The sequence below is a fragment of the Pempheris klunzingeri genome, chromosome 3, assembly GCF_042242105.1.
Source record: "Pempheris klunzingeri isolate RE-2024b chromosome 3, fPemKlu1.hap1, whole genome shotgun sequence".
NCBI lineage: Eukaryota > Metazoa > Chordata > Actinopteri > Acropomatiformes > Pempheridae > Pempheris > Pempheris klunzingeri.
The window spans coordinates 29621733-29765077 of NC_092014.1; the positions used below are offsets into that span (position 1 = coordinate 29621733).

The 143345-nt window shown below is 42.5% G+C and overlaps 7 protein-coding genes, 1 long non-coding RNA gene, 2 other non-coding genes and 1 pseudogene across 12 annotated transcripts in view; 4 read left to right on the forward strand and 7 right to left on the reverse strand.

The window, feature by feature from the left end:
- Window positions 1–684, reverse strand: part of mtmr7b (myotubularin related protein 7b) — a 12353-nt gene extending 11669 nt beyond the window's left edge. Inside the window, exon 1 of the mRNA XM_070856399.1 lies at window positions 585–684. Coding sequence (XP_070712500.1) covers window positions 585–608 — 24 coding nt within the window. The 5' untranslated portion in view covers window positions 609–684. The remainder of the gene's footprint in view (window positions 1–584) is intronic.
- A 20375-nt stretch (window positions 685–21059) lies between these two features.
- LOC139222784 (microtubule-associated tumor suppressor 1 homolog) lies at window positions 21060–63549 on the forward strand. The gene is made up of 17 exons (XM_070854653.1): window positions 21060–22226; window positions 22306–22740; window positions 24681–24936; window positions 30896–31117; window positions 33312–33542; window positions 34563–34730; window positions 47942–48072; window positions 48822–49154; window positions 54517–54583; window positions 58301–58424; window positions 58568–58658; window positions 59706–59811; window positions 60060–60133; window positions 60782–60880; window positions 61154–61270; window positions 61441–61538; window positions 61988–63549. Exons 1-17 carry the CDS (start codon window positions 21060–21062, stop codon window positions 62199–62201), a joined length of 3933 nt encoding a protein of 1310 aa, XP_070710754.1. The 3' UTR covers window positions 62202–63549.
- A 59-nt stretch (window positions 63550–63608) lies between these two features.
- Window positions 63609–66959, reverse strand: LOC139199175 (fibrinogen-like protein 1). The gene is made up of 7 exons (XM_070828199.1): window positions 66848–66959; window positions 66036–66204; window positions 65303–65462; window positions 65090–65187; window positions 64928–65016; window positions 64060–64277; window positions 63609–63912 (listed from the first exon to the last, which is right to left on the reverse strand). Exons 1-7 carry the CDS (start codon window positions 66902–66904, stop codon window positions 63654–63656), a joined length of 1050 nt encoding a protein of 349 aa, XP_070684300.1. The 5' UTR covers window positions 66905–66959; the 3' UTR covers window positions 63609–63653.
- A 1214-nt stretch (window positions 66960–68173) lies between these two features.
- trnar-ucu (transfer RNA arginine (anticodon UCU)) lies at window positions 68174–68265 on the reverse strand. The gene is given in 2 exon segments: window positions 68174–68209; window positions 68229–68265. It is a non-coding gene; the product is annotated as a tRNA-Arg (tRNA).
- A 1674-nt stretch (window positions 68266–69939) lies between these two features.
- trnak-uuu (transfer RNA lysine (anticodon UUU)) lies at window positions 69940–70012 on the forward strand. The gene has a single exon. It is a non-coding gene; the product is annotated as a tRNA-Lys (tRNA).
- A 472-nt stretch (window positions 70013–70484) lies between these two features.
- LOC139199000 (uncharacterized) lies at window positions 70485–74992 on the reverse strand. The gene is made up of 2 exons (XR_011584110.1): window positions 74901–74992; window positions 70485–71716 (listed from the first exon to the last, which is right to left on the reverse strand). It is a non-coding gene; the product is annotated as an uncharacterized lncRNA (long non-coding RNA).
- A 4568-nt stretch (window positions 74993–79560) lies between these two features.
- LOC139199172 (CD48 antigen-like) lies at window positions 79561–83086 on the forward strand. The gene is made up of 4 exons (XM_070828197.1): window positions 79561–79649; window positions 81401–81736; window positions 82336–82620; window positions 82878–83086. Exons 1-4 carry the CDS (start codon window positions 79592–79594, stop codon window positions 82985–82987), a joined length of 789 nt encoding a protein of 262 aa, XP_070684298.1. The 5' UTR covers window positions 79561–79591; the 3' UTR covers window positions 82988–83086.
- A 6738-nt stretch (window positions 83087–89824) lies between these two features.
- Window positions 89825–93204, forward strand: LOC139199197 (snaclec coagulation factor IX/factor X-binding protein subunit B3-like). 2 transcript variants are annotated; one of them, XM_070828228.1, is made up of 8 exons: window positions 89825–89926; window positions 90022–90094; window positions 90408–90464; window positions 90937–90990; window positions 91877–91968; window positions 92079–92204; window positions 92748–92847; window positions 92937–93204. In XM_070828228.1, exons 2-8 carry the CDS (start codon window positions 90034–90036, stop codon window positions 93008–93010), a joined length of 564 nt encoding a protein of 187 aa, XP_070684329.1. In that variant the 5' UTR covers window positions 89825–89926; window positions 90022–90033; the 3' UTR covers window positions 93011–93204. The 2 variants fall into 2 exon arrangements, with proteins under 2 accessions (XP_070684329.1, XP_070684330.1); XM_070828229.1 differs by lacking the exon at window positions 90937–90990 and having other exon boundaries at window positions 89826–89926.
- A 1154-nt stretch (window positions 93205–94358) lies between these two features.
- On the reverse strand, window positions 94359–95827 carry LOC139225201 (ladderlectin-like; annotated as a pseudogene).
- A 15382-nt stretch (window positions 95828–111209) lies between these two features.
- Window positions 111210–116859, reverse strand: LOC139199228 (type-2 ice-structuring protein-like). Of its 2 annotated transcripts, XM_070828265.1 has the most exons (8): window positions 116725–116855; window positions 116063–116107; window positions 115840–115890; window positions 115122–115172; window positions 114297–114340; window positions 111913–112038; window positions 111728–111827; window positions 111210–111464 (listed from the first exon to the last, which is right to left on the reverse strand). In XM_070828265.1, the coding sequence occupies exons 1-8, from the start codon at window positions 116783–116785 to the stop codon at window positions 111388–111390; spliced, it is 555 nt and encodes a 184-aa protein (XP_070684366.1). In that variant the 5' UTR covers window positions 116786–116855; the 3' UTR covers window positions 111210–111387. The 2 variants fall into 2 exon arrangements, with proteins under 2 accessions (XP_070684366.1, XP_070684367.1); XM_070828266.1 differs by lacking the exon at window positions 116063–116107 and having other exon boundaries at window positions 116725–116859.
- Window positions 116860–127374: 10515 nt separating this feature from the next.
- On the reverse strand, window positions 127375–133637 carry LOC139199271 (cell adhesion molecule CEACAM1-like). Its single transcript, XM_070828319.1, has 6 exons — window positions 133567–133637; window positions 132107–132427; window positions 128864–129184; window positions 128472–128729; window positions 128298–128396; window positions 127375–128034 (listed from the first exon to the last, which is right to left on the reverse strand). Exons 1-6 carry the CDS (start codon window positions 133613–133615, stop codon window positions 127907–127909), a joined length of 1176 nt encoding a protein of 391 aa, XP_070684420.1. The 5' UTR covers window positions 133616–133637; the 3' UTR covers window positions 127375–127906.
- Between the last annotated feature and the right edge of the window lie 9708 nt (window positions 133638–143345).

The following is a 143345-nucleotide window of genomic DNA, read 5'->3' on the forward strand; positions in this document are numbered from 1 at the left end:
CAATGCGACGTCATGGTTGGGCAGAATATGTCGAGCCTGTTACACAGTATGTATATATATATATATATATGTATGTATATGTATATATATCCCCCTGTATAAAGAGCGGTAACACTTGTGTTAATAGCTGACTGTCAGGCCAGGGGCTGGCTGGCTGGCGGGCTGGCTGGCTGGCTGGCTGGCGGGCTGGCGGGCTGGCTGGCTGGCTGGCTGGCTGAGGCCAACACGTTAGCTTCCCAGAGCTCTCGTGTTTCGGGTATGTATTTGTAAAGCAGATGACCCACTGGCCCGCACTGCCTGGACACAAGGAGGGTGAAGTCCACGGCGCCACGACACGGACGGACGGGCGGCCTGGTGTGACATGGCGTGTGGTCAGAGGACGTCCGTGACAGGCTGCCCCGTAATAAATACCCGTGATGGACGGAGCCCGTAACGGACGGACGTCAGGGTTGGGACGCCTCGCTTCTATTGGTGAACACTACGCCGTGTAACGGCGGCAGGGATGCAGAGGCGTGTGGTAAATACACGGGAGGGTGTCGTGAATAAACGGGAGGGGGAACAAAGACGAAGCACGGTGTTGTTACCTTGGGCGTCCGGATGTGCTCCATCACTGACAACCAAAATGGTGGAGATGTTGATGGAGTGGCGCGACGTGTTCCGTTGTTTTAATCGTCAGCGGTTGAATTCCCCGTTTCACGTCAAGCAAATGAGCTAAACGGTGAGTGAGTGCTGGTCCAGACGCGCTCACAGGTATTTCCCATGATCCCCTCCTCCCGTGTCCGTGAGTGCTCCGGCTAAACTGCGGGGAAGAGGATTTTACACCACCATGGCCCGTCGTCATCGGTACCCAGACTCCTCCGTCCTCCGTCCTCCGATGGATAGTGACGCTGACGACAGCTGCGTTACACCATAATAAAATGCGACGCTTCCGGTGACACCTTTCAAAATAAAACCCGGTATTTTCACATCAGGGGGAGTTTAAGCTTAAGTAGTCGTGGCATTCCTATCTGATAGCGTTTCTGCATCCCCGATTTGCACGGGTGGGTGTATGACTGCCAATAGTGGATTGCTCAGGGCGTGACGTTTTCACGTTCAATACGAAAAACGTTTTGTGGCGTCCCTATCAACACACGTGCCTTATTTTGAAAAACATGGCTAAGCGATGAATCATTTATTTTTGTAAACTTGATACTGGTCCACTTGCACAAGGATCGTTTCTGCCCAGCCAGTCCTAGAACCAAAAGGATGAAATGCTGCAAATATATAAATTCAGTGTTTTTTCTTTCACTTTCTCTTTTGTATTTATTTATTGTATCTATTCATCTCTTATATTAATACTAGTTAATACTATTAATAATAGTGGCTATTCCACTCTTAGTGATCCATCCATTATTGATCTGACTGATTTGAGTCGTGCTGATCACTTCAGTTTCTGCAGAGGATCACAACCGAGAATACTTTTAACTAAACTAAAAACTTTGCAGTTGTGTCCGATTGTGTACTGCAGTGTGTGTCATGGTGGTACTCACTATATTTGTCACTGTTATATACATTTTACTTACTCTTTACTCACTGTGCTTCTAAATCAGGTTTATTAACATCATCAGGATCAGACTCTGCCATGTCTCAGCACATGGCTGGAAAATAGAAGTATAAGTCACACCTAAGAAAACACCATGCTTTCCATAGTATAACATTTGTGGAATAACAATGATGCTTGAACCGTAACTTCTACCCAATAGGGGATTTGCAGATGGCTGCTGTCACACTGTTTCAATATCACACACACCGAGCGGAAGATGTTTAAAGTGACCATTGGCACGCTGAGTGGGGTCAGGACTAAAATGCACAGAATCTCCTCTTGTCTTTATGAGGCCACTAGATGGTAGCGCTAAACATGAAAATATCACCTGGCTAGGTGATCTGTGCTGTATATTACACCTGCAGCAAAATTTAGCATCCAATTTAAAAAAAACTAAAGAAATTATAAAATGATACATCCTAATGGAATAGAAAAATACTGTATAATATTAATTGTGGAATGTTTATAGAGAACTAATATCAAATCAGCGTAGAGCATCTGTTTGAGGGACTTAGTGCATGATATTAAAACAAAAGTAGCACCACCATGTCCATTTTACAAAACGCCATTCCTCCATCTACCAAAATATAGCCGCTGATCACGCGAGGAAGCTGGAGGTGTGATGACTAATTTAGTTCCTTAACTGGTCTTTATCCACAGGTGTGTGTGTGTGTGTGTGTGTGTGTGTGTGTGTGTGTGTCTGGGCTCCTTCGTGACTCAGCTGATCAGACTCGAAGACTGCAGCCATCACCGATCATCTAATAGGGATTTGCTCTGCGGGGCCATTGCTCTTCTCTCACCGTTGATGGAAATCGGACAACCTGCGTCAGAGATCTTGAGTAGATGCGGTCACGCCGTGGTCGGACTGGGTGCATCCAGGTGGAAGCTGCGGACAGCAGGGTGCTCACAACCCACACAGAGCTGCGACGTAAGTGAGAGTTTAAACCCCTTGTATTACTTAGGATTGTGTGTGTGTGAGTAACTTCACTCTGTTCGATACCCCGCACATCAGCGACGAGCGGTTAACCAGCCTGCAATACGTCGTTTTGTCCAAATATTGGAAACGACAAACTCCATTACAAATGTAACGGTGTAAATGTTGGCTCGTTTGCGGGGAAAGTAAGGTGCCTTCTTAAAACAGACTGAACACTTTATTGAAGTCGACAGACACCTATGGACAATTCGGCATACACATGATGCAAAAAAAAATTCAACTTTAAAATGCATGCGTTTTTTTATATATAGCCTATAGGCTATATATATATTGCTCCATGGCAGGGTGAAAGCCAATACGAAACATTGCTTTATTGTATTGGCTACATAGTAAATCAAAAACTGTCCTAAATTTGTAGAGAAGCTTAAATTCACATTGCTGATAAAACGGCATCGTGCGGAAACATTTTTAGCCGAGTTTGGCGTCACCTCCTGACTATTGCAGCAAATTGGCTTATTTCGAGGAAATGTGATGTTGGTGATCCTCTTTGACCGAGTTAATCAAGTTGATACGAATCGATCAAGTTCATAAATGTTATGATTATTATTTTTATTTTACTTTATTGATAAGACGCTATACACGTTATTACCTTCCTCTTAAAGGTTTTCACAGAGTGCTTAATTACTCACTGTTAAAGCAAGAATGGGATTTTAATCCAGGCAGAAAAGTTACCCCCCCCCCTTATAATCAAGAGGAATTTCCCTTGGGAAATGTCATTTTGTCGACTAGACACTGTACTCTCAGGAACAGATCTGTGTGTGGCCTGTTGGTGTGCATGCTTGTGTGACAGCACAGGTACAGTTGTATGTTCATGTGTTGGCTCTTTGACAAGCACACCATGTCTGTGTGGACATTCTGAATTATCGGCTGTGCACCGTCCTTGTGGGTTTGTGTTTGGCTGTTGGCTCACAAACGTCTATGGCTGTAGTCTGTTGCAGTAGGTATAGTGTGTGTGTGTGTGTGTGTGTGTGTGTGTGTTCACTGTGAGTGTCCATGCAGTAAGTGTGCCGTGTGTAATGGACATTTCTGCTGCAGCAGCACTCTGAGTATTACATAACAGGTTGTCCTCTGCATCATCCTGCAGGGCTGCCCAGGATTAAATAAAGACTCAGTGGCCTCCTTGGCATGGTAGAGCACATTATGTGTGTGATATGAGGATGCACCTCTACTGCTTTATCACAGCCAGCCACTGGCAATGAAGTTCCTAAGTCTGTATCTATCTCTATCTATATCAGGGGTGGCCAAACTACGGCCCGCGGGCCAACTGCGGCCCGTGGTCCAATTTTCATTGGCCTGCAGGAAATTCTAAAAATGTATTGTAACTTGTGCTGGACTGTGTTGTACTTCTTACTTATTTCTGAGATCAGAAATCGACCAGTTTTGAAGAGATGGATAGATAGAAATACTTTATTGATCCCCGGGGAGAAATTCTGGTGTTACAATAGTAAAGAAGTTAAAGTGACCACCACCATGAATATAAGCAAAATAAAAATGTACAAAATGTTGCAGGTAAAAAAATAGATACAAAGGCGATGTACATCACCTCTAGTGGATTAAAGTTAGCAATACAGCTCACTTCCAGCCCTTTGTATGTTTTTCTGTATGTGGCCCTCAGTGAAAAAAGTTTGGACACCCCTGATCTATATCTATCTAGTCATTTCATCATTTCATGAGCTGTAGATCTGGTGGGTATGTGGGTTCAAAGCAGTACTTTTACCTTGAAGACTGGGGGGGCGTTATTTTTTTTATATACACGCACACACTGTGTATGGGGGAACACTATTTATCTAGTATTCTTTAGGGCTTTTGTAGGGTTTGGAGTTACTTTTTAAAGAAACTTAGATGCACATGATGTTGGATCAAGTCACAACTCATCTGGACATATTTCAACTCAAAACCACTATTTTGTTGTGTTTAAGCAGCCTTGCAATTTGTCTTGGCAAACTGAAATATATGCGTTATGTGCACTGTGAGACAGCACTAATATTATGGTGCAGTATAAACTGAGCTTCATACCAAAAGAGCAGCTTTATTGGTCATTAATGAAGGCTCTGCATTGTAGGAAATGGCATTTTCAGGTGTTAGTTATATAAATGTTCCTGCCATACCGCCCCTTGGGCAGTGTGATTAGATACTGGTGTATGAATATTAGTAAGAGATGTTTTTAAGTGCAAGGAGATTACTTTGTAACAGTTGGAGGAAAAACTGAGTTACCTCTGAGTAGAAACATTCGGACCAGCCTCGCACATTTGAACACATAATTGGTTTTGAATAAGTTTCTTGCTTTTCACCCAACTTGTCGCAGATGGGTGACCATGCCACTCATCATTTCAACAACCCACACACCCATACACTCTCCTCAGTCTGTGGCTTCAGTCTATTTTGGGTTGTTTTGCTGCCATTCATGCACGCTGAGCGGCTCTCCTTTCCAGGAGGTGAAGGTATGTCAGGTTCATGCTAACAGTCCTATCCCAATCCTATCCCTTTGAAGGTTTCAACTTTCAGTTGTTGAAGCTGTTTTCTAGATGGTGATTCAACTGTGTGGACATTTTGGAGGCTGTGGTTTGTGGTGAATTATACTACCATGGTGTTTCTAAAAATGTGTCTAGCCTTATTAATACAGAGTGGCTGGACAAAATATTAGAAACAATCAGTATATTGTGCTACAATTTAGAACTGATGGCTTTTTATTTTGTCACCCTCATTCATAGACCTACACCTCATTTGTATATCCATAGTATAGTCCAGTGGCTCAGAGGCAGAGTGGGTCGTCCATAAATCGGAAGGTTGCTGGTTCGATCCCCGGCAGTATGTCGGCATGTCAGCATGTCCTTGGGCAAGACACTGAACCTCAACCTCAACCCTAACCCTGACGCAGCTTCTATGTGTGAAAGAATAGTCTCCTCCAACTTAGATTCCTCCTGAATGAATGATGTGTGAACGAGGATGTGATGTAAAAGCGCTTTGAGTGGTCAAAATGACTAGAAAGGCACTAAATACAGACCATTTACCATTTCCTTTGTAACGTCTAACTACCTTCACTACCTTCTTTGAAACCAGGCCTGGGTTGTATACATCTTTAGAAGTGTGTCTGCCTGGAGAGTAACATAGATCAGTATGAAGATTCTTCATGGCTCCTGTTCTGTAATACTAGAACCTTGACTTCAGTGTAAGGCTTATAATTCAGCATCATAAGGACCAGCTGTTATAGTGAGCTCTTATCAAAAACCTCAAAAACTACAATTCCCTAGAGCTACACCATGCAATTTTACACAAATCAGCATCACAGTTGTAGTTCTCAGTTTAGGGCTGCAAATGGGGTAATCAAGATATGTATATATGTATATATATATATATATATATATATATATATATATACACAATATCTGTTATGTCTCGTCAAGTTTAGTTAATGTGTTTTTCGTTTACTTCAATTTTTATTGTGTCGTTCAACTTTTCCAACTCGTTGCAGGTACCTTGACTTCCTGCCCTTGCGTGTTTCCCGCTCCTGTGATTGTCTGCCCAGCCCTCATTGTTTCCACCTGTGCCCCCTTCCCTGGTGTATATATTGTCTTCGTTTTCCCCTTTCCTGTGCCAGATCGTCTTGTATCCTTGTGGCGAGCGTTACGGCGTATTTAGTCAGTGTTAGTGAGAGTTTCTTGTGAGTGTTTTGAGACTAATCAGGTTGGTATCTATTAGTAAGTATTTTTTGTCAGTATCTTCTTGTTTGTGCTCCTGGTCGTAACATTACAATCTAGCCACTATGGACTCAGCCGACTCTAAGATCCTGGGGGCAGCCATCCGCTCTCAGGGCACACGCCTGAATCAGTTGGAGGAGCTGCTGTCCTCGATCGGGTGTGGAACAGATGACAGACACTCAGGGAAAGCTTAAGGCTTCACTTACCACTCAGATTAATCACATGGTGGGACAAATATACCACATGATTACCAACGCTGAAGTCAATTCCACGGTAGCAGCCGCGCCATCGCCACCTCCTGTTGCAGAGAGTGTAGTAGCTGCTGCTTCAGCTACCCTGATTCAGTTGTCTTCTCCTGCCAAGCTTTCCAGGGAATCGGGTAACTGCCACCCGTTTCTTGTTCAGTGTGATTTCACTTCGCCTTCGCCTTACAACCCTGCTAAAGTACCATTCATCGTCTCTCAACTGGAGGTCAGAGCAGAGGCATGGGATACCCAGGAGTGGGTAATGTTGTCGCCGGTGTGTAAATCAGCTTGGGCCACTTCTCTGTCTCCACATTGCCCCAAGACTGTGCCATAGACCCTCTGCCGATCTGCAGATTGTATTCTCTCTCTGGCTTGGAAAAGAAGGCCGTAGAGAGGCCAGAGCGGATTTCTTTTTTGTGACAAAGAAAGACGGGTCCCTGTGTCCCTGCATAGACTACGGCCCACTAAATGAGATCACTGTCAAGAACAGGTACCCTCTTCCTCTTATTTCTACCGCTTTTGAACTGCTAAAGGGGGCCCAGGTTTTCATCAAATTGGATCTCCATAATGCTTACCATCTAATGAGAATTTGTCAGGGAGATGAGTGGGAAAGCAGCTTTAATACAGGGCACTATGAGTATCTGGTGATGCCTTTTGGTTTTACCACTTCCCCAGCAGTTTTCCAGAACTTGATCAATGATGTTTCTAAATCAGTATGTGTCAATGTTTCCAGTGACGGAACAGGGGTAGTTCTATACCAGAGATCAGAAAAAGATGACAAGCTGCACCGATGCATGTTATGTATGTTGAATTATGACGTTAGAAATCGTGAACTGTTGGCGGTGAAAGTAGCTCTGGAGGAATGGAGACACCAGTTGTACGGAGCTGAACAGCCATCAAGAGTATAACAAGGCAAAGAGACTCAATTCTAGACAGGCTAGATGGACCCTTTTCTTTAATCGGTTCAACTTCACCCTGGCATATCGTCCAGGAAAAAATGGAAAAGCAAGATGCCTTATCCAGGATCTTTGACCCTGATCCGGTTCCTAAAGAACCAGAGAGTGTCCTGTCACCTGACCAGGTGATAGGAGTCATGTCATGGCCCATAGAGGAAAGATTGAAACAAAAAACATACAAATCTGTTCCCAGTGACTCTACCACCAATCGTCTGTTTGTTCCTGAAACTTTACGTTCTCAGGTTATCCACTGGGTCCACACATCTCGCCTTTCATGTTACCCTGAACACGATGGACCCTGTTTATGGTGAGAAAACGCTTCTGGTGGCCAAAAGTGGAGGGGCAGGTCTGTGAGTATGTTTCCGCCTGTACCATCTGTGCATGAAATAAGACCTCTTCTCAGGCTCAGATAGGACTCCCAAATGCCCCTGGTCTGATATATCCATGGATTTAGTTACCAGACTACTCACAAGGTAACAGTGTTTTCTGTACTGTGGTGGATCGATTCTTGAAAATGGTACACTTAATAGTACACTCCCAGAACTCCACATCCTGGAGCAAACTTGTTATTTGGGTTGAGTATGCACACAATACCCTTCCTACCTCTGCCACTGGGGCGTGATAGCCATATGTGCAATGGAATGGTGATGAACCAGTGTTTCCAGAATCAGAGAAGGCGATCTCAATCCCATCGGCTCAGTCATGATGAAGAAGTCAGCTGACCGTCATTGGCGACCCGCACCAGGCCGGGTCAAAAAGCCTGGCTGTTCACAGGAGACCTTCCCCTACACGTGGCTTCCAGGATGTTGGCTCCTCAGTTTGTTGGCACATTTGCTATTTCTAAAATCATTAATCCTGTCTCAGTTCATTTTCGGTTACCTGGGTCTCTTTGTGTCCATCCCACCGTCTACATGTCTAAAGTCAAGCCTGTTGTCAAGAGCACATTGTGTCAAGTGTCATAGACAATGTCGTGTTTTCTTGTTGAGAGATGTTTAGCAAGAAGTGGTGACAGTGAGGAAAAGCGATGGAGCTTTACCTCCATACAAACAATCAAGCTGCTTTCGCTATTAAACTGACAAAATAACATGATTTGCCAGGATGGAAGGAGAAATTAATTAAAATGGATGATCATAACCAGTTGTATTGTTGACTTATCAAACACACGTTTCTGACCGACAGTGGACCCTCCAGAGGGCCATGGACTCGTGGACTGAAGAGAGGAAAACAAGGATAAAATCTTGTGGTTAAATATTGAGTAATGTAGCAGTTATAGTATATATATATATATATATAGGGAATTCATGGATTAAAATTTCTATTATTTCATGAACTTCTGTGAGACTGAGTTGCACATACAGACACACGCACACGCCCGCTCTCCCTATTGTTCTTTAGTTTAGCACATTTAGTTGCACGTTGTTTTGTATTGTAGCGTGTTGGGGAATGAGTTGGGTGGAGACTTCCCAGCAGAGGGACATTTAGAAGATGTGTTACATGCAGTTATTGCTTGCTGTCCATGTTTATTGTGTTTTATTATGGTTAGAGTTACTTGTAGTGGTGGAAACATTTAGCACCATAAGTGAGGCAGGGTGGACACTGTTGAGTGTGAAATTAAGTAAGGCAATGATTTCCTCCTTTGACTTCCTTACCTGAAAATCGCCCAGCCTGTTGCAGTAAATTACATTGCATGACATTGCATCTATAAGGTGAATGACATGAAGTCATCTTATGAGCTTTGCCGGGCCAGTGGATTGCTCAGTCATCCGTGTAGGATGCAGTTATTTCCTCCAGGGTCTCTGTGGCATGCGAGTGCCCACTTGAATGACACAATCAGTACATTGAATTACAGTTCGGTGGGGATCTGTTCATGTATAATCATTTCTTATGCATACAATTGCAGTGTGACACTCAACGATGTTTAGCTGCTTGGATTTTGTAATACTGCCTTTTCTCAAAGGTTATGACTGTCACTTTACAATCTTATTGTCTGCGTGAGTTATTCATTTGTATTTCTGTCCATGACTTCCATTGGATATAATAAACTGTACTTTCAAATTATGTAGTCCCAACATTTGATTGAACAACAACAGTTTGAGTTTTAGAAAGTAAAAGTGAAGACACATTGGCTGCAGAGGATACTGTAAGAATATATGTGTGGGGAATCATTATTCAAGTAAAAGAAGAGCACCAGTAGCAGTCTAATGCTTGGATCAATGCCTTTGCTAATCCATTGGTTTTGTTTGATTCAGTCAATTGGCAAGATATACTGTACATTACCACTTTGTAATCTTACTTGGACTGTTCCTCTCATTGGCTGTGGCTCACCAGTGCCTTTTCCTCTCCACCCTCTCCTTCGCCTACTGTCCTCTCCATCAGATTACATGGGTTACTTTCCATTACTCTCCCCTTCCTCCTTCTGTCCGAAACCTCCCTCTCTGTTTCCCCTCACACTCCTGCAGCCAGTAACAGGGAGGCCACTCAATGCAGCTAAGCAACAGCCAACGCATTTGGATTGGTCAGTACTGGCTCCTCCTACTTTTTTGGGGGTGCAGCCTGACCAGGGTAAGGTTACCTGAGAGAGAGAGTTTTATGCACACACACACACACACACACACACACACACGTTCTCTGTAAACACAGACATGGGACTGACTCTCCCCTCCCACACTGGACCTTGAGGAAGTGGTGTGTGTGTGTATGTGTGTGTGTGTGTGTGTGTGTGTGTGTATAGTTGTACTGCTATCTCTAGGGCTCTTTGAGGGTTAAGACCCTAACTCTTAGGGTTAAGGTTAGAATTAGGTTTAGATTAAGGTTGGGGTTAGGTATTTAGTTTTTAAGTTTATGGTAAGGGGAGTGCGGTATGTCAAAGAGGGCCAGGAAGGACAAGGTTGTGTGTGTGTTTGTACATATGTATGTGTGTGTGCACACGCGTGTGTGTTGTGGAATGTCATTTCCCTTTTGCTATGTTCATGCGCCAGAAACTGCAGTTGGGATTGACTGTTTCTTGTTACTGCAGCAATGAGCGGCATGCTCGTGTTTCAGAACCAAAAAGGGAGGTGTATCCCCCTCTCTCTCTCTCTCTCCCTCTCCTTGTCTCCTCCCTCTCTCTCTCTCTCGACCACCGTCACAGCCTGCGTAGTCTTCCCTCGCCTATGCTCTACCACACACATGCTTAAACACAGCAGTGATGGGATAAGATACCACGCGTGAATGTGTAGTGCAGAGCAGCAAGGGGTGTGTGTGTGTGTGTGTGTGTGTGTGTGTGTGTGTGTGTGAGAGAGAGAGAGAGAGAGGGAGAGAGAGGGAGGAGGAGGAAAAGGAAGATCAAGGAGTGTGTGTATGAGGACAGCCAGGCAAGTGCATGTCAGTCTGAAGCGAGGAATGTGAGCGAGCTGACAGAGCTTCTATGATTTTTTGGATTTTTTTTTTTTTACTGGATGTGTTTTTGCAGCAGTGCAGCCTGAGAAGGAGGAGACAGAAGAGTAAGTTATGGCTGTGGCAACAGTTATGCACAGGATCAGCATGTGTGTGTATGTATACTTTATTTGTGTGTGTGTGTGTGTGTGTGTGTACGTGTGTGTGCAGTCTGGGGCATAGGTCTTTTTGAAAGCAAAATGTCTGTGCACTTTGAAATGTTGGCTGGTGGGAAAACAAGTTAATCATTTACCATTAACTTGTGTCCCATTAGATGATTTCCAACCAGATGATTGAGCACAACTAATCTCCTTTTGACAGTAAATAGTATATTGAAATTGCCAATTTCTTTTTTTTTATTAAATGTGACTAAGTTTGGACGTATAAAAACTTTTGCCCATTGCTTAGACTTACCATGTTTGAGTATCTGCTGAGAAATCCTGCAACTTTATGCAAATTCCTACTAATTTTTATCATAATACGTAAACTCTAATTGGGATTTTAATTAAAACATTGATAAGGTGATGGCGCTGTTTCCAAACTGAATATATAAAGCAGTCATGTGGTCTTTTTCATCTATAGTCTTTGTAGGTCACGAGTTTGATGTTTTCCAGATGCTTTGTTGAGATGATTGCACATGTAACTAAATCCCTCACAATGTACATATAGTGGAGGCATTGTTTCACTGAACGGCATGTGGCTGGTTTGCAGTTGTCTTTGTTTAAACGTGGTTTAACATAGAATACAGGCAATGCAGACCTAAAATTAAATGCTCTTTCCTTTGTCGATTCCATATTACTAACGAAGATATAGTCTATTCCATAGATGGAGTTTAAAATGCCTTTTTGAGAGTTAAAATGTATTTTTAACGTTGAAGCCATCTCAGCATCTTTGTTTAAAGTAGCAACTAAGGCAACACATTTAAATGAGGATGTTTCAAAGTTCCGTGTCATCGTGTGAAATGTATGATGCCTTAATGGATAGCGCTCATAATGAGCTTTAGTAATAATACTTTTAGCAGCCATAGTGAGGCATCGCTGTTCCTTGAGGAGGCCCGGTCTGTATAAACACAATCACACAGACGTTTAGAAAGCAACAGTGCCCAGACCAGGTAACACAGAGGCAGTGGGAGGCCTCGTAAGAGCAGTTTAGAAATGCTGAGATGTTTGAGTTTGGGGAATGCATTTTAGATTCTGCCAGTAGAGATTGTGCGTAGGGGTGGATTTAGTTGTCCAGTACAATATTGTTTGTTTTAGGTTCTTTTGGTTCATGAAGTAGAACCACTGTACAGCTCAGGCTGCGTCAACATTTCTGACCATGTATGGATAGGTCACGTGTTCTGGTACTGTATTTTAATGATGGGAAACTCTATTCGCTACGCTATTTGGAGAGCAGTTCCTACTAGTTTTGACTCTGTTTAGCCTACATATCAAACTAAAACACACGAGTACCATTATTATTCATGTTTCCTACAATACTTTATTGCAAATGTATTTTGATATTTATCTTCTAGGCACAAGGAAATGGTGTCCCTACCAGTATATTCACGACTACAATACATTATCGCTAGGAAGGCTACAGTCCAAATTAATCCTCATCCACTGCCATGTATCCAGGTATTGATCTATTAAGATAGTGGTGGTGTCAGAGCTGGGGAGGGACATCTAGCTGGTTACATAACGGCTCGATCCACACTGTGATGTATTACCTCACTCCTGATTGGACTGGCTGGCAGCCAACCAGCTCTCTTTTTATAGCAATTACATAGTTACACTGGATATGTGTTGCATGTCCATAATTCAGTTATCCATTTCAATATCTGAAATGATCATTAGTGATAGGAAAAATGTTATTGTGCATATCTAAAGTGTTCTTTTTGACTAGGAAGAATTGAATTATGGATATCTACAATATATAGGCCCGTCCGTTCAGCTATTAAATGGCTGAATATACTTTTTAAGGATTTAAAGATATCTTAAATTTAGTTTTCATTTCTACAGTGCAGTCACGTTGTAGATATCTTGAAATACAACATCTTTAATTCCCATTCTGACTAGAGAGAATACCATTTTACAAGAGAAATGCTGTTATGGACATCTAAAATGTAACAACAGATAGGAGTGTGGCCCGATTAAAACGGTTAAAGGTTAAAATGGCTTGCTATGCTATTTCTCCATCAGTTACCTAAGTTATTGCAATCCAAGTCATTCTCAGTGTCTATTAGGATCATGCTCATTACTCTAATGCTGCGTCTTTTGTTTCAGCAGTGACTCACCATACTTCTCACTCCTGATACTCATTGATCTTATCACTGTTGTTTCTCTCCTGCGATCCTTTGCTCTCAAGCATTGCTACTGTTCTCTCCTCTACCATCCTCACTGTGAACTGATAGGGAGATCGCATATAAGTACTCTTTACCTCATATTAACACACCCACACACACACTAATTATGTCACGTCAGACCAGATTGCATTGCGCACGCATGCACACAAATGTACACATGCACATCCACACATGCTGTCACCAGTAAACACACACACACACACACCTCTGCTGTAGGTGGGAAAGTCGTAATGGCAGAATGGTGGTTATTGAGTCACTCACAGAGTCACATTTCACTCAGAATGACTAAGCAGTCTGTTTATTTCTACGGCAACCGTTTTTGCTGCGTTGAGGGTGTCCTTTGCATCACACACGCAGCAAAAACCTGATTGCAGCTTCAGCTGCAGTCTTTCATACACTGCTGTGCGACCTTCCCACTGTGCCACGTCTGTTGTTTGACTGCAGAAATGTGTGTGTGCAGTGATGCCAGCTCTAGTTGGTGTGTATTGCTGTGATGTGATGCAGTGGGGATGCTCATCAAGGAAAGGTGAGCCTGCTGCCTCCTGCCTGTTAACAAGGTTCCTGTTTGGCTCTGTGCCTGGATGAAACCAAAAACCATTGGCTCAGAGCGTGCATTTATTTTGCGTCATGAATTAATCAGAAGGATTCAGATCAAATTCAATTCAGCAGATTTGTGAATGGATTTTCTTCCAAATCTGAAATGATGGACAAATTATTATATTGGGAAATAAGGGGAGCATTACGCTGCCACTGGCTAAATCAGTTTCACACTGTTTCCATGCGAAATTATCTAAGATACAGTTGAAATGAGATTGCTTGTGTAATGTAAAACCAATCATGTAACGTAAGCAGTTGGGTCAATGACATAACATGTGTATATTGTGGCCCGGTCCATTATGTCCTTTTGAAATAATTTACTGATATATATAAACATCTGGTAAGTGTGAGTACATTTTCGGTATGTTTAAATAGTGCATTAATTTAAATACACACATTTTACCAGTAGTTTTAAAATCACTTGATCTTTTGATAACTGAAAAACTTTTGTCTCGCAATTTGCATGTTCTCAAATGTCAGGGAGGCGTAACTTTAAACATGGGAACTGTTAGTATAGTAAAGTTCAAAAGACCTTGCATCATCATGAGCACTTCAAGTGATCCAAATTTTCACAAGTTTATCTTATCTTATGTCAGGTGGTACAACCAATGTAAAACTAGGAAAAAATATTTTATCATAAAACTCTATTTAAAAATATATGTATAAACTCAACGGTGTCCAAGTAGATGCCTGTTTAATTTGAAGTAAGTTATAAAAGTCAGGGGGCCTAACCAGTAGGTCAGGTGGAACAACTGCAAGGAATGTCACTGTATGATGTAAATGTTATTTGAAGTTCTAAGATTATTAAGTAGTTTTCTAAATTGTTTGAAAGTGTATAATTTCTTTAACTTAAAACTATTCAACTTCTTTCATGATAATTTCAATTATTTAGGACGTCACTGTCAACTAAAGAGAAACTGGCACAACGCTGGGAGTGCATTAAAAATGATCCAGCTGCAAAGGAAGCACATCTTGCAAAAAGATAAAAAATGATAAATTATAATGCAAGTCTGGACAACAGTTTATTGATTCAAGTAAGTAATTAATTCACGACACACGCTGCTAACTCACGCAGAATGGGACTGCCTTAGTATGGACATCGCAGAGGCAGCAGGGGAATCCCTGGGCATTCCCAGACCAAATATAATCCCTCCAGGGAGTTTTGGATGGACCCTGGGGTATCCCACCAGTCAGTAAATTTAAACATTTGGCCAAAGCGCTTTGTATTTCAAATAAAAGTGTATTTCAATTATTCAGCATATTTCGTATGATTACTAATTGTTGTCAGATGACACAACTGATAATTACCTGGTGGTGCAACCAGGCAAACCAATAAATAATAGGTTAAATAATGCATTAGTGCAATGATCTATAATGAAATTATTGTAAATACTAAACATAGCCATTTTACTTGATACTAGCAGTATTAAGAAAATATATATGGTTATGAAGTTATAATGAATTTAAACACCTTTAAAAGAAGAAATGAAACGTTGTTTAAACGCATCATTCCAGACACAAAAGTATGCATTAGATTTATTGTGAAAATTGAAAATGAATGCTTGAATTAATTGTACCGTGTGCAATGACTAGAATTTCTTTTAACTTGTGTCCTGCTGCACAGATTTCTAATAATAACAGTTTGGAGCTGTCCAGTTTTTGCAGTGCAACACAAAGCAACAGAATAGTAAACATTCAATAATAATCTGGCAAATGACCCTGTTAAAGATTAATATTGACTGGTATTTTCACCCAGACTCTGTCCATTCACCATGCTGCATGACTCTTGATTCTTGAATTTAACCTTTAGATTCCATAATGATCAGCTGAAAACAATGGAGCTCACTGTCACTAGAAATAGCCTCTAGTGCAGTCAGCTGTGGCTGGCACGGGGTACTCTGAGGTTAATAATTGCATTGTTTCACACACGCACACACTCGTGGATGACAAAAATCCTCTTAATCTAAAGCAGGGGTGTCCAAACTACAGCCCGCGGGCCAACTGCGGCCCGTGGTCCAATTTTCATTGGCCTGCAGGAAATTCTAAAAATGTATTGTAACACGGCCCACACAGGGAACTTGGGCTGGACTGTGTTGTACTTCTTAGTCTCACCACTAGGTGGAGTAACGGTCTTGAACGAGACAGCTTCTCTATAAAATGAGTAATAGAAGAAGAAATGTGCTACAGGTGACCCAAAATGGCAGAATTAAGGAAACGTAAGAGAGCAGGTGAGTGTAGAAAGTTTCAGACACGGTGTGCGATGAGAGCACAGCTGATAACTAATGAAGATCACTTCTGCATTACGGAGGAGCTGCTTGATGTTAGCAGGCTAAAGAGCACCACGACAGGTGAGGATGTTTCTGAAGCTGTGCCAGGTGCAGTTGGCGGAGTTAAATGGGACGAGCTGTGTGGAGGTACGACGGATGGAGCTCCAGCTGGGACAGGTGAGCGCAAAGGAAAGGCCTCTACGGTGTCTGCAGAGGGGCAAGAAAGTGGAGGTAAGGCTGTTGATTCGAGCACCAGGGCTCTAGCACAGACTATTTCAAGCTTCCCTCTCTGGTGCTGGTGCTGGTGCTGGGGGTGAGGCGATGTACATCACCTCTAGTGGATTAAAGTTAGCAATATAGCTCACTTCCAGTGAGTGGCCCAGCCCTTTGGATGTTTTTCTGTATGTGGCCCTCAGGGAAAAAAGTTTGGACACCCCTGACCTAAAGGGTCACATCAATGGATTGACATTGTTAGGGTGACTAACAAGACTAGGCCACAGGAAAAATTTAGAGAAAAGGTCGAAGAGAGGCAAAAAAAAAAAAAAAAAAAGGGCGAATTGCTCAAAGCAATAGAGGCAGAGAGGGAGACTCAAGCATAAATCAGACACATCTCAGTCTGCACTTAGTCTAGAAATCCTAGCCTGACCTCCAGGTTGAAAGAACAATTTGAATAGCAGAGAAGAAGGGATATCCTTGGACAGCAGGACAAATAACTTTTGCTTAAGAGTCTCTGAGAGTGACTCAGAGTGAATAAAAGGCTTGTGACTGTCTTGATATCTTGAATGATTTTCCCCCGTGAAAGTTGGCCTAATTGAGGCTTTGAAACACAGCGAACTGGACAAGAGTGATGGAGGAAGAGAGCCTAGTGAGTGATTATGAAGGGTGGGAAAGCACGATGCTGTGGTCTTCTGTCAGTGGGAGAAAAGAACGTGGTGCTGATTACAGAGTGAGAAGCCAAGAGGTATGGTTTCACATTCTTCAGTTGAAATAAATATTTGATTTCACCTTTATGTGTGTACTGTTATGTAATAGTAATATGAGTTTTCCCCTGTTGCCACAAGGTTTGTGGTTCGAAATCCAGTTGAGAGAGAAGTCTGCCTCCTTCATGCTAGTTTTACTGTCAGAGTGATTCCCTCTGTGCAGTGAGTAAAGCAAATATGCAACAAAGAACTACTAAATTGTACACCTTTAAAGTTATTTGTCATGCATGCATTTGTCATGTTTTATTCTTCTCGGTGTTAAGGTTTCTTTGTGCACCATATTTGCTGAGTTTCTGCAGAGTAAAGTAAAAATATTGGTAAAAGTTTGGTAAACTTAGTGGACTTCATGTTCACTTACATGAGTGCAGAATTAATTTAGTTAATTTACTGGCCCACCTGTTATTAGGCCCCCTGTTGTAACTGCTGAGTAGTACCTCTTTAATCTTGTGTTCGCTCGTGTCACTCTCTTTGTTTTCATCTTTTTCCTCACCCCCGTGATCCAGCTTTGGACATAACCTGCTTGACAAGCATGTCTTAATGCATAGCAGGGTCCAACCGCTCAACAATGGTCATTAAACTTGTGGATTAGCCCTGTTAGTCACTTCAAACTCATGCACACACACACACACACACACACACACACACACACCGAGGCCCCTGGAGGCTAATGGTGAAAGTGATTCTAACAGGAATGGATGAGACGTTTGGCTGAGGACGGCCAGTTCAAGAATTCCAGCCAGAGAAAAGTTAGTTCAGCTCTCGTCAGAGAAGGCGAGCTGCTCACTCTGCCTGACTGGAATGTAGGACAATCATTTGCTCAGTGCTTTCTGTCTTTGTCTTTTAGCCTCTGCATGATAGAATAAATCTTTTTGGAGTGCGTTTTTTGACTTGGAGCACTGAAATTTATTGTCGATACCATTGTCAAAGGAAAGACAAACATGTTCACGTCAAAGGACTGTGTGCTGTTAAGAAAATGACCCTCAAGAAACCTACGAACTGAAATTAAATGACCTTTCGGTAGGATGAGTTTGAAAAGCAATTCTTCTAGACAGCCTGTAAATGACCAGAAATGTAAATGTAAATGTTCAGTTCTAACTAGCAGTGTAAAAGCAGATACAGAATCAACATTTTGCATACGTACCTTGTCTGAAGTCGCTACCTAGTTTAAGATTCATGCTCTTCCCCTCACCGCTTTCTGCTAGCAATGAAATCTGTTACATTTTGTAAATGCGGAGATTACTATTGTGCAGTGATGATGCAAAATTATGATATTCATAAGTGTCCAAACTCTCTAATGAACTGCTGCTGACTGAGTGTATACTATATAAAGAGTAGTAAAGAATACAGGCTATTTCCTACCCTGTCAGGAAAACACTGAGAGTGTTGCTGCATCATCAGCATTAGTTGAAAAGTCACCATTTGCTATTTCTGACCATGTAGTTGACCGTTGTGTTTGACATTTAATGTGTGTTTGGAAAGGTTCAATTCTGTCTGTGTGTCTGAAAGACTCACACACTCCCTCCAGCTTCTCTGCACAGTCAGAGCTTCTGAGGAATCGACTGAATGTTTGACACTCACAGTGGTTAGGCTTGGTTGTGTGTCTCTGCTCTCAGACAGATTAGAGGTGAAGCTGACCACAGCAGCACGGCATCTGTGGGTCGTAGTCACGGTGCGAGTGACGTACACATCATTGTCTTATCCATACGACTTAGACCGCTCATTTTGCGTCGCATAAAAGAGAAGAAATTCTTGTGTTGAACGCACTGCCCGTGTAAAGTCAGTAACGAATCCTGTAAACCAAACTTAAGAATGGAAATTAAGTAACCGGATTGTTTTGATAATGCTGATGAGTCCAGCCGTCTCTCAGGTTTCACCCAAACCAAGCTCATGCATTATGGATGTGCAGAGGTAGACTGTTGGAATTACTTAGCAGGAGAGAGTCAAACTGTTTCACAAGGCTGTGACTGTTCATACAGAACTTGAGTTTTTGTTTGCTGTTGGTTATTTTGTGCACTCACTGTATTAAAAATGGCAAACTTCAGCAGCGGCAAACTGCTGAAAACACGCCTGCACTCCTTTCACGTAGCGTGAGGCTTTTCTGTCCTGTCAGAGCTGAAAGGTACAGTGGTATAAAACTTATGCAGATGAAATGAAATAAATATTGATGTCATATGCGTTTGGATGAGGAGTAGTCCGTTCTGCCAATCTGCCCACGAGACTCAGATAACCTGTTTTAGTGAGCTAACGTTTTGACATCTTGTGAAGGTTAAGGCTTTTAGCTGTGTGCCTCCTTTCTGTCTGTCTACCTGGAAGTGAGTCAACCCTGTCTTGCCCAGGGGCCCTGCTGTCATTACTGGATAATGGAGATGGAGGACTGTCCTGGATCTGATTGCCTTTATATAGCTGCTCATCTCTTTTCTCTTTGTCCCTGACCCACATACATACAGAAACACACACACACACACACACACACACACACACACACACACACACACACATAATGACAGCTGTGGTCAGGAGGAGGAAGTCGTTCACTAATCGAAATATCTGCATTTTTATTTCAAGTGTCCTCTGGCAATAACCCCAAATTGCTCCAGAGGGCTGTGCCATTGATGTACGAGTGTTAGAGTGGATCCTAATAAGCAGGTTGGCACCTTGCATGGCAGCCTTTGACATCCGTGTATGAATTTGTGTAGTCTAATGCACTTTGAGTGGTCAAAAAACTACATACATGCAGCAGATGTGAGACTCACTGTTTTGCACAGCACAGTGGACAACATGCACAAACATGACAAATGTTTAACTTTCTGTGAAACACTTCTTAACACAATTTGTATTGTGGTATTCCAGTGATGTTTGAACAGTTGGACATCTGTCTGTGAAACAGCAACATAGATGATATCATCAATTGACACCAAATTAGACACAGATTTGTATCATGCTCCAGTCCATTGGGTTTCATCTGAATGTGAGGCTTCTGCTTGTGAAAATCAGTAATGCAGATCAAAATCACTGTTCCAAGTCCATCACTTCCAAAAGGAGATTGAGTTGTTGTGATTGGTCTTCATGCTCATTTCACCCGGGATCACTGAGGCTGGTCATCCGACACACACCCAAGAGTTTGTTACAATATGTGTGTTATCATCCATGCAGCTGATGTCAGTAATGCACCAAAATCTATAGCTTTGTGATTTTTTTGGTCTACAGAGGGCAGCATTTCTCAATTCTTTTGCCATTAGCGAGCAGCCATTGGGTTGTTTCTGCAGCAAACAGAATGTCAGTTCATTGGTTTCAGAAGTAAAGGCTACCATGTGAAGTTTAAAACTGCTCACTTGAATATATCTTTCCTATTAAATGTCTTTTATTTGGCAGTGTCTTGAATTATCATAGTGGAAATCAACATAAATATGTGTATATGTATGTGTATAAAAGGGTTTAGCCATTGTGTAGTGTGGTGTTTTTCAGGTTTTCAGCTGCTTGGTCAGTGTGAACACTTAAAATGAGCCATCTTGGTATAAAAACATAGTTTTGTTTTAATATTGTTGGTATTTACAATGTTAGAGAGGGAAAACAGGATAAATGTCTAATCAAGATTCATTCTATTGATTTGATCGATACAGTTATGCTGTTTTATCAAAATTACAAGTTTATAAAGATTGATTTTTTTCCCCTCTTGCTGTGTTTCAGATGTTTGCAACAGCAAAATCCTGAAAATGTGGAATCTTGTCTTCAAACAAGATGCGAGGATCAGGGCCCTTAAATTGACATGTAGTTCTGCACTTGACTTACAGTTATTTTGGAAATGCTGCAGCACTGTCATGCAGTGTCTAAAATGTTCAAGTGGATGTGTCAATACAAAGAGAGTAAAGATGATTAAATAGCAGTAAGGACCACTGGTTCATAGTTCTTCTATAGTCAGTTTGAACAACAGAGAGCCTGTTTAACAAAAGAGGCTCTGACTGTCTGCCTTCCTGATCCAGAGATGAGTGTTTCTCAGCCCAGTAACGGGTTCCCTGTCAGGGAGGAAAGCGGATCCAGCATGAATCTCCCTCTTCACAGTGCAGGAGACCACAACGGGAATGCTTTCCCAGCTTCCTCTCCCTCCACCTCCTCTTCCTCCTCCTGTCTGGGGGAGTCGTCTCCCGAGTCTCTGCGGAGTCTGAGTAGCCTCAGTGGAGGCCGGACTGACAGCCCACAGGACTATGACATGTTTGAGGTCACCCTAACGACAACAGTGATGACCAAAATGGACGAAATGACAGATCAGGTAATTTCAAATTGGATACCAGAGGAGGAAAGTAAACCAGATGACAATGATACTATCTCTGTGGGAAAGATGCAAACAGCAACAGAGCTTACAGAATCCAACGACAACTCTGTGTCTGTTTACCTGGACGCCAACAGCGGTGAGCACCACCATGACACCTGGAATGACAATGACAACCTGACACTGGCCATGTCCGCGGCGACAAACAGTGGTAGCCTGGACAATAACGATGACCTCGGGAGTAACGGGAAAAGGCACGGCTCCTCAACTCCAGACTCTGATGTAACAGAAATCCCTGCCGATGATGACGACGACGATGAAGAGGAGGCTTTGTTTCTGTCTGTGAGCTCTGACATGGGCGCTTGTACAAGCAGCATGACCGTCAAAAGCTCAGTCAATCCAGTCCAGTCCAGCGACGGCATCACGAACCCAGGTGGCTCTGCTGTGGTGACTGAGCTGCAGTCAGAGGGGCCTGTGGCTGTGAGTGTAGCTGATGATGAGAGGTCAGAGGTCACTGCCTGTCTCCTTGGTCTACCTCTGGAAAACCAGAGAGAGCCTCCTGCTTCTGAGGAAGCTACCCAGATATCCTCATCTCCTGCCAATCCAACTGAAGATGCGAAGGAAGTCACATCTCCTCCACCCAAAGAAGCTGAAAGATGTGCAGTTGGCCCCAAACCTACCCAACCTAACACCAGTCATCCAGCCAGAACAGCAAAAACCAAACCAATCAGTACTACGTCAGCTGCTTCCAAGACAGTGGTGTCCACATCTGTCAAACCATCCAGTCTGGAGGGAAAGAGAGTTTCCAGGCAGGACCTAAAGAATGTCAAGGCTAAAGCTGAATCATGGTCCACCCCATCTCCACCTACTACACCCAGCCAGGTACTGTACTGTGACTGAAAAGCTTACATGTATCAAGTAGTCTCAGCTGTCTAACATTTGCAATTTCTCCTCTACTCAGCAGAAGAAATCTGCTCCAGCCAATGGAAAGAGAGCTGTTCTTAGGAAGGTGGAAGCACACACTGGTGATGGGGGTAAAAAGCAAAGGCCATCTGCAGGTCCAGTCAAAGTGGCTGTGCTGCTGAAACCCATCAGAGGAAACTTCAAAGCCAACCACAAGACAGCAGCCAATGATTCTGCTCAGCCAGACAAGAAGAGTCTGGCTGTCAGTCAAACACTCTTTTCTTCGACCAGCTCTTTGGGGTCTCAGGTGATTGAGGAAGGACCCCTGGACTCTGCCGGGAAGGCTGTCCATGAAATGCCTGATAGACATGACCCAACTGAAGGTGTGGAGACTTCACATGCAAATGAGTTGTCTGTGGAGGACCAAAGGAAGGGTACCGGAAAGGCCTTAATGACAGAGGCCATTATGGAAAAACCAAGGAATCATAGCGGGGTGAGTACCAGCAGCATGTTTGAGTTTATTTTAAACTGAGCTCCTCTGCCCCCAAATTGTGTTTTCAGTCACAGTTGACATATAAAAATCATGTCATTTTTTCATTCAAATGTCAACATGGATCCAGAAACAGTTCTGGGTCCAGATACAAAGTCATGCAACATAGACATTGTGACGCAGATAAGTGTTGCCAGCTGTGGGACACATCATCGGTGATATCTCGTGGTCCTTCAGTGTGTGTGGGGAGTCATGGGGTATAGGGTGTTTTAGGCTAAAGAAAAGAACTTTTAGATATAAAGTAACACACGAAAAGTGTGAATATGAGCTCAGGTTGCTACTAATAGATTTATTTTTAACTTCCAGCTTTTGAGCTAAATGGAAAATAGCAATAATGTCATATACTCAAAAAGAGGAAGTTTGACATTGTCATTAATATTTGCAGGTCAAACTTAAGCAGGCAGCAGTTATGCAATGTAAAAGTGAAGGCTAGAAAATTAACTAAATCATAGACTGATGCAAATCTGCCTTTTAGCAAGTGGTATAGTTGTTTGGCATTGTTTACTTGTATCAGAGAGACAAAGTCAGAGTAGTATTAAGTGTGAGCTGTGTTTTAAATGAGGGAGTGGTGCACGTATATTATGGCTGCTATGTCTCTGGTATGTGTTTTTAAAGGTTCATTGAGCCAGTGACGGGTTTAAAACCTGCCCCAGCGTATTCTCTCATAGTCAGCCTTAGGGGTTATGTCAGCACATGGTGTGTTTAGAACAAGTCAGCTGTGCTGCACACACATACCGAAACATGTGCAACAGAAACAAATGTGTAAAACCTGCTGTGTTGTCTGTGTATCAGATTAAGGTCAAAGAAGGTAATTTTCATGGGGTTACAATGAACTACAGTTTTGTGTCATCAGTCTTGCTCGGTTATTCGCAGGGATTACGCCTAGTTTGCTTACATCGTTCCATGATTATTCTCCCATCTATAGTGGCGTGAGTTCAGGTGTCAAGACGATTCAACTAGATCTACTTTAACTAGGTGACTTTAGGACTTTAGGAAGATTCAGAGAAATGGTGTTACACGTGGGCATCCATCCGTCCACCTAACATGGCCACAGTTAGGTTTGGTCCAGCTGCCAGCTAGCATGTCAACACATGATTTAGTGTGTATTGGTATGCCACGGTAATCCGTGGGTTCAGCTTCTTGGCTCAGCTGAAAAGTTGAGGAGGCTATAAGCTACAAGAACATTCTTAAGTGTTTAATCTTTTCTGAAGAATCCCTGTGTCTGCTGCACAGTGATTTGGGGTAGGGAGGTGGTTTTGAATGAAAAGACGACATTGATTTTATTGGAGCACGTGTTGAACTAAGTGGACATAAGAATGGATTTGTGAATGTTTTCTGCTTTTTTTTTCTCCTTCACTCTCCCAAATCTCTGACAGCTCTGTCAGCACAAGTAGCTGTGCAACGGCAACTAGCACCAGTTTCCATAAGTTTAGTGTTCCCTGTGAAAAGACTGAGACAAACAGCATACCCTCATCTACAGACTCCATGTGTGCTAGTGTTTATAGAGGCAAGAGGGGGAGGCACATGGAGAGGTAGAGTAAGACAGAGAGAGAAAAGAAAATTGGCCTGGTCAGAGCCAAGATTCTCAAGGGGAATGTACAACACAATAGCAACTTTTTTTTTTTACCCCTCTTGTGGTTGCAGCACACTCCCAATTTCCCTCCTCCCTCTCTTTCCTTCTCTCTCTTTTCCTCCTCCCCCTCTGTTTTAACACACTCTCTCCCTCACTCCACCCCTCTGCTCCTTCGCTGCCTCCCTCACTTCCCCCAATCCACATTTCTAACTCTGAGCCGGGAATGGCTAACACCATGGTCTCAGTGCGCAGCTCTGAGCTGGGGCCCCTCGGCTGGGACACTGTCACTAAACGTCAGCTCTTCCTACAGAAAGTCTCCTCCAAGCTGGGGCCTAATGCCAGGCAGCATGGGAGAGGCACTGGAGCCGATAAGGGGACCTTGGGACTGGCTCCACCTCCAGGGTCAGGGAGCGGACCTCTAGGACAGGGTAGCCCTTGGCCTCCAGGACAGGGGAGCCCCGGGCCCAGGCAAACCCAGAGTGATGGCTCCACATTGAGAGAGGGTGGACAGAGTGCTGGGGGTGGATCTCCAACAAGAGTGAGACAGAGCCAAAGTCAGTGGCAGGGTGAGTTGATATGGTATCTGCATGTTTGCAGAGACGTAAACGTGAGCTGTTTCAGTACAGACACGTTTACTCCATGAAACCTGAAATGTAAACATACAGAAACATGCTGCACTTGGAGTGTATGTCTGACTCTCAGCTTGTCTTTCCGTCTGTCAGGCATATAGACTTGTGCCAGTCGGTGTGTGTGTGTGTGTGTGTGTGTGTGTGTGTGTGTGTGTGTGTGTGTGTGTGTGTGTGTGTGTGTGTGTCTGTGTCTGTGTCTGTGTGTGTTCGCTGGAAGAAAATCTCTACTTCGTCTCTGCAGCAGACTCAGGAAATTAGCAGGCTGACACTGCAGAGCTGCGAGTTAAAATGCCTTCCACATACCGCTACAGCACTCACATGCACACACACACACACACACACACATTCTCACGCACAAACACACACTGTCTTTCAGGCCCTAGCGAACTTTTGTGCGATTTGAATACTTTGTCACATACAGTGAGCAAGTTGCTGACGGACAGGCATGTGAAGTTAGGGTGTTTTTGCGTGTCTCTGCGCAGCTCGTGAGTGATTTGAATGTTAGACTATGCTTCAGCTGTAGTGTTGCCAAGGAGCAGGACGCTGTTTCTTTAACTCTTTGTCTTTAATCTCTGTCTGCCTTTGCACCATAGTTCACAAAGTACTGCTGGACACTCAGACTGTGTGTTTGTGTTCGCATGTTCATATGTCATTTTACACTTCACTTTTCAGGTTTGTCTTCAGAAGTTAAAGAACACATGGGAGACATTTTTCCTTTTAATGCTTTTTTATGATTTTTTTTTTTCTGCGTCATCCTCCTTTTGTTTTCTCCTTTCTCTCCTCTTTCTTTTTTCCTTAAGGGAAGGGTGTTTGTTTCCTGTCAGTTGCCTTGTATGCGTTTTTGTGTGTATGTACATGCAAAGTGAGTTGAATGGTGAAATGGAGAGGTTCAGTCACATCCTGACATTGTTGCCTCCAGTCTGAGTCTGTGTGTGTGTGTGTGTGTGTGTGTGTGTGTGTGTGTGTGTGTGTGTGGGGCTAAGTATAGTGTATGGTGATGAGATGTGGTTGAGACACCTAACTTAAACATGATGTCCCCTGTCTGGTGTCCAAGGCTCTGTAATTCCACTGTAACCTGTTTTTCATAATCACTGAACTACAGTGTGTCATTTACATAGCAGAAAATGTGCACATTGTGTGTGTGTTTGGATGAAATGTCTGTCTGTGTGTGTGTGTGTGTGTGTGTGTGTGCGTAAAACCAGATTTTTCTCCTTATAAATGTCGTATTCTAACGGACAAAAGCTTGTCTGTCCTCTTTACTGATGCACAGGAACAAACGGATGCCTCTTGATCTCAGCCTGAGATTGCCATCAATGGATTCCTTTGAGTGTGAGTGTGTGTCTGCATTGGGCCATGTTGAATTTGACTTGATTACTTCATTAGACATTTTTTCTATTACAGGCTTAGCCAGCGTGTTTATGTGCTCAGTGTTTCTATCTGTTCTTGAATGTGACAGGCGTCTGTAAACAGTTAACTCTGCCTGTAAGATAAAGGAAATGTACCTAAACGAGGACATACTGACAGGGTCAGTATGGATCAGGTCTTGCTTTTAACACGACACCACTTTTCAATAGATGGCTTACTATCTATTAACTGCTAAACAAGCATCTGCACATCTCATCACTCAACAGTTGAATGTATCCTGCGGCCCCATGGTTGCTGCAGCATGTGGTTCTCTCGCTATACTGATTCATGTTTTGACTCTTGAGTTTAAGCGTGGATTTGCTACTTTGTACCTAAAGCACAACACACCCTTATATCATGCACAACATCATCATTGTAGATAGCAGAGTGCTGATATCTTCATTGCAGATACATTTATTGAGAGGGATTTAGGCCAGAGGAAGACGTGGAAAGTTTGTTTCCTTTCCTGCCATGAAGTAACAAACCAAGTATTAAGATCCATAGACAGTAAGTCCCCAGCTTTCTTTCTAACATATATTCTAAGCAGGGAATGTAACACTTCCCAAATCATGGCAGAATAAGTTATAACTCAATGTTGTTGGTTTACTGGTATATAAAATTATGGAAGCAGCCAAAGGACTTCAAGCTTATAATCCTGTATACTTCACATTACTGCTGATCATTTATGAAGTACATCATGACTTTTGATTTTCCAGACAGCCAATGTGTTCATTTTTATGCCAGTGCCGTACTAAAATCAACAGAGACATAAAACTAAGGTAGATAAATAATCACAGGGAACATTTAGCTTCCTAATTTGTTGTTAGCTTAGTATCCAGGGGTCATGCAGTTGAGGGCAGCATCTGCTTAAAAAAAATCACCATCTTCTTTGTGCCCTCCTGTGCTTGTAGAAGGCTCAGACAAACGACATCGGCTGTTGAAAAGCATTTACAAGCTACAAGCTTGTGGAAAATAAAACCCAGAAGAAAAGCAAATGGCAAACATTGTGAAAGAGAGGATCTGATTTGTTGCTGAATGTTGTTCTGCTGCTGATTGTTTAGACTCCGATGTTAGTTTAGAGCTTGGTCTTCAATTCATGGTTATGATTAGGTTAAAGTCTTGGGTTACAGAAGAAATGTAGTCCGGACTGGTGTAGTCAGACAATCGTGTGTACACGTGTGTTTTTGTGTATCAATGGTAGGCACACGGTAGATCTATAGTGTGCCATCTTACCTAACGTTGATTTCCGAGGTAAGAGAATCCAGCTGCTTTCCTCTTGCTGGCTTTTCATCACAACTATAACCAAATGAATCCAGATGTTTCCTGCGAGCTTCAGTCGCAGTACAAGTTTTACTGCTGCTCTACCTTCGCCAACAGAGAGTGCATGTGTGTTTGTGTGTTAATGTGAGGTAATGTAATTGCGGTGAACACATGTAAACTTTTTTCCCTCCTTTTATAACAAGCCCTGTTTTTTCACAGTTCTTTGTGCGCTCTGTCTGCCCCCCCCCCCATTGGCAGGGGAAAGTCAAGGGAAAGTCTGTGAAATTGTAATTGAAACTAATGATTTCTGTGGATAAATGAGCTTGTTGCAGTGATTGATAGGGCGCAGCACAACAGTAAACATAAGTTGTAGGTCATAAGCGTACAAAACCAACAGTAATAACTAGAAATGTATAAAAATTAAATAGATTGAGAGCAGATTATGCAAAATGCACAAATTAACAGTAGTAAATCTGTGTAAATGAGGTCATTTAGGAGAAAAATTGTCTAAAAGACAGTTCGGCTCCATTGAACCCAAGAGGAAATGGGATAACTTGTATCCGTTAGTAGGACTGTGCAAATAGGTGCAGGGTCAGATGCGACCTCACATGAACTTTACAACTAGGCATTGAAATTCTTCACGCTTGACCTGACACAAGATGCCTATACAAGCCCGTGCTTCATTTGATTTGGACTACTGTCACTGTCCTATTTGCATTGACGGTATTTCAGTGGTTCCCCAAGCTGTACTGCGTCACAGGATCTGATCCTTAGGTTCGATCACTCAGTTTTACAAAATCAGTCAAAAACGTGGTCTGGCGTGAGATTACATTTTGTTCCTGAATTAAATCTGAAGACAGCAAGCTTATCTGTGGCAAGTTTATTGTTTGTTCGAATCTTTCGTAGGTGGTGTATTTTGTCGTTCAGAAAGTTGAGCACACATCTGCGATCTAGCTTCATTGCTGAATCGGAGTGGCTTTTATATCCAGGGAATTTGTCCATGAAGTGGACTGAATTACTGAAGTACAAGAGACCACTGATTTTGTGATGTACTTCTTCGCTGATGGAACACTAATTATGATTAGACATTGCTTCTTCCTCGATTTGCAATGTTAAAAGTAAACGTAGAGGGGGTTTAAATTGTGGAAATGTTTGCATGGAGATGTGATGAGGTTTTTATTTCAGAGGACAAATCAGAACAGAAGGAAGGAAAAGGAAGAAAGCCGGTTATCAATCACCTGAGTTCTTAAGAGGGAGGCAAATGTGTTAGAAACACTCAGCATTCAAAGATTACAGAAGAGGAAGGAAGTTGCCATTCCAAACACTGTAGTGTCCACCAACAATATCATGGCATCAAAAGGCCAGAGAAGTAATGGTGTAGCACCCCGTTCATCTGTGGCAGCAGTCAGGACTGCTGGGGCCTCCCTGCTTAGCGGGAGATCAGGCTTCAGGTCCTGAGCGGCACTGCCAGGTTGATGCGACGGGACTGGGCTCTCTGTGTTGGAAAACAAGTTTAGAAGTTCCTAAATATGCAGTGAGTTCGGTTTTTAAATTAAATGAAATAATATGAAATGACTGTTTGGGCAGCTGCAGACAGAAACAAAGTAATTTTGTTGTTTAAGGGTCCACAAAATGTTTCGCTTCTCATGGAAAATATTTCACTGACTGTGTTCTCATTGAAAGACTCATTGTTTGTCATGTAACATTTGGTTCTTTTTGTGTTTTTTGTGTTGCTGTCTTTTATCTGTGTGTAACACACACACACACACACACAAGAGCATCTCACATCCCTGGGTTGGTGTGAAGAGGATGGCGTCATGGATCTCAGGGGAATCCATTCTCCTTTGGTTTTAGGAAAGAATGTGTGATTCAGTCCACAAAAATGACGAGAGTTTGAGATGTTGTTTCACATTTCCATAACTATACGAACGTCAGTCTCTGTTGCAGCAACATGTTGAGTAAAAACCTCACTTGTACATCCTCAATAACAAAAGAATCATTCTGTCAGTTCTGAATTACAGATGGAAATGTGGTGTTTGTGGTTTCTTTGTCATCATGGCAGTTTCTGGTCTTGAGTTTTTTTTGTGGAGTCAAGAACTACATCTGAATCCAGTCTTACATTTCCTGACGCCAAACTTACAGATGTTGCTGTTATTTTGGTATCAGGTGAAAAACCACTGGCTTGTAAAGGCGCTTATTCGTCAGTAGAATCTTCTAATGAGTTTTAAGGCAGCTTGTTGATTTTGAGATGGATGGATGGATGGATGGATGCTGATGGTGAATAGTTTGTTGCAGTAATTCAACTACGGCTTCTCTGCATGTCTCTCCACATATAGATCTATATCAAGTAGACAGAACTGACTTCTCTTAAAGCGATTTTGGATGTTTTCATCCTCCGTGCTCTTGCAGAGGATCCTTGTTACAGTGACACCCTCTTCTTTACGATGCTTTGACAAAATAACTACATTTTTACACAATATTAGCCACACTGTGCTCTATTATAACCTCGGCATCTTAACGGCATCCATCCATCCATTGTCTATACCGCTAACCACCACACCACCATGATTTTTTATGATCTTAGAGTACTTAAGAGAGTACTCTAGTACTCTGTTCTTGTAGGTCTAAGTCCTATGCACACTTGTGTACTCGTGCTGTTCAAAATACAAATCTGTAATTATTACACAAACTCTACCAGAAAGAACATTACAATATATTGCATTCCAGAGAGCGCTGGTAAGGATTCCTCCTCTGTTTTTGTAGTTGAGATGGTAAAAGGCCATCCTACAATGGTTATCATCAAGTGCAACATTAAACTACAACTGTTACATCCACACCTCAGTTAATTTACATGTATGTTCTTTGATAAAATACAGCAAAGATTTCTGGGAGAGAGTTTTTGCAATAAATGGATGTAAAGTGTACCGATACCTGACATATATCTTGTACATTATGATTGGTTGGCTCACAAAACGGCTATGACTGCCATTTTAGCAAAGGTTCGACTGTACTGGAATTCAGAAAAGTCTTTGGTTCGCATGTAGAAGAATCGACAGTTTCCCCTTCAATCTGTATTGACTTTTCTTCTTTTTGCTTTCATTTTAAACAAACCACAGGTCACATGCGCACACATTGTCATGGACATACTGCAGTAGATACTTTTCCATTTAGTGTCAAAGTTCACATTGTGTCTGTAATGAAGAATAAAGCTAACTCATGGCTTCTCTTCCAGGTATCCCCAAACCTCGCACCGCTGCAGAGCGAGCATCTACACTGGCTGCCACTGGTCCGGCAAGTTACAACCCCAAGCCAACGGCCAATCAGCAGCCACCGTCGGGGTCAGTTGGACGACTTGCCGCACCAGCTGCATCAAAACTTCCTGTTAAGGGATTACCCACAAGCCTCAGTTCCTCGTCGCTGGGAAACAACGAGAGCAATGGAGCCACAAGTAAAGGTGAGGTGGTGGAGTGGGTGTGCATTTCAGATGAGCTACAAAAACACACACAGGATCAGCAAAGGTGGGTTTCTTTGGTGTGGTTTCACTGTCATGGCTATCTTAATTTCCTTTTTATTTAATTTGACATTCATTTTATTTATTTTTTATAAATTACATTAATTTTTTTTATTGTTAATACAGATATTTGTTTCATATTTAGGATAAGGAAAATGTTTCACATGATGTTTCCGTTAAGAAGTATTTATTCCCTCTCAGAGGAAGGACAGTCACATTACTGGACCCTGTACTGGGTGCTTAAACTTATTTGTCAGTGGCATTCCTTTGGCAGGTATCTACCTTTTCTCTCTCGCATTTGGCCCTACTGGTTTATAGGCTCTACAAACCCCTACTAAATATCCTAACTAACTAATATACTAACAATAACATTGGATAAAAGCTGGTAAATAACAGAAAAAAACTAGTAAGTGTACTGCCATTTATTTTAAAACATCTCCTGTAAGTAAAATTTATTCAGTTATCAGCTGCACAGGTTTTCCCTCACTTCTCTGTTCCCACTCATACTGTAACACAGTGATGCTTTCAAATCACTACGTTGTTATGGTAACTGGATTACATTTGCAATTCCTTGGTCCTTGGTCCCCAACTCCTGGGACATCATACTGTATGTGTGTGGAAAGATATGCAGTTTGATTATACTGATCAACAGAATTGGTTGAGTAAGAAGATATTAAGGTATTTTGATCAAATCCCACACATCATTTAGAATTATTATCATGGGTTTCAGGAGGCACACTCTCAATAGTTGTTCAATTGGCCGGTATGGAAAAGGGAAGATATATAAATATATATATATAGTGTACTATATATATATATATATATATATATATATATATATATATATATATTTATAAATTCTGTCTCATAATGTCCTTTCTGTGCAGATGTGTTGGTTAAACGTCAAAGGTTGTTTTGTACTAGTTTTTGCTCCACAGACCTCATCTGCTGCTCTGTGTCATGCACTGCCACCTGAACGTTGTTGGTGGTTTTCTGCATGTCTGGATCAGTTTTTAAATGCAGTCAATCAATCTTTATTTAGAGTGCCAATTCATAACAGCGTTATCTCAAGACGCTTTCCATAAAGAGCAGGTCTAGACCAAACTCTTTGATTAAGAGACCCAACAGTTCAGGAATTCACAATTAAGGGGTCAAGAATCCTCACATGAGCAAGCATCAGATATTATATTAGACAATAGTGGCAGGAAAAACTCTCCTTTAATGAAACCTCGAACAGAACCAGGCTCAGAGGTGGGCGGCAGAGACAGAGAGAGAGAGAGAAAACAAACAGCAACCAGTATACTAACAACTAGCAACTACAGCACTGACAATAGGAATGTGACTAATAAATTAGCAATATGTTAACATTGGAAAACATGACGAGTGGCCGACGATCCGCAGCAGTGATTCATGAAGCCAGAGAACCACAGCAGCAGAACCGGGACCAGGATCCACAAGAACCTGAGAGATGAGGGGAAGATAGCAAGTTAGCCCAGAACATAACAACAAGGGTTACTATTGCTCATTTCTTATAGCAATAAGTGAGATGTAGGTGTCAACAGGGTGATAGCAACACACATAACTGTCAAAAGACAGAAACAAGAAAACACCATTTTGTTATTCTTTGCTTGTTCTTTCTTTCTCTGTTGTACTTAACAAATGCCAGAAGATTAACGTCGCCCTTCACACCCCTTCACACATCCTTAAACACACACATCTGGGACAGATGTGATTTTATGTTTTCATTTCTATTGTCTCCCCCAAATCTAATCTCTGGATGATCACACCGTTTCCCTGGGTTGGGTTAATACTGCTGCGTGCATGTTGGGTGACTAATCTTGTGTGCACGTATTCAAACTTGCCAAACAGTTTGTATTAATTGACCGTATGCGTGAGGAGAGGAATTTCCGGAACATACTAACATTTAGTTTTTTGTGTACTGGACTCTGCTACAAATTAAATCTTTCTCCTCATCCTCTTGCCTCTCCTTTTTCTTTATCTACCTTGTTTTCTTCTCTATTAGATATTACATCATTACTCATAAAATTCACAGCACATTCAAAAACACCCACTCAAATGTTTCGCTCTTCCATCTATATAAAGCATTCTCATATTTTCTGCATCCTCTTTCCTTCAGCTTCCACAGGAGCTCCAGAACCAGCAGGGACCAAGCCGGATGAGCGGCCCAGCAGAACCACGCTTCCTGCGGGTACCCAGAGCACAGCAAAGCTCAGCGCCAGCACTGCAGCTACCACCAGTAGTCCTAGTAATCCATCTACCAGCACTAACAGCGGTGCCACGGCTGCACCAAAACCTCCTGCAATGAGAGGCAGAGCTTTGTCACTGCAGGCCAGGACCACTGCTACAGGTGTGTGTGTGTGTGTGTGTGGGGGGGGGGGGGGGGGTGAGAGGTAGTTTAATCAGACAAACTGCTGTCAGAGTAGACCAGATCAGATTTTTGGTTAAAGTCTAATATGGAACAGATTGATACTGCAATCGCTTGATACGTTCAAAGGGAAATGTTGTCTGTCCTGATCATTAACAACAGTTTCAGTCCTATTAGCAGCCTGTTCATCAACAGTGACGACTATTAATGTGTGTTCAAAGAGAATCCGATGGGGTTTCGATGGCACATCATTGTGTTGTAGTGTTTCTCTAAAAGTTGCAGATACTGATTATTATAGTACTGTTCATTATAGCACTCTGACATTATAGAACTACTGATCAAAAGGCTATTGTCTATATTCAAGTGAACTTTTTTTTACTACTATCTATTTACTTTTTGATTTAAGGTTTGATTTAAAACCCAAACGGCAACAGAAGACAAATGGCTCAAACTTAATTTCAACAGCTGTCCCCTTTGAGAATACACAACTTACACAAGTAATGTGCGGGAAATAGCTCATTTACACACTTATTTACACTTATTTATTTAGTACTCTATCATTTTGGAATGTTAGGACATATATGAAGGCTGGTATGATTCTAGATGTTGAACTTTTCTTTTGTCAGTATGTGTGCATGCATAAAAGAGCGACTGATACTTTGTATTAACGGTGTAAACGACTCTGCAACTTCCTCTCCACCTATAGTAGGGGCAAGCTAGCAGGTTGGCTTTATAATACACACGAACTGGGTACCTTTGCATTGTTTATCCGGTTTGGGACAGAGAATGGATAATACATGTGCTTGTACAGAGAGATCGTGAGGGACAAAGATGGAGTATAACAGAGAAATAGCGTTAAACAGCTAGGTGGAGTCACTGAGGACTGAAGAAAGAAAAACTAAACAGAAACGTTTCAGTGTCAGCATCTGAAAGCAGACGAGTGAAACAAATCCCTCTGGAGAATTTCTGTGATGGGCTTTGACTTCTGCATCCTGTCCACAGGTCCGAAGGCCCTGTCAGTCACCAATTACAACACGGCCAAGACGGCAGCTGCCAATCAAACAGCAGCAAAGATGCCTCCTACTGCCAACCAGGGACTGACAAAGCAGGCAACCCAGTATTCGTTGCAAAGAAGCGGCTCAGTGAGACTCAGCCGACTGAGCACAACAGGTAAGGATTCACTAGAGGCTGTTTGTCTGACTTTTGCCTGCTTGTGTACTCGCGTTCTGTGTCGGCGAGGAGAGATATTTGTGTTGAAAGGGCTGCAGGTGTGTCAGCATCTCAGAACCACAATAATCTCAGGATTCTTGGCAAACGTCTAGCGTAATCACGGCTACTGTGTGTTTGTGTGCCTTTGACGTATGATTCTGGGTAATTTGGCTCTTCAGACGATACTGTTTGTTGTTTTTACGATGCTCTTGACAGCCAGATTTTAAACGGGGTTAATGGAGGAAACACTTAGGATTGCTTTGAATCTGATCAGAGTCTCAACACCAGAAACAGGTTTAAGCTCTTCTCACGGACAAAAATGTGATCCTCTATGCAACAGATTTGTATTAGTTTGTATGTTGCACACAACTTTTAATAGTGTTATGAGATCACTCCAGTAATTCTGAGACACGCTGCTCGATGTTTACTGTCCAACTGCACACACACACAAACTGGCACATTTGGGCTGAATGTCAACAGCTCATACCTTGGATGCTTAAGCAAACATAATTATCATCCTCTGCAGTCTCTCTGTAATTATTCTACTGCTCGTGACACACACTTGCATGTGTACCCACACACACACACACACACACACACACACTGCTCTTTGAATTTCAAGTGGAACCACATTTGCATCTCAGGAATACTTGTTGCATTTAATCTTTTAGTGGTGTTCAACCCAGTAAAAAATAATTTGTTCAGTGGTTAAATCCAAGCAGTCAGCAGTGTACAGCAAATGACCTAATTCAATATATCACATTTTTGATGTAATGGTGCAACAAAAACTCATTTTAAGGCAGCTTTCAAATCTTTTTTTTGTATCAAGACAGCATTTGAGTTAGTAATGTTGAAGCGGATAAATGTACAGTCACAGTTGTTGTCTTAAAGTTGGAGCTTGAAAAGCACTGGTCATATTTACTGTAGCCTGTCTTCTGTAAAGTGCTGCTGGTTTCCTCCGTGCGGGCCCCATGAAACCGGGGCCTGTGGTTGCAGCCTCCCCCTCATGTGGTGACTCTGGTCTGGGCCCGGGCGCCTGGCTGCCTCCCCTCTGTGGCTGGTCCTGGAAGTCTCTCTAGGTCCTGTGGGGAGCCACTACTCACAGACATGCTGTCACCCTCGTGATAGCCTAACCGCCGTGCGCTCTCACACACGCACACACACACACACACACACAGACTGAGGCAGCTCAGTCCTACAATTCAGAGCCCCACACATGCATTTAATTCCTACACCTCTCTCTCTCATTCACACGCACCACAGTAGCCCTCAGGCGACAGTGGTTGGTTTGGGCTCATAAAGTACTCAGTGGCTCCCTTTAGTTCCTTTGTCTCTATTGAACATGGACTTTATTGTTTCTGACACACACACACACACACACACACACACACACACACACACACACACACACACAGCACTGGTTTTATCGTCCATGAACTGTATTGTGCTCTCAGGGGACTATATGTGTCAAGACTAAGTTGTAATTTTTGGAGGCTGATCTAAAGTTCATATTTCTCTTATTTAGCATGTGCTCTACAGCGCACACTTAAGTTTTACCAAGCAAGGCTTTTGTGTAAAAATGTATCTTTAACACCTTCAATCACAAAGCAAACCTGCAATACAGAAATGATATCATACCCATTAGCTGAATCAAAGCAAATGCTCGATTTGTGAGCCCACTAGTTCAGTTACATCCAGCTGCCATTTGGGGCTGCCAGTATACGAAGACGCCTGGTGCAGCTGTGAATGATCACCTTTCTCTTTCTTGTTAGTTTGTGTTAATGACCATCTGGTTTCTGAAAAGAAAGATACCAAATCCTGAGATACATTAGAAATGCTACCTAAGCCTAAGCTCTGTGGATGGCTGAGTAATAATGACTTTTTAATTTTGTTTATTTTAGTTTAGATCATTAAAAGCATGCACCTCTCTTTTCCATCTTCACAATTCATTCTATGAAAATCACTGGCTACAGTGGAAGCTCTTGTCAAGTGTTACTCTAGTGCTATTCATACTATATCGAGCGGCCAGTTAGACTTTATTAAAGTGGGCGTTCTCCTGCAACTCATGGTTTATCATTGTCATGTCAAACCTAATTATTTTAGGCTCTCTTTTGTATCAACTTCATCATGCAGCCTTTAGCAAGTTCATTGGGTCCCCCGAGCTCCAACTAATGCAAACCAATACGACAGCTTGAACATTGTAGTTGTTTTCAGTTCCTGTTGGAGCCGTTTAGAGAGCTGTTGATTCAACTCTATGGTTATTCTAAACGCTTGAATCTCACCAAGCTGTTGAACTGTATCGTATCATAATGAGAGATGTTTCCAGAATTTAGCTTATGTTCATTGATATAAATGGAGTGGACATTATCACAAATACCTCTCAGTATAACAGAATACAGCTGAGACGCACCACACGATGCAACCTCCCAAGTATTGTAAATGAAACAGTTCCATGAATGGAGGATTTAAAGCAGGATGGTACTAATTTGCAGTAGCTGAGTCAAAAGACTACATGTTTATAGCAAACATGGAGCGCAAACGACAAATAACACCTTAAAACTCTGACACAAAGCAAAAAATACAAGAGGAGAAGTAATGACATTTGTTAAATATGCACAGTATTTACAGTTCAGCAATGAACATGCCGTCCTCCACAAATTGTGTAATCTCCTGCTATAGAGGGCAGTATTAAGACTTAATCACCTAAACTTGAACAAACAGCTAAACTGCTCTCATGATGTGTTTGTGTCTCTTCTCCAGGCGTCTGTGTGTAACTATAATATGGCACCTGCCACTGAGAGACAAATACACAGGCGTGTGTGTGTGTGTGTGTGTGTGTGTCAGAGAGAGAGAGAGAGAGAGAGAGAGAGAGAGAGAGAGAGAATCCTCCCACTTTCTACAGTATTTCCACTGTTTCTTGTTGTAACCTTGACATGATTTGTTTCTGACACACTCTCTCATTCAAATGGAGGCAGAGAGAACGGGAGACCTGTAAAAATGACGTGGGAGCGAGCGATTGAGTGAAGAAGGGAGGGAAGAGTGAGCGAGCATCGGAGAGAGATTATTCAAATCCCACCCTCTCCCCCTCCCCCTCCTCCCCTGCAGCATCCGTCCCTCTCCCTGTGTGTGTGTGTGTGTGTGTGTGTGTGTGTGTGTGTGCACTTGGTTCACAGAGCTTTGGAAAACAGCAGTGAAATAGAGGGAGTGTATAGATGGTTGTCTTTGTCCAACCACAGTGTGTGTATGTATGTGTGTGTGTGAGAGCGAGAGCTACATTTGTGTGACAGCAGACACACACACACCTCTGTGGTGTGGTGTATGTGCGGGGGACGGATCGCTGTGTGTTTTGTGCGAAACAGCAGAGACGGACTACTAATCATCACCAGTGTTGAGTATTTTCTCTCCTCCCTCACCAACGAGTACTACCTCTCTCGTTCTCTCTCTCCATCGTTATCAGTAACGGATGATTCATTACCACTTGGGCGACAGTAAAGCATGCAGCTATTTTTGGCGCCATTTTCTTTTTTTCTTCTATTGGCTACAGAAACCAGTTCTTCTTTGGTTTTTCTTTTTTTGTTTTACATTGGTGACTCTGTGGCTCTGAATCGATCAAAGGCAGCTACTGGTTTTTTAATGCCTCCATTTTCCTCCGAACAGAGTCACAGGTTTACCTTTTAAATTCAAAATCCTGTTGTTTTTTTCCTCTTTTTTTCTGATCTCCATATGGCTTTCGTGGAGATGCAAGGCACAAATTCCAGTGGAATTATTTTCTCTTACCTCTGGGATTAAAGAAGAAAAAAGGGACATTTTGACTTCTCTGAGAGTTAAGACTTCAGTTTTTAAGTAACTACTGCGCATCTCAAATCATTCTTGCACAAAATACTTTGGGAGCGGTAAAGTAACTAGGAAATCATTTCCTGAAGTAGGTGACAACAGTAAACAGGCCCAGACAGGCAACACTGGGAATTTGGACCACAAGAAGTAACTGGGTAGGTACTTCCTGCAGCCCAGGAGTCTTTGAGAGTCTCGAGGAGCAGAGAAAGTGCTCGAAAATCAAAGGTCTTACGCAAAAAGACAATCCACACGAGAAACACCAGTCTGCAACCAAGTATTGGATTAAAAACAAAGACAATGTTATGGTCTCCCAGACTGTCGCTCTCCAACTTCCACGTGAAGCTGACAGCCAAAGGACTCTTCCGAAACCTCCAGTTGCTGTCAGGATGCAGGAAGAACACTGTGGTCTTCCACGCAGGTCTGGATATGCCGCTGCCCTCCCATTCTTACCTCCAAACCATCCGTGACCCCATCCTCACTAGCTGTGCTTAGAGCTCCCACAGAAAGTTGTGATTTTTCAGTTTCACACCCGTCCGTCCGTCCGTCCGTCCATCCATCCATCCATCCATCTCTTTTCCCCATCATCGTCCTTTTTACCATGTGCTCTTGGAGAGCTGGAAAGTCCTTCAAGGTACACAAGACACATGACTGGGTGGGGCTGAACTAAGATGCTACCACAGTCTAGCTACTTGTGTTAAAGACACTCCTGAGAGCGTAATGTTTGCTACTTATTCTTTATTAGCTTTCCCTTTTTGTTATCGGACAAACTCAAAGAATCAGTCATTTTGAAAATGACTCTGTGTTCAAGTTCATTTAGCATCACAAATGGGTGTAGCCAAAAAACACCTGGCTGTGCCCCCTGGATCTATTCACCTTGTAACAATAAAATACTTATTTTATGTATTTTGTCAATTAGTCACCCTTTTCCATATTACTTCACCCCTCCTTTCAATCCGTCTTCCTCTTCTTCAACTATGTCTGAAGGGTGTGGTTGCCTTTGAATAAAGTGAAGGGATCAGCTTCCTTGGCCTTTTTTTTTTAGCTTCATCTTTAGTCATTGGATTGTAAGCCTGACTCAAAGGCCACTTCACCCTCTTACACCCCCTGCTCCTCTGGCTCCTCCTGTTTCCCTGCATGGCGTTGGCAGCCATTGTTGCCTCCGTCTGTCCTCCACCGTGGGGGCTTTCAGTATTGTGTACCACAGCCGCCATGGATAGGGTTACAATAGGCCTCAGTTGTCTTAACACTAGTGTGTACGTGACTCTGGGCCTATGTGTTTGTGTGTGTGTGTGTGTGTGTGTGTAGAAGCTTTCTGCACGAGTGCTTGAGCAGTGGCGTGATGAATAGCCATGGCTGTGGGCTCCTTTTAGCCATGATATCCACGCCTAGTGGGGCACCAACCACGTGACTTGCAAGCATACACAAACCAGAAATGGCTAAGGACGCATCTGGCTTTTATTTATTCAACCATTAAAAGGGTGCTTTCTATTTGTGGAAGGCTTGTGTCTTCTGAGTAACGCGGCATAGCGTGTGTCGTCACTGTGAATGGTGTTGACTTCTTTTACTCAGGAGATGCTGCATTAAGCACTAAACCCCCTGTGTTCCTCTCAATGCTTGCTATTTTTGCTACAGTAGAGCTTTGATGCATTTTCTACTGTTATGTCATTTTGAATAACTTTCTTTGGGTTTAGTCTGCCAAGCTAATATTACTAAATGTTAGCATTATGTCAGTTTCCCTTTCATGCTCAAAGTTAGCGTTGCATTAGCTCCTGCACACAAAATAAGGCAGTGAACCAGAGCTGTATATTTGAATACATCAATATGATATTTAAATACACCAATAAAGTTGCTTTGAATTATGAAGGGTGCGCATGGTATGTCAGAAGCTTAAGTTAAAAACATGAACCACTGCCAGGCCTTTGGATAATCAGAACACCGTGTAGTGAGAGTACAGGATATGAAGTATTCACATGTGGGTCTGTATATTCAAAACTGATGAGAAATGGAGAAGCTATATGAAAGGTTTTAAGATCAAAGCTGAAATAATTCACCAAAGATACCAGAGAGTTGAAATTATATGCGTTTTGCTTTGTTTAGAAGGAGCAAATAAGCTAATGTGGGTTTTGACTTGCGTATCTGCCAGTATTAGGCCATTGGGCTGATTTCTTTTATTTGTTTGGCTAATTTACTCACTAATTATTTCATCATCTTTGTCAAGTTGTTTCCATTTAAATCCATTTAAACTCTCCAATTTGTCTGCATATTTTTTCATGTTAAGCATCATCAAATCAGTTTCATGTTTTGCAGCCAGTATTTTTCTCATTTGATTTTTGCAGGGGGAACATGTTCCTCCTTGTTATTCAGTTGAGCTGCACTGCCGTCCTGATGTTCCCCTCTCTGTCGCACTGTGTGTCTCTGCCGACCCATCTGAGCCCAGTAGCACGTGTTTGGCTGCAGTGCATTTTCTCAGTCTGAGCTCCACAGACCCACTTCCCCGCTGCTGCCTGCCATCACCCTGAAATGTAGGTTAGAGGAGGCTTTAGTCACCACATGTGCGTGTCCGCACACACTCGGCAGAGAGCACTTGTGCGCAGTGGTTCAGCTGAGGCTGGCCAATGGTGCAAGCTTTAATCTGATGTGGAGGTTGCTGTTTTTATCCAATGTGGTGGCAGATGAGGTTATTAAGGGTTGTGTCTGCTGGACTAGAACATTGTCCCCAGGCTCACCAGGCAGGGATGTACAGTAAATTTGGGCTGCGGTATTCTCTAATATTTGTAAAACTAGGGAGAGATGTTCTCTGTGGGGATCGAGGTCATGTGCAGTTTATCTTTTGTCCACATCTGGAGCTGCATCTGATCTAGAAACCTCATGTGAAGTACCAGTTGTTTTGCACAGCGTCTGCCCCTGTGGCTAAAAAGTGCTTTATATTTTGTTCAAAAACAGCCGGTGGTTAAAATGATCTGTGCATTAATATCAGAGTGGCTATTTCACCCCATCTTTAATGATGGGCAGGGTATTATTTGCATACTGAGAATCTCTATTTTAGGCATTTCTTTCTTATTAGGCAGTTCTTGACTCTTACATTTCTCTCAGTTGATGTCTTACAGTGAGGTGGTTTGGCTCACTTATACGCTGATAATTATCCAGAGATCCTTCCTGTGGTTTTGTAGCACTATAGTTTAACAATCCATAACTAGTTCCTCTGTTGCACTGTTCCACTGCAGTATTACTCAATTGTAAGGTCCTGAAGAGCCACTAGCTGTGTTTCTATCCAAACCAAAGTGGAAGCAAAGATAAAATAGAAATTAATGTTTTTCCACTGAGAATTACTGGAAAATCTGTTAAGATGAAGAAAAATCATTCAGCAGAAAGATTGAACGAGTCATCTTAAACTGATTAGTACTATTAAAATGATGTTTTTCGGTCTCTGTATTTCAAGATGGCCAAGAATTAGAATGAAGCACTACTACATTTTTGGCACTGGAGCATCCAACAAATGGCGGCTGTAGCAGGTTTGATACTGGATGGATGTTTTAAAATTTAGTACGTGATAACATCCAAATCTACGTTTGTAAATCTTTGCTTTTAGTGAATCAATATAGCCTCGGCAGTACAGCTTTTTTAAAATTAAGTACATAATTATATGCATGAGTACGTTTGGATGGACACAAATTGTCTGTTTGGTCATTACTGAGGTTTTCCTGTTTCTACTGTATTCAATATCCTTTTGTAGATCTATGAAAAACAGGCTCCCACAGTTTAACTGATTTGTCAACAGTATGCCAGATAACATGGATGCTAGACAGGTGAACAAATATGACTCACAGCTAGTTGCTAGGTTACCAGATGGTCCAGTTTGCATGTAAACGGGTCAAATAGTGCACATATACGCTTGAGAACTTGTTTCCATGGCAACAGTCATGTGGAAGCTGACTCTCCAGCGCACCCACAACATGAATCTATGATCGGACCTGATAGTTAATCATCTGCAAACTCTTGATGATTCCAGATGGCATCTTTTGCAGGTTTATTTATGTTCCTCCAGCTTCCTGAAGAAATGCCCATCAGTAGACAGATAATAGCTGCACCTGGGGTGACTCTCCTCCATCAGTGCATGCAAGTGTTTCTCTGCAGCCACATGGGGAGGCAAACTGATAAAGACACTCTCTGCAGTCATCTTTCCACCTCGATACATGCAAGTGATGTGAATGGTTTTGCAATCTAGGACTTATAGTTTAAAGTGCATCTGTGTATTGATCATCTCAAAATTGATGAGACAGTCCTTCAGTCCGAATGACTTGTGATCATCAATATGTGTATAAACCACTAAGATAATACAATGTCCCTCTTAACACCTGCATGGTTACTTCAGTTAGATATTTTATCGTAGCAATGCAGCTGGTCTCTATGCCAATTTAAACTTTGACTTTGCTGATTTGGATGCTTCCCAAAATCCAAATCAGATCTAAGATCAAATCACCCGCCCAAATCAAGCCTCTGTTGGAATCTCCCTCTTCCTAAAGAGGGATTAGATTATGTCTTAATCCATGTGAGTAATCTGAATACATCAGATTAAGGAGATTAGGATGGCTCTAACTACTTGTCGTGTATGTGTCGTGAGCTATCCCTGTTTTTTCCTGCTTTGCTGGCTCAGTTCTAGCAAATACACATACAGAGAAATCCAGCGTTATCTGTCTGTGAGTAGGTGGTGTTAAATTTGTAGTGCCAGCACAACTTGGCTGCACAGTCAGCTCTCAGTTCTCTCTGCCTCCACTCGCTCTGTTTATGCACAATATATCTGAGTCTGTGTTAATGAGGGAGCTTCATAAAGACAGATCCACAACACTAATTCATCAGTTAAGCCTGGATGTTGCCCAGAGCCAGCACTACTTTCAAGAGGCCTTTTTACTCTATGATCCCTTAATAATTATAATTAATATACGATTAATTATAATTATTAAGGGATGATATCTGATATGATTTAATCTATCTACTGGCGACATGGCGTCATCGGACAAAATTCTTTGTTATTTGTGTGTATGGTAGTTTGAAACACAGGAGGCTCTCAGCTTTTTCAGTGTCAGAGCTAAATAATGTGGCAAACGGTTGAACACTATACAAATATTTTAGGGAGACGATGGTACATTCGCTGCGTTTTACCGCAACACAGACCCCACTCCTCTGACATCTGACCTTTTTCATTCTTCCACTCCCCAACTACACTCCCTTACTGGTTTTTCCTCACTGGTGTTCTGATGAAATGCACACCAAACAGTCCTGCTAGTGAGCATGAGATTGGTACAAATAAGATGGCTGACATGATAGTGATGCATATTATACTGATATATAATGGCTCCCATATACCAAATAACAAAGATATGTGAGTGTGGAAATATTCCGTTTTAAATAGAATTCATGAGTAATTGAAACCACAGACTAATGAAACTCAGCTGCTTCCTGTTATCTAGGTACTGAATAGCATTTATCATGCACTCTCCCTATAATTCATATGATACGTCCCTTTGTTATCATATGTTACGGAGGTCATCTTAAAGTGTACTGAAGGAGATTCTCATGACATTCTCACAGCAGGAACTGTCCTTTTTTTTGTCTTCGTTACTTGTGTAATGTGATGTGCATGCTAACAGTCTTGTTTCTCTCTCAGTCTTGGCTCAGCAGCTTTGCATGACCGCCTGGCAGACTCCAGGTACAAACCATCATCACCAGCACTCACATAGCCCATTGCACATTTCAATAAGTGACTCACACTTTTAATGAGATGTGTTGTCCGAGCAGCAGTTAGTAAACACATCATAGACTAGAACAGTGCACTCAGTGGAGTGCAGCAGGCCGGGCGATCTCTGCTATGCCTAATCACAAACTAAACCTGTAATCACTATAAGCTTTAAAAGATATTTGGTCAACTTTATCTTTCTTTATTACAATATTCGGTCCCCGTGCTGTGTTTGTAATTGCAGACTCACGCTGTGTACACTGTATGCTGTAAGAGTTTCAGTAAAGTTGTAAAAAAAAAACAACAAAAACTTACAGTCATGGCGGTGATGTTATAATGTGCATAACTTAGGCGATCATAACATTCACGGTTGCTGGAGATGCCTTTTATGCTATGATTTCAAACTGAAGCAGTCCACAGCAATCTTCTTCGATAAATAAAAGTAATCTTTTAAAAAAGCTCTTTTAAATGAAAATGTATTTATGAATTTGTTTATCTATTCATTCACTTTTAATTATATTCTGTTACCTCATATATTTATTTCTGGATTCATTTGATCAGTTTATTTATTCCATTACACAGTGGCACCAAAATATGTTGGGGTTTGCAGGATTTCTGAGCCAATTTGGCAGTTATCGGAAATAACTGATAATTATCAAAAATAATCAGTAATTATATTGATTAATGGGACTTAGTGTAAAGTCCACCTCCATTGGGGCACCACCTCGATAAACGAGGAAAAGATTCAGTCTTATTAAAATAACTAAATTATCAATAAATACTAACTAGGAGAGTAGAGGTTGGCAGTATTCACTCTTATACAATATTAAAGAAGACAGCATGTGGATTAAAACATTTATTGAAACATAACAAAGTCAAACATACAAACAATCTAACTAACAAACACTAAGGAGTGTGTGTGTGCATATGAGGGGCTGTGACTATGCAAAAGAAGGAAAGATGGAGGATTCCAAAAAGGTGGGAGAACCAAATGGTGACTCCCTACAAAATGGCTGCCAGACCTCCTCGTGTGTGGATCAGAGACAGACAAAGGGCCAAGCCATGTGCTGTAGCTGTTAGTTTAGCTTTGTCTCTCGGTCGAGGCCTATTTGTAAAGCTGTATGTGTGAGTGTGTAGGATAAAGGTGGCAGGTTAGGAAAGGATGGTTAGTCTGTAGACCCTGTGTCTGTGTGAGCAAACTAACCTCAACACATCACAGCAATCAAACTCAATGAACATTAAAGCAAATCAAAACCAATACATTAACAAGGTTAAACCTGGTGCGTTTAGCACTAAAGGACTCTGGGAAACCGAGTTCAGAGAGGCAGCCACGTAGCCCTCACCATTTCTGGTGGGCCCAACATCTAATCTAGACTAAAATGGCATTCCATAGTTTGGTTACCAGTGTTTTTGTCAACTGTAATTTGGCGTTGCAAGTGTAGAATTGACAAGTAATTCATTTATTTAGTTATTTAACTTTTACCAGAATTTCCCCCTGGGGATCAATTAAGTATTTCTATCTATCTATCTATATTTTATTCTGAAAACAAATGTGTGGAAATCACTTACATCCATTACCACCATCACTGATTTTGATTTGATTTAATTACTGCTCTTTAATTAATTGCCAACTAGTTTGTGAATTTAAAACAAGCCTTACTCCAAAGGCAGAGAAAAAGAAATAGTAAAATAGTCATTTCTATGTGCATTTCACTGGTTATAAGTCAGAAGAGACGGACGCGCCAACCAAGGTGTTCACTGTCAGCACTCATTCAGTGTCTGTTTGCCTGCAGATGAAAATAGAAAAGATGGCAAAGAAGTAATGCTCATGGTCTCATGGTCACGGACAAAGTCAAAGCAGTGACAGCTGTGGGTGATGTCACGATGTGCCCCCCCCCTCCCCGTGCCGTAAAAACAGTGTAAACTGAAGTGGAGAGGATTTCTGCTGACATCAGTACTGCATGGAAGCATGCGGGAACATTCAGAAGAGCAAAATGACCACAGGAGCACAGCTGTGTGTGTCTCTGCTTTTCGCTGTAATTGGAGAAGGAGGCACATTTACTACAGTACAGTGTTCCTAACAGGTCTGAAGTCAGTGCATCGTGTCCACTTCCATCACAGGTATACGTTCACCTAACGCGTTCTCACCTCCCAGTCTGCTTTGTATTTCTGCAACCACTGACATTTACCACACTCTGATTAATGATACGAGTGTCTTTGTTCTGCTTATTTTATTGTTGAGATGGTAAATATGCATTAAACTCAATATTCATATGAAACTCCTGCTGTGTTTTAGATGAACCCGTAGCTGTGACGTCCACAGTGCGACCTAACAAACTGTGGGCTGTTGTAAATGAAAGTAAACTGACAGCTTTGATTCACCTGTTGCCCAAATCTCAGTATGTGGTAATGGATTTCTCTTCCTCTACTCGCCCTCATACCGAAATGCAGAGCGGTCCAATCCATTTGAATTATTTTCCACTTTCTTTCTTGTTCCTCACCTGCTTGCCCAGTTGATCAAATGGTTGGTGGCTGCCAGTAGGTGGCAGTAACCTATCTTGTATCTTGTAAAGAAGTCACTGCCGGCCTGAGGCCTTGTTGACCGGGCCTGAGCACCAGCACTGACTTACAGAGTGCAGACCTATTGGAGCTCAGTAAGATTTGGACTGTAAATGTAAATTGGATGCAGGATTTGAATCATGGTGAAACAAATACATCCTGCCATGATGGTTTAACTTTGTGTTAACACACAACTTGATTTTCCATTGACAGTTTCAGCCAAGACAGACACATCGGAGAGAGAGAATTTAATCTCAGTTTAGCTCACAGAACTATCTAAGAACTATCCTCATTTTCAGAGCATTAGCTTGTCAATCTGTCAGTGTGACTTATTGATTACTGATTGATTGTTATTGAGTGAGATTTCGCAACGTTGTTCCTAAAACTATCCAGCTAATAAAGCCAACTGAATTGAATTGAAAGAGAAAACAGAGGGCTGAAGAGCCGAATAGGAGAGTGGAGTGTGTTCTACTCATCCACAGACCATCATGCTACCAAGTGTCTGTCTCCCTCTCTCTCTCTCTTTTGCTGTGTCTCTCTCTCTTGCTCTCTCTCTAATTGTTTAGTCTCTGGTAATGCACTCCTTAATGCACACTCAGGGCCCATCTCTCTGTCTCTCTCTCTCTCTCACACACACACACACACACACACAGACTGGCCATCATTACCACACAATCCCATGATGCATCTGTCTCAGCCTAGAACAGTCAGTAGGGCGTATTCTCATTTACCAGATGAGAGCGAATGCATGCGACGAGTTTGTGTGCACGCACAGATTTCTTATGTTTTCTGTGATTGGATGCTGTGGTGGCCAGACTGACGGACATTGTGTGTGTGTGTTCATATACTTTTCTCTGTTTTCTTTATGTGTTTGGTTGATATCTTATTCGGAGGATGAATGAGTGTTTTAGTTTAATGTTGTGACCCTGTACTTTACACTTTGTTAATGGGCTGAGTGAGTATTTTGTGTGATGGGAGTGTGTGGACACCATGTTGAATGTTGTACCTGCTACCCACATATTAAGTGGTCGCCGTTCTCTTGTAGTGGACAAAAACAAACCCCGGGAGGCGTCGGCAAAGCCTACAAACACCAGCAGCAGCTCACAGGTAGCAGCACCTGCAGGAGGAAACAACCAGAACCAGAACCAGCAGCAGCAGCAGCCTCCACCTGACCTGGTATGTTTTGTCCCTTTCTAAGTTTAGAACTGTAAGATGCAAACTAGGTTTAGTCATTAGTCATTTAGTCAAGCTGAATTAATCAATCAATGAGCCACAGAGACATTTAGATGTAAAAGAATATAATGGATTATTTCTCTGTACATCTGCATTTCTTGACTACCTTCTTGTTCTCATATTAAGTAGTGTTGGTATAACATTTTAAAAAGATCATCACTCCTCTATTCTAACCTCCAGTGTACCAATCTCATGAAGAGTACAATTGTATTTGGATTCATCCAAAGGCATTTATTTTACTGACATGTTACATTTAGGCAGCATGGTGGTGCTGTGGTTAGAACTGTTGCCTCACAGCTTCAAATCCCGGTTTGAACCTGGAATCTTTCTGTCTGGAGTTTGCATGTTCTCCCCGTGCTAGCGTGGGTTTTCTCCGGGCACTCCGGCTTCCTCCCACAATCCAAAAGACATGCAAGCTAGGTTAACTGGTGACTCTAAATTGCCTGTAGGTGTGAGTGTGAGTGTGAGTGTCTGTCTGTCTCTGTATGTGGCCCTGTGATTGGCTGGCGACCAGTTCAGGGTGTATCCTGCCTCTCGCCCGAAGTCAGCTGGGATTGGCTCCAGCTCCCTCGCGACCCTGACGGATAAGCGGTATAGATAATGGATGGATGGATGTTACATTTCTGTTACCTTTAAAGATCACATATATTTTATTTGTGCCTTTAGTGAGGATGCTAATTTTTTATTGCCAGGTCCAAGATGCACCAGTGGCGCCAGTTCTCCCAGTGACTGCCGCCGATGCCACCAACACTGGATCAGGCACCACTGGAACCTCTGGTCTTGGGTTCAAAGCAAGAACAGGGTTACGCTCCAGCTCCAAAACAGGATCACGTCCACAGAATGCACCCAAACCTGGCGCAGCCGCGGCTGTTGTGGCAGATAGGACGGGCACGACGAAACAGAACCAGAGCAAAGAGCTAGCAGAGAAGAAGAACCAGGCCATCAACCAGCTGAGGAAGCTGCTCATCCAGGGGAATAAAAGAGTGGAGGCTCTGGCTACAGTCATCCAATATCTCTTCACTGAGGTACTTCACTTATTTTAATGCTTACCAAAAGACAGTCACACCACCTGCTGTGGAGTGAAAGCTTCCACGCTATATTTATATCCTATATATATTCAATATTACTCAAATGTAGACATGGAGGTGCTGCTGGTAACGATAATGTTTTATATTTAGGAAATCTTGAAGTAATGGCTGTTTGCAGGAATGGTGGCTGCAGGAGAGGCCATGCACTCCCTGGCATTTCCAAAACCTGACGTGTCCGTCATTAGTTGAAACATCTGTGAAGAGTACTAACGTCCAGTGGCAAATGTTCTGATGTTCATGTCTGTTCAGTTGTGCTGCGCGGTGTACTGCAGCGGGAATGGGGCCTGTGGTGACGCATGGAGCTGTACTCCTGTATTTTGACGAAACGAGGTGATGAGATAACAGTCCTGCCTCTGCGTTGTCACACACAAACAGCCTTGCCCTTTTCTCCGGCCGTGCAGCCCAGACCTCTGATGAGGTCTCCATAGTTGGCTGAGTTGGCTGACCACACTTTGAGACGCATCAAACTAATGAGCTAACACCCAAACCCCTTGACCGTGTTCCAGGCTACCTCAGTCTAGTCCAAATGCTGTCTGACAGCACCAAGTAACATCCGGAGACATCCAGCAGTCACACGAAACGGAAAACATCATCCTGCTGATACCATCATTCTTCACACCTTTCAAACATGGACTCCTCTGTAGGACTAATCCCCAAATCATACAAATAATGCACAAAATCTTAGGGTTTTTTAAAAGTATGTTGCCACAGTAAAGTTAATGAAAATATTTTAGATGCAGCCTGTTTTGTACTTCCCTTTAGTGAGTGTTCCCCCACAGATAACACTACTTTTTCTGGTAAGTAGGGGGGATCTCCAATGTTTTACTTAGTGGGGATGGGTCCCTTTCTCCTGCTGTAGCACGACACCACTTTTTAACGCAAATAAGTTGGATGTGTTTGCACATGTAAATACGATATGATGTAGAGCAGCATCAAGGGGCTAAATGAGGGGAAACAATCACTTATCAGCACACCATCCTTCCCCTTTGGCAAATTGGAGTAAAGCACCCACAGCCTATAATTACAGTATCACTCGGCAGTTGACATGGCAGTGTTGTTATTTAAGGTGTTGGTTGGTATCCTTGCAGTGGAGGAGTGGAGTAATGGCTGTTTTTAGTGGAGTCCACACCCAGCTATCATTAACAACAACACATAATGCCTCGTAAACATCCTGCTGCTGCGGGACGCTGGTGGATTTGTGAATGTGTGCAAGTGAGAGGTTGTTCCTGTGTGTTTTGTGTAGTAGTTGTGTGATTACGGTTAGCTTTACCTGCCTGGTTGACAACTATGATGGGGTTGTTTACGACAGCTGATGTTACCCTGCTAAGTTATGCCTGGATGTGTGTGTCTCTCTAGAGGGGTCCTCGACATGCTCTCTTATGTGTGACAGACTTAAGCCAGCCACAGCAGCCCAGACACTTGTGCTGTCATTTGAATATAACACTCCCCACATTCATTCCTGATATAAACACACTCCTTACACATTCATTTGGTCGAATCTCCATTTGGCACTTTAACTCAAAGTCTCAAATATTGTTGTAGTCAGTTTATACTGTAAGGGGCTGGTTCATCACATTTTTGTTTTGGTTTAGCCACAATATCTATGTTTTAGGCGGGTGCACCTTAAACCCTCACGCTTTTTGTAGTTAAAGAGCCAGGGGGCATGTGCAGAATAGCACTAATGCCTTTAGTCAGAGTGGCCTCAGAGTATTTTACTAACACACACACACACACACACACACAAATACTTGAGTTCATTGTACAGGCCATAGTTGACAACCATCGCTCTCTTCTGCTCACTAATTCTCACAACTAAAGATTGAAAATATACAGTTCAATATACTATTAATGTTTGGAATCAAAAGAAAATCAGTAGCCAAAAATAAAATATATATATTGTACTAATTATGTATGCTTTATGGCATATAATTATAATTGTTGATAATTTATTTTATATTATATTAGTTATTATTAGTTCTATTATACTCAGTATTATAACCAAAGAGTATAAAATCTTAAAGTTGCCATATTGTGCCCATTGTATGTTCACTCGTGGTGACAAAGTTAAACACACTCACACGCTCTCACACAAAGTGACCTTTGACTGATAACATAAACCGCATGCAAACAGTACTAAGAAGTGCCTTTGTGTTATATTCTTACTTTCCACAGTATGTTCTGCTATCCTTGTGGGAAAAACACTAAAATGACCCTGACCCTGACCCTTGCCCTAACCTTAACCATCACATAACTAATATTTTGACACTTTTAGTTTTGTCAGTAACAACAGCATAGTTCAGAAAAACGTTATTCTCCCAATGGAGTCCATCCAAATGGTCCCACAAAACACTGCGGGCCCCACACTGTGGGTGTTCTCTCAGTTTTCTGGTCCCATTAAGAGACTGATAGCTGTTACATAACTCTTTTTCTTTGGCTGTCTTTCTGCAGTTTATGTGTTACGTAAAAACCAGTTGAGAGAGAGAGCTGTCAGAGGTTCACAGTGCAGGACCCGTCCTGACTGGATGGATGGATGGCCTGGTGGAAAGTGGAAAGATGAAAAGAGAGTGATGGATAGAAGACAGGCAGGGGAGGAGGAATGCAACAGCTGCAGTTCAATGCGAGAAACTTTTTGATTTGTGTGTGTTTTTATCTGAAGCGTGAATAACACTGCTATCTAATCTGTCCTACTCGTTTAAGAGGTGACTGCTGAATATAAACTGCACACGTGATGCTGAGCTACTTTCCCCTGGGGGTGGGCTTCTTTATCAGTGAGAGGGGTGGAGCTTTAGATTGTGGTGGTGGGGTTATCTGTTTATTCCACTAAAAAAACCCACACCACTTGTAAGACGTTTTCTGTGCAACTTCTTCTTTGTCTTTTTTATATACTTTGTTCGATATGTTGGCAACAATAAATGTCAGCAAGACGTATAAAGGATTTTAATACCAAGAAATTCTGTAATGGAGTTTAATTAGAGTTTCTTCTAGAGTTTTAAAGCTTAGCAGCTTGAATTTTTATCAGCGGCCGTTTTTTTTTGTGTTTGTTTCTGGTTTTGCTTTCTCATTTCTCCCTCTTCTTGCTTATTTATTATGTATTCTTTTGAAACCAAACAAGCACATACTGACAGCTGAGTAAAAAATGGCAAATCCTGTTCTGTTTCAAGAAAATGGAGTTTGTGCTCAGTAGAAAGAACTCACATAGACGGAGAGACAAAGAAGCAGAAAGATGAGAGGCACGGGTTAAATGCAGATGCACCCGTTTTACATATAAATGACTGATAAAGGACAAGAACAACAGAAGAGGAGATAAGAATAAAGATATGGTGTCAGGAAGGTGGGGCACAAATAACTTACATTCCGCTATCATGCATTTTCCAGGAGGAGGAGAAACAGATGGAGGAAGGAGGGAGGACAGGGAGCGCTGTGGTGAACAGGTAGAGAGTGGGAGGAGTGGAAGCAGCCAGCCAAGCGAGCAGTCAGTAACAGAGAGGGAGAGCGTCCTATTCAGTAGGAGGACAGCGAAGAGAGAGAGAGAGAGGGAGGGAGAGGGAGAGAGAGAGGAGGGAAAAAAAGAGAGAGATTTTTACAGTTTCTGTCATCGTCTGGTGATAGAGGGAGGGAATCACAGACCGTAAGAGAGGGAAGACCGAAGACACAAGAGAGAGGAGCATTTTAGAAGGGCGTGTGTGTGCCTGTGTGTGTGTGTGAGAGTGTGTGTGTGAGAGTGTGTGTGTGTGTGTGTGAGTGTGTGTGCGTGTGTGTGTGTGTGTGTGTGTGTGTGATTTTTCATTCACTGAGACATGGGCTCCACGGTCAGCAAAGCCAATGCAAAGCCCAGCAAGGCCCTCCCCAATCGCCGCAAGAAGAAACGCAAGGTGTGTGTTTACTGCCATGTGTGTGTTTCTGCTTTGGTTTCATCCGCTGCTCTTTTCTTTCTCTGCGCCTGCTGTTGGAGACGTCAGAGATCAGAGAACAACTTGACAATTGGATGGTCACTTGTTTGACACATCGATCACATTAGCCGTTTGGTTTTCGGTCCAAACTGTTTAGCGAGACATGACACTTGCCTCATTTGGATCATGGATCAAGTCGCAGAGAAGTTAGGAAACATTACACCAAGGCCACAACGGGTCCTGAACTCTCTGCATTATGTCAGATCTCTACACTGTTTACACTTCCACATCTGGAAACACTGGTCATTATTATGAGCCGTCTTTTTACCTCTCTGTCGCTGCCGTCCCTTTCTGCTCTTTCACTTCACTCAGCCCTCAGACAACAGATGGACTTTATTGCTGTGTGTGTGTGTGTGTGTGTGTTTGAAAGTAAGAAGGCTGGAGCTCAAACCCTCAGTTTCCGTTGTAAATTCCACTGTTCACGTTGTAAAGCTGCTGTTATTTTATGTCTGTGTTCGTATGTGCTATGAAAAGCAAAATGCCGCTGCAGTTTATTCAAACATGGGACTGTAGAAGAATAAAGCTGTGTTTTGGAGCACCAGTGCACTTTGGTATGCTCATAAAGCTGAAGTGTGTGCTATGTTTACACACACGCATGTGTTTGTGTGCGTGCTGTAAGCAACCACACAGTGAGTGAGCTCGAGAGTGAAATAACATTAAAATGCTGTATATAAAGGGTTTTCCCTGATGCCTGTTGAGGCAAACTGTGACTTTGAATGTAGGAAAGACAGGAGACGCACATTATCTTAATACTGTGCTCCTGCTCCTGCAGGGCATGGATGTGATATTTCAAGTTTCTGGTTATTTGTTTATTCTTAATGGGAATGAACTTTCTAAAATTTCATTTGCCCAGAGAGACCTCTATTTAGTTTTCAGGTGAGTGACAGCTCCTTCCACCAGTTACAAGATTTGGTGTTTGCAGCTACGATTGATAGGTCATCCTATTTTAGCTATCCTAGCTTGCTCCAATATTTGGGAAGCTACTGGAAACCACCACTGGCTCTTTGATTTGTATTATCTCAGCCAAAGCTGACCTTTACAACAGTTCCCTGTAGTTAGCTTTGGCTCCAGTGATTACAATCACTGTGATGAGTACAAATACAAAAACACAGAATGCCAATTGTAGTGCTGTCCTGGTGTGAATCATTTAATTTTTTTAGAATATTATGTATACATCTAACTGTTTATGTGTCTATTGGTGTTTTTTATTACTATTTTTCAAACTATACCCCTACATGTAGAACTTCCTGTACAGTGTGTACTGAATAGTGAATGATTTTGAGTGCATTCATCAACCTCTGCTCGTATTCCAGTTTAACTCAAGTCTCTTCATCTTCTCTTCTGTGCAGCGCGAAGAGGCTTTGAAGCAGCAGAAGGATTTGTCGCTGGAAGCGGCAAACCTCCGAGATGAGCTGGGTAAGAGATGCTTTTCCTCCATGTCCACGCACTCCCCATACTTCCAAGTCTCTCACTTCGTAACACTGCAGAGGTTTCATCTCTTTTAAAAGAGGAGAATTAAATGTTCCTTATTTTATTGAATGTTTTAGGAGGACACGCATCTTTGTCTCAACCTCATCTGTCGAACGGTGGCCACACGTTCTGCCTTCTTTTGGTTCATTTTTTGTGCTTTTTAGGGTGTTCTGTTTGTGGTTACTGATCCCATACACCCCTGCCACCACCCCCCCTGCATTTGCATATGACACACATACAAAGCTTATCAAGGACAGGTCAACTGCCAGCCAAAACCAGGTGTTCTTTCCATGTTAATTCTTTGGGCTGAGGTGCAGCTGCTCCTCATTCTTAGCAGAGACTCAGATCAAGAAAAGCCTTGGCACAAGCTGTAACCTGTCAACATGACAACTGCACATTGCACCAGTGTTTTTATGTGTACATGAGGTCTAGTAGATTATGCATTAACTTCAATGAGTTATGAGGATTTCACATCATTGTAATTACTATAAAGTTCAATAGACAGACTGTAGAAGTCTTTATATTTCATTTGACAACATCTGTGCCAATGGGTTGGGTTTGGAATGTGATCTGGTGCTCAGAAATAGCTTTATGACACAAAACATTAAACGTACACCGTGTCAGATTTAAATAGATCTCATGTTTAAAAGTCATAATGGGGTTTTGATGATTTAAGCACCTTTCAAGAGCCACTAGTCTACTTGTACAGTATCCAACGCCAAAGTGAAATGGAACATTCGTCATGACTCGATTAGGTAACACTTTCCACCTCTAGTGTAAGTGTTGGTGTTGAGGTGTGTCACACAGCGTCTGGCAGCCTGCTATTTAACTGTCATTGACACAACGCTCAACCTTGATGGTTTCAAACAACGGATTTCCAAAGACAAGAGGGGAGAACAGGCTAACCTGGGGCACGTGAAGGCAGACAGTTCAGACACACATCATGCATTTTATTCGGTTTTAGTCAAGTTGGCGTTAAAGTTAAAGTTTCAGGAAGTCAACAATTCAGTTCACAATCTTAAAACAAAAACACATTTCCACACATGTATGTGTTTCTGGGATTAAAGCTTTCTATTTTGGAAATCTGAACACACAAATATGTTGGTCATTATCTGACATCCACTGGAAATAACATTACACTTTGTGCCCTAAATAGTAACTGACAACTGTACGTGCTCCCATAGCTGGGGGTGTGTACCACTTACTTTACTTTTACGCTTACACACACCGCACTGACACACACATTGCTTGCTTGATAGACCGTCACAGTGTATGCTCACATGCACTGTGCTTGCAAATCAACATGAAGGCGTTTATTTATGCAGCCAACCATGCACATAGAAGTATGCACTCACACACACACACACACACACACACATCTGCTCTCAATGCCATCTTAAATTTGGCCACCATACACATTTGCATTGCCTTCCTACTGCACACACAAGGCACCAAACACAAACACACACTCACACAAAAACACACCATCCTGAAAGCCTTTTCCTTTTCACCATCGCTTTCACCCCCTCTATTTCCACTTTCCTTCTGTCCATCATTCTGAGCACAGACTATTTCTTTTACTGCGTGTTTGACCTTTGTCTCATCTCTGTACACACAGAGCTGAGGAATGCCAGCAATGTATGGACCTCTGCTGTCACCACACACACTCACACACACACTCACACACACACACACAACTTGTCTTCATAGTCAAGTTGAACAGGAACGACCTGTTTGTCTCATCGGGTAATGTTTGCTGGTTTAATGTTTTTTCCAGTGAAATTTACACAACTAGTGCAAATAGATGGTTAGCCTGACAGCCTGACAGCCTGACAGCGAAGAGGTTCCAGGTTCGCTGACTGGAGTTTGCACGTTCTCCCCGGGATTGTGTGGGTTTTCTCCGGCTATTCTGGCTTCCTCTAGGTTAGTTTAGGTTAAGTGGTGACTCTAAGTTGCCCGTAGGTGTGAGCCCAAAATCAGCTGGGATTGGCTATCCATTGGATGGATTGATGCTTCAAGTATTAAGATCAAGTCATAGTATTTGTCATCTCAGGACAAGCAAGACCCATGTGGTAGCAGATGAAGCAGGAATGCTGCTCTCATTTCTTCTGAATATACCTCAGCTACAATCCGAATACATGTCAAGAGTGTTTGAGTAGCTCTGTGTGACAGAGGTTTGATACTTTAGAAGTCTAAAACATAAACATAAACTTGTTGACAACTAATTTGCAGAATTCCCATTTGGCTGAATGTGTGACACTGCTACTCTATAAATAGGGAAAATGTTGTAAAAGATCATAGATTGATTAAAACAAAAGCTGTGAGTCGCAGCCGACAACAAAAGGGTGGGGTGCATTTCCTTGAACGGGATCTGTTTCCCGTGTTTCACTGGCCATTCCTGCCTTCCACTCTGTGTCATGTTTTCATTTTGTCTGAAGGGGAAGCGTTAAAGCCCTCCCCACCCCCGCCGCCACCCCCACACTCACAACCCACCGAAATGACCCCCGAGCAAGCATTTTCATACTGCGAGGAAGAAGAGGGGTCTCTCCTGAAATGATGTCATTACTTCACACCACCATGTGCCAATCACCTGCTGTCTCTCACACACACACACACACACACACACACACTGTGTTATTCGGTCTTTGACAGAGAGCAAGCTTGTGTCCGAGCTGCTCTCAGCTGTCGTTTGCTTTGTGTCTCCATCACCACGGTGACAGGCGCTTACACTTGCACCATAAAGCTCCATTCACAGAGAAACGGCAACTGCCCCAGCTACAGCCAGTTGTTGCCACACAGTTCAATAAGTTAGACTTTTTTTTTTATTACAGGCACAGTAAATGTGTGTAATAGGGGTAGTTTTGACTCTCACCTCTCAAGTGATGGCATCCATATGCCCGCGATGGATGATTGATTCTTCTGCTCCAATACATAACACACTGCGTGACAGATAACTGTCACTGATAGCTGATAACTGATAGCTGCGTGTGCAGATAAAATGACAGTGAGAGTGAGAGCCGGTGAGAAGAAGGGTTCCAGGCGCTCTAATCTTTACCAGGATATTTCCCCAAATAGTAGAAATTAGAAAAGGACATAAATCCAAATGGCTCGTGTTGATGGGTAGAGACGGAGGGAAGTGTGCATGTGCTCGTGTGAGTTGAAAATATTCATGAGTTCGACTGCATTCTTGCAGATGTTTTGGGGATGGATCTCATGTCTGCCGTAAGGGTAGTTAAACTGGAATGTAGTTGTCAGGGAATGCAGGGGAACACGCACACACACACACTAGCAAAAATCTGTTATTCATTACCTGTTGAGACACTGACTGTTCCAGGCATGTCTCATCTCAGTCCAGTCTGGTCTGACATAATTCTCTTGTCATTCAGACATGCAAATGAAGAATGGACCTCAACAGTATATATCTTTTTTTTTTTTTAATAATATTTTTGTTTTCTATCATTGGTTTCTTAACCGTTGATCATTAACTTGTGCTGAAAAGAGTTTCACAAAACATTCAGTTTCAGATGATGCACTTCATGTACCCAACTTTCTTGATGACATTCATTCCCAAACAGTAGCCATGTGCTTCCAAGGGGTCCTCAGAGGGTTTTAAGTACAGAAGTACAAACTAACACTTCCTCGTGGTCTTCTTTCTCTTTCCAGTCACGTCAACGCAATGCTGCAAGCATCTAGAGAAGGAGAAGGAGGAGGTGCGAGTCCATATGGAGGAAGCCATGAAGAGGCTGGAGCAGCAGTGCAAGGAGGAGCTGGTGCAGCTGGAGGACAGGTGTGTGCATTCACCTCCGCTACAAACGTACAACTCTTCAACGGTGTTGAAACGTTACCACACTGTTGTTTGTAAATTAAAGCACCACACTAATTCTGCTCTCCCCTGGATGTAATCTGTGTCTCTATTTGTTTCCACGTCAGATTAAGGAGTTTTTACCAAACAGAATGGGACAAAGTTCACCAGACGTACCAGGAGGAGGCTGACAAATGCCGCATGTTGATGGAACAGCAGGTCAGAGTGCACACACGCACGCACACACACACACACACACACACACACACATTTTTATTCAGATGTTGTTACAGTAACTCCTGTAGTGCATAACAAGTACTTGCCTGTTAGTCTCGTAAAATATTCTTCAGCCTCCCATAAAATGAAGATTTATGAAATAATTGCAGAGTTGAACACAACAAAGACAACATTCTCTCACACCATTCATCGTGACATGTCATACAGGGGTTTTGATGCATTGATCTAGTGTTGCACAGCCAACATGGCTGCAGGACAACTGAACTGAAGCAGTCTGATATGTGGTCAGTGTGTGTTTTTACACTCACCAAAGATGCTGTAGAGAAACAAAATGTCTCTGCATGGAATTATGCACAATCTATCCAGAATGTCACTGTCCCATCCTCCTCAGACTGAACTCTGGTTGGTTCACAGCTTGCTGTGGCTCAAAGTTCTGTTGCTCTCTCTCTCTCTATCATGTGCACTCACACACACACACACACACGCACTCCTGCGCACACTGTACAGCTGCTCATAAAAAAAGAAGTCTGTGTCAGACTGTTCCCGTGGTTACATCACTGATACAGTTTATTGCAGTTAAACACACTGCAGAATGAACGTGAATGTGAGGCTCAAGTTACTTTATGGTTAGCAGTTACATGCATACGTAACTTGATCCGAGATGAACCCCACTAAACACGTTCCACACGTTTTGTTCATGTAAGAAGCATGTTGAATGTTGTGTTCCTGGAAACCCCAGTTTACACTTTGAATGCGTGTTATTTCTCTTTGCGTTGGCCCAAGCAACACCTCCCAGAGGCCCACAGACACTTCCAAGTTTCTGTCTAATTTAAAGATTTGATCCAGCAGTCTGCATTACAGTGGTGACAGAAGAATCACTGTTTTTTTTTTTTGTCATCTGTAATAACCGGATAGGCTGATAAGAACAGTACCAGAAGATCAGATCTCAGTATTCGGTGCTTTCATGATCTTACTTGGATTTAGCAAAGTCATTTATACGCTGCCCTGATTTGCACCTGCATCTTTCAGGTTGAGGAGCTGAGGAGCCGACAGGAAGCGGAGATGAAGACCCAGGAAGTGAGTCACAGCCAGAGGATTGAGTCTCTCAAACTGCAATATGAGATCTCCCTACAAGGTATGTGCAGGATAAATGCACTCTTTTCACAGCCCAGCATTTTAAATATGTGTTTACTGGCTAAACACTGAACAAAAAAACTGAGGGCTTTACATATCGAACTGTCTAAAATGATCTATATTAACTGTTTAGACATTAATTGCTCTGATATATTTGAATATTTTCACAATTATCTCATTTGAATACCATTTTGCTAGATCGCTTGATCTTAATGTGTTCGCGTATGTGTGTGTGTGTGTGTATTTCAGAGCTGAAGAGCGTCCAACAGACAGACCTGGAAAACCTGCAGAAAACACTGAAGGAGACTGAAACCTCTCTCTCTGTAAGAGAAATTATCATATTTACTCTAAGTTCAAAAAGAAAGTCTAATCTCTTTAATGAAACAAATTCCACTGACACTTACTGAGTGGTGTGGCGAAAGTTAAAAGTTTGAAAAAATACTGGAAATAGAAATACTGTTCACACTATGTGAGTATGAACGGTATATGTAAAATGTTAACCAGCCTGTGTATGTGCTGAATGTACTGTAAGTAGCTGAAGGGCAACTTTTTATCTTCATATCAGGGTGGTTAGAGGTTGAACTGTTACCGCAGTCGTACTAGAGGCTTTTCCAGTTTGGTTAGAAAAAATGGAGTTGCTTTACTAACCTTAAGTATTTTCCCTGGATGTGGTTTCAAGGGGAAATTATAAAATGGAATGCTGATGATTTATCATGGAAAATTCTTTAGTTTCGTTTGTTTAATTTGGTGTCTGTTTGCCAAATTCTCTGTAACTTAACATTGGTAAGTAAAATTCTACATTTCAGCTATAAAGTTCAGTTCAGTTATAATGTCTGGAGTATTTACGATTCGCTCTGCTCATTCTTCATGTTGACAGTAAAGGCGATTCAATTGTGCAACGCGTTTACCTGCAGCTGTTTTTGACTCCGAGGTGTCTCCCTCTCTGTCCTTTCATCTGTCCCTCTTACCAGGAAAAAGTGTCTGATCTGTCAGCAGAGAAGGAGGTTCTTAACGAGAAGCTGAAAGCAGAGGAGGAGAGGAGGAAGAGCATACTCAGCGACAAGAATCTGGTAAAGAATGTAACATCTATTATAATAACTTTCAGCTTTGTCACTGTGACTCTCAGCTCAGACAAAACCTAATAAGATATTGGAGAACGTGTGATGTCCTGTACTGAAAACTGTACATGACATAGACAAAGACAAGCAGAATTCCTGTCTAAAGCCCTAAAGTGACACTGAAAACTGTCAGAACAAGTCATTATGGGGGGGGGGTCAAGTGGGGTCATCAGACCTGCTGTCAAGACTGACTGTTCTGACTTGTATTTTGGCTTGTTTGTGCAGAAAGACTCCCACACACTGTATCTGGAGCAGGAGCTGGAGAGTCTGAAGGTGGTGCTAGAGATCAAGAACAACCAGCTGCACCAGAAGGAGAAGAAGCTCATGGAGATGGACAAACTGGTGAGCAGCAATCTGTCTTGGTGTCCCACTGTGGTCTAAATCTAGTTTATTATTGGGGAAGAAAAATCTGATTTAAAAAGGTCAAGTTCAAGGTATTGAATGAGCACAAAACACGAGGTCTTACGTCAAACATCAAACCAATCTCATGAGCGGCTGTGTGTGTGTTTCAGGTTGAGACTAATGTGAAACTGGAGGAGTGTCTGAACAAGGTCCAACAGGAGAACGAGGACTACAAGGCCAGGATGGACAAACATGCTGCTCTGTCCAAGTACGTACTCCTACTTTGTGTGTGTGTGTGTGTGTGAGTGCAGCAAGATGTTTTAGTGTATCTGGACTCCTGTTTCTCCACCACATGTCTGTTACTCAGGGACTCTCCATCACACATGAAACGCATAAAAGTCTTAATGTTTGATTTAACTTGCACAGAATACTATGTATATTTAGGTGTATTTGAGATTTTGCCCTCCTGGTTTATCGCATACCTGACCTTTCTGTCATTTTTGTCTTTCTTTACCTCATAATCTCTAGAATAGAACATAGTGTTTTGGCGTAGGCACAACAAGAGCAACCTGTGCATCAGGTTAGGATTAGGATTAGTATAATCTTAAATGCGCAACTAATCTGAGTAGCAAAAAATAATATGTTGGTGAACCTGGACTGTGATAGTCACAGTGTGTCTGCCTGCAGCTCACTACAGCTCTCTGTCTCCCCCTGCAGGCAGCTGTCCAGTGAACAGGCCATTCTCCAGCAGACACTGCAGAAAGAGTCCAAGGTCAACAAGCGTCTGTCCATGGAGAACGAGGAGCTGCTGTGGAAGCTGCACAACGGCGACCTGCTGGGCAGCCCCCGTCGCATGTCGCCCACCTCACCTTTCAACTCACCACGGAACTCCGCCTCCTTCCCCACAACTGCACCTCTATCGCCCAGATAACCCCAACCTTCATCTCATCTGACCTCCTGATTCTGTTCATCACCTTTTAAGCCTGACACAGACTTCAGTCACAGCGGTGTTGTTGGATATTAATGATGAACTTGTACAGCTGGAAGAAATTGCGTAAAAGACGCTTAATTTGAGAGCAAAGAGACTCTGCAGTGGCATCAATGCACTTACGTGTGAGCATGGGACTGGCCTTGCTCTCTCACAGTCTCTAGTGAATGCCTGTTCTCCATTCCTCTTTTCTTCTTTTTCTGAAGGAAACCTAAATAACAGGCACACCTCAGGGTCTGTACATAGCGCCTCACTCTCGTTATGACTATCCTTTCCTTTGTTTTCTTTTGTTATGCTGTACAGTTTCAGTTTAGCTCATCCTGTTTTTATAGCCCTCTTTTCAGAGGTGGATGAGAAAAAACCTCGGATTTGTGGCATAATGTTGGTTTGTGGAAACAGACTCAAAGTTGTTTGGGTTTGGTAAATCGTAAAATGACGGGTACTTCTTGTTGGATTAGCGTGGATGGTTTTTGCCTTTTCTCTTCTTTTAAAGAGGACATTTTTCCCCAAAGAGCGAAGCTCAATCATTGAGTTGCTTTGGACCTCTTGAAGAAGTGGATGAACTTGATGTCCCTCTGCGGGCAAACAGGAACCAATAATTCAGTCTGTTCTTCTGAGGAACAGATCTGGAATTCTGACATGAACCTTGATCCAGTGGATATCTGTTCCTCTGTGAGAGCTCCTCACAACCTCTACCTTAATCTACTATGTGGAATGTACTCATCTTTGGATGTTAAATCTGAGCAGGCCAGTTCAGATACGCACACACACACACACACACACACACACACACACACACACACACACACACACACACACACACACACACACACACACACCATCTCCAAGCCAAATATGCAGTTTATTTAAGAAAGATGGTGTTGGCATGGACAGTGTTTAACCCCCTTTCCTTTGACTTTTTCCCTTAAATCTCTTTTTAACAAAGAGATACGACTCCCCCACATCCTATAAAATCACCTCGTACCGAAACAGAAACAAGGCAAAGCTTGAACCAGTGACTGATCAGTTGATATCTGTCTTTTTTCTTTGGGTCACGTATATAAAATCACCAGAAAAACCTGCAAGTGATAATTTCCACAGAGGAAGGTCCCAGATAGTTCCCTTTAACTGACAGACTCTCGCCTCTGTTTTATTGAATCCAAAAAAGTATTATGACTTTGTGTGTCTGGTGTTTGTCCTGAAAAACCTCAGATGTACCCAAATTGCCTCAGTGTACCATGTTCTGCTTTATTTTGGACACCGAATAAATACAATATGACATAAGAAAAAAGCAACACAGTTTTATTTTGAATATCAAATTAAATGCATTGGTACAGGAAAGTGAAATGACACTGACTTTACCCAGTTTGCACCCCATAAATGATGTGAAGCTTTTCAGCTCGGGTAAGGAGACTCATGCTTTTGGCCATGAGGGAGATCGATGACGCCGCCTGCTGCTTTGCTGGAGTCAAGTTGGCCCGGTAACGGGACAATGACCGGCGGTGGATGCTCGAGGTCAGCAGCTCGTACCATCATAACCACGGACTTGATGGAGTACCACCAACCGTGCCATGTGTACCACACCACCCCATCATCTGTCATTGCTTGGTACGGTCCTTTGTAGTAATGGCCATTCAGGTTGCCCGAATCACACCTGTGATGGAGAAGAGGAAAAAAAACATAGTTGACAAACCAGTCGGTAGTAACTGTTGTGTGTGTGTGTGTGTGTGTGTGTGTGTGAGCGTATATTTTAATTCTATTAATTTGTACATAACCAAAGTAGACTAAAGCTGCCTACTACCTGCTGAACCACCATCCTGATTTGCTGTGTCTGATACACTTGGCGTCTTCGTTTTCGGCGTCGCGGTCATTCAGCTGGTCGTAAGTGCTGAATTTGATCCCACCCGATCCCACGCCTGGATCGCTCCCTTTCAGCCCAGCAGAAGGGGGTCCGTAAACATGGGCGAAGGCGTTCCCTGCATTCCCATTGTAGTCTCCCAAATGTAACTGGTACTGGTCCTTTGAGTGATGAAATAAAAGCAGAGTTTTGAATAAATCTTTGATGGTGCAAAAGAACCTTGGTACACTTGCATTTTCCATTATAATCAGATTCTTGCATCCATGTTCACATTCAGTTAGGAATTAATGTTCAATTTGTAATAGAAAACAACAAAAACAATGAATATGATAATTAAGCTAATGAGGTTTTGTTCTGAATAGAGTGGCATGATTGTAAATGACAGCAAAGTAGGCAGACGCCCAATGGGGAAGAAGGAGGAATGAGAGAGTGGAGAAATGGGGATGGATACAAATGAGAAGAAGAAGAGAAAGTGTTGAGAGAAAAACTGAGGGAGCCGTGAGTGGTAAGATAAGAGGAGAATGAAAGGGGAGCGATGAAGAACAGATGGCAGGTGTGGAGCCAGATGTCCTCGCTGTGATATAAAACAGTCCAAATAAGACCCCCACTGTTATGGGGAACGAAGAGAGGGCAAGGTTAAATACAGAAAAAGAATAGAAACCAGAGGAAAGACACACACCGAAGCCTTACAAGCTGTTCGCAGTGCACTTGATTACAGACAGACACATAGTTACATCATATCCACCAGTCTAGAGACCCCCACCCGTAACACTAAATTACTTCTTATTTTCTCTTTCAGTGTCTGTTTTACCTTTTCGTTGTCCACTTTGAAGTTCTTGTACTCTGCGTGGCGCTGATTCCCCTCAAAGTCCTCCATGTCGATCCGCAAGTCATAGTTTCCTAGAAGGCATTTAGTTACACCTGCAACCATTCTATGATATCAAATCATCTGAAAACATGTAGGTATACACACCTTGCGAGGTGAGATAGTGTAGAGGTTCATTGCCCAGCCAGAACTCCCCATCAGGCGAGTAGTGGTCTCCAAATCCATGCTTGTACTCCACCCACGCTCTGCCCACAGTGCAATGTGCTGCTTACACATTGGCTTCACTTCACTATGTAAAATCTCTGGACACGTGCGGAGGGTAAATTCCTATTTTTAAAGGAAAAGCTGACAAACACACACCTGTCAAAGCTCTCTCTGCCATCTCTCCTCCTCTGGAAGACAGTCCATCCTCCTCCGTTGTTCATGTCACAGTAGACGCTCAGTGCAGTTGGAGAGCCGTCTGGACGAATCACATATAGCCCACTGGCCACGTTACCGTCTGCAAACACCTCGGAGCAGTCTGAATGCATAAAGATATACAAGATCACATATTCAACCTGGCAGGTAAATAATGCAGTGGTTTGAATGAAATAGTAGCCGGCAGACGCCCACATACACAGCTTTGCTTTCATCTGTGTGAGATTCTTTGTGGCTTTTTTTTTTTTTTTTTGCAAGGTCATGACAGGCGTGGAAGTGTTGACTTAGCTACAAATACAGCACAGCATGGGCATTTGCTCCATTTCTATTTGCCAACATCTTTTATCCTTTACACCTCATTTGTCGGAAACATATAGAAATGCTCCACAGGGATTTGAAGATCTGTTCGTTCATTCATTTTGCAACATGATCATTCATTTGAATCCGTGTTTCAGGCCGTCGGATGAATGTAAGTCCAATATTCACTTTTAGCTCTGCTTTTGGTCTCCACCACCTCCTGAGGGACATATCTGGCTCCTCAGCTGCCAAATGCTCTACTATTTTCCCCAGGCAGTCTCTAACTGTGTCTGCTGGCAGGTAAGTTAGCTGTTAGGGAAAGCAGAACTCTGACAGCCACACACACACGTATGTATCTTTCATTGCGGCCTGGCTGTACCTCTGTAGAGGTTCTCTGGGCTCAGGTGTGAGTTGGGTATGTGCTCCAGCTGCTGAGCCTGGCTGTTGTGAAGCTCCTTAATGTAGCGATGCTGGTCATCGATCACATTCATCAGGCCCCGGATCTCTGCTTCCAGGCGGACCACCTTCTCCTCACACGGCACAGGGGCCTGGACAGAGAAGACATTACAGGGTCGAGAGCTGGACCTTAAGGGTAGAAGGAACCCGCAACTGATCTCCAGAATACAAGTACAGCTAACATTTTTACTTACAACTGGATCAAACTGCAATTGAAACCCACTTGTTTTTGCAACAATAAACGCTCTATAATATCATTTAGTTGGTCAGGACTGTACCGAGACCAGCAGCTGGTTCTTTAGTTTGTGAAAAATCTTTCATAGACTTTAATATAAACTTTATGACCGTGCAAACCTTCAGTGGATTAGCACTCATGTCCAGTCAGTTTGCTTTTGCCGTGGTTTCCTCATATTACTACAGTGAATAAACCTCACCATGAAGTGTTGTCCAACTACTGCTTTACCAAACAAGTGACCTCTTTAGAACGGTCTGTGCCGTCTATCCAGTGTAGCAGGAGCACTGTTTCAGGAAAGAGATTGCTGTTGTTTTGTAAAAACCAAATAGAGACATTCCAATCACCTCTTTTGTGTTGGGGTGAAGGTAGAACCCTCAAAGACAAATCTCTCTCAAAGCCTGTAAGCATGAAACCAAAACTATCTGCATAGAATATGGCACGATTAGAAGTTCTGCAGCACAGTGTTTATCATATACAGAGAACGAGCCGCTGTGCCTTACCGCAAGAGAGGCAGCCAGGTGAACAAGTAAGGCCACTGATGTCCTCAGCATTCCCATAGTCACTGATTAGAAGGAACTGAATCACTGTCTACAATCTCTCTGACTTGCTCTGTCCTCTCCTCTACCCTGTTTGACTGGGTAGAGGAGATGCTACAACATCTTATTGGACTGTACATGGACACGGACACTTTGTGAGCCAGCCTCCATCTAGTGGCTGGAGGAAAAACAGTGTCAGCAAACCATTTGGTACTAATCAGGAGGTATGGAGTTAGAAAAATATACATAGATTTTATTTCCATGTCTGTGATGTATTCTATAGGTACAGACAGTGAAAGTATGGAAAGGTGTATTATATTGTAACCTATTAACGTGGGCGCCAAAATAAAAAGCAACAGGTTCCACTGTTGCCTCACAGCTACAAGACCCCAGGTTTGAACCCAGGTTTGAACCTGGGGTCTTTCCGTGTGGAGTTTGCATGTTCTCCCTGTGCTTGCATGGGTTTTCTCCGGTTACTCCGGCTTCCTCCAACAGTCCAAAGACATGCAGGTTAATTGGTCACTCTAAATTGCTCTAAATTGGTGTGAGTGTGAGCATGAGTGGTTGTCTGTCTCTGTGTGTCGGCCCTGTGACTGACTGGCGACCAGTCCAGGCTGTACCCTGCATCTCATCCAAAGTCAGCTGGGATAGGCTCCAGCCCCCCCCCACGACCCTGGCAGATAAGTGGTATAGACAATGGATGGATTGGGAGGTTTCACAATATACAGAGGCTGCTCAGGTGGTCAATAACATAAGAGAGCCTGGATGACCAGTTACTGATCCCATCGAAAATGAGTGTCAGCATGTCGTTGTGATTAACTTACATGCTCTCTACCTTTAGAATACACCAGGTTGATAAAACACCAAAAGTTGAGCAAGTGTAGAATGATGGTTTTGCTATTTGAGATGCCTTCAATACACTAAGGATCATCTTTGGTTAATGTTAAAACGTACAATGGTACTTTTGACTGTTACAGTGAATATTGCCATACTGGAGCCAGCTGACATTGAGCGAGAGGCGGGTTAGGGTTAACCCAATTTATTGATAAATAATCCTTCTTACACCAAGCAATGTAGATCTTCAGCAACAATCAGTTTGCATTTTCTAACACGCACACTAATTAAAGAAACATATCTCTGAATTTACTTGACATGCACTTTAACTAAATAAATATTAGTAATTAACAAATGTAAATGATCTCTACAGTTATTTGACCTCTTTTCGACCAAAGATAATATTTCATTCGCACCACGCCACAGTGGTAAACAAGACTTTCCTCCATAAAACAGCGACTCCGGTGGGACTCGAACCCACAACCTTTGAATCACTCCTCAAGTGCTTGACTAGAAGTCCAATGCGCTATCCATTGCGCCACGGAGCCACCTGTTGCTACAAGAGATGCCTTCAGTTCTTCAATTATCATCTGTAACGTCAGTCCGCCGTGTGGGGTGATTGATTTTGGGAACCACGACTGGGAAACTCACAGCCACAGAATCTTCACCCAAGCGACAATGTTCGTGTGTGGGTGCCACTGCTTGATGCTCACTATGCTACAGCGGAGTTACGCGTTTGCGCTGAAAGCTCTCCTCCTGGTTTTTACGGTTTTTACTCGAAGATTGAAGACTTTGTCTTGTACACGGAAAGGTCCAAAGGCGAAAAAACCTGGAGAATGTTCTTTATTTCATTTTATTTTATTTTATTTCTGTCTATATGAGCTACATGACTGGTCGGCTTCCGGTTTGTCCTGCAGTGTCAAGGCGCTGCACACAAACCTGACTTCCTGTTTGTGTCCGCCTTCAAAATAAGAGCTAATGTGTGAAAGCGTAACCGCATATCTGTCTAAGTCAAAACCAAAACACCACCATAGGTGCCATCTTTTCAGTGAAAAGTTTACACACTGAACAACCACACTTAAAACACTTTCTTTTGACGTGATCTTTCACTGGATGGGCTACAGATGAATCCTTAAACTCTTTGCATGTCTTTTACATGAGTATTATGATTCCAGCGGAGTACTAAAGACGGAACACCACCGATCGGTTAATCGAGCATTTTTGCTGTAAACAATATGTGCTCAAATATTTAGACATTATAAAGCGTCTTTTATAAGTAACTTATGTAGACCATAAAAGTTAACTACATTGTAAATGAGGGGTGAATAAAGCCTTTTTTAATTGGACATTTGGCTCAAATGTTCACCAATTTAACTGATAAAACTGTAACTGCCATTGTTATCGTACATTTCTTACTATATATTACTTTAATACACTATTGTACCAATAATAGTACCCAGTGTTTCACTGGTGCATTAAAAATGTTGACCAGCTGGTGGCACTAGAGAAAAAAGCAGGGCCACTAGGTTTGATTCCCTGGGCACTCTGGATATCTGTACTTAATAATAATAATAATAATAATAATAGTAATAATAGTGATGATAATAATAATTTGCCTCCCCTCTTTTGCACCCCTCATAAGTTACATCGCATAGTTGAGGTGGCAGAAAACGGTCCAACTAAATAGAGAAACACAATCTTGATCAATTAGGTTACGGATAGGAATGCAGCACCTCCTACTTAGCAGTGTATTGTAAACAGCACAAACATCGCGTATAGGGTACTCAAGGCTTGTCTTAAAATTATCATTTTAGTGCTGTTGAGTTAGAGCGGTGATGCTTTTATTTTGAAAAAGAAATCGGAAGAGATATTCGTGTTCTGGAAAACTTACACGGCTAGCAAAAATGCTAATGCTACATCAGACGACTTTTGAGGCGACTTCACAGACACATTTCCAATGTCGGAATAAAATCATGGGAGTTTTGTTACAATTGCCTTTGGTGTAAGGTGGTTATAAAGGTTATAATATATAAAGGTGGTTCTTTATCACAACGTTAAAGAACGAGTTAACATGGTGTCAACATGGCGTTTACACGGGCTAACGTTACCTAGGTTACCTGACGGATGTTTGCAGTGAGCGTTCACAAAGTCACTGTTGTCCCCTCGTTTATCCATCATTGTTATGTTCTACAAGAAACTATTGTATATCCCTAGTTAGAAGAGCCCGGATAGCTCAGTCGGTAGAGCATCAGACTTTTAATCTGAGGGTCCAGGGTTCAAGTCCCTGTTCGGGCGCTATGTTTTCCTTTAGTCCTTAATATTGCCTCGTGGCTTTTACAGGCGCTACTTGTCCGTCTAACAAATCCGTTATGTGACAGCCAATCGTGTTACTAATCGCTACCAACAATCCACCATATTTTTGCATATATTTTGCTCTGTCGTCACCGTGGCTTCATATCCCACTGGGACCGTTTTAGAAGCAGAGCTTCTTGCCTGACTGATTGAAAAGATTTTGTTGATTTGTGTGCATGTCTGTACTAATACAGCAATGCGCACATCTTTTTTTTTGCATTTTTATTCTATTAGACTGCCATGCATTTGGAAAGTCTGATATATCAGTTAGAATTATTTATAATATGTAAAACACCAGGAATACCATTAAATAATATACTAAAGCTAAAAAATAGTCAAATGACCACAGTTTGACTGAAACTAATGTTAATTGTCACTTTTTGCTCAGTATCAATTACGACAATTAAGACAGAAGCTATTTCAACAATTTATTTGAAAATCATAAAACACACACGGATTGTATTCCCTATACAATTACAATTGTTTGGTTTGATTGGTTGACAACATTTTCTGAACTTTAAACATACATAAAGAGTATTTATCACTGTTCTATATTTGGCCGACTGTTCAGAGAAATAAAGTGTTCAAAATCTTTAACCTGCAGCAAACTACATCTTTAAAATCATCACACCACAATCATTCTTCTTCTAAATCTGATCCTTGAGCATCAAATGAACCGATTTATAATCCTGACATCTTATTCTCCTTCCTCCATTCGTGCCTTTTATCACTACAGTACAGTGACATCACATAAATCGGCCTTTTTGTCATCCTCCTGCACAGAGCTGACTAGTGCTATCTCCTCTGATCCTCCCTGTTTATCTGCACTTGTCTGTCCTTCCACCGCACTTTGGCTCCCCTCACACACACTACCCGTTTCCTCCCCGTCCTCGATCCTAATTGTCTCACTGTCTTCTTCCTCCCTTCCACCCAACACCCTTTCCCTCAGGTTGTCCTCCTCCACACTGGAGCAGTCATTTGAATAATCACTGTCTTCCTTCTGTAGTTCTTCATTCTTCGCTCCACAACCACTTCCTTCTCCTTCGTCATCTCTCCCGTCTCCTTGTCCGTCTCCTCGTCTTTCTTCTGCTCCCTCCTCCTCATTATCCTCCCCTCCTCTCTTCCCTCCTGGCCAGAGGCGAAGCCCCATCAGGTCCTCGAGGTTACCGATCGCGGTCCTCAGCCTCTTCCTCACACCCAGTAGGCACCTGCGGACAGAGCTGTCCTGACCTGACCTACTCATGGCATGGACACACCCCACACACAGCATCAACCCAATGATGGCCAACAGAGTGAACAAAATGACTAACTTCGAGGATTTGGAGGAGGGAGGGTCTTTGCCTTTGGTGGTATTTGTGGAAACTGATACAGCTGCAGATGATGATGACGGTGACGCAGGGGTGGTGTCTTGTCGTTTGGTGAGTTTTTTCTCAGTTGTTACGGCAGACTGATTCGAGCCAGATGTAGAGCTAACTTTAGGATCAGGAGCTTCGGTGGATGCTGTCACGTTTGGGAATGGAGATGTGGTGTTTGGGAATGGAGATGTGCTGCTGCTGTGGTATGTCTGCTTATCAGCAGAGGACGCAGGAATCAGGAGAATTAATGTGAATAAAGTGAGAACTAGGGTGACCTTGGCCCTCATGGTGCCTGTGTGCGTCGGTAAAAAGACAAAAACCAGAAATAGAAGTTAGAATAATGGCAGCATTTCATAAAGACTCATATCCACATCACAGAATAATATGGAGTGCAGTTCTAAGACAACAGTGGTCCCTCTGATATACAGTGACAGTATGTTAACACACTCGATTGTGTGAGCAGAGCTTATTCAAAACGACTGATACATGATTTTGCAGCGTTTCCTCTGTGTGCTCCTTCACCTTACAATAGGAGTAAAACATCAACATGGGATTACTGAACACATCGGCTCAGGATGCACATACAGTGGACTTCCCCAGCCTTTAACAGATTCAACCGTCCCTTTTTTTTTATAACCTGGGCCGTGTGGGTGCCGTTCAGGGTAAGGCTTCTGAGCAGGATACTTGTAAGATAGATAGTTTCAGTCAGAGCGGATCTTTGTCTCATGGTGTACCTTTTTTTTCCTGCCACATACTATCTCTCCTGTCATTTCCGATCTATCCACCTGTTCGCAGCCGTTTTGCAGTATACATACCACCCCATGTCCACTCCTTCCCTGTCAGATTGTCTATTGTGCTTATATATGCATACACTTAAATGCTGAGGAATGCATCATCTGGCAGACATCTTATTCGACCGAATAACTGACTAAACTTCACAACCTTTACTGTTGTTTTACTGTTAGGTCAGTTATTCAATACATCACAGAAGAATACGCACATGTTGCACGATTTTACATCATGTCACTCATGTCACCCCACACAACGTTGCGTGTACACTCACATTTACACTCAGTCACAGTGTGCAAAAGAGCATGTAGTTAGTCTTTTTGTTTCTGTCGTTATAGCCACCATTGCTGTCATTGTCAATGTCTATTTCAAACAATTGCAGAGACACTTTTACACTCAATTTTTGAAAAAAATGGCCAGATATGGAAGGTTGGATGCAATTTTCACTTCCAATTGACTAATTTAGATTGCGGGGATGAACTGATTAGATAACTGGGATAAAATGAGATCGTTTGAAACTCGCCTGCTTGCTTTCACAATGGAACTGATGTCAAGCTTTAGATACAATGGCTGCAAAAATTCCTTGTATCTGTTTGGCTGGCCAAGATCACGTCCAACATATTGTTCACAGTTTACCCGCCATCAGCCCTCAAACTGTCTTACTGTAAACTGTAGGTAACCATTGCCAGTTTCTGTAATATTCATGCAATTTGAAGTTATCATTTCGCACATATTTCACATTTGCTTTCATTGACTCAACTCGCCCGAAGTTGGACATTTTGAATTTTGTGCATTTTTTTCCTGCGGTCTTAAGACCTTCACAATGCTAAATACTAAATGATGGCTTCAATTCTTCTTATCTTTACTCTTATTCTTATAACTATTCTTTAATGCAACCGTGCATTCCACTGCACATGCATGGAGGCCTTTAGATAATGGCCAAAGCTATGTTAAAGAATAAACGTAAACCAATAAACATCATACCACTGATATTGCAACCAAGGATGTACAAGTGCTAATTATGTATTATCAATTAATGTATTATCTTATGCATTAATTTCCTATTTATACAAATCAAGTAGCCCTATGGCATACCATCATTGGTAATTGGGAACACAGTAAAATCCACTTTTTAAAGGAGTCACCCTCTCTGGATGACAGCGGTGCCACATACAGATTATAAGTGGGACAGACCACTGTTATTGCTAGTGAATACCAAAACGTGGCATTTAGGACAGAATACAATACATAGAAAAAAACTTTCTCTAGAGTATTTCACAAGGAGGTACAGCGTGCACTACACAGGAAACAGTAACATATACGCATGCACTTGAAGGGTCAGGATGTGGTTGTATCTGCCAGCCTCATACGTCTGTATCACATAGGAAGTAACAGGAAATCTAGTTTTTGCAATTTGACTGCATTTATGTGCAACTGCCGCTAAGCAGGTAGTTGGTTTTCTCAGTAGAGTCACTGCTCGGCTTTGATGCATCGACACGTTTTTTTGTTCTTCAGTAAACTATAGGGAGAGGGTACTCACAGTTTCACCCCTTGTACTACACATTTTAATGTTGCTGTTGTTAATGTGATTCCAAACCTAATATGAACATTGTACATTGTATTTATTACCTTTATTTAGTTATTTATTACTTTTACTTACATTTTGTACATTTTTATTTTGCTTAGTTGTTTGTATTCATGGTGGTGGTCACTTTAACTTTCTATGCTATTGTAACACCAGAATTTTCCCCCGGGGATCAATAAAATATTTCTATCTATCTATCTATGAAAGTCATTGTATTTTGATTTCCTATCAGATATCTCTTAACCTATCCTTAAGAACCCCTAAACCACAAGTAAATTAATCATTGCAAATCCACCAGAAATGATTTTTGAATTCTACTGGAGATCCCAAAGTTTGTAAATATACCAAACATTTATGTATGACTTTGAGGTGAATAGGTATAAAATGGTGCGGAATACATGTACAATATTGCAATTTGATAATGTATATAAAAACACAGGTTTGAATATTTAACTCAACATGATTCGGATAAATAATACTCCCAGTAAGTGACAGTTATAAAAAAAAAAAAAAAAGGTTTATTCTATTCAGTCTGTATTTAGAAAGACTATTGAAATGTAAGGATAAGTATTATGAGTTTGGGAGGCTCAAATGCATTTGAACATTTAATGCACAAGAGCATTTGTTACGTTGATTCAGTGCGTTGATCTGCTAAAGGAAGCACTCAAGTCAAAATCAAAGTTTGAGTGATCATTTATATGAAAGTTAACTATTATCAGTTCCTGTGAGTGAAATCAAGTAGAATTTGTGAATTATAATAATCAAAGCCAACTGAAACACAGCTTGTAAAAAATCCCCTAACCCACATAAACCTGATGATCATGCTCGTGTTCAGTCATTCTAGTAGGTCATGAGCAATCTCTGTTCAATATGACTTTTAGTTTTAACACCAACATTTCCTTAGTACTACATCTATATCTATATATATACACACACACACTACTATATAGTTGTTTTCTTAAGAAAAGGAACTTATTAGGGGACAGGGTAGAGCTGAAAGTGAGGGGAAGGTCACAGTGACAGTAACATCTACAGATGTATTTAATTTGTATGAACATGTGTAACTAAACTCGTCTAAATGAAAATGAAAGTGTTCACTTACTTGCTGAGCTGATTGTCCTGTCAAAGAGGTTAGCAGAATGGAGAAAAAGAGAATAAAGTGAAGTAGATGAAGATGTGGATGAGGATGTGAAAAGAGCGGCAGAAAGAAAAACTGAGGCATGTGAAAGATGTAGGAGGGAGGGCGGGGAACAGTTATAAGAAAAGTGAGACGAATGGGAAGTTTCGGTGTGTTCACCGCTTCAGAAAATTAGGTCAGTACATGCTCATAGTTGCCATTTGTTATATATTCATCTCCACTAAACTTTGTCTGTTAATGATGATCCTCTTTATGTGGTGATTGAAATAAACTGCATTGGCTTTAATCTAAAATATATACTTTAAACTATGTGTGTGAAGATATTAAAAACACACGTGATCGACAAAAGCTGTCACACTGAACTTTTTAAGTAAACTGGCATGGCGTGAACTGGCCGTCCACACCAAAGTGTACCTGTCGGTTTTTCTTGGTGTACACACACACACACACACACACACACACATACAGCCACAGTGAAAAACATCTCATAGCATTTCTATTTGAAGGTTTATCTTAAAGAATAGAGGTAGGAACTCTATAAACCAGAACAATGAACTTTCACATTATGCACTCACTTAATCCATTGTCAGTACAGAACATGAGAAGAGATCCCTTCAACAGGTGCGTAGCTACAATGTGTAGCTTCTGATTTTTAATCCAAAACAGCTCAAAGATATTGACTGAATTGATTCTGTCGAGGATGAAATCACTCCACCCAGTTTCATGGCTGCTTGATGATGGTGAAGACAGTCTAGGTAGTACAATGAGTGGAAAATGGGATGTCTGAGTTGAGGTTAAAAACATTTATTCTTCAGTTCTGCCCTGGCTGCCTTGCATAATTACCTTACATAATGTACTGCTCCAAGCATAAAAAAGGAGCTTTTGCATTGAGGGAGGAGGTTGACCATAGTGCTGTACAACATTAGTTTGACCAGCAGCAATTAAATGACATCAGTAGTACACTGTAAAACCTGATGAGTTAGTTCAACTCAAACCATTTGAGGACACTGATTGCCTTAAATCGTTTAAGTTTATTAACTCAAACAATTTAAGCATCAGTAATGATTTGATTTGAGAACAGGTAACTTGAGTATTTATTGTTACAACAACTTGAGTAAATCAGGTTACTATTGAATCTATTAGGTACTGTGCACTCATAAGCTGTGCTTGTCTAAACTTATTTGAAATGTGTTTAATGAACTTATTGGAATGACATTATGCTAACTTAAATGTATCTTCTTGCTACAAATATTACAGGCTAAGTTGTATTTACTCGTTAAAACTAGAATGTAAAAATGAGATGTAATGAAAACAAATAACTTCAAACTTGATGTGAGTACTCAATTTATTTGAGGAAACTGATTGCCTTAAACCATGTAAGTTGCTTTAACAAAATATAGACAACCATCTGGCACAACTACTCTAACAATTTATTTACTTGAACTCTGAAAGCACATTATTGAATACATAACATGTCTACAGCTCAAACAGTTTATTCCTCTCCACTTACTTACTGTTCATTTGAATTTTCTTCACCCTCCTCCACATTGTGTGTCTGATCTACAGATCAATCATATTAAACAAAAAAACTGAAAAAGGAAACCAGCCATGCTATTTTACTCACAAGCTTCATTGGTAAATATTCTGGACACTGAGGATTAATAAATATTGTCTCTGTCAGGCAGTATAATACCTATTTATTTGCATTTACTTACAGGACTCAAAAATAAAATAATCATAATCATGGAAATTTGCAGCAAAAATGTTGATTTAATGCTAGGGGGTCTTTCTGTAGCTATAGATGTGCTTGTCTTCTAAATATCTGATTAAAAAAAAAATTCAATTGATGTTTTGATGCATCTGTGCTCCTTTGAGTCAGTGTCCATAATTTAATACTGTGAAGCTTGTGAATAAAATGTCATACACATTTATATGCTGACAAAAGAAACTAAGCCTCATAATAACAAACTGAAATAAATGTTTTCCCTTTGTGGTAAAAGTGTGAAGACCTAAACAATGCAGAAATGCACTGTATTAAAAACTATGAAGTCAAAATAGAAGTCTTCTGTCCCTGTTGAGTGATGGGCACTGTGCCTGTTTGAACGCATAGCAATCAGAACTGCCCTGAAGGTATTCGTACTTGTTTACCCGTTGTTCACAACTTATTCAAGCTCATTTCTCAGGTCTGTAACTTAGGTATGAGTTGTTTCCTTCCATCATCACAATTTAAAAGGACTACCTGGATGAACTCAAAGAAGCCACTTAGCTTCTCAGGGTAGCTCAAATGAAGAGCATACATCAGCCCAAACAAAATCACGAATGAATCAGTCCAAGATCTGTGAGACATTATGTGTGAATCAGAACTGCTGATGACTCGAAATTTCCCCATTGTGGGATAAATAAAGGAATATCTATCTATCTATCTATCTATTACAACCTGATCCTCAAGGATGATTGCCACATGGTGAGTCTCAAAGGGAACTCCTGCAGGCACCTCATCTTTGTTCACCACTGCCACCAGAGCCACTGTTCCCTCCTGGCGTGCCTCCAACTCATCCTGAAAAGCAAATATACACTACTCACAAAAAGTTAGGGATATTTGGCTTTCAGGTGAAATTTCAGGATGAACCTAAAATACATTCTAACCTTTCCAGGTGAACTTAATGTGACCTTCTCTAAACCTTTGAATGCACATGTCCAACTGTTCAGTGTTTCAGTACTTTCTGCACCAGCTGCTGTTCTCTAACAAGAAGCTTAACAGCAACATTCACAACAGGTTTGATCCATGAATCCACCAATACATTTCCTGCTTCAGTTAGAATTGGTATTTAAACAGTCCTCCTCATCCTGCTGTTCACATTCTGACATCATGAGACCAAGACGACACCTAACAGTTGATCAGCAGCACCTCAACACTGGAGGCTTCAAACAGGAAGTCCTCAGACGGAGGTGTTCACTGAGCTTAGAGGGTCACAGAGTGTCATCAGGAGGTTGGAACAGTGATACAGAGACTGGAAGAGTCACAGAAAGGAGAGGAGTGGACGTCCTTTGGCCACGTCCCAATTTATTGAGACACTGAACATGTTTTGTTGTGGTATACCTACCACTGTTGGTAGATTTTCTTTCAATAAATTGTTTAAGATGAATAAAATCACCAGTGCATGCCTCTACTTAAATGCCCTACTTTCATGATATAATATCACTGTAGCATTCACTTTTTACATTTTCCATAGATTTCACCTGAAAGTCGAATATCCCTAACTTTTTGTGAGTAGTGTATATCTGCCATCCAATCATATCACCAAAACAAGCATGTCTGCTTTGGCCAATTCCACCATAACCCCACTTCTGGGCTCCGATGCATTCTTAGGATTTTGCTAATGTTATTGTTTTCAGCGTTCACTGAAAAGGCAGAGAAGAGCAATAAAAAAAAAAAAAGACAATTAGTAAGTTGGATATCTCTCAGTATCTCTCAGTAAAGATGCCTATAACTGCATTAATATACCTTTTATGGAAGTTGAGCCTGGTGATTCCAGAATAAAGTGCATTTTCTAAGTTTGCAGAGGAGAGGATTGGCCTGATATTGATTAGCTGTCTAAGTTTGACAAAGCGAAGACGACTCTGAGTCGAAGATAACAACCAGGCTACAGACCTCTTTTCGAACATTATCAGATAAGCACCTACTCTAGAGGAGAGGCAGTTAATGCTACAAGTCAATTTTCCCTTTGCTTTCCTGTTGAGATGAGATCTTTTTTGTTTTTTAATTGTCGCTAGTGTGATCCTGATGATCTGTGTCTGATTAGTGATGTTGTCGGCTGACTTTCACTAGAATCCGCACTGATTCTAAAGAAAATTCTGCAGCTACAGCCAGAGAGCCTCTTGTGATGGATCCGCTGGCTCAGCTATAACATAGGTAACAGAAACAGAGCAGAACACTCTCATAGGGATATAAATGACCTTGAAGTGACGGTCAAAGCTCCAGCAAACTCCCTAACTTTCAGCAGAGATAGTCTGTTCAGTCAGAGCCCCCCATGTCTTCACACACTACATAGTCACAAGACCTCACACAGATGTTTGCCTCTTCACTCCACAATGAGCCTACAGTGAGAGTGAAGTTTGAACACCCTACATGATACACACCAGTGTAAAAATCTGAAAAGGCCTGAAAAGAGCACAAAATATCAAGTGCAATCATAGAAAAGCTGAAGTTATGTGATAAAGTACAAAGGCTGCAGACGAGTGGACACCATCTTGTTGTTGTTGGTTAAAGCAGTTCTATCGTGAGTTCTACCCAAGCTAGAGCAGAGGGGAAACACACACATCTCTTGCTGTATCTCTTTTGCAGTGCATGGAATCAAAATCACCAAAAGAACATTTCAAAGAAACGAGTGAAATCTCTCACACACACTTTTCAAATCTGCATTGATTTATTTAGTGAGAGAGTCAATGCTTTTTCTTTTGATTGTAAGGCATTTCAGCCATTTTGCTTTCAGATGGTATTGCTGCTGTTGAGGCCCTGAATTATGCATCACCACTGAATGTAAACAGCCTCAAGGTGGCACTGGATCTACAGCAACTAAAGCGATGCAAGACATGTACACACTGATACCATACAGCAGCATACTGTCATTACACAGTGACAGATACATACTTACATGCACGACATGGTGCCTCAGCTAAGAAGAAAACTTCTTGCCCTCTATTTCACAGCAGGTAAGTTAAAATATTTATTTCTTCTTAAACTGTTTCATTAATTGTTGTAGCTGCAGTGTTTCCAGATTGGGCTACTTTTTATATAATGGTGATAATTTAGGCTACTTTTGTACCATATAGGTTCCATCAACAAACATCTCAGTCCACAACAACTATATTAAAACTCTCTGCTCAATCAATTATCATTACGTCACAGCTCTGGGATAAAGACTTATAAAAGCTTACATCTAATCCAATGAGTTTGATGTGACATTATCCATTATTTTTTTCTTTTTGCTCTTATACAGCCAGACTTATACAGCATTTTACACACACACACACACACACACACACACACACACACAAACAGCGTGCACTTGTAACTAATGTGGGTTTCTGAAGTCAGTGGAACAGTTTCACTTGTGGAAATGAGCTTGCATTTCTTCTTAACCCACATCTGTAGAATACATTAGAAAACACACACTTTGATCCTCTTGTGTGTCGTCCCTTAGATTGTCATTGTTGATCAGGTGCTCAAAGGGCCATCATAAGATACTGAAGGTGAATAGAATTTTGTTCATGTTGTGCAAAATATAAGTAAAAGTCAACAGCAATGTTTTCCTGTTACTCTTGATAATCCACAGACCTCAGGGACTATTCCTTTAGAGAACTGAAAACCAAATCAGTGTGAGCGAAAGGCACAACATGCGAGTGAAAAATACATAGAAAACAAAAAATGTATACAAGTTAATGTTGCTAACCTTGTTTGAGAAATCATATATTAATTGTGTAAGTGCATTCAGTACAGATAGTAGGACCCCAGAAGTCATTACGTATGCTATGAAATTGTAGCACTGATCCTCTACCAGGTTTCACTTCTGAATCCTGTATTCTGAACCCCTTTTTTCTTTATGTCTTGTCAGTCTAGACAATGCTCCTACTTCTTTAGCATCACTGATATCAGCACTCGGTATAACCAGCACTTTGATAGACAGCACCATCATCAGCTCAATAAAATATCTAATGAATTACATTGCTCTGATAGCTCTCTGGTTCATTTAAAGCAACTATAATCAATATTTTTACAACAACAATGTATGGCATGACAATGTGAAAACAATATGGTGAGGTGTCGATGAACCCTCAGAGAATTATCAGCTGAATCTGCAGCTCCCTTTGGCTTTCTGGGGCTTTCTTGTGAGTTTCAGCTCATTACTTAGCTGTCTGGTCACAACTTTTTTGTTCTGGTTCACTCTCACTGCTGTCATAGCGTTGTTTTCAGAGAAGAAGCTCCAACGAACCACTGTAGTTGTAGACTAATTGGTGAAAATAATCGAGCGCTTTAGTCCCACTATGTTCACTCCAGCTAAAGAGACAGATATTTTCTCAGGAGTTGGTGGAGACCAAAAAACAGAGCTGAAAGACAACAAGAATTATCAGGTGACTTCTAATGAATGAACCATTCTGCGTAAATATGTAAATATGCAGCAGTTTCATCATTTCAACTGAAAAGGTGATGATGTGCTAATGCTATGTTCACAACTTGTTACATCTTGACTGCCAGTCCTCAGCAGTGTGTGTGTTGCTGGTGGAATCACACAGCCGGCTACACCAGAAAGGGTTATGTTTAACATAATGTGACGATGACCCCGACTCTCCTCAGTTGAAGCCGTAACAAGCAAAATACAAAAACATTTTCCAGTTCAGATCTAATTTGTTAACCATTTCATCAAGAGCAAAGCAATCTCACAGCCACATCTCTTCTCTTTCAGTCCCGCTGTGTTGTGTTTGCGCAGATGAAGACAAGGAAACTGTGAAAGCAAGAGAGGGAGCGACTGTCACGCTAAATACAAAGGAAACCAGAGGCCACAATAAAATTCAGATAGTGTGGATGTTTGGACCTGAGAACCCAAACATGCGTATTGCCAATGTGAAGCAACAAGAGGTGAGGACTGACTATGATGAGCTTTTCAGAGGCAGACTGCGACTGGACAGTCAAACAGGAGCCCTGACCATCACACCGCTCAGAGTTAGTGACTCTGGCCTTTACATGCGCACATCCATTGGCACCAGCGTCTCATCTCAGACTTTCAACGTGATTGTCTTCAGTAAGTACTGAGAGCTCTCTTCAGTAGAACTGTGAGTGGAAATCATTGAAAGCAGAGGGTCATATAGGACTGATGGACGGGCTCCCAGAGTGAATATCACTTGACTCGTACTCATTCCTTCAAAATAAAAGTACAACAGTCCAAAACTTTAATAAGATAGATTTAAGATTGTTGCTGTTTTTCTTTGATCCACATTAAAGGCTTAGATCATTTGAAATATAACAATGGACATTTCTGATCTTCACTGCCAACATTTTTCATTTTATTCATTCCTGTGAATAATTTAACGGTGTTTAGGCAGCTAAAGACTGGTTAGATTAATTTAAGCATCTGATGCTAACTTGAAGCGTGAAAGAAAAGACAAACCCTATGTGCAGCCACCCTCCCACATATTGCTTTTCACTGCAGCATAACAGTCACACCACTTCCTGCTAAATGTTTGTTGTGATGTTAACTAACTAGATGCCTTACGTAAATGCCTTTGAGTTGTGCCAAGATTGCTAAACTTTCTCTTTACTGGAAGCTCAAACATAAAACTATTATCTTTCCTCTCATCTGACTCATTTTCCGCTTTTTCTTTTTCTTTCATCTTTCCCCAGGTTCTGTCTGCCCTCCGTCCATCAAGGTCAGCGATTGGATCAACGCAAGCTGTGGTTCGGTCACAGTGGAGTGCAGCGTGGAGAACAGCAGAGAGCTGATCCTGTCGTGGTTCAGAGGGAGAGACAGGCTGAAAAAGACAAGCAGTGCTGATCTGTCCTCCAAGCTGTCTCTTGCTCTGGAAATAGATTCTAAAGATGGAGACAACTACAGCTGTGTGGCTGAAAACCCTGTTGAAGAAAAGGCCACCCAGCTCCATGCAAATGACACATGTCTGAAAGATGGAGGTATGAAGATGATAAAACATGGGAACACAGTGCTCCTCCTGTCTCCATCCTATTTGTAGCTGGTGAAACTTGGATTGTTTGTATTATTGAATGCTTAATCGTTGTTGAAACCAAATCAAGCTTAGTGACTTAAATCTGAACTTCCTGATTTGTCTACCAAGATTCCCAAAGTTTGGTGTTGTGGCACTATAACTAGATCAGGGAGAGTGTTTTCAAAGGTTCATGCAGTACTGTCTCTTTCAATTTCTTTCTCTCAGAGACCGGCAGCTGGTGTCAGACTGAAGCTACAGTACGATTGGCAGTCTCTGCTGTAGTTGGCATGGCCCTGATTGTTCTTGTGGCGGACCACATCAGACTCAGAAGATGAATGTAACTGGGATCCTGAGGATTGTCTTATCACATCATCATCCCATGGACATGAAGGTTTTCTCAAGCTTGACACGAGGAGTCATTTAAAGATAATAGAAAGTCACAGTCAATAAAAAGTTTTCAATAAACATCATGAAAAGACCCAAACCGACACAATCCCACATACACCATCCTGCTGCCCCAAATACTGACTAGGGCACCAAATGTGGATTAATCCACAGCTGAAAATAGACCTGAACAAATGAACTATTTCCACCTGTTATTCCTCTGGCTGTCAAAAAACTACAGTGAGCAGCTGTTTATGAAATTATTGAGCCTTTTGAAAACATGACATAGTAAATTTGTGAGGTGTTTTTAAAGATTTAGGTCTTCAGTGAGAACCAATGGGCATGGAGCTGAGTGCCACAGGCAGGAAGTGAGTCAGTACTGTGAGACAGTTGGTTTGGATCTGCACATTGATAATAAGAAAAGTGTAGAATTATACCAGACTGATCCTTTAGCTGTATTGTGTTCTGTTGATGTTGTGGCACGATACATATATAAAAATGGCACAGCACATTGATAGATGATAGATAGAGCGGTGACAGTTTTGCAAAACAAGCCATGCCTTAAAGAAATTTGGCAAACAAAAAAACTGAAAAACAAGGATGTTTTTGGGCTCATACACAAATTCTATAGATGTAAGTTGGTCAAAATGGAGATGGTAAAAATCACCACATGGTGTTGTTGTCCTTCCAAAATTCAGACCAGGTGTTGGTCATGTCCATCACATGCTGTATATATAGAAGGTGTGTGTATATACACTACCGGTCAAAAGTTTTAGAACACCCCAAAACTGAAAAATAATGTACATTTCAGATTTATACAAAAAGGCCTTTTCAGGGAACAAGGAATGGGTTGACAACTTAAAGCTGTTCTGCTGCAATGGAGGTTGATCAAGCCTTGAAAGTTGATGCTACCAATTTCTACAAACCTTTCTTGATTACGTACAACCCCCTCTGTCTGCATATAAGTAGTGTTGGAACACACTGTGGTACCATACCCTCGTGAGCATTATTTGAACAGTATTGTACTGCAGAAAGTAGTGTGTTTCTATAAAAATGGCGAGGAAAAGACAATTAACAATGACCACCATAACACTTAAAAATGTAGGTCTTTCCTGCAGAGAAGTTGCGAAGAAAGTCAAGGTGTCAGTGAGCACAGTTTCCTTCACCATCAAAAGGCACTCAGAAACTGGGGGAAACTCTGACAGGAAGAGGTCTGGCAGACCCAAAGCCACAACAGAATGAGAAGACAAGTTTCTGAGAGTCAACAGCTTGCGTGATGGGTGGCTCACAGGACAACAGCTTCAAGCACAGCTCAATAGTGGTCGTAGTAAGCAAGTCTCAGTTTCAACTGTGAAGAGAAGACTTCGAACTGCAGGTTTGACAGCTCGAATTGCAGCAAAAAAGCTATTGCTAAGAAGTCAGAATAAGAAAAAGAGGCTTGCCTGAGCCATGAATGATAAATGATATGAACTAAATAATGTACTGTACTTTAACGAAACACTATGCTCATGTCAATATTGAAATTTCTCAATGAATATATAAAAATCAGAGAAGACTCATGATTGAGACCATAAACTCACTAGAAAAGTATTTACTGAGGTAATAAATCATGTGAGAAGTTGTTTTTTTTCTTCCATCACATCCAGAAGCCACATCCAATTCTTTGATACAGTCTATGTGCTGTTTGTATGTTGTCATTTTTACTTTAGTAACAGGCGTAAAGAGGTACTGGACACATACACATTTTTTTGAGCTATTGCCTAAACGATATACTGTGCTGTAGTGAAACACATCGATACAGGTGTTAACACGGACCTAAATATATAACAATCTGCTTTTCATAGGTTAAAGATTGGCTCTCCTACTGCCCTGCTTTGATTCTTGCAAAATTCGTGTTTTTGCACAGTTTACTCTGTTGGACCAGCTGGGAGCCAATGAGTTAACTGACTTAATGCCGGCCTATGTCTCCTTGCCTAGTTACAGCCAATTCTACCTGAACATCTGTCAAATCTACACAATGTCCAACTCAGATGTCCAATGATGGCGCCAAGTGAGTGGCAGCCAGTTACGGCAGCTCTGACCTTTCCCTTTTATTATTCTGACTTTTTTGCACTTTTTGCTTTTCTTTACGTTTTACGTGCCTGCAGCAGTCGTCCCTGTTCACGTTCACACTTTAATGTGAAGCTGGTGAGACTGGTGCTGTGTTTTTTACTTTTTTCTGGGCTGTTTAACGCTGCGTCGGCCAACACAGTCATCCACGGCCCAGGTGTTTACACTCGGGAACAGCTGCTAGCGTTGAGCCAAGTTAGGCTACCCCAAGAGAGGAGACCAGAGATCCCTGCAGAACTACGGAGGAGGAGGAGGGGATGCAGAGCCGGAGTGCAGCGCCGAGAGAGGAGACGGAGGTTCAAGCCATGCCTTCCATCTGTTGTCATGGGAAACGTGAGGTCTCTTCCGAACAAGATGGAAGAGCTAGCGGTGCTGACGAGGCTACAGCGGGAGTACCGGGAGTGTAGTCTGCTTCACTTCACCGAGACCTGGTTGAACGAGCTCACCCCGGACTCCCTGGTGCAGCTGGACGGATTTCACCTCGTCAGAGCGGACAGAAACAGGAGGGAGAGTGGCAAGAAGAAGGGCGGAGGAATAGCGATGTTTGTGAACGACAAGTGGTGTAACCCCGGGCACATTCATGTCATGGAGCAACGGTGCACTAAGGACATTGAGCTGCTAGCTGCTAGCATCCGGCCGTACTACCTGCCGAGGGAGTTTTCACATGCTATCGCTATAACTGTGTACATCCCCCCCCTCGGCCAACGCCGACGCGGCCTGCGAGCTTCTCCACAGTGTTGTGTCACAGCTGCAGACAGCGCATCCCCAAGCCTTTCTCCTCATCACCGGAGATTTCAACCATGTTTCCCTGTCTGCCACTCTTCCTAACTTTCATCAGTACGTGGACTGCTACACCAGGGACAATAAAACTCTGGACCTGCTGTATGCAAACACAGCGGGTGCCTACAGCTCCTCCCCCCTCCCCCCACTCGGCCGCTCTGATCACAACCTGGTCCATCTGCTCCCTGTTTACACACCTATAGTGAAGAGACAACCCCCCACCAAGAGGTGTGTGAAACAGTGGTCCGAGGAGGCCAGTGAGGCACTGAGAGACTGCTTTGACACCACAGACTGGGAGGTGCTCTGTGAACCACACGGTCAGGACATTGACAGTTTAACAGACTGCATCACAGAGTACATCAACTTCTGTGTAGAGACCACCGTGCCCACCAAGAGGGTGCGGTGTTTCTCAAACAACAAGCCCTGGGTGACTGCTGAGCTGAGAGCCTTACTGCTGGAGAAAAGGAGGGCTTTTGGATCTGGGGACCGAGAGGAACTGAGGAGGGTGCAGAGGGATCTTAACCCTCCTGTTGTCCTCATATTCTGTATACACCCCGTGTCCTCCGGGTCAAAATGACCCATCTTCGTTAAACCCCCAATATAAGCAACTTAATTGAATTTGAAACACCAAATCTTATTTTGCTTGAAGAAACAACTTGTCATTCACCACAAATTGTGTGAATACCTGAGTTTTCCCTCTTCACCTGGCAGAAAGATTGCATTTATTCAAGACACCACTTGTTGCTATGACACTGTCAGTTGTATTATTGTTTCTTGTTGTCTTGACTCCCGGTTATCAAATCGTAGCAGTCTTCAGTAGGTGTGAAAGAGTTGGTGGCTCAGAAAATTGGCCTTCCACTCTGCATCCCATAGACTAGCTGCAGTCACATTGTTAGATTCTCCCGGTTCTTTTATTGACAGTCCGAGGATCTCAGCCGGAGAGTTCTGCAGTTCCCAATAGCAGTTTTATTCCAGTCACAGAAGTCACAGGTAAAGTACATGCAGCGCTGGGCTCGGAGTGACAGAGGCCTCATGGACCTCTGGCAGTGAGCCCCGACTCTTTCATGCATATGCTTTTTAAAGGGTTGGCTGGACCGAGTACTATACGTGACTGTCTCTAACTGGCCATTTCAGTGTGTGCGTCACAGATAGTGCATCCCTGGTGTGGTCATATAATATTCAAACACTTGTGGATGTTGTTTGCATAGGCGTGTATCTCTAATCATAACTTTAGAATATGTTTAGCACAACAAAATTATTACAATCAAGGTCCGTCTGGTCCATTCTGTCTATCTTCTTAACAAAATGATACAGGAGAAGCCACGTCTGTGGAGGTCAGATTGACATATTCTGTTCACTCTCATGAGGAGAGAGTAACTTTATTTGAGAAGGCCTGAAACATTCTATGGTCATATTAAATTCTAATTCAACAGCATAACTGTATACACCTGCTAAGATTATGGGTATTATAGGGTATTCCTCCCCATCTTCTTCTTCTGATACATCCTCCACTTCCTCTTCTGAATCACAGTTGTCTTGCTGGACATCTGAAAAAATCAGCTCTAGAGCCTGTTCGACGTTATGACGCGCACTCATGGCTTCAGCACAGAGATAATTCGGGGTACTGTCATCTGCAGCACCTTTATAGCCTCTGGGAATCCACAGACAAAGGGGCAATATTGTTACATTTGGGTCAGATCAAAGGCAGTGCAGTCTGCAAGAAGACCACCTGTCTTGTCTTGTTTATGTCTGCTACTGATTGATCTGAGACAGAACTAAAACCTTCTCACATTCTGTGGTGTGTAACTAACTCTGTGACTGTGATTTCAACTCAATTTGACTGTCGGGTCATTTTGACCCGAAGACGATCTTTGTACCTTTTTTTGTACAGCTTACATGGAAATGTGAATAAAGGCAACAATTCACTTTTTCTAATGTTGGGGTCAATCTAGGAAAAGTCATCAAATTTCAAGTTGAAAAAATATCGTTTAGGGGAATTTTTTTTGGTTTTTAACACAGTGGTGGATCATTTTGACCCGAGGACAACAAGAGGGTTAAAAGAAAGATCAGAGAGTGCAAGGCCAACTACAGGAAGAAAATGGAAGATCATCTTCAGCGGAACAACACAAGGGAGGTCTGGAGAGGTCTCAAATCCATGTCAGGGCAGGAGATAAGCAGTAGGAGAGACCCTAAACCTGGAGACAGAGACTGGGCCAACAAGCTAAATCTGTTTTTCAACAGATTTGATAATGGGCCCACCCCCTCCCCCTCCCTCCCCCTCCCCAGCCTGAGCACAGACCAGCCTACCCCCAGCTCCTCACCACCACCATCTCCGGGGCTCTCACCCTCCCCCTCACTTCCACAACCACCTCTGGTCCTCTCACCTCCACCCCCCACCCCTCACCACCTCATTGGCAGCTCCCTGTCTCACCTGGAGGGCAGTGGAAGCACTGTGAGGATCACTTTCTTTGATTTCTCCAGTGCCTTCAACACAATCCTACCTCCACTGCTCAGGGTGAAGATGGAGAGAGCGGGAGTCAGTGACCAGCTGGCTGCATGGGTCACTGACTACCTCACGGACAGACCCCAGTATGTGAGACTGCAGGACAGTGTGTCTGATGTGGTGGTTTGCAGCACAGGGGCCCCCCAGGGAACGGTACTGTCACCTTTCCTCTTCACCCTGTACACATCAGACTTCAGGTACGCTACAGACAGTTGTCACCTCCAGAAGTTCTCTGATGACACTGCCATCGTGGGGTGTGTGTCAGAGGGGAACGACTGTGAATACAGGACGGTCATCACGGACTTTGTCGACTGGTGTGGACGGAACAACCTCCTAGTCAACGCCAGCAAGACGAAAGAGATGGTGGTCGACTTCCACAAGAAACCCTCCATCACTGCACCAGTGAGCATCCAGGGACTTGGCATCGAGAGAGTGAGGACATACAAGTACCTGGGTGTTCACCTTAATAATAAACTGGACTGGACAGACAACACTGACTCTCTCTACAAGAGGGGTCAGAGTCGACTATACCTGCTGAGGAGGCTAGGATCCTTTGGAGTGAGCAGACCACTCCTGAGGACCTTCTTTGAGACTGTGGTGGCATCTGTGGTCTCATATGCAGTGGTGTGTTGGGGAGGGGGGTGCTCTGAGCGGGACAAGAACAGGCTCAACAGACTAATTAAGAGAGCCGGCTCGGTCTGTGGCTGCCCCCTGGACCCCATAGAGGTGGTGGGAGAGAGGAGGACCTTGTCCAAACTGTCCTCCATCTTGGACAACACCTCCCACCCTCTGCATCAGACTGTGGGGGCCTTAAGCAGCTCCTTCAGTCACAGACTGATACACCCCAGGTGTAAGAAGGAGCGCTTCCGCAGGTCCTTCATCCCAACTGCAGTCAGACTGTACAATGCTGCATTATAGTCTGCTGCACCAACCACCACCACCACCTGTGCACTTTACTATAACATAAACTGTACAATAATTCTCACCCCACTTCACTTCACCCTGTTGTTGTTGTTGTTGTTGTTGTTTGTCTCTGTAATTACATTTTTTTGTGTACAGAGGTTTTTACCACTGTATATATTATATTATATTCTGCTATTTAATTTTTCTAATTCTTAACTGTGTGCTTTTATTTTTTTTGTCTGTCCCTTTGAGCTGCTGTAACAGCAAAGTTTCCCCACTGAGGGATCAATAAACAAATATCTATCTATCAATCCATTAAGTGTTTGCTTTGCTCATTGAATTCAATGACTGTATTCACCTGTTTGATGCTATTATTCAATCACCTTGACTGGAAGTGATGGGAAAATAATTTGTCTTCCTGCAACACAACTCAATGCTGACACAGAGGGCAAAGTCCACACGTTTTTATTGCTAACATGAAGGAGGTGAGTCAGTGTAGGTCAGTGTGTATATAAAGAGCACAGATTCTCCTGTCATCACAGATCTACCTGATACCTGAACAACACTCACACTTGCCTGACTGCTGCTGTTCCCTGTAAGTCATGATACCTCAGTTCTACTTTTGTGGTGTTAATATCTTTCTCTTAACATTTTGTCTGTGTTTCTTTTCTTTCTTTTCATTTCTCTAAGAAAGCGTTTATCATGAAGACTCTGGTGATCCTCTTTGCTATCCTCTATGTTGCTCTGTTCGTCAGGGCTACAGGTGAGACAGAACACTGACACGTCAAAATGCTTGTACTGTGTCACAATTATGACAACTGTTACATATAGATGAAACACATTTCTAAGGACAGAGATAATGAAAATATGGCTCGTGGGAGGAATGACGGTTAATGAATACAATTTTAAATGTATTCTTAGTTTTAGTTCTGAGATCAAAAGTTTACGCTTTTGACTTTACGCATTAGAACAGGAAATAGAATCTGTTAAGTATGGTCTTTGTTCCTCTGCTCGGTAGTACTTGTTAAGAACATAACTGTAGGAAAACTGATTATCTTTGCCGGTCTTTCCCTCAGTTGTTCCAGCAGAGGCTGCTGCGGTACAACAGGAAGACAAACCGGCACCAAACCCAGGTTATTGCCATTTTTTAACTTTCAGTGTCAATGAGTCAGGTCGCAGACCACTTTGTGGCACTATTTATTTTTTTCAAACATCTTAAATTAACTTCACGGAAGCTGTTGTTGCAACACAAAGCACCTTGTGTCATCACATTTAGTGTTTTTCATTTTCTCATTGAGTCATCGCTGAATTTGCCTCATAAATACAGTACGGGCACAAGCTGGAGAAAAGACATTAATTCAATGGGAAAATCTCAGTTCTACTGTACATCCCAACCTAACTAATTATTTCCTTTGAATAAGGATATGATGCAATAAACCAATCTGCTACCAGTCCACGTACACACATATCAACAAATGCTGCCATGTCTTAAAAGCTGCACAGTAAACTGAGACTAGACCTTTCAGGTGTTTTACTGTCTATCTTTCTATCCAGCAACGTGATGAAATGATAAGTGATGACAGTTAATGTTGTTGGGTTTTACAGAAGTGGATGTGGACACTGCTGCTGCTGCTGGTAGAGCAGCTGTTCTACCTCAAGGTAAGAAAAGCACACATTCACATGAGGCTGCTGCTGTTGGAGATAGAAGACGAAAAAATGTGAAGAAAATCATTTACATCACTGTTTGGAATTACAAAACCGTGATTGAGTATGGTCAGGTGGCTGAGAGGACTACTCTGAATTGTCTTTCATACTTTTAGGTTTTACAACGTTAAAAGTTCTTCAAAATTGAATATTATTTTCAGGATGGTTTGCAAAAAAAAGAACGTGTTGAACATGGAAATCAAAATGTGATACAATGGTCCAATCAGTCATCAGACACAAAGATCCCTCTGAGCAGCAGTCAAAGAAGAATATACCAGTAATTGGTCTTCAAAATAGAAATTGAAGGTTAGCTGATGGTTAAAACTGTTGGAACTGGATCACAGAAGGTGAAATTAACGTACTGTGGACCTACAAATCACACTTTATGCCTGCTCAATCTAAGCACTGATCTTGGCACTCACTGAGTGCCAAGATATTTAATGGTTCAGTAATGGTCTTGGTGGTGACATCCGATCATTTTCTGGAGTGTTGTACTAACTCCCATTCAAAGGAAGTTTACATACTTGTAAATAAAGATTTCTATAATGAGTCTAAACATAAAAGATTAATGATTTTAATATAAAATCTTGTACACAGATAAAGACTGCTGCCAGAACTGACACATTTTGAGATCATAGTTTTTAAAAGTGAACAATCCCCCAATTTCTAATTTTTCCAATCAGGAAAAAAAATGGATGCAGCATGATTCTCCCCTGTCGTGCAACACTGTGGAATCATTGACTAAATGGAATTTTTAATCATTAGTACTAATAGTATTTTCAATAATGAATTACAAAAACAGTTTTGGTATTTATTTGTTTGTTTGTTTTCATCATTACAGCTCGTTTTGATTTCTGCCTTGATGGTTGGCAAAGTTTCCAGGGTAACTGCTACTACTTAGCCAATCATGCTGATAGCTGGAGAAATGCTGAGGTAATAACACGATATTCATAAAGAAAGAAAAGATTAGCATCACGTGAATACAGTACGTCATTGTTTTGAAATGAAAAAAAACCCTCCTCTCATTGTGTCTCGTCCTGCAGAACCTCTGTGCTAGCTACGGTAGCAGCCTAGCCTCAGCCCACGACATCTGGGAGTATAGTTTCCTCCAGCGTTTTGTCAGGACTGGTGGTCACACTTTCGCCTGGATTGGTGGTTACTACTTCCAGGTTTGTTTATACATTTACAAGTCTTAGAAAACCTTTGGATGTGGTGATGCAGTTTTTACTCATGAACTGCAGCATCTATTTTTGAATTCATAAACATCTGGACCATGTATCCCACACTCACGCATCATTATGATTCAGCTGTAGATGAATATGTTTAAATACCAACTTGTGATTATCGCGATTGTGTACACAGCCTTGAAAGAGGTATGCATGCTCTCAGGAATTTCTATATCGCAACATAGTCCTTTTTTTCTGTGATGCATTGTTGCTGTTTGACCTAATCTGAAAATAGAAAAAGAAGAAGATTAAGAAGAAAAAAATGGACCCAAAGCAACATTTTCTGTAAATGTCCAACCACGGGGAGTGGTTTGAAATTGGCTGAAAGCCCTTTTAGATATTCTGCATGATTTTATTATTCTGTTGGCAGAAACAGTAACCTTATGAGTCAGAAATGTTTAAATCTTACATGTAAGTGCTGCAAACTAAAAGTGTACACGTTGCGACACTGAAAAAAACAACCACTGTAATTGTGATTTCCTCCAGGGTGACTGGAGATGGGAGGATGGGTCAGTGTTTGGCTATCACAACTGGGAAACAGCAGGCTCCGCTGACCAATACCAGTGCCTCCTGCTCAACTCTCAAGGTAAAACTAGAAAACCCACTCACTGTCATTTGCTGGTGATGATGACGACGATGATGATGATGATGATGATGATGATGATGTTTTTGCAGAGTCTAAGGGCTTTTCCAATCATGGCTGTGAGTTTTCCTTCCCATTCGTCTGCCAGCACAGGCCAAACTGCTAGTCATCACTGACAATACCTCTCCGGACAATACTTCAGCTGCTCTTTGTTCTTGATGCTTTAAAGACACGCTTGTGGACCAAGATCATGTATATGTATCACATATGTCGCCACAAATGAATGCACATCTCTACAAATAGTTCTTTGTTGTTGTTTTGTGTTTTTCATAACATATAATGACCAAAATAAAAGCAAATTATAACCAATACATTGAGTGTATTACCAGTCCTTGGAGGGAAAAGAGAGAGGTCCGTGTGCTGCTTTCTTAGCTGGCAAGTCTGTAGTTGAGCCTGGCTGGAGGAAGGCTTGTGGCTCTGAAAATTCAGCAGTAGGTACAGAGAAAATCTCCATTTGGGTGGGAATAGAAAACCAGTGACACCCCCTCTGCTGGCAGGTGTGTGGGTGAAGGAGTTTTCTGAGGGCAGGACTGTAAGGGCATTATCTAGTATGATCACAGTGAAGTCAGAGCGAGGAAGTCCAGAGTTTTCCAGTCCAGAGCAGCAAACTCAGTTTCACACAGTTATGTTGTGATTGGTCTATAGTAATTACAGTAAAAGAGATGCACAGGAACAGAAAGTATCCACAGAAAAGGAAAATATGACGGCATATTAGGGCCATTGTAGGTAAAACAGAAAATATGGAGAGAGGTAAGAGACGAAATATTCTTTCAAATTAAAGTGGTAAATTTTATGTGAAAAAAAACAAATTTATGAGGAAAAAAACTTGAATATACTCCAAGATGATAAAGATATTAATTTGTGAGAGAAAACTCAGACTTCATCACACCAGATGGTAAATGGTCTATATTTGTATTGTTGTTTGCTGATTCCAAATTTTGAGAGAAAGAAGGAAACTTGAGGAAAACTTCCCATATAGGAAAAACAGTATCTTTTTTACCTTACTGTGTTAGTATGGTCAAATTCAAAGTCCTTTTTCCCTTCTGGCCTGTATAATGTCCTTATTCTGTAGCCAGTAACTCTTAGTAGCACATAAAAGACCACTTAAACATGGATCAGACCATTAATTCTAAGATGTATTTACAGGGCATTGTTTACTTTAATACAAGTCCGCTAAACAAAGGTTGTACTTCCTGAACCTGCTGTTTGTTACATTCTTAGGTTAAGACTCAAGTTACTCTGAGTTGCATGACGGTTATCTCCATGTTCAGACTACAGTTTCAACTTCAACAAGCATGTTACAACCACGCTCTTAAAGGAAGGCCACACGTTGTCCCATTCTTAAACGTTTTTATTATTATTAAAGAAAATGAACAGAACAGAAATGCATTTGCACAATTTCACCCAACATGTAATGATTTATACACAATGCAAAAAAGGCCACCAAACAGGTCATGAGTTAGCTTTAAACATAAAAACCATCCCAGCTGATCCATCCCGAGGCCCCAGATGTTTGATATGTGGTTTAACAGCTGAACGGCTTCTTAGAGCAGATGAAGCGATACTGAGAGCCACACTGGGTGTTTCCCCAACCATCTGAAATTTGATTTAAAAGAGAGAAACAACGTTAACACTGAGCATAGACAATTGAGTAAATCAGCACATAGACCAAAAAAGGTGTGAAAACTGTGTGATGGGTCCCCTGAAGTACGAGTCAATGTCACATTCACTCTGATCTGGACATTGTCCCCTATCAGGACATATAAAAACAGATTTCCACTCTACAAGACCAAGACAGGAATTCAGGTATTACATTCACACTTCATACAATTGTAGTTAAATTATAAAACTGTTATTTGGACATTTGAAAAGAGGCAGAGGGCGACCTGCACTAGTAAGGTCACGGTTATGTAAAAATATATACGGAAAACTATTCAAATGTTTGAATATGTATGATCTTGCCCTCTTGCACCTTCACACGTAGCCACACAGTAAATCTGCTGTGAACTAAGACATTAGCTATAGGTATAGCTATGTTTTCTTTACGTTATATTCCCCTTGAGAAACTAACATTAGAGAACAGGTAAAAGTAGATCAAAGTTTAGCTGATGTATCTCAACAGGTGGACTTACTGGAGGTGCGTAAGTACGTGCAGGGGTAAGTGCTGGAGGAGGAGGGGGAGTACCAGTTGGTGTAATAGAAACCTTCACGGTCAATCCACATCCACTGGCCCTGAGTGAGAAAGAGCATGAGTGTGAGGAGAGAAGTCTTAGTCTCCTCATTTGCTAACAAGTCTATCTTGTGTTACTCTAGACCTCCTTAGGCCAGGTCCAAGGCTTAACCCGGACTGACTGAGTTGGTAGTGCTGCATAAATTCAGATCTGCAGGTTGAAGCCTCCCAGCCATGCAGTGGTCTGTCCTGACGGTGTGATCTGCTGGAGGAAGCTGTACTCTCTGGGGTTTCTGACTGAGGTCAGGTGGCCACCCAGGGCATTGCAGTGTTCCTGTTGGACAGAGGGAGCACAGACGGATCCTTGAGACTAAATCATTGTTGTGTCCTTACTGGTGTGTTGCAGAACATGCTTAATTCATCATTAGTAAAGTAACTGAATGATCAAATCATCATATCAGATGAGAGAAAAAGCCACGACTTGAGCCACATTCAACCTGCTCACAATAGAAAGAAAGAGGTGTGACAGTAGCGGTATACCTCAGCTTTGTACCAGGACATGGGAGAGTTGACAAACAGGAAGCAGCGAGAGTTGTGGCTGTACCAGCCATCTGGACAGAGGTTAAAACGGACTGCAGAGAGACAGAGGAGAGAGAACTTTGGCTTTACTTCATAGACTGAAATGCACTGATAGCAGGTCCTTTCTGGGCTCATATTTGACAGCAGAAACAGCTGTTTGACTGAAACTGACTTCTGTCTGTAATGTATCTGATGTAGTTTACAGAAGAGTTAGCAATAGACAGTTTGTAGAAAAGGACCCAATATTTACACATTTGGATGTTCTACATGAGTTTTTTAATATTTAGAGAAAGATGTTGATTTTTTTTGCCACGACAACCTCACTCATGACGGAACATAAAGGAAAGATGAAAACAGTGGCTCTTACGTTCAGGTGCTGCTGCTTCCTCCTCAGACACACGTGCTGCACAAACAGAGAAACACAGTCAACACAATGAATGTTAACACACATGTATCCTGTTCTCATTATGTGTTGTTTATACATCTCTTTAATCTAATTGGAGATTTTTATAGGACAACTACAACTGGAACAGACAGGAACCACTTAAAAAAGATAACTTGACATTATAAGTGACAATTACAAAAGGTCATATGAACATGACATAAAACCAGACTTAAGGTCTCGTTCTTTATTGCTTAATGTCAGGTACAACTATGCTAACGATGACAAAGTTAACATGCTACGTTTGGCAGGTGTGTTTGCCATGTTGACCATTCTAGTTAAGCACATCACAGTATCATGCTAACATTAGCTAATTATCACCAACATCTTCATTCCTTTTCCGATGCCACTGTCAAGATTGATGAAGCTATCAATCAATCAATCAATCCATCAAGCATGTAAGTTCATTTAGAACACACCTTCTTCTTTCTTCTCTGTGATAAAACTATTCTTTTAAATTTCCTAGATCATCATTTGACATTCAATTTCAAATTGCGACCATTACTTTTTTATTTCATATGCAAAGGTTCCGCTGTACACAAAGAACCTACAACTTGCCAGAACCCAAAGGAACAGGTAGCAAATGTTGGTCCTCTCAGTAAGAACATGTCAGCAACATCAGCTCTGATCGAGAGGCCATGGCCTCTCTAACGCTACAGAGGTACTCGCTGAGATCCTTAGGGATCCTTAGTTGTAATACATATTATGGACCATACTGACTTTGTTCCTCAAAGGTAACCGCACACACTATTAAAACTGCTGTGTATCAGCATGTATCCTTCAAATACACCAGCCTATCTTCTCCCAAGAGCATTTATTTTGAATTAGTTTTCATTTCAAACCACAAATGGACTGACGCGCCAAAACAACTGAAAACAAGGAAAGTGCCCAACCATCCCAAACATCCGTTACCAATTCAACACAGAGGACACTAACCAGGTACAGCAGGCAGAAAGTGCACTGTTGACCCATGGAAATGCTTACAGTGTGCTCATAAAGATCTGAAGCTGGACTCTTATCTGTTTGCTGACAGTAAACACTTTGCTGTTGTGATTTCAGGTTAATGATTTCAAACAACTGGCACACAGAATGATTATCAGTCAGTAATGCCACAATTAAAAAATTGCTACTACTACTGCTGCTACCATGTAGTTTATTCTAAAGCTGCTGCCACTGTTCCACTACTTTGTGTAGTTCAACCATCTAATGTTTATAGTGTATATTACACTCTGCATTTATTTACCTGCTATACACACACAACATTTTGTACATTTTTATTCTTGCATATTTATCGTTTGTATTCATGGTGGTGGTCACTTTAATTCCTATACTGCTGTAACACCAGAACTTCCCCCCGGGGATCAATAAAGTACTTCTATCTACAGTGGGGCAAAAAAGTATTTAGTCAGCCACCAATTGTGCAAGTTCTGCCACTTAAAAAGATGAGAGAGGCCTGTAATTTTCATCATGGTTGTGGCGAGCGGAGGGTCAGGAAAACAAAGAAATAGTCGTTCTTACTCTATTTAACAAATCAAGTTGCCAGACAACGCCACTTTGGGATCTCAGCCCAAAGAACTGAATGACGCACCTTTAAAGGCGCACAGGTCCGTTCACTCAAATAGCAAGAGACAGTGTTCCAATCTCAAAAAAAAAAAGTTTTATTAACAGAATTTGATTAAAATGATATAAAAGCACACCATTCACACGGGGATTAAACTAGGGGACTAAATTAAAGCTGAGGATACCTGTGCACGAGCTGATGGAGCGGTGAATCCCAACAAAAAACAAAAAAAAGAGAAGACACCCAGCTGTGACAGTCACACACACACACACGTGAAGGATACCCGAATCCCAGGGAGCACAGCACACAAAAGGGGATCCCACCACCAGACCACCGGACCTCAGCAACTAAAACAAAGGAACACACACACACACAGGTTAGTGGGGTTACAATAATCCAACAGAACAACAAACAATATACAAGAACTTGGAAACAAATAAATGGCAGCAGAAATCAATTAAATTCAAACAAAACTACCGGTTGCCAAATATAAATTACTCAAAATACAAAGAAAAATAAACAAGGTAAGAAACAAGAAAAACTCTGCCCAAATGAAATATCTAAACAAATAAATCTAAATATAAAAATAATCAATACAACAAATCAAGACAACGGAGCAGGGCAATGAAAAACAAAAATGCAACCCACACTCCCAACAAACAGACTTTGAAAGGGCTCCAATCAAGCCAGTCAATTAACAGTCAGCACACCAGAGTACCACGCAATACTTGCGAGTGATGTAAGCCAGGGGAAAAGCAAATGTCTTAAGAAGGCAGGTCCACAGCTGGTGAAGTAGAACCTCTCCACCAGACGGATGATGGAAATCGGCACGTTATAGTGGACACGCCGAGGAAACTCACTGACGCCGATCCACACAACGCAGCAGCGATCCACACAACGCAGGTCCCCACAAAGCAGGTCCCAACAAAGCAGGTCCCAACAAAGCAGCAGTCTCCAGCTACGATCAGCGCCAACTGTGTAGTCAGCTGCTGACGCCACACACCTGACCGCAAAAATCACCGTGCTGACAGTGAGCAGGGTACACGATCCATAAAAACTCCGGGGCACTCGAACCAAAGGCCCTGCCCGATACGAGCGTGGTCGAGCCGGCAGTGACGCAACCAACCAGGAAGCAGAGAGGGAGAGCCAGCAGGGGGAAATCCACCCCTTAAATAGCCATGGCGCCATCAGTGGTTGGCTATGGTGCTGCCAATTGGCACCGTCAGAGTACAATAATGGCAGCACAATTTCTATGCTGCTACATTCGTATACCTTCAACATAGGTATACCTGAGAAAAAAAAAATCCAGAAAATCACATTGTCTGATTTTTAAAGAATTTATTTGCAAATTATGGTGGAAAATAAGTATTTGGTCAATACCAAAGTTCATCTCAATACTTTGTTATATACCCTTTGTTGGCAATGACAGAGGTCAAACGTTTTCTGTAAGTCTTCACAAGGTTTTCACACACTGTTACTGGTATTTTGGCCCATTCCTCCATGCAGATCTCCTCTAGAGCAGTGATGTTTTGGGGCTGTCGCTGGGCAACACAGACTTTCAACTCCCTCCAAAGATTTTCTATGGGGTTGAGATCTGGAGACTGGCTAGGCCACTCCAGGACCTTGAAATGCTTCTTACGAAACCATTGCCCGGGCGGTGTGTTTGGGATCATTGTCATGCTGAAAGACCCAGCCACGTTTCATCTTCAATGCCCTTGCTGATGGAAGGAGGTTTTCACAAAATCTCACGATACATGGCCCCATTCATTCTTTCCTTTACACGGATCAGTCGTCCTGGTCCCTTTGCAGAAAAAGAGCCCCAAAGCATGATGTTTCCACCCCCATGCTTCACAGTAGGTATGGTGTTCTTTGGATGCAACTCAGCATTCTTTCTCCTCCAAACACGACAAGTTGAGTTTTTACCAAAAAGTTCTATTTTGGTTTCATCTGACCATATGACATTCTCCCAATCCTCTTCTGGATCACCCAAATGCTCTCTAGCAAACTTCAGACGGGCCTGGACATGTACTGGCTTAAGCAGGGGGACACGTCTGGCACTGCAGGATTTGAGTCCCTGGCGGCGTAGTGTGTTACTGATGGTAGCCTTTGTTACTTTGGTCCCAGCTCTCTGCAGGTCATTCACTAGATCCCCCCGTGTGGTTCTGGGATTTTTGCTCACCGTTCTTGTGATCATTTTGACCCCACGGGGTGAGATCTTGCGTGGAGCCCCAGATCAAGGGAGATTATCAGTGGTCTTGTATGTCTTCCATTTTCTAATAATTGCTCCCACAGTTGATTTCTTCACACCAAGCTGCTTACCTATTGCAGATTCAGTCTTCCCAGCCTGGTGCAGGTCTACAATTTTGTTTCTGGTGTCCTTTGACAGCTCTTTGGTCTTGGCCATAGTGGAGTTTGGAGTGTGACTGTTTGAGGTTGTGGACAGGTGTCTTTTATACTGATAACCAGTTCAAACAGATGCCATTAATACAGGTAACGAGTGGAGGACAGCGGAGCCTCTTAAAGAAGAAGTTACAGGTCTGTGAGAGCCAGAAATCTTGCTTGTTTGTAGGTGACCAAATACTTATTTTACCGAGGAATTTACCAATTAATTCATTAAAAATCCTACAATGTGATTTCCTGGATTCTTTCCCCCCATTCTGTCTCTCATAGTTGAGGTATACCTATGATGAAAATTACAGGCCTCTCTCATCTTTTTAAGTGGGAGAACTTGCACAATTGGTGGCTGACTAAATACTTTTTTGCCCCACTGTATCTATCTATCTATCTATCTATCTATCTATCTATCTATTATATTCTACAACAAAGTGAACAACTGCAGCTCTCTTTTCTTGAGAAAACACATGGAAACCCAAATTACTCCTGGTGGTTGTGTATGGACAACGGTCCCTGCTACATTAATGTTTTGCTGAGATGTTTAACGTGAAGAAATTCGGGGACATGGAGCTTGTGACTTCGAGCGACCTGTTTCATGTACACATCGTCATTTGGTTCACTGTTAATGTAAAAACATTGATTAGAGCAGCTTTAGTAGTTTTGGGACAACAATGGAGCTCTATGGCATAGAGGAAGAATATATATCTGACACTGACACACAGTGCTTGTTTGCAGATGTATTCAGTTTAGGTGTTAACGCAGTTATAAATTCTGCTTGGTATTCTCCGACATTCATGAGCTGAGGATTCTTTCACTTGTTGGAAATAACTTACCAACTAAACAAAACAAGCTGTTAATGTGTAGCTTCAATCACAGACACTCAGCTTTACAGGGATCAACCACTTCCTCAAAACATTGAGTCCTTGAATGAAGGTCACCATCTTTAGCCATGTCATTCCTTCCCATCAATAGTTACATGTGTAATTGTTTCCACATCAGGAGATGCCTCAATCAAGGAAGCAATATGCCTACTTGATACAATCATAAAGAAGCAACACAAAGTTTTTGTGTCATTTGTGTTGTTTTATTACGGTTTTATTTACAGTCAGTTTATACACATAGCCAGTATTACTGTTCCTGGAGTACAAAGGAGCCAACTGAGTCATTTGCTTGCTGTAATGGTAAAATTCCCATACTGTGGTGGACACGTACTCACTCTATGAGTCTCCACTACACATGATTTGGCCATTGAATGATGTTCAATTCGCTCAGCCTGTGTTGCTTTCCAAACGTTCCAGACTAACAAGTTCTCTCTCTCTGTAGGCTTGAAAGTTGTCTGAAAAGAGTACGTAGTTAATGTTTTCTCAGAAAACAGAGACTGTGTTTAACCTTGAGTTTGGGCATACATGTTTTTGAAGTGAGTTTGATGCAGTGGTTTTGGAAACAAGATGAAATAAGGAATATTTTTTCATAAAGTTAAATTCATGATGTTAACATCTAAGCAGTAGTTTATATTTTAGCTGAGTTGGATCACTGTGTTAACTGATGGTCAGTTTAATCTGCAGTGATGGTCTGATTTGCATGATTTGAATTGCAAAACCATGAACTACAATTATTGGGGAGATATATTGGGATAAAACATTTGACATGATGTTGTTTCCTGCTTCTGCTTCACATTTATGATAGTGAGTTAAAGGCTGTGGAGTGGTGACCTCACTGACTGAAGGAAGAGGAGAGAACTGATACCACATTAGTGTGGTAGAAAAGAAAGAGTGAAAGATAGATTGCCATAAAGAGGGGGCACTGGCTTCCAGTAAATGTTTTATCATTTCATTTTATAGCTATAATAACTGATAAGCTGATGACACAAAGAAATAAAACTGAATCACTGGAACAATTTCCCTGCACTTTTGGGAAACACTTGTAGTCATCTTTCTATTGATCCAGTTATCTCTTTTCCATGGCTGCAAAATATGTTGAATGAATATTCCCAGTCCGGTTTATCAGTTCTCCTGTCCAAGCTGAACACAGCCTGGGCCAAGCCCTGCTTTCCTTTTATGAGCTGCCAAAGATTTCCCAGAACCTTCCTTGAGAAGGAAGAATCAGAATCAGAAAGTTGTATTGTCATTGCACCAGTAGTGCAACGAAATTTGTTGTGCTAAAAAACCTACAAATACACTATTTAGCGTACACACACAAACATATACTCGCTCATTCACTTGTGCATCAATAATAAATAACGATAAAAAAGGCATAAAAGAGTAGCAGCAGTGAGTAGTGCAAATGTTGCAATGTTCACATTTATTTGGTTTTCCATTAGATTATAGTACCTGGTACCAGATACTTTTACTGCCTACTTGGGTTTTGGATTTATTCAAATTGCTATTAATAATATGCAATTGCATGCAATTAGTGATACTGTAGACACATTTTAGAATGTTTTGAAGAACGGTACCACAGAAAGCAAAAATAAACTCAACGTTTGGTGAAGTTCGGTGAAAGAATTGTGGGAAAAATAGCGGGAGGGTACAACAGTTCAAAAAAATGGAGTGCAATAACAATACAACCACTTTAAAAATGTGTAAATTCTAGCTGTCAGCTTCATGACATATACTGTAAATACAGCCCATAGGTGGTTTCTGCATGGCAGCAGAACGGTGACTGATGGGGTGCCCACAGACTAGTGGACGCTGACTCGTCTCCTCTATGCATGTTTTGATTCAGGGACACGTGAAAATGTCTCTGAAACCCCAAACATTTGCACATCAGAAAAACTCCTGTTTATTTACTGCTTGAGCCTGTCTTCTTAAACAGCCCCAGTGACTCTGCTGTGGGACTGAATGGCCAGGCTGTAGGAATTACAGCATTTACAGCCTTCGCTCCCCTGTTGTTTAACATATTCTGATGATGAATCTATTCAATAAGAAACTAATTATCCCGTTTAATCAGAGGACTCAGCCGTGTGAACCTCTCTCAGCCAAATACACTTTACAGCACCACGTCTCTCCGTAACCTTAGTCCGTCTTTACACACTTCGGATCCTTGAGATATTAGAGTTTCTCTGTTCAAACTGTCACACATTAAAAAACATTTTAGGTGACAAAGAAAGGAAAAATATCAATGTATGTAATATCGCATGTATAGTCAGCTATTTGTTGAGGCTAATACCAGTGGCTGCATGTTGTTTCACTAAAATATCCAAAATGTAAAATGCACAACGAGAGCATAGAGGAACTATGGGCTTCTCAGGAAAACAAGAATGATGTGCTGAGGAGGATACGGATGATATATGTATTACATTCAGTGTGTATTAAGTGTGAACACACACCAACATGTCAATAAACCTGGCAGAAATGTCAAATTACTTTCTCCAGGTTAAAAGTTGCTTTCTCCCAAAAAGCCTTCGAGGGTCAACTGGACATTTCAAACCGTGTCTTTAGGATATTTCCAGCACAAGTCAGGGAGGAAAGATATGAATTCCTACGCCTGTGTGTGTGTGTATGTGTGTGGGAGACAGGAGGGCATGGGTAGAAATCAATAACTACCCAGGAGGGGCTGCTTATGTTGTATTGTGAGCTGGACATGAGGGAGCGTGCATGTTCAAACAGACTGAGAAAGAGAGAGAGGCAGCGAGGTGTGTAGCCCCAAAGTGTTCAATACTAAAAATGTAGTTAAAATAAATACAATAATTAATGAAATAATAAAATAAATTGTTAAAATACTTATTTTCAGAATTTAATTTGATCTATTTTTCAGAAACTGTTTCTGAAATCTCTTTGTATTTCATAATAGTGTTTTTTCCTATAACAACCTTAACGATTATTTCATAATGTTGCTTTCTTGCCTCTAAGGAAGACAAGCGCAACAACGGCTTCCAGATTTATTTATTATTATTATTATTTATTAGAATTAGCTGGAGCAATTAGCTGATGCTGTAAATAGAAGCAACACACTGGCGCAGAAACTAAAGTAAACATATGTTTGTCTATGTTGTCTTTTTGAATTTGGTCTTGCTCACTTTGGGGTTCCTTAGGGAGAGAGGATATTGTGTCCATTTGAGTGCATGAAGGGTGTGCGCTGCAAAAAGTCATCTATTCTGAAATTAATTGAATAGATAAATAATAAATGAAACAAACAATAAGACTTGTAAAGTCAAAACATGTCCAGTAATGTTTCTGACTGAGAAACAGGTTTTTATGTTTAGCCTGGATGCTGTATCAGAGTACTACGTATGATATTCATTGCAGTGTGTGTGTGTGTGTGTCACGTCATGTTGCATCGCTGTGTTCTTCATAATTTAGCAGTGTGGGTCCCCGTGTCCGTGACCTGACAACGGTGCTCCTGCATTCAAGTTACAAATAATTTCAACATGATTCGTTCACCTAAAAACTTTAGAACTGAGAAATCTGGTCACATTATAATTTAAACCACTTTTCTTTTTAAAATGTCATACTCAAGTGACTTAGTAAACATTCTTAATATTCCCTAATAAAAATCATCAATCATACATTAACATATTTATTTTCCCAATTTTATTGAAATCAAGATAAGCCGAAATTTGTGTGGGAGGAAAACCGGAGCACCCGGAGTAAACCTCACGATGAAAAGTCGAAAGGGGAAAAGGTCAGTTATTTGAATATTTTAGAAGTGTGGGGGGAAACTGGAGCGCCCGGAGTAAACCTCACGATGAAAAGTCGAAAGGGGAAAAGGTCAGTTATTTGAATATTTTAGAAGTGCGGGGGGAAACCGGAGCGCCCGGAGTAAACCTCACGATGAAAAGTCGAAAGGGGAAAAGGTCAGTTATTTGAATATTTTAGAAGTGTGGGGGGAAACCGGAGCGCCCGGAGTAAACCTCACAATGAAAGGGGAAAAGGGGAAACACTCAGTTATTTTGACGTCTGAAGACGGAAACCACTCTCATCTTCGCTCTACGAAAGAGTTTGCAGGTCCTCTGAAAAAGGTTTTTCTTCTTTTTCTTCTTGATGTTAGCGTCATCAGCAGGTCCAGGGGCAGCTGCAGCTCCCTCTGTGTTGTCGTCATCTGTGTCTGTAGAGCTGTCATTGCGAGGAATAGCAGCACCTTCCTCAGTGGCAATAGCAGTGTCTCCTACTGGCTCGCTGTTCCAGCCTTCAGCCTGGTCATCTCTGTGGTCCTCAGTGTCGGAAAGAGGATTATCTGTCTCATTCAAACTGTGGGAGAGGGTAACGGTCATGAGCTGAAGGGCAGCATCTGCATACGAGCTGGTCTCAGCCATGTGAGCCATTGTGATGAAAGGGTGTGTTAGGGCTTCCCTGGGTGTGATTCTCTGTCCAGCGTCCATATGCAGAATCGATTTTAGGAGGCTTAAAAATGCCATCCTATCCTCATATTCACGAGCTCTGCTTTTCTCTGGGAAATTCTTCACTTCATACTCCAGATTTCCTGTCTGCTGGAAAAACTCCCACTCAATGTCAGGCTCGTTACCAGTGGCCTGCTCGTACTCCCTTGGTGACTTCAGTCTCCACCCTGGACTGCTGGAGCCCTCCTCTCTGCTGAAAAACGACGAGGTGTACTTGCCAGCACTCAGCAGGAGATCCTCTGGTTGACCCAGCATGTGTATCATAGCTTTCATCCTATAATAGTCACAGTCTCCATCGAAGTTGTCACCACAAAAGTACAGGAAGGACATGACGCATCCCACTGACCACATGTCAATGGCCTCTGACAGGGGAAGGCCCAGGGTCAACTCTGGAGCCCTGTATGCTGGAGCCTGTATGGTCATGCCAGTGTATAATTTTCTGACTGGAAGGGCCACACCGAAGTCAATGAGCTTCACCCTGAATGGCTGATCCCTGTGGTTGACAAGCATTATGTTGTCAGGTTTCAGGTCCCCATGTACGATGCCGATATCTTTCAGGGCGTCAAATGTTACAAATAGCTGCTGCATCACAGTGCGAATTTCATTAAGATTCAATGGCTTTCTAGTTTCATCCAGCAGGTCGTAAAGGCTCCTGTCCAGCATCTCAAAGGCCAGGCAGGAGAAGCTGTTGTACATGAAACTGTCCATGAATCTTACTATGTTTGTCTTTTCTGGGTCAAGAGCACTGATTGCTTTCAGCATCTCCAATTCCCAGCTGTAGTCATCAATGTCCTTGAGGATCTTAACTGCCACCGAGTTGTTTGTTGTCATATCGACACACTTGGCAACTATGCCAAAACTTCCCTCACCTATAAAGTCCATCACCACATAGCAGGTGGACTCACCGGGAAGGATATCAGACCTCTGGACCTGAAATGGTTCATAAGGTGTGTCGTTGTTCTCCTCCATGTTTGTAGGGCTGTCATTGCGAGGAATAGCAGCACCTGAGTCTTCCTCAGTGGCAGTAGCAGTGTCTCCTACTGGCTCGCTGTCCCAGCCTTCGTCACTGGAACAAGTGGAAGAGCTGTCACCTGAGGAGACACTGCTGGCTGATATTATAGTGTCTTTGTCACTGGAACTTGGAATTAATGAGTGTCCATTAAAGATGCAACTGGTGGCTGGTACTGCATCTTGGTTACGGGAAGTGTCAACATCAGCATTGGTACCACTGTAACCCTCAGTGTCGGAGAGAGGATTATCTGTCTCATTCAAACTGTGGGAGAGGGTAACGGTCATGAGGTCAGCATTTGCATACGAGATAGTCTCAGCCAGGTGAGCCATTGTGATGAAAGGGTGTGCTAGGGCTTCCCTGGGTGTGATTCTCTTTCCAGTGTCCATATGCAGAATCGATTTTAGGAGGCTTAAAAATGCCATCCTATCCTCATATTCACGAGCGCTGCCTTTCTCTGGGAAATTCTTCACTTCATACTCTAGATTTCCATTCTTTTGGAAAAACTCCCACTCAATGTCAGGCTCGTTACCAGTGGCCTGCTCATACTCCCTTGGTGACTTCAGTCTCCACCCTGGACTGCTGGAGCCCTCCTCTCTGCTGAAAAACGACGAGGTGTACTTGCCAGCACTCAGCAGGAGGTCCTCTGGTTGACCCAGCATGTGTATCATAGCTTTCATCCTATGATAGTCACAGTCTCCACCGAAGATGTCACCGCCAAAGTACAGGAAGGACATGACGCATCCCACTGACCACATGTCAACAGCCTCAGACAGGGGAAGGCCCAGGGTCAACTCTGGAGCCCTGTACGCTGGAGCCTGTATGGTCATGCCAGTGTATAATTTTCTGACTGGAAGGGCCACACCGAAGTCGATGAGCTTCACCCTGAACGGCTGATCCCTGTGGTTGACAAGCATTATGTTGTCAGGTTTTAGGTCCGCATGTACGATGCCGATATCTTTCAGGGCGTCATATGTTACAAATAGCTGCTGCATCACAGTGCGAATTTCATTAAGATTCAATGGCTTTCTAGTTTCCTCCAGTAGGTCCCAAAGGCTCCTGTCCAGCATCTCAAAGGCCAGGCAGGAGAAGCTGTGGTACGTGAAACTGTCCATGAATCTTACTATGTTTGTCTTTTCTGGGTCAAGAGCGCTGATTGCTTTCAGCATCTCCAATTCCCAGCTGTAGTCATCCCTGTCCTTGAGGATCTTAACTGCCACCGAGTTGTTTGTTGTCATATCGACACACTTGGCAACTTTGCCAAAACCTCCCTCACCTATAAAGTCCATCACCACATAGCAGGTGGACTCACCGGGAAGGATATCAGACATCTGGACCTGAAATGGTTCGTAAGGTGTGTCGTTGTTCTCCTCCATGTTTGTAGGGCTGTCATTGCGAGGAATAGCAGCACCTGAGTCTTCCTCAGTGGCAGTAGCAATGTCTCCGACTGGCTCGCTGTCCCAGTCTTCCTCACTGGACCAAGTGGAAGAGCTGTCACCTGAGGAGACACTGCTGGCTGATATTATAGTGTCTTTGTCACTGGAACTTGGAATTAATGAGTGTCCATTAAAGATGCAACTGGTGGCTGGTACTGCATCTTGGTTACGGGAAGTGTCAACATCAGCATTGGTACCACTGTAACCCTCAGTGTTGGAGAGAGGATTATCTGACTCATTCAAACTGTGGGAGAGGGTAACGGTCATGAGGTCAGCATTTGCATACGAGCTGGTCTCAGCCAGGTGAGCCATTGTGATGAAAGGGTGTGCTAGGGCTTCCCTGGGTGTGATTCTCTTTTCAGCGTCCATTTGCAGAATCGATTTTAGGAGGCTTAAAAATGCCATCCTATCCTCATATTCAAGAGCGCTGCCTTTCTCTGGGAAATTCTTCACTTCATACTCCAGATTTCCTGTCTGCTGGAAAAACTCCCAGTCAACGTCAGGCTCATTACCAGTGGCCTGCTCGTACTCCCTTTGTGACTTCAGTCTCCACCCTGGACTGCTGGAGCCCTCGTCTCTGCTGAAAAACGACAAGGTGTTCTTGCCAGCACTCAGCAGGAGATCCTCTGGTTGACCCAGCATGTGTATCATAGCTTTCATCCTATGATAGTCACAGTCTCCACCGAAGATGTCACAACCAAAGTACAGGAAGGACATGACACATCCCACTGACCACATGTCAAAAGCCTCAGACAGGGGAAGGCCCAGGGTCACCTCTGGAGCCCTGTATGCTGGAGCCTGTATGGTCATGCCAGTGTATAATTTTCTGACTGGAAGGGCCGCACCGAAGTCGATGAGCTTCACGCTGAACGGCTGAGCCCTGTGGTTGACAAGCATTATGTTGTCAGGTTTCAGGTCCCCATGTACGATGCCGATATCTTTCAGGGCGTCAAATGTTACAAATAGCTGCTGCATCACAGTGCGAATTTCATTAAGATCCAATGGCTTTCTAGTTTTGTCCAGTAGGTCCCAAAGGCTCCTGTCCAGCATCTCAAAGGCCAGGCAGGAGAAGCTGTGGTACGTGAAACTGTCCATGAATCTTACTATGTTTGTCTTTTCTGGGTCAAGAGCGCTGATTGCTTTCAGCATCTCCAATTCCCAGCTGCAGTCATCAATGTCGCTGAGGATCTTAACTGCCACCGAGTTGTTTGTTGTCATATCGACACACTTGGCAACTATGCCAAAACTTCCCTCACCTATAAAGTCCATCACCACGTAGCAGGTGGACTCGCCAGGGAGGATATCAGACCTCTGGACCTGAAATGGTTCATAAGGTGTGTCGTTGTTCTCCTCCATGTTTGTAGGGCTGTCATTGCGAGGAAGAGCAGCACCTGAGTCTTCCTCAGTGGCAGTAGCAATGTCTCCTACTGGCTCGCTGTCCCAGCCTTCGTCACTGGACCAAGTGGAAGAGCTGTCACCTGAGGAGACACTGCTGGCTGATATTATAGTGTCTTTGTCACTGGAACTTGGAATTGATGAATGGCCATTAAAGATGCAACTGGTGGCTGGTACTGCATCTTGGTTACAGGAAGTGTCAACATCAGCATTGGTACCACTGTAACCCTCAGTGTCGGAGAGAGGATTATCTGACTCATCCAAACTGTGGGAGAGGGTAACGGTCATGAGCTGAAGGCCAGCATTTGCATACGAGATGGTCTCAGCCAGGTGAACCATTGTGATGAAAGGGTGTGCTAGGGCTTCCCTGGGTGTGATTCTCTTTCCAGCGTCCATTTGCAGAATCGATTTTAGGAGGCTTAAAAATGCCATCCTATCCTCATATTCAAGAGCTCTGCTTTTCTCTGGGAAATTCTTCACTTCATACTCCAGATTTCCTGTCTGCTGGAAAAACTCCCACTCAACGTCAGGCTCTTTACCAGTGGCCTGCTTGTACTCCTCTGGTGACTTCAGTCTCCACCCTGGACTGCTGGAGCCCTCCTCTCTGCTGAAAAACGATGAGGTGTTCTTGCCAGCACTCAGCAGGAGATCCTCTGGTTGACCGAGCATGTGTATCATAGCTTTCATCCTATGATAGTCACAGTCTCCACCGAAGATGTTACAGCCAAAGTACAGGAAGGACATGACACATCCCACTGACCACATGTCAATAGCCTCGGACAGGGGAAGGCCCAGGGTCACCTCTGGAGCCCTGTATGGTTCAGCCTGTACGATCATCCCAGTGTAAAATCCGAGGACTGGAATTGCCAGACCGAAGTCGATGAGCTTCAGCCTGAATGGCTGATCCTTGTGGTTGACAAGCATTATGTTGTCAGGTTTCAGGTCCCCATGTACGATGCCGATATCTTTCAGGGCGTCAAGTGCTACGAATAGCTGCTGCATCACAGGGCGAATTTCATTAAGACTCAATGGCACTCTAGTTTCGTTAAACAGATCCCAAAGGCTCCTGTCCAGCAGACAAGGTGTGTCGTTGTTCTCCACCATCGTAGATTTCTTTGTAACTAAGGTCGAAGTAGAAGTTGGGGAAGACATTTATGGCGTGAAATGCTTCCAAATCCTTTCCAAACACAGTATAGTTGTACGCTCTGGCTCTCACTCTGAAGGTAACAGAAGGTGTCTGACCAACTTTACTTATAGACTTTTTCAAGATGTCATCATCCATGACATCAGGGAGTTCCAGGATATCAAAGCCAAAATAGAATTCTGAGTTTCAAACAAACAAACACAAATCAATTTTAAAAAAAAAAAACTTTATTACCATGACAACTGGTAAACTGTTTTCAGTTAAGTGCAATTCACTTCAACAGGCTTTACTGGCATGACATTTAACAAGACAGACAACCATCAAATAACAAAATCAACTAAAAATAATGTGAACACCAACATGAGTCATTAGAGATGATTTACAATTAAAAAAAAAAAAAAAGAAATAGAAAGAATTCATAAAATCAAGAAAACAGTACAAAGAAAAAATAAAATAAAATTAATGAACACTTCTTGTACACAGTTATAAATACTTGTGCTTTAATCAAAAATTATTTGTTGTGTATTTAATCAAAAATTATTGAGAGTAAAGTATGACTAGTCATTCATTCCGAAATATTAAAATGACCGGGAATTTGAAGCCTTAGTGTGAGGGGTTTTGGTTTGGTGGGTCACCAGTGTAAGATGTCGATTAGGGCCCCAAAGTGTTCAGAAACATCTGCACTTGTATTCCTGAAAAAATATGAAATAATGCAAACCCACTTCAGCTGTTTTCATATTGTGGCTTTAAGATTCTCACACAGTGGAGAATACAGTCTCAGTACAAAGCATAACACACAAAATAATGACAGTAGGAACGTTTACGAAACTATTTATTTTCTATCTGCACAGAGCATCTGAAAAACAAAACTATTCAATCATCAATACACTTGCCTTACCAGAGAGGTAAGGTGATATGTATGCCATTGTAAACAATCCATGGAAGGCACTGGTTGCCACAATTGGCAACATGCAACAGCTGTTGATCCCTGTATCAGGATGGTCTGTGATAGTCACTAGCAGTAGATGACTTTAAGTGAGCAGATGAATGGATGTCCTAAGTGGCAGCGCACATTGGACCAGCCTCGACTGTCTGCAGATCAACAACATACACAGCTACTGATTAAAGCTGTGTTGTCAGTCTCATTCAAAACAAGGAAAATCTAACCAATACACGACAAAGAACAGCTGAGTCCTCATGGATTCATCCCATTCACCCCTCATACATATATCATTTACACTGTACACTGCTGGGGTGTAGGCCCTTAAAAACAAATGCTAAATGTCTCATTTCCAAACAATTCAATTGCTAGTGTGGAAGCCGATTCATCCCTTCACTTCAGTGTGTGGTCTTACCTTGGCTGTTCAAATAGAGACAGTCATAGCTGCTTGGGCTGTTATGGGAGTACCAGTTGTTGTAGTTGAACGGTGTACCATCATCCCACCTCCAGAAGCCCTGCGGAGGAGATGGTTTCACGTACAGTGAGCGTTTGTTTGTTACAGCATTGTGGAAAAGTCACTTTTTGTAAAGCTTATCAGACCTGGAATCTGTATCCACCTATCCAGGCTGTTAAGAAACCAGCCTTCCAGGCCAGCTGCTTCAGGAACCTGTCTTCCCACAGATTGTGGGCTGACGCCAGACTTGCACCCAAGCTCTCACACAGAAACTGGACAGAGAGAGGGGAGGACACACAAGTAAAGGCATGAACACAAAGGTGGAACAGAGAGCAGATTCAATGATCTGCTGTCTACTGAAAAGTCAGAGGAAGACAGATGTTATGTCAGCACTGTGAGCGCCTCATTTAAAACTGGAGGCAGCAACCTCAGACACAATTAACCCTCTAAGCGCCAAAGTCGCAAAATTGCGACAAGCAACATTGCTGAATAAAACAGACTGTTTCTATAAATGTGGTGCCGAATCTTGTTATTACTTTTCACCAGGACATGGCGGACATGTGTGCCTGTAATCTGAGCAGCATTTGTGGGCGTGGTTCTATTCAAAGAATTACAGTAAAAAGAGTTTGTAAAACACCCTCCGGCGCAGAGACGCGGCGGCGAAGCAGAAGTAGTAGTGCAGAGCGTAGCGAGAGCGAAAGAGTGTTTTTTCATTTACTCATGATGCCGAGAGGTCGGTTTACCATCAACTAAGTACTTTGTCAGGTACTGGCTGACTCCGATTCCGAGGAGGAAGACATGCAGTTGTCCAGTGAAGCAGAAACTGACATTAGTAGTGACGGCGAGTCCGCGCGCCATAGTCCACAATCAGCACATGGTATAGCCTCAGCGTGGCCGGGGTGAAGCGTTCTGCGATCGTCAAGCAGGGGACGTGGTCGAGGTGGCAGGGGGGCTCATAACACCGCAAATATGGGTGAATGTAGCGGGGATGAAAACAACCGCGGTTGTCGTGGCAGACGCGGGAGAAAACACACCGCTAATAGCGGCGGAGGTGGCGTTCATCGCCGCACCATAAATCACGGCGGTGATGATAATGATGATGATGGCTGGCAGTTCTTGAGAGAAGAGGAAGAGTATCAAAAGTGGATCCGAAATTTTGATGAGCCTGTTGGTTATTGTGGAGACGATCTGACAAATTCTGAGCCCATTGATTTCATCTCTCTTTTTCTGAATGATGAATTCTGGAGCCTATCCCAAATTTCGTTTCATACTAAAGATATTTCACATTTACAGTATGCCTTTATCTCAAACCACTTTAAAGTTATAGCCTTTTGAAACCTTGATATCAAAATTGAACATTTTCCAATATGTCCGCCACCTTGTGACGTCATAATATGCAAATTAGATGAATAATTTCACTCCCATCACAGACTTTGAGTCATACTGAACAATTTTCTCATTGACAGTATACCTTTATCTCAAACTACTTTCAACTTATACAATTTTGATATCAAGATTTCAAAAGGCTATATTTTCTTGAAAAAACGCCTAAAGCGCCTAAAGGGTTAAAACCAAAACTATCTGCGTACATAGATACCATTTAAGGTCAGTGAGTTGATCAATTCTTGTATTTATTTATTCATTTATTGCAGTGTGGGTAAACTTTATAGCATCAGCTTTAAAAAAAAAAAAAAAAAAAAAAAAAACCCAAATACAGAACAGACTACAAATAAAGAGGATGTTATGTCTCGTCAAGTTTCTTAAATGTAAGTCAGACGGAATTAGACATGCACATCTACGTCTTACCTCTGCATTACTCCAGGAGTAAGTGAGGTTGACCAGCAGGTAACAGTTGTGTTGTGAGGAACCGAGCTGGCTGGACCCACAATGCAGACTGACACCGGCTAGGGTTGGAGAATGGAAAGTTTATTGAACAGAGCACAAGGAGAAAGCCGGGAGGTGCAGGCTGGTGGAGTGAGGGACTGAACCGGTGGTGGAGACGAAGGAACCAGACCGTAGAGGAGACCAGGAGGGAGCAGGCTGGAGACGGGGGAGACAGGGCCGACAGGGCCGGGGAGGAGACCAGGAGGGAGCAAGCTGGAGACGAGGGAGACAGGGCCGGGGAAGAGACCAGAGAGAGGGAGGACACACAAGTAAAGGCATGAACACAAAGGTGGAACAGAGAGCAGATTCAATGATCTGCTGTCTACTGAAAAGTCAGAGGAAGACAGATGTTATGTCAGCACTGTGAGCGCCTCATTTAAAACTGGAGGCAGCAACCTCAGACACAATTAAAACCAAAACTATCTGCGTACATAGATACCATTTAAGGTCAGTGAGTTGATCAATTCTTGTATTTATTTATTCATTTATTGCAGTGTGGGTAAACTTTATAGCATCAGCTTTACAAAAAAACAAACAAAAAAAACCCCCAAATACAGAACAGACTACAAATAAAGAGGATGTTATGTCTCGTCAAGTTTCTTAAATGTAAGTCAGACGGAATTAGACATGCACATCTACGTCTTACCTCTGCATTACTCCAGGAGTAAGTGAGGTTGACCAGCAGGTAACAGTTGTGTTGTGAGGAACCGAGCTGGCTGGACCCACAATGCAGACTGACACCGACTAGGGTTGGAGAATGGAAAGTTTATTGAACAGAGCACAAGGAGAAAGCCGGGAGGTGCAGGCTGGTGGAGTGAGGGACTGAACCGGTGGTGGAGACGAAGGAACCAGACCGTAGAGGAGACCAGGAGGGAGCAGGCTGGAGACGGGGGAGACAGGGCCGGGGAGGAGACCAGGAGGGAGCAAGCTGGAGACGAGGGAGACAGGGCCGGGGAGGAGACCAGGAGGGAGCAGGCTGGAGACGAGGGAGACAGGGCCGGGGAGGAGACCAGGAGGGAGCAGGCTGGAGATGAGGGAGACAGGGCTGGGGAGGAGACCAGGAGGGAGCAGGCTGGAGATGAGGGAGACAGGGCCGGGGAGGAGACCAGGAGGGAGCAGGCTGGAGATGAGGGAGACAGGGCCGGGGAGGAGACCAGGAGGGAGCGGGCTGGAGACCTGGGGAAACAATCAGACAGGGCCAGGACGAGGGAAGGAAGCAAAAAGGCAAACGCTAGGGAATAGTGATACAAGGAGCCGTATGTAACCACGAGGGAAATGGAGATTCTGGCAGTGAGGGAGAGAGTGAACTGGGCTTAAAAAGACTGGGGAGGAGTAGAGGCTAGATTGCTGATGAGGACCAGGTGAGTGATTACTGCAGGTGTGTGGAAAGATGACCCTCCTGATTCCACTCCGGTGACAGACAGGGGGAGACAAAACACACAAGAGGGAAAAAGACAGCAGGATCATGACAAGTTGTCCTGGTATGGTTGCCATCCTTGAGGACAATTTGAAGATGCTCCCTCTAAACAGTTAAATGTAACATTTAACCTTTATTTTGACACAGAATGTACAGTTAGGCATCAGTCAACGGAGGCGTGCTAATGTTTATTATCTGTTTGTTTGCTGGAGTTTGACACCACTGTCATGTCTGTTCAATACATTTGAGGATAGAGCCAGAAGTATTAGTTTAGCTTAGCTTAGAATAGATGTGTAATAAATGTGTACAGATTGAAACAAGATAAAGAGTGTTATTAAGTGAGCTTTATCGATTCATTTCTAATTTTTCTTTTTGTTTTCTGGACAAAGCCGTTTCCTCTGCATCCAGTCTTTATTCTCAAATGTCAAAAAAGATAGTTGTTTATTTCCAATATGTCAAATCTGCAGGTTGGTTACAGCCTGGACCGGTCGCCAGTCAGTCACAGGGCCGACACATAGAGACAGACGACCATTCAGGCTCACACTCACACCTACGGACAATTTAGAGTCACTACAACACTGTGTTTAATGTTATTACTGTTACTGTGTATTGCTTCTTGAAATGAGCTTACCGTGGTACGTTGGCCTTCGTTAGATTCTCCAGCGCAATGTTTGCTGTGTCATCTAAAGCGAGGTCAGAACATGATGCTGTAAATATGTTCAGTGTTCAGGAGTCTGTAAAGATCAATAAGAGTGGAGCGCCAGACACTGACCTGAGGCTGGAAGAGCAGCTTCCTCCTGTTGGACATCTGCTACTGCCACATCTGAGAGGAAGAACATGATCAGCTCCTTAAAGAAAATTATATAAATATAACATATGGCTTTAGTGACCTCATATCCCAAACTGTCCTTTTAGTTCACTGCTAATATCAAACATCAGAACTTAACAGCTTTAACAGGAGTCAAAGGGTAGAAAGCAGCTAAACAGACACTTACCTGGGGCTACGAGTTCAGCTTGTTGGACATCTGCAACCGGCACAGCTGAGAGGAAAAACACGACATAAAACACATGTCAAATGAGTATCAAAGCATCAACAGTGAAAAATATTTGTCTTATTTCAGACAGAAAGGTAATAATGAACATGATAAATAAATAAATAACTGTGGACGTTTTGCCGCTGTCAACAGTGAGTGACAGCAGGTTAAAAGACACTGAGCTGTGGCTGAAACGCCAACGGCCTGTTCCAATGAATCAACTGAGAGGAAACACATTCGGTTAGCTATGTAGTTAATGTCAAGAGTTTGTTAATCGTTTGTTTGATCATGATCTTAGCATCGCCGACCTTTTTTGTAACTCAGTATGCTGCAAGACTACAGTACAGTGGAACCCCCTGTGCTTACGTTGTCCTGCAAACAATACCTCTTGTGGTTGGTGGTTTGCTCTGGAGGACAGCTGGAGCTTGTCTTTAACACTAGAGACCAAGCTTTGTGTTCAACCTCGACAACAGTTCTTCTCTAACCAAATAGACTGAGTTGTCTGTAAATTTACAGACCATACATTAACCTGAAGATCATATGAGCTGATTTTGTAAGACATTAACATCCTGTTTGGTCTTGAAGTTAAGGTGAATTGTCAGTACTGCTGTTTGGAGTCTTACCTGCTGCAGAGAGTGTGACACAGAGGAGAGAGATGAGCAGCTCAGTCTTCATGGCCAACATGATGAAGGTCTGGAGGAAAACAGAATCAGGATGTGATCTACATTTTTTTCAAAAGGATTATAATTCTCTAATGTCTAAATTTCAAATTGCGACAGCTGAACTCTTGAAGCTGTAATATCCTTCTTACCTTGTAGAAAATCAGTATCAACTGTTGTGAACGTGAAAGCTGCCGTGCTCTTTATAAACAGTCTTTCAGCACAGACCCACCTTATGCGTCAAATCATTAACATCATCACTGGAACAAGATAAGAGCTGATAAAAGGGTTTCATGACCGTTTACCAGCGCTGACAGAAGTGATATGTGTGTGGGCATTGAGGCCATTCATTATTTTACACAATCCAGACTGCTGGGAAACAATCCTGTCGTTTCACAATACACCCTGCTATTAAAGGAGGTTTCTTCACACTGAAATCTTTGCAATATATCACTTCACAGAACATCCTGCAGGACTAACATGACATCATGATAATAATGATAATAATAATCGTAATAATACTAATAATAACTGTTGTGCTTCACTATACGGTGAATAGCACATGGTGAAGACCGCATGTTTCTTTGTCTGTGGAACTATTAGACTCCTTTCCCCAATGTCCCCCGTAGTGGAAAATCGCTATTTGAAATAAAACCAAGTGTGGCCGGGTGTTGTTCCCCCTTTTTGCCACTGCTGGGCACTGTGACGGCTGGGCACTGTGCCAGCGGCGCAGGTATTGATGGTGGGGCGGTGCCAGGTGCGGCGCAGGTATTGATTGCAGGGCGGTGCCAGGGGAACTTTTAAGTTCAGGGCTGTGGCGGCAGTACAGGTCTCTTCCGCGCTTTGCTGACTCCCGTGGTGACTGGTGCGGCGTGGCAGCGCTGTGTGGCGTGGCAGCCCCTTTGTTTGGTGCGTGCACCGTGTGTTGGGGTTTCCCATTCGGGCACCCTGAGTTTCCTCCCAGGTGAGTACCCTGCCGTCTTTCTTCCTTTCGGTTGCACGTTAGCGTGTGTGGGAATCACAAGATCTCCGCTCCTTTCAGCGCGGCTGACGGCCGGGGCAGGAGAGAGAGAGAGAGAGAGATAGAGAGAGAGAGCGAGAGATTCACTGGCGCACCACTGTGTACGGTCACTTGCTCGCTCCGGTACGTAGATTCCACGTTGTCTGCCTGCCCTTTTGTCTGCCGTTTACCTTGCTAACATAGAGCGTAACTTTTAGGCTGTGCGGTTGAGCCAACCATCGAGGCCCATATCCTCCGGGGGCTTGGGGATTTGCTGCGCTGCTTGGAGCAACTGCCTGCCCGCTGCTATCATCACTCCCTGGACTACACTGCTGTTTTGGTTCTTGTTATTTTTGTATTCTTCTTGTTATTTTTGTATTCTTCTGGTTTCTCTTTGTTTTGTGTTTGGTTCCATTGCGGCGTGGGGTCAGCGCAGAGAGGACTCTGCTTTGGTTCAGCGGCTGACTGTCCCGTTTTGTAACATAAGGCTAATGGTGTCACGCACCGTCTGGAAATGCGTGGCTGTCCACACCTCGTGACACGGGCCTTATGAAGAAGACCTTCACAAATTAAGTTCTTTTTTTCGTTTGATTGTCTAATGATAGATTTAGTAATTTGTTTGGTATTTTGGTTTCATTTGTATTGTGTTAATCTGATTTGTTTGTATATTTACATAAATTTATTTTGCTTCATTTATTGTTTTTTTAGTTATTAAATCATTGTTTCTTTGGGATTTCTTTGTTTAGTCCACACCAGTTTTTGTTATGTTTATGGGCACGTTGTATTAATCTGTGTGTTTCTGCTGCTTTCAGGTGCTGTGGGCTGACTGCGGCAGTTACTTCCTGGTGGTGGTGCGTTCTTCACGGTCCCCTCCCTCCTTTTTTTTGATTTTGTGTGCGTGTGTATTTGCAGTGTCACGGGTGATTCATTTGAGGGACTCCTTCTTCCTTCTTGGTTATCCTGCCGCATGGTAAGCCCCCAGCCCTGTGGTTTTATATTTTTCTGCCCATTTTATCAAGTGTTTGATCTGGTGTGTGATTTTGTTTATTTTCTTATGATTAAGTTTATTAATAAAATTGATTTTTGAAAACAGGTCCTGCCCAGTGGTATCTGACCTGCGTGGCTAAGTTCATGGTGACGTTAGATTAAGGTTGCCTGAGCTCCTCATGCCACACAAGCTCGGTACAATGTCAAGCAAACTGAACTCTTTATTATCTTGCGCAAGAGAGTCAAGTCATCCACACCACAGGAGAGTGAAGGAGTTGACTGGCACAAGGAGATATCAGACAGAATATTGTAGGCAATTGGGCGTATCATAAGCACAAATGGTTTTCTTCCTTATAAGGTAAGAATCTAAGTAAAACATAGCATTATAAATCACAGACACAAAGAGTGACAATAGCCAAGGTAACTCCCTAATTTCTGGTCATCCTCCCCAACGCTAAAATCAAGGTGGTTTCCTGTTTTCTGATCAAATGCCCTCAAACTCAACTCCAGGTGTTTTCCTGTTTTCGCCATGTCCTTTTCTTAGGATCAGTTACAGGGCAGATATATACATTTGGCATGTCTCAGTGTTGTTACACTTGTGCTTTCAAAGGTCATCAACAACTAATTGTCATTTCAGTATTTTTCCATCACATTTCCCCCCTTTTCATTACAAAATCACACAGGTCAAAAATGCTCCTTAAAAAAAAGTTAAGAAAAATAGAATAAATGTAAAATTCACTCAAACGTTGATGCTATCAGGTCCAACGGTATTTTCACAGGCATATAACATCAGACATGGCAAGTCACATTATGTGATTTAAGACATCTCATCATTAAGTTATGCTGTGCATAAATAATATTGCAGAAAGCTTTTTTTTTGTGATCCAAAAGATCTGAGGATGTAGCAAGCTTATCAATGAAGTATAAATCTGTCATGGTGTAGGTCATACTTACACATGAATTGTCCCATCTTCTTCATCAGACGACGTGTCATAGTCAGGTATGGGAAATAAGTCAGGTTGGTCAGTCGTGAGTGGAGGGTCAGTTAGTAAGGGTGTATACATAGACAACGTGGTGATGACGGATGATGAGACCACACGACTTGTGAAAGCCTTTCCGCATGGAATAAGACAGCACCCTACTAATGCCAGAATCAGCAGGCACACAAGGATGCCAGTTGTTATTGACAGGATCAATGGTTTCCATTGTCTGAAAGCGTCTCTAAGCCAACCAAGATGATCAGGTACACCTGAGTTTTCTGCCAGCTCAATTTGCAAAGCTTTCAGCTGGTTCAAAGACTTGGTTATTGTTCCATCTGAGCCTGGGTTATTTGGAATAACGGTACAACACTGGTCACCTATCAGTGCACAGACACCTCCTCGGTCTGCCAGTATCATATCTAGAGCTAATCTGTTCTGCCATGTCATCTGAGAAGTTGCACTCAGTTGTTCAGCTACACCCTGAATTGCAGCGGTGGTGTGGTTCAAGAAACGTTGCTATTATAATAGTTGTTATAATAGATGTAATTTATCCACTCTGTGTTCTGAGCTTCAATAGCAGTACCAATGAATGGAATGAAGTGAGTGAAACACCCTGCTATTTTGTTTCGGGCTTTGTACTCATTCGGAACTCCCCTTGGTTGCCCAATAGCATCAATGTATACTCTAGCGTCCACGGAAGGTAAGTTAATATCCCGTCTGGAATTCTGTCCAAATGGTCCTACGGCCAGGTGAACTTCCTGTACCAGCACCACATGAGCACATAGCCCCGTCCAATTCACCGGTAACTAATCCCTCTCCAGGCGGCAGGCTAAGGCGTCGCCGTGGAACCTTACACTGGGACTTCCATGGCTCCACTCTCCCTGCCAGGCTGTTGCCTGCTGCTAATAAACAATGTACATAACTGAGGCTCCATTGAGAATCATTATAAATACCCATACGGGTGTACAGGTCGGTGTGGTTTACATATTTCACATTAACTACCTTGGACCAACACTTAAAAGGGGTTGATTTCAGAAGGAATACCAGTGAAGTGTCGCGGAGGTGCTGCACCCATGCATATTACACAAGTGTCGTTTGTCAGGGGTCGTGCTGTAAAATTAGTCAACTGAAACCATGTGTATTCTTGGCTTCTCTTTTGGTTCAGTTGTGGGTTAGGGTAAGTCTAGTCGAGTTGGTCAGGTCAGTGTCATCACTTTTGTTAAACGTCAACAGTATTGGAATTACTATCACTATTGCAATCCAGAGAAACACACATAATGTACCTCTTACCCCACAAAGTCCAGGGTGCCTAAATGGGTGCCATGAACGATGTCTTTCTATTGTACAATAGTTTGTTCTAAGCTGTTTGAATGTCAGCCAGTCAGTTTGTATGGAGTAACTGACCCGTATGGTGAAGGCTCACTTGTGTTATCACCGCTAGGTTTCCACGAGCAGGAGATTGTTGGCACCGTTAGGTTACTTCTCCTTGTCAACACCAGAGACACTGACAATCAAACTCACAAATTTGATCAATTACAAACTTTCTGCAAACTGATTAAGTATGTAATGTCAATGTTTTGATACTATAATATCTAGTTGCAAATTTTCTTCGGGTGTAGATCTCCCTCTGTGGTGGCACGAAATTGTCAGGGCGTCACTTGGTATGTTGTGATGTCATCTATCTTTCTCTGATGCTTCTAACAGTGTTTTCAGCGTAGCCACTAAGCGGCGCTAGGCTCACACTCTAGTGGGTATGGATCAACGTTGGATGCTTTTCGCCTTGATTTGCTCCCTCTACTGCAGGCTCAGGAACTTTCCTGCAGTGGCTGGCGTGGATCCAAGTTGCTCTTTCAGCCACCTTCACGGCCGTGTGGGTGACGAGTAACACTTGGAACGGTCCCTGCCACCTGCAAGCTTCTTTCTCCTGAAGTCCTTCACCACTATGTTGTTGCAAACTGTGAAGAGAATTAGTGGCTTCCTTTGGAAAGGCAGCTATCATCTGTTTCCTTACATCAGACAGAGCTGAGGATAGGTTAGCACAATAGGTTAGCATATCATTCATATTCATGCAGGGTCTTTGGCGCTTCTGTCCCGATGTGAGGAGGTGCTGCAAACAAAATTTCATAAGGACTGAGATTGTTTCGCGTTCTTTTCCTCATTCTCATGTGCGTTAAGAGTGACATTAGGCATATCCAGGAGACAGGTGTGGTATTTCAGGAACGTGCTTCAGACAAATGAGAAGAATGTTGTTAAGTCAAAATCAGAGACGCAGAATGTGGTTCAAATAAAGTCAACGGAGCATAGCCTACTACGTCTCTAATTATAATTAACTATATCTATAATTTTGACAGGCTAGCCTTATATCCAGTTGCAGCCAGATGTTTGAGGAGAGCCACAGTGTTTTGAATACTCGTGTGTCATGGCTCTCTTCAACCAGATGGACAGACCGTAACTCTTTGACCTTTGTCTGGTATGGAGTGCGACGGATTGTTAGTCGACGGAGAGAACATGATTTGTGGGTTTTCGGTCGCTTCCCAATCGGAGACAGCCTCACAGTGACGCATGAATGGGCCAAGATGTCTCCATTGCTCATTTGGTGATTTAGACATTGATACGTCTGGGCGTGCATCATCCACTTTGTATAAAGCTAGCTGTGTGGAGGACAGACAAACAGAAAAAAAAAAACAGATTGCAATCAATCCAAGAAAAATTACCTGTGATCAGGGTGTCATTAACTTCCCTAAAGAAAAAAAAAAAAAAAAAAAACTCTTTTTCATACAATGTGTCAGGGCCTCAGGACACATGCACAGGAGATGCATGTGCTCAGGGTCCATGTGATCTGAGAGTGGATCCAAATGAGGTGTGGCCAATTGGAGCATGTCGACAGCTGAAACTAAATTTACTCTCCACTGATATACATATACAAAGGTGTGGCTGGACTGAAATGGATCATGGTCATTATTTCTCTTTGTCTTTATACTTGTACACCTTCTGGTGTGGACAACAGGTTTAAGGAGGTGATTCCTTCAGTATTTCAGCCAGTGTGTCCCTGTGCTGTGGATGACCCCCGTGTTAATCTGTGCCCCTCCCAAATTGATTATCTGGTCGATAGTGCTGCAGGTTCACTGCGAATGACACTAGACTCTATTGCCCCTCTAAAAAAGAAGAGAATTAAAGAAAAGAGACAAGCTCCCTGGTATAACTCCCAGACACGTGAGCTTAAGCAACACTCACGAAGGCTAGAAAGGACATGGCGGGCCACCAAAGTGGAAGAATCCCGTTTAATCTGGCAAGATAGTCTTAAAACCTATAGAAAGGCCCTCTGTAATGCCAGAGCCGCCTACTACTCCTCATTAATAGAAGAAAATAAAAGCAACCCTAGATTCCTTTTTAGCACAATAGCTAGGCTGACAAGGAGCCAGAACTCTATTGATCCTTGTGTTCCCTTAGAGCTCAGCAGTAACGACTTCATGAGCTTCTTTAATGATAAAATCCTAACTATTAGGGACAAAGTTCAACACCTCCTGCCCTTAACAGGGTCTGGTCCAACCTCAAACCTAGGAACCATAGAAACAGCTGTTAGACCTGATGTGTACTTGGACTGTTTTTCTCCAATTGATCTTGCTGAATTGACCTCAATAATCTCCTCATCTAGATCGTCAACATGTCTCCTAGACCCCATTCCTACTGGACTCCTTAAAGAGGTCCTGCCCCTAATTAACACGTCCTTACTGGATATGATCAATCAGTCTTTGCTAACAGGCTATGTACCGCAGTCCTTTAAAGTAGCAGTAATTAAACCTCTCCTGAAAAAGCCTACTCTTGATTCAGGTGTGTTAGCTAACTATAGACCTATATCCAACCTTCCCTTTCTCTCCAAGATCCTGGAGAAAGTTGTAGCTAATCAGCTGTGTAATTTTTTAAACTGTAATAGTCTATTTGAGGATTTTCAGTCAGGTTTTAGAGCGAACCACAGCACAGAGACAGCACTGGTGAAGGTTACAAACGACCTCCTTATGGCATCAGACAGAGGACTTCTCTCTGTCCTGGTCTTGTTAGACCTGAGTGCTGCTTTCGACACCATCGACCATCACATCCTGTTACAGAGACTGGAACAGTTCATTGGTATAAAAGGAACTGCATTAAGCTGGTTTAAGTCCTATTTATTAGATCGATTTCAGTTTGTACATATTAATAACGAATCCTCTGTCCACACTAAGGTTAGACATGGAGTTCCACAAGGCTCAGTGCTTGGACCAATACTCTTTATCTTATATATGCTTCCTCTTGGTAATATTATCAGGAAGCACTCCATTCATTTCCACTGTTATGCAGATGATACACAATTATATTTATCAATAAAGCCAGATGAACCCAATCAGTTGATTAAACTTCAAATCTGCCTTAAGGACATAAAGTCCTGGATGAGCAGCAACTTTCTGCTGCTAAATTCAGATAAAACTGAAGTTATTTTGCTCGGCCCCAGACACCTCAGAGACAGCTTTTCTACTACCTTAACTGCTCTGGACGGCATTACTCTGGCCTCCAGCTCCACTGTGAGGAATCTGGGAGTCTTATTTGATCAGGATTTGTCCTTTAACTCCCACATTAAACAGATTTCTAGAACTGCCTTTTTCCATCTACGTAATATTGCCAAAATCAGGCCCATCATATCCACTGATGATGCAGAAAAATTGGTCCATGCATTTGTCACTTCTAGGTTGGACTATTGTAACTCTTTATTATCAGGCTGCCCCAATAAGTCGTTAAAGACTCTCCAGTTGGTCCAGAACGCTGCTGCTCGTGTTCTCACGAGAACTAAAAGAAGAGACCACATTTCTCCTGTACTGGCTTCTCTTCATTGGCTTCCAGTAAAATCTAGAATAGAGTTTAAAATCCTTCTCCTCACCTACAAGGCTCTTAAGGGTCAGGCCCCATCATATCTTAAAGAGCTTATAGTACCGTACTACCCCACTAGAGCACTGCGCTCCCAGAATGCAGGTCTACTGGTGGTTCCCAAAGTCTCCAAAAGTAGTTCAGGAGGCAGAGCCTTCAGCTATCAGGCTCCTCTCCTGTGGAATCTCCTTCCAGTTTGGGTTCGGGGGGCAGACACCCTCTCTACATTTAAGAGTAGACTAAAAGCCTTCCTTTTTGACAAAGCATATATTTAAGGGCTGGATCAGGCCTTAGACCAGCCCCTAGTTATGCTGCTATAGGCTCAGACTGCCGGGGGACTCCTATGGTGCACTGGGCTCCTCTCTCCTCCTCTTCCTCTCCATCGTTATGTCTCATGTCAGCCAAATGTCTGCCTCTAACTTGCTATCTTCCCCGGAGCGTTTCTGTGCTTTCTCATCTCTCAGGTTCCTGTGGATCCTTTGGATCCTGGTCCTGGCCCTGCTGATGTGGTTCTCTGGTTCCTGTGGGTCCTGGTCCCGGTCCCGCTGATGTGGTTCTCTGGTTCCTGTGGATCCTGGTCCTGGTTCTGCTGATGTGGTTCCCTGGTTCCTATGGATCCTGGTCCTGGTCCTGCTGATGTGGTTCTCCATCAGCCAATGGATGTGCGTCTGTCCTAGGCTACAGCCTGTCCGTCCTTGGGAGCTGGATCTCTCCTTCACTGTGGTGCTCCCGGGGGTTTCTCTTTTCCCACTGGGTTTTTTGAGTTTTTCCTTCCCAAAGAAGGAGGGTCATAAAGGGCAGGTGATGCCTCGGACTGATCCACCGGACTGATCCACCGGACTGATCCATTGGCCTCATCGACTGCTGGACTCTTTATTAGATTGTTTGTTCGCTTACACTTGCTTATTTCAGTGAACTTTGTAAAGCACTATGAGACACTCTGTTGTGATATTGGGCTATACAAATAAAATTGAATTGAATTGAATTGATTAGCTAGACGCGACCGCAGCTCCTCTGTAAACCAGTGTACTGTACAATACTGATGATGAGTCTGGAAATGTCATTCAGTTCTCAGCAGTCATTAAAGCTACAGTCTGTGATCAAAATGTGAACAAAAAGGTAACTTACCTGGACTGACTGATCCTTGACTTTTCTATTCACAGATTATGAATATATGACAACACTAGAAAGCAACTAAATTAAATCTGTTACTGAAGCTGCCTGCCACTATGTTGACAATATATTCACGAAGTCTTGTAATAAATTAATAATAAAGCAATTTGGTTTATGCAATTTTCAGATCATCATAATGTTTAATTGACAAAAAAGCTAATACAAGGATGTGATGTGTTAGCAATGACTGTGCATTTTCAGCCCTTGTGCCTACCAAGCAGACTAATAGACATATGAGTATTTTTATATCTAGAATTGAAGACAATCTTTAAATTATCTCATTCCAAAAGCTCCCCACTAGAGGGCAGAGCCACAAAAGGTGAATAAATGTTCCTACCCCTCTGAGATGCTGGCACAAATGTGAACAACGCATTTTCTTTAGTCTACAAGGTGTTATATAAGCCCGATGCGTAAATTTTATGTGTTGTAAAGGGAAAATTGCTGTGTGTGCTGATTGTGTCTTCATGTGATAGAAGAGAACTGTATGTAACTACATGTTCTTCCTCATTCCTACCCCAACTGCACGCACAAGATAAGCTGTTTTGATATACATCATGATGATTCACCCCATGTACTGTGCACTATTAATATCCTGTGTGTGAAACTCTCTGAAGCGCACACTTCTACAGAGACCGCCGTCTCTGTATGAACTGTTTGAAAGATTTTGGTGCTCTCAATCTCACCATTATTATATTTCTCCACGATGGTGTACAATTTTGTATCTTTCACGTTTTGATACAGCTGTTGTGTTTTTTGAAATATGATGCTGCATTCAGGGATACGGCTAAATCCACATACAACAACTTGTAGCACCAAAACTCCTCTCCTCCCTGAGGCACTCCCCCTCAATTAATTAATGTCCCAATCAACATTAAACCACATGAGCATGTTGATTGAAATAAGCAATCTCAACTTTGATCTTAATTGTAAATATGGAAATCTGAATCTCTTAAATCCAACAGATTGTTCAACTTGATGCCCTTGATAATCTGACCCAATTAATTTATACCTCAACACTGCCGTGTATTGTTTGCCAGTATTCTGCCTCCAGCAATTCATAGGGGGTTAGGGTTAGCCTAAATATTTCTGTAAAAATGTTTTTAACCTCCTCTAAGATAAACTGAATTAAAGAGTTGTCCTTGTTCAAGTTGATTCTAGCATTATCAGCCAGATAATATAAGTACACATCTTGAAACCCACCACTACTTCTAGGTCTATATTTTGTTCACAAGTCTTGTCCCATGGTATATCCTTGTGGTCTCCATTGGAAAGGGGCAGTACCAAGATGTGAAGGACTGTTTAGGGGAATGGCTTCCCTCTCACTGTAATTATAAAATAATACAAATAATCATTGGTCCAAAACTACATTTGGAGAGAATATCAAACAATGTCACTCTATCCTGGTAAAAGCTTTCACAGCATCCAGCGATGTAACTCTTTGAAAACATGGAAGCAAAACAGAACTACATCTGTAATAATAATAATAATTACATAATTAGGTCTATTAAGAGCGAAACACTTTAATCATACTTGTGAATAAGCACATATCTTTATGGCATAAAATGACACTGTGGGCCTTCATACACAATGCTCTAAACATGTTTTGAATGTAAAATCACATTCAATCAATCAATCAATCAATCAATCAATCTTTATTCATATAGTGCCAACAGTGTTCTCTCAAGACACTTTCCATAAAGAGCAGCTCTAGGCAAAGCTCTGTAATTAAGACCAAACTCTTTAATCGTTAAAATAGTTTTAAAAAATGCAAACATTTAAATAAATAAATGAATAGAACAAAATAAAGAAGTCAGGCGAGTCAACTTGTAAGCGTAGAACTAGAGTTACAATCTATAAACTTTGTTCTATCAGAGCTTCACAGTAATAACAATGCAGAAAACACTGACGGACCTTTTTTATGGGAAAGTATTTATGGAAAGCAGCTAAAAAGTAAATTTGAGAGGAATGAAAACAAGAAGAATTTCTATTTTCACAAACTTAAGACAAATGGCCAATCACAGCCGGTGAGAGGTGACACTATGGTGCTGGTTTCAGAAAGTTAAAGTTCGGATGCAGAACTTCTCATTTCAACCATCATAACAGAGTTGTATTAGTATCGTGTCTGCCAAGGGACATGGGAGCGCTCAGTCTTTTTCTTCCAAGCAATGTAGGCACCAGCCCAACTTAATAGAATGATTGCCACAGCTACTTGCAAACCATAAATGAGCAAGAAGTGATCTGTTCAGATGAAGAGACACAAAAATCACATGTCAATAAAAGACAGAAGAGACAAGCAGATCCTTAAGTCAGAAAAAGAATGCAGGTGTCTTTATGGAGACTGATAAAGAAAAATGGGGAAATTACTTTAATGAATCCAGTTCAGTTAGTTGGTTTTCACTTACTAATGTACCATGGGCCAGCTCTGATGGAGTGAGTCACATTGGAGGAGAATGTGATATTAGTGGAGGGTGTAATTGACACTGTGATGGCAGTCTCCTTACCCTCAGTAGTGACTGGTTCAATACACAGGGTGTTATTGGCTTTAAGCACCCACTGTGATATGTACGTCCCATTGGAGATGCATTCAATGAATATGAAGCCTGTTGGAAAAAACAGATTAATGACTGATGTGCAGAGTGATCATAATCATGTTTTCTACTCACGCTCTCACTCACCACAGGTAGATATCATCTTTTCTGCAAAGACACGACTGACGTGGTTGTTGACTGAGCAGACCAGTGTTCCTGAGACATTTTGTTTCAGAGTGATGTTTTTACTCTCATTATTTCCAGAAAGGAGCTCAGCACCATTCAGCTTGCGTCCACCCAGAGTCCAGCTGTACTGAGGACTGTCCCCTCCCTCAGAGGAGCAGGACACCCTCATCTCTCCCTGGGACAGACACTTAGAGACCAGCCAGACAGAGGACACAGGAGCTGGAGGAAGAACACTCAGATGACTTGTGATATTAACAGAGTCTTGGTCATTCAGTACAGTTTCTAATACAGAACAGGCATAGATACAGGCATGTGTAGACCATGAGATATATGTAGTTAAGTTAGTTATTTACCTTGAATGGTCAACTGTAGACTCCGCTGCTCTGATTTCGCTCCATTTGAATCAAAGATTTGAAGAGTATAGTTACCACCATCCAACCTGTTCAGGTTGTTGATGATAATTGCTCCATTACTGGGAGTAAATGAGGACCTGTTTCCTATCACATTTCCAAAAACCCCTTTCCCTGTCCATGTAAATATTCTTTGTGTTCTAATTGACCATATGTATATAGAATTCTCTGCTGCACCGTCCATCAGCTGGAGGACCACAGTTCCTCCCAAAGCTCCATAACACTGAGCTCCATCCTGTCTGCCATCACAGTAGGTTTCCACGACTGGAAATTAATAAACAAATAGAGTTTTAAAATACTAAATATCACATATCTAAAAATTAATTTCTACAATTTAATTACCATGATAATATGTTTAGGCATATGCAAATATTAATCCAAAATCAAAGCTGCAAGCAGCATTGAAGGGCCCTCGCAAATGTGTGCAGCCGCGGACATGCCGATGCAGTTTGGCCAACGCGGCCTGAATTTTTGTGACAACTGCAGCGAACCTTATCGGAACCGAGGCGTACATCACATGTATCATTTGAAAGTTTCATATAAATCTGATGATCTGTATCACAAGAGGCTGAGATCCTGTTGTCTGCAGATGTTGCTGTGACCATGAGACAATAAGGGCATGTAGATGTCTGTTAAAGCTTGACTCTTTTCCAGCATTAGATGTGTTGAAGAATTATAGTCAGTTCAAAAACACAAAAAACTTTTAATTCACAGAACACGTGTTCATAAGATAAATTAAGAAAATCCCTTTTCAGTCCCATGACAGGGAAATATATATACAGTCAAGACAGATGAGGTATGAAAATACAAACATTATATGATGCATAAGGGGGGCATAAAAAAGAGGGCGAAGACATTAGAAAGTTCAGCACATTGTGAGGTAAAAGGCTGAATTAAATCATGAAAATCATGTTGATTAGATTGAACTTTTTTGGGAAATTAAATGATCTCTGTCAGATGAAGCTGGCCTCCTGTTGTCACTGTCTTTTGCTGTGCCTTTGACTAAATATGACATTGGGGAAACAATTAGGAAAGCAGGGATTGTCAGTAGAGTAACACACACTGAAAACACATGTTCAGCTTTTTCCAAAGACGGTTACATCCATTAGAAAGCCAGTATCGCCCGCTGTTGGTTGATGAAATAAGTGAAGAATAAATGTTTGGATTTTATGTTACTCTGAGCCAACGCTTTTCCTGTTGGGTTTAGGACATGACTCCAAGAGACTTTTTTGTAGGTCTTGGCATGGGCCATATATACAGGTAATTTGACACATGTAGGTGAAACGTTGTGCAGGGGCTGCTTCGTTAAAATCTTGTTGACATTTTGTAGGGAGTGCCGTTGAACCGTTTTAACAAACCCAAACCCATAAACCAGATGAGATTACTCATTTTTGTCCTCCTGATGTCTGTGCCAAGTTTGGTGAGGTTTTACAGCAACTTCCAGTTTCATGGCGAAGGAGACGTGGCCAGGACGACAGCATTTCACAAAAGCTCAGGAGCTTCGTAACATAGCAACATCAACGCCTTGGGAATGTTTTCACCCAATTTGAGGTGTCTGTGGTTAATCTGCTGGGAGATAGAGTACGAGAACAGACCGTGACACGTCCTCCCGTCACTAGGTGGCGCTATGACTATGATTCAAAATTGGACTGTCATTAATCACAGTAAATTTAGTAAAGAAAGGACCTTGTGTGATGGAGTTATAGCTGATCAAAATTTCATGACGAAGGATCGAACTTCGCTGCGACGCCACACCCACTCCACTTTGACGAATAGTCACAGTTTTCGCAAAGAAAACTTAATTAAGGCCTTTAAGGTCGTCTGACAGCATTTTGAAGTAGATCTAGTCATTTGTCTCCTCTGTGGACGTCACGGAGTAAAACATGACATTTCCTATTGCCACTAGGAGGCGCTATGAGTGTCGGTGAATATTGTCCTATAGATCTGTTCAGGGCCGGACTCTCATCAAACATGATACATTTCAGACAGATTTGATCATCTGCAGTCGAGTTATAATCCACTTCCTGTTTCATGGCGAGAACCGATGTTTGAGGTTCTGCCCATGCCAATCCGTTAGAGTTTTGTACAGCAGCTTTGATAACTTTTCATCATTAAGGCGTCGGATACAAGATTACCAAATTTTTACATATTATTAAAAATGGCGGACTTAATGTGCATGCTACAGTATGGCCCCAAGAGGCTTTTTTTTAGATCTAGATGTGATACACATGCTCACTAATTTTCATTTTTCTAGGGCAAAGTGAAAGGAGGGGGCTTTGGCTTTGAAAACTGTTAGGGGGCGCTGTCGAGTCATTTCTGCATGCCCATACGAAACACCCATAAAATAACAAATTTTTCGCCAGACCTGACATCTCTGCAGATTTACATGAGTTTTCGAGTATCACTGGCACCTTGTTTTCCCAGAGGAAGTGTCCAAATAATAATGATAATAATAATAATAATAATTCTTTGAATTACAATAGGGTGCTGGGGCCCTAATAAATACTGGTGTAGGTTTCCACAGCTGGAAATTTTGAGACATAATTTGGCTTCAGCAAAATTAAAGGACAATGAGACATTATCAAACCCATAGAAACAGTGCAGCTGTGTCTCTTCAGACCACAGTTTACAACAGGAATTTATTCTCATGTAGATGAGAATTGCACATTTATTTGCAAAATGGACTGGGCAAACTCTGCCAAGATAAAGGTGTTTTAGGGTGAGAGTTGATATATCTATACCCAAGATGTGCAGAGTGTTCATAATCATGTTTTCTACTCACGCTCTCACTCACCACAGGTAGATATCATCTTTTCTGCAGAGACACGACTGACGTGGTTGCTGACCGAGCAGACCACTTGTCCTGAGACGTCTTGTTTCAGAGTGATAATTTTACTCTCATCATTTCCAGAAAGGAGCTCAGCACCATTCAGCTTGCGTCCACCCAGAGTCCAGCTGTACTGAGGACTGTCCCCTCCCTCAGAGGAGCAGGACACCCTCATCTCTCCCTGGGACAGACGCTTAGAGACCAGCCGGACAGAGGACACAGGAGCTGGAGGAAGAACACTCAGATGACTTGTGATATTAACAGAGTCTTGGTCATTCAGTACAGTTTCTAATACAGAACAGGCATAGATACAGGCATGTGTAGACCATGAGATATATGTAGTTAAGTTAGTTATTTACCTTGAATGGTCAACTGTAGACTCCGCTGCTCTGATTTCGCTCCATTTGAATCAAAGATTTGAAGAGTATGGTTACCACCATCCAACCTGTTCAGGTTGTTGATGATAAATGTTCCATTACTGGGAGTAAATGAGGACCTGTTTCCTATCACATTTCCAAAAACCCCTTTCCCTGTCCATGTAAATATTCTTTGTGTTCTAATTGACCATATGTATGTAGAATTCTCTGCTGCACCGTCCATCAGCTGGAGGACCACAGTTCCTCCCAAAGCTCCATAACACTGAGCTCCATCCTGTCTGCCATCACAGTAGGGTTTCACACCTGGAAATCAATAAATGAATAGATTAAAAAAAAAAAACAACAACAAAATATCACATATTTAATCATTTAATTTCCACAATTTCATTATTAATTATTAATTTGCAAATATTAATCTAAAGTAAATACTGGTGGTCTGGTTCAGCTGTGTCTCTCTCAGACCACACTATGCAAATAGGCCTAGTTAGGAAATAGAAAATGTGCAGACACGCTTATGCTAATACATTTTTATGTTAGTACATTTATGCTTTATTATCATGAAGTTTTAGCCTGATGCTGGACTGTGTGATAGTTGCTGTGACCTTTACACAGATCAAAGAGATGTGTGTTGGCGTAGGATGTATCAGACTGTGCTTGCATTCTTGAGATAAAGAAGAGTTCGAGAAGGCCTTGAACGGAGAGAAGTCAGCGTACCTGTGTTTCCCACCAACCGCCCCTGCAAGGAGGAGAGGGAGCAGGGTGCGGCGGAGGACTGCTGAGAGGAGGAACTTTGCTTATACATGTTATATATGCTTGAAAGACACTGAGACTGCTCAGTGCAGATGTAGATCTTTGCCTGTACTCCTTGCTTGTTGCAAGTAAAACTTTGAACTGAGATCTCTGTCTCTGAGAGTTTATCTTGTGTGTTGGGAAATTAATGGTACGAACTAACAGCGAAAATACAGTTCTGGTCTTATAGAAATAATTTCCTGACAGGCCTCAAATGTTGTGCAGCTGAGCTTAACAGCTTAACTGCTTGGGGCTCAGCTAACAGGTATTTAGATGTTAAACATTTTTTAGCTTAGATGTCCTCATCATCATTATTATTATTACAGATCTCAACTTTCCCAGAGACACCAAATTACTGTATATTTGTGGCTGTTTGGCAGGACAATCTATGAAATTATTATATAATTAGATATCAAAGTTATTTTTTACTAATTCCATAAACATCAACTTCTGTATCAGTATGCAATAAGTGCAATAGCATAATATAATGTCATACAGTGTTGTACATTGCACTGAGAACAATGTTCATGTACTTTACTCATGACTATACTTGAAAGCAAGAGCTGAAAGTTAGAGCTGTAAAACATGTTATTCGCTAGTTATTAGAATCAATTTCAACATGTGTTATTTGTGTTGTGAGTTCAAAAGCTCACCATGAGAGATTCCAAGTAGCATCACCAACAGTCCAACCACAGTCGCCATGTCTCCTCGGTGTTCAGCCTCTGTTCACCCAGTCACCAGCTTCCAGGTAAACGTTTCTGCTTCACCCAAAAGCAAACACGCACATCCTTCACTGAAATGTGTCCTGACAGTGATCAGCCTCGGAGAAGAATATGTGAAAACTTGGACCAAGCAGAGCGATGTTGTATTCATCTCTTTACAGGCAGAAAGGAAGTGATGTCAGTTTCATTTCCCTTTTAGCCGAGACCAAGAGAGCCTTGAGGTTTGATGGACTGACTGGAATTATTGGAAACATTCCTCCTTCAGACTGAAAGAGGATTTGAGACTAACAGCAGACTTTCCTAAGGTGCCCATATTCTAATATTAACAACTGTTTCACGTTCTTGTCCCTCCATCTTGACATTTCTGACAAAAAAAGCATATGATTAATCAATCATGATTTATCTCTAAATGAATGACAAGTACATTTAAATGACATTCACAGCCTGAGATGCTGCCAACCAACTAGCAGGTCGGTAATATAGGAGCATGTTGAGGACATGGCAATTATTTATATACACCAAGGTGTATTTTAAATTCTGGTTTACACAGCAAAGTTTGATATTTGATTTACATAATGGAGAATAATGTTCAGTTGAACTTGTATTTAAAGCTACATGAAGATGATATTCAGATAAACATGTACAACACTGAAAAATAAGTATTATGATCAACTAAAACACAGTAGAGCAGACTGAATGTAGTGAACACAAATTTGACTTTTCATCATGTGATTTTGAATACTTCAATACTGCAGTGATGCAATGATAATTATCACAACGTTATATCTTTACACAATGTACACACAGTGGTAGAACAGCAGTATTCTGCATCAGACTATATTATTGGCTAATTAATACCATTGTTGCCTTTATTTGTTGCCTTTAGAATTCTTATTTCGTAATATCTAAAATCTCCCTTTGACAAAACCAGTGTACAGCCAGAGGACTATTGGTTTCTCTTTAGCCAGCAGTGTAAATGAACAACATGCCATCCCAAGGTGCTAAAATGTGGTCATTCACACTGTGCTGTTGGCTCACAGTGGTCTAAAGCTCAATGTATTTCTCAGTGTTGTTCCCTATTTGAAGCTCGCCTATATAGTTCCTCATTTCATTTTCCTCCTCTCTCTGTGTCTCTGTCATGTCATAGATTCTGTCTCCCTTCACTGGTGACTGATTAAAGACAAATGCTCTGAAATGCGAAGGACTTGTGCTTGCAGCAATAAACACTCAATATTTAGCAAGGCAGACTGTGCTTGTGAATCCTCTTGAGGAAGCTTATCTTTTCCTGGGTTAGGGTTAGGATGCTGAATTGTCCAACACTCCGAATGGGGTGTTGGTAGTGCGCAGGCCACAGGGTTGAGTGTCCTTGGGCTGTCGTCTAGGGGGCCTGGAGTTATAAGAAACCTGGTCTGTGAGGGAGTAGGAGAAAGAGCAAGAGGGAGAGAGGGAAAGGAGGAAAAGACGGACAGGGACGATGGACAGACATGTGGCAGGAAGTGGGGGGGAGGAGGATGCAAAAGGGGTCTATTTTGAGAGGAGGGGGGGAGAGAAGGGGAGGGGGAGGGGAGGGAGGAGGGAGGGGGGAGGGGGGGAGTAGGGGGAACAAGGAAAGGAAAGAGAGGAAAGGGGTATAGGTTAAGATTAGGGTAAGGTTAGGGTAGGAGATAGGGGTAGGAGCTGAGGTTGAGGTTAGGGTCAAGCGTGAAAGTGGAGGTAGGGAGTGCGAGGGGTCTAGAGGTTAGGTGTTAGAAATTCTCTCGATGACTCCCCCCACCTCGTCTGACGACTTGGCAGTTGAAAATGGGGAGCCAAAGGCAGGGTTAGGTTCTGGGTCTTCCCAGCGCCCCCGAGGGGGTGCTGGGTGTGCACTGGCCACAGGGTTAGGGTTAGGTGTTAGAAATTCTCTCGATGACTCCCCCCACCTCGTCTGACGACTTGGCAGTTGAAAATGGGGAGCCAAAGGCAGGGCACGGGCCTACGCACGTCGCAATATCTCTCTTTTCCCGTCTATTTTTCCTCAACAGGTTTGGTAAGTGTATTGGTTTCTTTCTCTTTCTCTTTTACAGGTTTTTGGTTTTCAGGTGAGTATCCTTACTTTCTTTTCTCCCTTATAGGTTTTGGTTTTCAGGTAAGTATCGTTATTCTCTTTTTCCTTTTCAGGTTTTTGTTCTTCCGGTAAGTGACGTTATTTATTTTATTTTTCTGGTAAGTAACGTTGTTTTTTGTTTAACCTTCTTTATCTAGGTTTAGGTCTTAAGGTAAGTGGAGATAATTATGTCTAATCTGAAAAATTTCCTTTGCTTTACGGGTTGGTATAAACGTTTTTTCTTTTTCCTTCTTTTCCAGTTGTGGTTTTTCCGGTGTGGATTGACGTTGTGATTTCTCCTCCGGGCTAAGGTAAGTTTTCAAGGTAAGTGATATTTAAAGTTTAAGGAAACGTTAGGGTTTAGGTATGCCTAAGGGTTGGTTTGGTTAGGTTTAGGGCAGGTTCCTGACTTGGCTTTAAACCCCGAATGGTTAGGTACTCTGTCCTGATCCTGCTCCCAATAAGTAGGGTTAGGTGTTAGAAAATTCTCTCGATGACTCCCCCCACCTCGTCTGACGACTTGGCAGTTGAAAATGGGGAGCCAAAGGCAGGGCACGGGCCTACGCACGTCGCAATATCTCTCTTTTCCCGTCTATTTTTCCTCAACAGGTTTGGTAAGTGTATTGGTTTCTTTCTCTTTCTCTTTTACAGGTTTTTGGTTTTCAGGTGAGTATCCTTACTTTCTTTTCTCCCTTATAGGTTTTGGTTTTCAGGTAAGTATCGTTATTCTCTTTTTCCTTTTCAGGTTTTTGTTCTTCCGGTAAGTGACGTTATTTATTTTATTTTTCTGGTAAGTAACGTTGTTTTTTGTTTAACCTTCTTTATCTAGGTTTAGGTCTTAAGGTAAGTGGAGATAATTATGTCTAATCTGAAAAATTTCCTTTGCTTTACGGGTTGGTATAAACGTTTTTTCTTTTTCCTTCTTTTCCAGTTGTGGTTTTTCCGGTGTGGATTGACGTTGTGATTTCTCCTCCGGGCTAAGGTAAGTTTTCAAGGTAAGTGATATTTAAAGTTTAAGGAAACGTTAGGGTTTAGGTATGCCTAAGGGTTGGTTTGGTTAGGTTTAGGGCAGGTTCCTGACTTGGCTTTAAACCCCGAATGGTTAGGTACTCTGTCCTGATCCTGCTCCCAATAAGTAGGGTTAGGTGTTAGAAAATTCTCTCGATGACTCCCCCCACCTCGTCTGACGACTTGGCAGTTGAAAATGGGGAGCCAAAGGCAGGGCACGGGCCTACGCACGTCGCAATATCTCTCTTTTCCCGTCTATTTTTCCTCAACAGGTTTGGTAAGTGTATTGGTTTCTTTCTCTTTCTCTTTTACAGGTTTTTGGTTTTCAGGTGAGTATCCTTACTTTCTTTTCTCCCTTATAGGTTTTGGTTTTCAGGTAAGTATCGTTATTCTCTTTTTCCTTTTCAGGTTTTTGTTCTTCCGGTAAGTGACGTTATTTATTTTATTTTTCTGGTAAGTAACGTTGTTTTTTGTTTAACCTTCTTTATCTAGGTTTAGGTCTTAAGGTAAGTGGAGATAATTATGTCTAATCTGAAAAATTTCCTTTGCTTTACGGGTTGGTATAAACGTTTTTTCTTTTTCCTTCTTTTCCAGTTGTGGTTTTTCCGGTGTGGATTGACGTTGTGATTTCTCCTCCGGGCTAAGGTAAGTTTTCAAGGTAAGTGATATTTAAAGTTTAAGGAAACGTTAGGATTTAGGTATGCATAAGGGTTGGTTTGGTTAGGTTTAGGGCAGGTTCCTGACTTGGCTTTAAACCCCGAATGGTTAAGGTCAGGGCTAGGGTGGGGATAGGCTTAAAAATTGGTGATTTTGACGGTCAAATAGGGTTAAACGTTGGAGAACGAAGTGGTTAGGTTTAGGCGTTGAAAAGCGAGTTGGTTAAGTTTAGGCGTGGAGAGCGAAATGGTTAGGTTTAGGGCAGGTTCCTGAATTGGCTTTAAACCCCGAATGGTTAAGGTCAGGGTTAGGGTTAGGGTTAGGTTTGGGTTGGGGTTGGGGTTTAGGGAGTCCAAGTAGGATAAGGTGCACGGGCCTACTGATCTGCTGGATGGTGTACTGGTGGAGGTGGCGGTCATCCACTCCAGGGACCCGGGATCAATCCCCAGGCAGAGCACAGCAGGAGGAAGAGGGAGAATGGCCCACCGAGACAACTTTTAACAAAAATTATTAATGCCAAACTAATTTTGGTAATGAAATAAATGTGGGCTTAGAGTTGGGGCCGCCCGTCCAGCGGTGGCCCTTCAAATCCAAGATCATTAAGGCCCCCCTGGAATGGCGGTCTCAAGTCTGTGAATCCAAATTCACTCTGGTCTCCCCCTCCCTCCTCAGGAGCAAAGGTCCCCGTTCTCCGGGTCAAAGGTCATAGGACCAATGATTTTGGAGTTCTTGGTGGAGGGTGTTAGACCGGCCGACCTTCCCCCTGTTTGGGAGTTGTTGAAGTGTATGAGCGTGTGTGTTTGTGTCAGTGTGATGGGAAGTGGGAAGGAAGGAGGATAGAGGGAAGTGAAGAATTGGTCCTGGTGGTTAGGGGAACAGAGGGGTGGGAGGAATTAGGTTTTGGGGAAGGAAGGGTTAAGGTTAGGGGAAGGGCTTGGAGGGGGGTTCAAGTGGAAAGAGGGAGGAAGGAGGATATGAGATAAAAAGGGGGGTTAGGGTTAGGGTTAGGGTTAGGTAAGGGGGGTAATAACCACGAGGGTTAGGGTTAGGGTTAGGGTTAGAGGTTAGGGTTAGGGTTAGGGTTAGGGTTAGGTAAGGGGGGTAATAACCACGATCGCCGAAACGGCGATCCTCAGACTGGCCGGTAACTGAAGAAGCTTGTGAGCTAGAGAGTTGAGGTTTTTCCTACCCCCCCATTTCCATAGGCTGTCTTTCGTTTGGTGGGTCCCCCTAGTGGCTGTGACGTCGGGAAGTGGGCGTAAGTAGCGAAAAAAAGTTTGTTTTTGTTGTATCTCCGGAAGGGAAGGTCGTAGAGAGACGGGACCAAGCCTGGCGTGTTCAGAAGGGCCGAATTATGGCAGGCGGAAGTGGTTTGCAAAGCGCTAGGAGGTGTGGTTTTCAAGTTATAGGCGTTTGAAAATTCCCCATAGAGTTGAGTGAGGTGAAATTTTTCAAAGTGTTTTTTTGAAAAAAGTCCCCCCAGAAAGTGTTTAGGAGCGCGTTTCAGGCCATTTGGAGTTGATTGGAGGGTGTCCTGGAGAGTGTTTTTTGGAAAAGTGGCCGTCCAGTAGTTGGCGCTGTGGAGCTGCAATCCTAGGGTGGGGTAGCTTGGCTTAAGGGGAGCCTAGGGGTGGTTGAATGGTGTTGGTGGGACATTCCTAGGGCGAGTTATGTTGAAAAGTTGCATTGACTATAGTGAGTGAAAATCTGCCCAAGTGTTTTTTGTCCCTAGGTGTTTCCAGGAAGTGCCTAGGGGTGCATTTGAGGCCATTTGGAGTGGATTGGAGGGTTATCTGGGGGGTGTTTTGGAGGGTGTTTTGGAGTTGATTGGGGGGTTGTCTGGGGGGTGTTTTGGAGTGGATTGGAGGGTGTTTTTTGCTAGGGTTAGGGTTAGGGTTAGGGTTAGGGTTAGGGTTAGGGTTAGGTAAGGGGGGTAATAACCACGATCGCCGAAACGGCGATCCTCAGACTGGCCGGTAACTGAAGGGTTAGGGTTAGGGTTAGGGTTAGGGTTAGGTTATAGGATGAAAACTGATATCATCCACCCGGATGATAATCTTCAAGAGCCGATAAGTCTGGATCCGAGGGTCCTAGAGTTCTGGGGTTGGGCTCTACCCCCCCGGATGATATGCTGGAGAATCGACTGGTGGGTCCCCTGAGTGGCTGTGACGTCGGGAAGTGGGCGTAACTGTGAAATTTTTTTTTGTTAGGTGTTAGAAAATTCTCTCGATGACTCCCCCCACCTCGTCTGACGACTTGGCAGTTGAAAATGGGGAGCCAAAGGCAGGGCACGGGCCTACGCACGTCGCAATATCTCTCTTTTCCCGTCTATTTTTCCTCAACAGGGTTAGGGTTAGGGTTAGGGTTAGGGTTAGGGTTAGGGTTAGGGGGTTAGGGTTAGGGTTAGGGTTAGGGTTAGGGTTAGGTAAGGGGGGTAATAACCACGATCATCAAATTTGATGGTCCTGTTTTTGGGTGATAACTCCCGAACCGTTGGAGGTAGAGAGCTGAAAGTGGGTGGTACCCCCCCATTTCCATAGGCTGTCTTTCGTTTGGTGGGTCCCCCTAGTGGCTGTGACGTCGGGAAGTGGGCGTAAGTAGCGAAAAAAAGTTTGTTTTTGTTGTATCTCCGGAAGGGAAGGTCGTAGAGAGACGGGACCAAGCCTGGCGTGTTCAGAAGGGCCGAATTATGTCAGGCGGAAGTGGTTTGCAAAGCGCTAGGAGGTGTGGTTTTAAAGTTATAGGCGTTTGAAAATTCCCCATAGAGTTGAGTGAGGTGAAATTTTTCAAAGTGTTTTTTTGAAAAAAGTTCCCCCAGAAAGTGTTTAGGAGCGCGTTTCAGGCCATTTGGAGTTGATTGGAGGGTGTCCTGGAGAGTGTTTTTTGGAAAAGTGAGTGAGCAGTAGTTGGCGCTGTGGAGCTGAAATCCTAGGGTGGAGTAGCTTGGGTAAGGGGGAGCCTAGGGGTGGTTGAATGGTGTTGGTGGGACATTCCTAGGGCGAGTTATTTTGAAAAGTTGCATTGACTATAGTGAGTGAAAATATGACCAAGTGTTTTTTGTCCCTAGGTGTTTCCAGGAAGTGCCTAGGGGTGCATTTGAGGCCATTTGGAGTGGATTGGAGGGTTATCTGGGGGGTGTTTTGTAGGGTGTTTTGGAGTTGATTGGAGGGTTGTCTGGGGGGTGTTTTGGAGTGGATTGGAGGGTTATCTGGGGGGTGTCTTTTGCTAGGGTTAGGGCTGCACTAAAGGGGTGTGGTTAAGGTAAGGGTTTTGTAGAGGGAGAGCTTAGACCTAGGGTTAGACTCAGGATTAGGGTTAGACTCAGGGTTAGGGTTAGACTCAGGGTTAGGGTTAGGGTTAGAGGGTTAGAGGGTTAGAGGGTTAGGGTTAGGGTTAGGGTTAGGGTTAGGGTTAGGTAAGGGGGGTAATAACCACGATCGCCGAAACGGCGATCCTCAGACTGGCCGGTAACTGAAGAAGCTTGTGAGCTAGAGAGTTGAGGTTTTTCCTACCCCCCCATTTCCATAGGCTGTCTTTCGTTTGGTGGGTCCCCCTAGTGGCTGTGACGTCGGGAAGTGGGCGTAAGTAGCGAAAAAAAGTTTGTTTTTGTTGTATCTCCGGAAGGGAAGGTCGTAGAGAGACGGGACCAAGCCTGGCGTGTTCAGAAGGGCCGAATTATGGCAGGCGGAAGTGGTTTGCAAAGCGCTAGGAGGTGTGGTTTTAAAGTTATAGGCGTTTGAAAATTCCCCATAGAGTTGAGTGAGGTGAAATTTTTCAAAGTGTTTTTTTGCAAAAAGTTCCCCCAGAAAGTGTTTAGGAGCGCGTTTCAGGCCATTTGGAGTTGATTGGAGGGTGTCCTGGAGAGTGTTTTTTGGAAAAGTGGCCGTCCAGTAGTTGGCGCTGTGGAGCTGCAATCCTAGGGTGTGGTAGCTTGGCTTAGGGGGAGCCTAGGGGTGGTTGAATGGTGTTGGTGGGACATTCCTAGGGCGAGTTATGTTGAAAAGTTGCATTGACTATAGTGGTTGAAAATTTGCCCAAGTGTTTTTTGTCCCTAGGTGTTTCCAGGAAGTGCCTAGGGGTGCATTTGAGGCCATTTGGAGTGGATTGGGGGGTGTCTTGGAGGGTGTTTTGGAGTTGATTGGAGGGTTATCTGGGGGGTGTTTTGGAGTGGATTGGAGGGTTGTCTGGGGGGTGTTTTTTGCTAGGGTTAGGGCTGCACAAAAGGAGTGTGGTTAAGGTAAGGGTTTTGTAGAGGGAGAGCTTAGACCTAGGGTTAGACTCAGGCTTAGGGTTAGACTCAGGCTTAGGGTTAGACTTAGGGTTAGGGTTAGGGTTAGGGTTAGGGTTAGGGTTAGGGTTAGGGTTAGGGTTAGGGTTAGGGTTAGGGTTAGGTAAGGGGGGTAATAACCACGATCATCAAATTTGATGGTCCTGTTTTTGGGTGATAACTCCCGAACCGTTGGAGGTAGAGAGCTGAAAGTGGGTGGTACCCCCCCATTTCCATAGGCTGTCTTTCGTTTGGTGGGTCCCCCTAGTGGCTGTGACGTCGGGAAGTGGGCGTAAGTAGCGAAAAAAAGTTTGTTTTTGTTGTATCTCCGGAAGGGAAGGTCGTAGAGAGACGGGACCAAGCCTGGCGTGTTCAGAAGGGCCGAATTATGTCAGGCGGAAGTGGTTTGCAAAGCGCTAGGAGGTGTGGTTTTAAAGTTATAGGCGTTTGAAAATTCCCCATAGAGTTGAGTGAGGTGAAATTTTTCAAAGTGTTTTTTTGAAAAAAGTTCCCCCAGAAAGTGTTTAGGAGCGCGTTTCAGGCCATTTGGAGTTGATTGGAGGGTGTCCTGGAGAGTGTTTTTTGGAAAAGTGAGTGAGCAGTAGTTGGCGCTGTGGAGCTGAAATCCTAGGGTGGAGTAGCTTGGGTAAGGGGGAGCCTAGGGGTGGTTGAATGGTGTTGGTGGGACATTCCTAGGGCGAGTTATTTTGAAAAGTTGCATTGACTATAGTGAGTGAAAATATGACCAAGTGTTTTTTGTCCCTAGGTGTTTCCAGGAAGTGCCTAGGGGTGCATTTGAGGCCATTTGGAGTGGATTGGAGGGTTATCTGGGGGGTGTTTTGTAGGGTGTTTTGGAGTTGATTGGAGGGTTGTCTGGGGGGTGTTTTGGAGTGGATTGGAGGGTTATCTGGGGGGTGTCTTTTGCTAGGGTTAGGGCTGCACTAAAGGGGTGTGGTTAAGGTAAGGGTTTTGTAGAGGGAGAGCTTAGACCTAGGGTTAGACTCAGGATTAGGGTTAGACTCAGGGTTAGGGTTAGACTCAGGGTTAGGGTTAGGGTTAGAGGGTTAGAGGGTTAGAGGGTTAGGGTTAGGGTTAGGGTTAGGGTTAGGGTTAGGTAAGGGGGGTAATAACCACGATCGCCGAAACGGCGATCCTCAGACTGGCCGGTAACTGAAGAAGCTTGTGAGCTAGAGAGTTGAGGTTTTTCCTACCCCCCCATTTCCATAGGCTGTCTTTCGTTTGGTGGGTCCCCCTAGTGGCTGTGACGTCGGGAAGTGGGCGTAAGTAGCGAAAAAAAGTTTGTTTTTGTTGTATCTCCGGAAGGGAAGGTCGTAGAGAGACGGGACCAAGCCTGGCGTGTTCAGAAGGGCCGAATTATGGCAGGCGGAAGTGGTTTGCAAAGCGCTAGGAGGTGTGGTTTTAAAGTTATAGGCGTTTGAAAATTCCCCATAGAGTTGAGTGAGGTGAAATTTTTCAAAGTGTTTTTTTGCAAAAAGTTCCCCCAGAAAGTGTTTAGGAGCGCGTTTCAGGCCATTTGGAGTTGATTGGAGGGTGTCCTGGAGAGTGTTTTTTGGAAAAGTGGCCGTCCAGTAGTTGGCGCTGTGGAGCTGCAATCCTAGGGTGTGGTAGCTTGGCTTAGGGGGAGCCTAGGGGTGGTTGAATGGTGTTGGTGGGACATTCCTAGGGCGAGTT

Bases quoted from the DNA above. Each gene is read 5' to 3' on its own strand.
- LOC139222784 (XM_070854653.1), top strand. From the start codon at position 21,060: ATGAGTGTTTCTCAGCCCAGTAACGGGTTCCCTGTCAGGGAGGAAAGC. The intron at 22,227-22,305 runs GTACTGTACTGT...TCCTCTACTCAG, and splicing joins CACCTACTACACCCAGCCAG to CAGAAGAAATCTGCTCCAGC. The intron at 61,271-61,440 runs GTGAGCAGCAAT...TGTGTGTTTCAG, and splicing joins TCATGGAGATGGACAAACTG to GTTGAGACTAATGTGAAACT.
- LOC139199175 (XM_070828199.1), bottom strand. From the start codon at position 66,904: ATGGGAATGCTGAGGACATCAGTGGCCTTACTTGTTCACCTGGCTGCC. The intron at 65,188-65,302 runs GTGTGTGTTTGT...CACTGTGGGCAG, and splicing joins GGCAGAGAGAGCTTTGACAG to AGCGTGGGTGGAGTACAAGC. The intron at 64,278-64,927 runs GTAAAACAGACA...CATCACTCAAAG, and splicing joins TCAAAGTGGACAACGAAAAG to GACCAGTACCAGTTACATTT.
- LOC139199172 (XM_070828197.1), top strand. From the start codon at position 79,592: ATGCACGACATGGTGCCTCAGCTAAGAAGAAAACTTCTTGCCCTCTAT. The intron at 79,650-81,400 runs GTAAGTTAAAAT...CTTCTCTTTCAG, and splicing joins TGCCCTCTATTTCACAGCAG to TCCCGCTGTGTTGTGTTTGC. The intron at 82,621-82,877 runs GTATGAAGATGA...TCTTTCTCTCAG, and splicing joins CACATGTCTGAAAGATGGAG to AGACCGGCAGCTGGTGTCAG.
- LOC139199197 (XM_070828228.1), top strand. From the start codon at position 90,034: ATGAAGACTCTGGTGATCCTCTTTGCTATCCTCTATGTTGCTCTGTTC. The intron at 90,991-91,876 runs GTAAGAAAAGCA...TCATCATTACAG, and splicing joins AGCAGCTGTTCTACCTCAAG to CTCGTTTTGATTTCTGCCTT. The intron at 92,205-92,747 runs GTTTGTTTATAC...GATTTCCTCCAG, and splicing joins TTGGTGGTTACTACTTCCAG to GGTGACTGGAGATGGGAGGA.
- LOC139199228 (XM_070828265.1), bottom strand. From the start codon at position 116,785: ATGTTGGCCATGAAGACTGAGCTGCTCATCTCTCTCCTCTGTGTCACA. The intron at 114,341-115,121 runs TGTCATGATCCT...CACAACACAACT, and splicing joins GCAACCATACCAGGACAACT to GTTACCTGCTGGTCAACCTC. The intron at 111,828-111,912 runs GTCTGATAAGCT...TCTCCTCCGCAG, and splicing joins TAGGTGGATACAGATTCCAG to GGCTTCTGGAGGTGGGATGA.
- LOC139199271 (XM_070828319.1), bottom strand. From the start codon at position 133,615: ATGGCGACTGTGGTTGGACTGTTGGTGATGCTACTTGGAATCTCTCAT. The intron at 128,730-128,863 runs GTAAATAACTAA...TTCTTCCTCCAG, and splicing joins TCTACAGTTGACCATTCAAG to CTCCTGTGTCCTCTGTCTGG. The intron at 128,397-128,471 runs GTGAGTGAGAGC...TTTTTCCAACAG, and splicing joins AAAGATGATATCTACCTGTG to GCTTCATATTCATTGAATGC.